Source organism: Chiloscyllium plagiosum, unplaced genomic scaffold (assembly GCF_037043375.1).
Source record: "Chiloscyllium plagiosum isolate Xiang-an unplaced genomic scaffold, Cpla_swu_hap1 HiC_scaffold_33, whole genome shotgun sequence".
Lineage (NCBI taxonomy): Eukaryota > Metazoa > Chordata > Chondrichthyes > Orectolobiformes > Hemiscylliidae > Chiloscyllium > Chiloscyllium plagiosum.
In genome coordinates, this window is record NW_028270171.1 from 6,781,263 (window position 1) to 6,905,152 (window position 123,890).

At 43.8% G+C, this 123,890-nt stretch overlaps 10 protein-coding genes and 1 pseudogene across 10 annotated transcripts; 1 reads left to right on the top strand and 10 right to left on the bottom strand.

Moving 5' to 3' along the window:
- Positions 1 to 15,231: 15,231 nt before the first annotated feature.
- LOC122542161 (ferritin, heavy subunit-like) lies at positions 15,232 to 18,415 on the bottom strand. Its single transcript, XM_043679580.2, has 4 exons — positions 18,314 to 18,415; positions 16,315 to 16,461; positions 15,605 to 15,730; positions 15,232 to 15,378 (listed from the first exon to the last, which is right to left on the bottom strand). The coding sequence occupies exons 1-4, from the start codon at positions 18,413 to 18,415 to the stop codon at positions 15,232 to 15,234; spliced, it is 522 nt and encodes a 173-aa protein (XP_043535515.2).
- Positions 18,416 to 23,386: 4,971 nt separating this feature from the next.
- Positions 23,387 to 33,615, bottom strand: LOC148141186 (ferritin, higher subunit-like; annotated as a pseudogene).
- Positions 33,616 to 37,934: 4,319 nt separating this feature from the next.
- LOC122542155 (ferritin, heavy subunit-like) lies at positions 37,935 to 40,224 on the bottom strand. The gene is made up of 4 exons (XM_087978002.1): positions 40,123 to 40,224; positions 39,069 to 39,215; positions 38,322 to 38,447; positions 37,935 to 38,081 (listed from the first exon to the last, which is right to left on the bottom strand). The coding sequence occupies exons 1-4, from the start codon at positions 40,222 to 40,224 to the stop codon at positions 37,935 to 37,937; spliced, it is 522 nt and encodes a 173-aa protein (XP_087834128.1).
- Positions 40,225 to 45,246: 5,022 nt separating this feature from the next.
- On the bottom strand, positions 45,247 to 47,543 carry LOC122545612 (ferritin heavy chain, oocyte isoform-like). Its single transcript, XM_087978003.1, has 4 exons — positions 47,442 to 47,543; positions 46,378 to 46,524; positions 45,631 to 45,756; positions 45,247 to 45,393 (listed from the first exon to the last, which is right to left on the bottom strand). Exons 1-4 carry the CDS (start codon positions 47,541 to 47,543, stop codon positions 45,247 to 45,249), a joined length of 522 nt encoding a protein of 173 aa, XP_087834129.1.
- A 4,680-nt stretch (positions 47,544 to 52,223) lies between these two features.
- On the top strand, positions 52,224 to 55,076 carry LOC122545681 (ferritin heavy chain A-like). The gene is made up of 4 exons (XM_087978004.1): positions 52,224 to 52,325; positions 53,809 to 53,955; positions 54,534 to 54,659; positions 54,930 to 55,076. The coding sequence occupies exons 1-4, from the start codon at positions 52,224 to 52,226 to the stop codon at positions 55,074 to 55,076; spliced, it is 522 nt and encodes a 173-aa protein (XP_087834130.1).
- A 7,284-nt stretch (positions 55,077 to 62,360) lies between these two features.
- LOC148141187 (ferritin, heavy subunit-like) lies at positions 62,361 to 64,640 on the bottom strand. Its single transcript, XM_087978005.1, has 4 exons — positions 64,539 to 64,640; positions 63,482 to 63,628; positions 62,736 to 62,861; positions 62,361 to 62,507 (listed from the first exon to the last, which is right to left on the bottom strand). The coding sequence occupies exons 1-4, from the start codon at positions 64,638 to 64,640 to the stop codon at positions 62,361 to 62,363; spliced, it is 522 nt and encodes a 173-aa protein (XP_087834131.1).
- A 5,542-nt stretch (positions 64,641 to 70,182) lies between these two features.
- LOC148141188 (ferritin heavy chain, oocyte isoform-like) lies at positions 70,183 to 71,490 on the bottom strand. The gene is made up of 3 exons (XM_087978006.1): positions 71,269 to 71,490; positions 70,583 to 70,705; positions 70,183 to 70,329 (listed from the first exon to the last, which is right to left on the bottom strand). The coding sequence occupies exons 1-3, from the start codon at positions 71,488 to 71,490 to the stop codon at positions 70,183 to 70,185; spliced, it is 492 nt and encodes a 163-aa protein (XP_087834132.1).
- A 3,691-nt stretch (positions 71,491 to 75,181) lies between these two features.
- On the bottom strand, positions 75,182 to 80,690 carry LOC122545240 (ferritin, heavy subunit-like). Its single transcript, XM_087978007.1, has 6 exons — positions 80,589 to 80,690; positions 79,531 to 79,677; positions 78,782 to 78,907; positions 78,409 to 78,540; positions 76,968 to 77,043; positions 75,182 to 75,186 (listed from the first exon to the last, which is right to left on the bottom strand). Exons 1-6 carry the CDS (start codon positions 80,688 to 80,690, stop codon positions 75,182 to 75,184), a joined length of 588 nt encoding a protein of 195 aa, XP_087834133.1.
- A 6,116-nt stretch (positions 80,691 to 86,806) lies between these two features.
- On the bottom strand, positions 86,807 to 89,573 carry LOC122546129 (ferritin heavy chain, oocyte isoform-like). Its single transcript, XM_043684947.2, has 4 exons — positions 89,472 to 89,573; positions 87,863 to 88,009; positions 87,216 to 87,341; positions 86,807 to 86,953 (listed from the first exon to the last, which is right to left on the bottom strand). The coding sequence occupies exons 1-4, from the start codon at positions 89,571 to 89,573 to the stop codon at positions 86,807 to 86,809; spliced, it is 522 nt and encodes a 173-aa protein (XP_043540882.2).
- Positions 89,574 to 95,116: 5,543 nt separating this feature from the next.
- LOC148141189 (uncharacterized) lies at positions 95,117 to 105,627 on the bottom strand. The gene is made up of 9 exons (XM_087978008.1): positions 105,526 to 105,627; positions 104,462 to 104,608; positions 103,716 to 103,841; positions 103,343 to 103,474; positions 101,889 to 101,977; positions 97,713 to 97,767; positions 96,203 to 96,349; positions 95,517 to 95,639; positions 95,117 to 95,263 (listed from the first exon to the last, which is right to left on the bottom strand). The coding sequence occupies exons 1-9, from the start codon at positions 105,625 to 105,627 to the stop codon at positions 95,117 to 95,119; spliced, it is 1,068 nt and encodes a 355-aa protein (XP_087834134.1).
- A 5,498-nt stretch (positions 105,628 to 111,125) lies between these two features.
- On the bottom strand, positions 111,126 to 120,533 carry LOC122542154 (ferritin heavy chain A-like). The gene is made up of 6 exons (XM_087978009.1): positions 120,432 to 120,533; positions 119,373 to 119,519; positions 118,627 to 118,752; positions 112,251 to 112,397; positions 111,551 to 111,676; positions 111,126 to 111,272 (listed from the first exon to the last, which is right to left on the bottom strand). The coding sequence occupies exons 1-6, from the start codon at positions 120,531 to 120,533 to the stop codon at positions 111,126 to 111,128; spliced, it is 795 nt and encodes a 264-aa protein (XP_087834135.1).
- Positions 120,534 to 123,890: the final 3,357 nt, after the last annotated feature.

Genomic DNA, 123,890 nt, shown 5'->3' on the forward strand with positions numbered 1-123,890 from the left:
TACCAGTACCAAAACCCATATGGTGTAGGAGCAAAAGTAGGCCATTTGGCCCATTGAGCCTATTCCACCATTCAATGAGAACACAGAACACTTTCCTGTCTCTTCCCCATAATCCTTGATTTGCTTACTGATGATAAAAAAAAGGTCTATCTCAGCCTTGAATATACTTAACAACCCAACTCTATGATAAATAATTCCACAGATTCACTACCTTCTGAAGGAAGGAATTCCTCCTCATCTCAGTCTTAAGTATGAAACGTCTTATTCTGGACGATGCTTTCCAGTCCTGGACCTTCTCGTAAGGTGAACAACCTGTCAGCACCTACCCTGCCAAGTCCTCTAAGAACCTTGCATGTTTCAATAAGGTTGAACCTATTTTCTGCAGTTTCTAGTTGCAGACTGAAAGCAGTAGGAGAATGCAACATGCTCCAGCTAATGATGAATCTATAGATTTATAGATATGTTTAATGTTCTGACCTTCAGAAATGCACAATTAACTGAATACCATTCATGGTTGGGCTTACTACATGATCATATATTGACTTGGAATTGAGGAAGGGTTGAGATTTAAAAGATAGGCATGGGGTCAGAAAATTGTCTGACAATGGATTTATACATTGTCCCTTCGTTCCCGAGTATATTTTCAAAATCACAAGGTTATACAGCACCAAAGGATTCCACTCAGATAATTTTTCGTATTTAGAAGCTTTACAATGTACTACTCCTTTTTGCCCTTTCCCCAGTGCTCTATATTTATCCTTTTTATCTTAGTATCTAATTCCTTTTAAAGTTCCTATTGAATCTCCATCCACTGCTGTTACAGACAGCATGTTCCAAATCACAGCAACTGGCTGTGGCAAAAAAAACCCACACCTCAACTCTTGGACTATAATGACAGTTAACTTTGGTAACCAACTTGCCCCTCAGTGGAAACTTCCTCATTTATTCCTTCAGAATTTTCAAGACCACTTAAATCTCCCTTTTAACCTGTTCAAAAGAAATCCTCTTCCCTGGTCTCTACATGGAACTGAAGTCCCTTGTCACTGCTATCATTTGGGTGAAACTCAAGTGCACCCTTTCCAATGCCTTGACATCATTCCTGAACCATGTAGGACCCAGAGTCAGTCAAAAACTCCAGCGGAGGCCTAAATAATTGCCAGTTCCATTTGTTAGTGGTAGCCTTCCTGAGATCCACTTTCTTTCACCTTAAATCATTCAACTTTCCAAAGCTCTTATGAGATCAGAAGATTACTCTCTCCTCATTTTAAAAGCTGCCACTGCACTTGAATGTCAAGACAATTATCACCAAGGCTCTGACGTTTGGGTTTTCAGCAGTACGTCTTTGTGCTTAATCTATCCTCAAGGTTTGATGATTGGAGGGTGTTGCACTTAGGTTAATGGGTGGGCAGATATTTAGAGTTCACTGTATTGATTTTTCTGTCATAGCAGATATTTACATTTATTTGTACAAGTCTAGTTTTGAGGTATGAAAGGAATAGGGTGGGGTATCCTTGGCAAAGCCAAATATTTGTTCTCCACCCCACCCCACCCCATTCCAAGTTGCCCTTGAGCAGAGTGGCTCACATGGCTATTTCAGAGTGTAGTTAATGGTCAACCACATTGCTGTGGATTTACAGACACAGCCAGACCGGGTAAGGACAGAGCAGTCACAAACGCAATGAGATTTTTAAAAATGGCAATCAATGCTAGTCCCATGGCCAGCATTCCTGAAACTAGCTGGCCAAGTCCATGGTTTCAATTTATGAATTAATTGAATTTCCCGTTGTCTTGATAGGGATTTGAACATGTCTCCCCAGATCATGAGTCTGGGTCACTGGATTACTTATTCCAATAATATTACCACGACCACTCATACATTATTCTACAACATGCTGAGTCTCTTACTTTTGAATTGTTAATTGTATTCTGAAATGGCCCTGATAGATCTGAGACAAAACAGAGTAACTGCTGAGAAATAGATCAATTGGCCCATCTAGTTGGTACTAGTATTTCCCTTGCACCCACCAGCATTCTCATCCATCTCACATCAGACATTTTCTAGTCACTGTACTCAGATAGGAGGAATGAGCTCAGACCTTTGATGGCTCAGAGGTAGCAGAAACTTGAATTTCTACTCTCCTTCCCCCTTCAATTCATCCATGATCTTCACTTCAATTGAAGGCAAATGGGGAGAGCAATGAGGTAAAAAGACACTGAGAGGGAAAGTATAGCAGTAAAAAATACTAGCTGGAAAAGATTGAACAAACAGCTTATATAGAAGCTGATTTCTTTACTCAAAGCCCAGAGGTTCCATCTGCTTGTCAAGTCAAATCACCCTCCACTTGGGGTGGAGCCTTTGTGAATGGAAATTACATAGGTCGGATGTTTCAGGGTGTAACCTTTTTTAAAAGATCAAGCATAGATAATTATTGAAGCGCTGCTCTATCCTGTATAAAGGTCTAATTGCAACACTGATGTGCTTCGGGTTATTTAACAAACAGAGGAACCATTCCAAGTGCAACATAATTGGAAAGTGATTGCTCAGTAGAGCAGAATGCCTGCTGACAAGGTACCTGGGAATCTGTTCGGACCAACTCGTGAACAGAAACTGGAGTATGTATATTTGGTGATCCTCAAAGACTAAGGACAGTTGCTGATGATTGCAATGTTCAACATTATCAGGACTCTTCAGAAACTGAAAATTGTCAATATCCTGGTGCAGTACGACATGGACAACATCTCATCTTGGGATGATAAAGTGCAAGCAAAAGGTCACATTGGGGCAACCCAATGGCTCACACTACTACCTCACAGCACCAGAGACTGGGGTTCGATTCCACCCTCAGGCAACTGTGTGAAGTTTGCACATTCTCCCTGTGTTTGTGTGGGTTTCCTCCCACATTCCAAAGATGTGCCAGTTAGGATGGATTGGCCATAGGGAATGCAGGGTTACAGGGATGGAACAGGTCTGGATGGGATGCTCTTCAGAGGTTTGGGGTGGACCTGATGGGCTGAATTGCCTGCTTTTCCATTTTTTTGGAAGTTATAATTCCCCCTTGGAGAGAGAATCAAACTATCTGTGGAAGGGTCACAGGATCTGAAACATTAACTCTGATTTCTCTCCAAGATGCTGCTAGAACTGCTGAACTTTTCCAGCAATTTTGTTTCTGGTTTCCAGCATCCACAGTCCTTTTGGTTTTTAATCTAACCATCTTCTTTTCAAATTCAATGGTATAATACACCCACCAACATCCCTGTTGTTACAACTGACCAAACCTGAACCAGCCTGATGTACCTACAGTATTGAAGAGCAACTTAGAGACAAGGAAATCTACAGCAATGACTCACTCCTGGAATACTTTGCTACCATCTACTCCACTTGCTTGGATGAATACAGCTTCCTCAACACTCAAAGACTCAGGCCATCTAGGACAAAGCAGTCAGCACTACATCCACCACTTAACTTCATCACCAGGACAGAGAGACACGAGTGTACAAGCAGTTACTTAAGCTCCTTCAATTGTGCATTCATTGAACAAAACAAGAGATACATGGAAACTCCACTAACAGTCACATATTGACTTGGAACAGTGTTCCTTTTGCATCACTGGGTAAAAATCTGATACTTCCTAACAGAAGTGTTGCTGCCCTTATTCCTACCCACCCGAGGACTGCAGTGGTTCAAGGCAGCAGTTCGCCACCTTTTCACTTGCAACAAATGATGGCCCAGTCAGCAAAACCTATGTCCCATGAGCAAAGTTTAAAAAAAACCCTTTGACCATGACACCATGGCAGCTACACCTAATGTTACTCCACCCAGTATGGGGAATCCGTCTCCAGTGCCACAGCCTGAGCATCCAAGATGGAACCAGACCCTCCACTACCTGGAAAGGAAGCCAACACCCCATGGTTTACAACAATGAGATTGCTCAAATCCCAACAAAAACATCTTGGATGATGTGGTCATCTGTGTGAGAGAGGGGAGTGAAATAACTCCACAGAGGCTGGTACCCCAGCTCCAAGTAACTTTTTAGTGACACGTGGAAATTCCTTGCCATTGGTCTGGTTTCCTCAGAGCCAGCTCTCCAATTGAACAGAACCCCAGACACTCATGCAGGGCTGCCTGATTGGACTAGTTAACTGCCCCAATCAGGGAACTCAATCTGAGGACAACCTGGCTGACCATGTTAATACTACATTGAGCCACAGACAAGGACTGCCAAGATTATAAAGGAAGTATGGCATCTATTGCATGGGAAAGTAACGGTTGTTGTCTTTTCCCTCCGATGGGGAATTTCAAGTCTAAGGGACACATTAAGGACAGAGGAAGAAGATTTTAAAAAGACTAACAGGCAAACTTTTTACTCAATGGTTTGCATGTGGAATGATCTTCCTGCAGAAGTGGTAGATGTGGGTACAATTACAACATTTAGAAGATATTTGGATAAGTTCATGAATAGGAAAGGTTTGGAGGGATATGGGCCAGGAGCAGAAGGGTTTGGTTTGGGATTGTGTTCGGCATGGCCTGGTTGGGCCGGAGGGCCTGTTTGTGGTGTCTGACTGAATAACTGACCAAACAGATGAAGAACAGAAGTAGGCCATCAGATCCCCTGAGCTCTACCAGAAGCAGCAAGATCAAGGCTTGTCTTCTGATGAAGGATGAACTGATATGTATTCTGGCCAAAGTCTTTAAAAGACAAATCAAATGTCAGTTGTTCTCCAGGTATTTTATATTAATGTTAAAGTAAAATCAACATTTCACTTAAATTTTCCTGAAGGGTTTGATTTTTCTCCAGTTAAGTGTTTTCAGTAATGACATGCCCAGCAACTGCATCCTCATGTCAAACCCAATAACCACCAAATAAAAAAAAAAACACATTTCACTCAGGCAGCAGCTATAGAGTGTTTGATAAATGAAGCACTTCCAAAGCTGATTAGCCCAAATTTGGAAAACAGGATATTACTCATTAGGATTTGTGCCAATTAACTAGTTATTCCATTTTAGCAGGATGTTAAAAAAATTAAAGAAATTTCTGATGAGCATTGAACACCACCCTCGTGGCAATGCATCAGTATCCTGAAGTTCTCATGAACAAACAGATGAAGGAGCACTGCTCTGAAAGCCTGTGATTCCAAGTAAATTTGTTGGACTATAACCTGGTGGCATGTGACTTCTGATTTTGTCCAGCTCAGTCCAACAGCTTGGCATCAGAAGTAAATTCTGTAACTGAATGAGAATTGTGGAATTGGACCCATCATGAAAACTTCAAAACACATCATTCCTTCCTGCCCCCAACCCCCTTTCAGCATTAGGTAATCTCCTGCGGATGTGAAGATGCATGACCCTTCCCTACACCAAGCTGAAGAAGTTAAAAAGTGATTGCAATCTCTTGTCAGTTATAACTATTGTTAACAATGTGCTATATGAGCAGTTTGGTATTAGGTAGGTAAGGAGGAAGAAAAGGTCACTGCGAGGTGCTGCATTTTGGGAAAGCAAATCTTAGCAGGACTTATACACTTAATGGTAAGGTCCTAGGGAGTGTTGCTGAACAAAGAGACCTTGGAGTGCAGGTTCATAGCTCCTTGCAAGTGGAGTCGCAGGTAGATAGGATAGTGAAGAAGGCGTTTGGTATGCTTTCCTTTATTGGTCAGAGTATTGAGTACAGGAGTTGGGAGGTCATGCTGCGGCTGTACAGGACATTGGTTAGGCCACTGTTGGAATATTGCGTGCAATTCTGGTCTTCTTCCTATCGGAAAGATGTTGTGAAACTTGAAAGAGTTCAGAAAAGATTTACAAGGATGTTGCCAGGGTTGGAGGATCTGAACTACAGGGAGAGGCTGAACAGGCTGGGGCTGTTTTCCCTGGAGCGTCGGAGGCTGAGGGGTGACCTTATAGAAGTTTACAAAATTATGAGGGGCATGGATAGGATAAATAGACAAAGTCTTTTCCCTGGGGTCGGGGAATCGAGAACTAGAGGGCATAGGTTTAGTGTGAGAGGGAAAAGATATAAAAGAGACCTAAGGGGCAACTTTTTCACGCAGAGGGTGGTACGTGTATGGAATGAGCTGCCAGAGGATGTGGTGAAGGCTGGTACAATTACAACATTTAAGAGGCATTTGGATGGGTATATGAATAGAAAGGGCCGGGTGCTGATAGGTGGGACTAGATTGGGTTGGGATATCTGGTCAGCATGGATGGGTTGGACCGAAGGGTCTGTTTCCATGCTGTAAATCTCTATGACTCTATACCAGTTTTTGTCAGGAAGAACAGGACAAAACAAATCACTTTACCAAAATTCAATACTACCCAATGAGCTGGTTCTATCTAAACTGAACTGAGTTTGCATTTAACTTCAGTTTACTCAGTAAGTTCAAGGCTGGTTAAAAATTAACTCTTTCGGGATGGGAAAAGACATCCAAAAAAGGAGATTTCTTGATGATTTGGGGGCATTCTGTCTGCAACAGGAAATGAGGTAACTTCTCCCAGGGAAGACAGTCATTGGCAAACAGCACTGACATTATGGCAACAAGTTACAATAGAATGGAAAGCTATCATTAGTTTAGTTAACAAACTCAGGGAAGAAAACCCATGGCAAGAATTCTGCCTGAAAGGGCGGAACTGTCTTGTTAGTAGGCAAGAATTTAGGCATTTAACATCAACCCCATTAAATAGACAATAGACAATAGGTGCAGGAGTATGCCATTATGCCCTTCGAGCCTGCACCACCATTCAATATGATCATGGCTGATCATCCTTAATCAGTATCCTGTTCCTGCCTTATCTCCATAACCCTTGATTCCACTATCTTTGAGAGCTCTATCCAACTCTTTCTTAAACGAATCCAGAGACTGGGTCTCCACTGCCCTCTGAGGCAGAGCATTCCACACACAGCCACCACTCTCTGGGTGAAGAAGTTTCTCCTCATCTCTATCCTAAATGGCCTACCCCTTATTTTTAAGCTGTGTCCTCTGGTTCGGCACTCACCCATCAGCGGAAACATGTTTCCTGCCTCCAGAGTGTCCAATCCTTTAATAATCTTATATGTCTCAATCAGATCCCCTCTCAGACTTCTAAACTCTAGGGTATACAAGCCCAGTCGTTCCAATCTTTCAACATAAGATAGTCCCGCCATTCCAGCAATTGACCTCGTGAACCTACGCTGCACTCCCTCAAAAGCCAGAATGTCTTTCCTCAAATTTGGAGACCAGAACTGCACACAATATTCCAGGTGCCGTCTCACCAGGGCCCTGTACAGCTGCAGAAGAACCTCTTTGCTTCTATACTCAATCCCTCTTGTTATGAAGGCCAGCATGCTATTAGCTTTCTTCACTACCTGCTGTACCTGCATGCTTGCCTTCATTGACTGGTGTACAAGAACACCCAGATCTCTTTGTACTGCCCCTTTACCTAACTTGACTCCATTTAGGTAGTAATCTGCCTTCCTGTTCTTGCCACCAAAGTGGATAACCATACATTTATCCACATTAAACTGCATCTGCCATGCATCTGTCCACTCACCTAACCTGTCCAGGTCACCCTGTAATCTCCTAATATCCTCCTCACATTTCACCCTGCCACCCAGCTTTGTATCATCAGCAAATTTGCTAATGTTACTATTAATACCATCTTCTATATCATTAATATATATTGTAAAAAGCTGCGGTCCCAGCACTGATCCCTGCGGTACCCCACTGGTCACTGCCTGCCATTCCGAAATAGAGCCGTTTATCACTACTCTTTGTTTCCTGTCAGCCAACCAATTTTCAATCCAAGTCAGTACTTTGCCCTCAATACCATGCGCCCTAATTTTGCTCACTAACCTCCTGTGTGGGACTTTATCAAAGGCTTTCTGAAAGTCCAGGTACATTACATCCACTGGATCTCCCTTGTCCATCTTCAGAGTTACATCCTCAAAAAATTCCAGAAAATTAGTCAAACATGATTTCCCCTTCATAAATCCATGCTGACTCTGACCTATCCTGTTACTGCTATCCAGATGTGTCGTAATTTCATCCTTTATAATAGACTCCAGCATCTTTCCCACCACTGAGGTCAGACTAACTGGTCTATAATTTCCTGCTTTCTCTCTCGCTCCTTTCTTAAAAAGTGGTACAACATTAGCCACCCTCCAATCCGCAGGAACTGATCCTGAATCGAACTCTGGAAAATAATCACAACGCATCCACGATTTCTCGAGCCTGCTCCTTCAGTACCCTGTGATGTAGACCATCAGGCCCCGGGGACTTATCAGCCTTCAGACCTAACAGTCTCTCCAACACCAATTCCTGGCAAATATAAATTCCTTTAAGGTCAGGTCCTTCAGCCACCGTTACCTCAGGGAGATTGCTTGTGTCTTCCCCAGTGAACACAGATCTGAAGTACCAATTCAACTCTTCTGCCATTTCTTTGTTCCCCATAATATATTCCCCTGTTTCTGTCTTCAAGGGCCAATTTTAGTCTTAACCATTTTTTTCCCTTTCACATACCTAAAAAAGCTTTTACTATCCTCCTTTATACTTTTAGCCAGTTTACCTTCGTACTTCATTTTTTCTCTGCGTATTTCCTTCTTAGTAATCCTCTGTTGTTCTTTAAAAGCTTCCCAGTCCTCTGTTTTCCCACTCATCTTTGCTATGTTATACTTTTTCTCTTTTGGCTTTATATGTTTCTTAACTCCCCTCATCAGCCACGGTCACCCCTGCCTCCTCATAGGATCTTTCTTCCTTTTTGGAATGAACTGATCCTGCACCTTCTGCCTTATACCCAGAAATATCTGCCATTGTTCCTCCACTGTCATCCCTGCTAAGGTATTGCACCATTGAACTTTGGCCAGCTCCTCCCTCATAGCTCCATAGTTCCCTTTATTCAACTGAAATATTGTCACTTCCGATTGTACCCTCTCCCTTTCAAATTGCAGATTGAAGCTTATTGTATTATGGTCACTACCTCCTAATGGCTCCTTCACTTCGAGGTCCCTGATCAATTTTGGTTCGTTGCACAATACCAGATCCAGAATTGCCTTCTCCCTGGTAGGCTCCAGCATAGCTGTTCTAAGAATCCATCTCGGAGGCACTCCACAAAGTCTCTTTCTTGAGGTTCAATACCATCCTGATTCTCCCAGTCTACCTGCATGTTGAAATCCCCCATAGGAACTGTAGTGACATCTTTGCAACAGGCCAATTTCAGCTCCTTATTCAACTTACACCCTACATCCATACTAATGTTTGGGGGCCTATAGATAACTCCCGAGAGGGTCTTTCTACCCTTAGAATTCCTCAGCTCTATCCATACTGACTCTACAATCCCTGATTCTAAGTCCCCTCGCGCAAGGGACTGAATATCATCCCTTACCAACAGAGCCACCCCACCCCCTCTGCCCATCAGTCTGTCCTTACGATAGCACATATAGCCTTGAATATTAATTTCCCAGGCCCTGTCCACTTGAAGGAGAAAGTGAGGTCTGCAGATGCTGGAGATCAGAGCTGGAAATGTATTGCTGGAAAAGCGCAGCAGGTCAGGCAGCATCTAGGGAATAGGAGAGTCGACATTTCGGGCATAAGCCCTTCTTCCTGAAGAAGGGCTTATGCCCGAAACGTCGACTCTCCTATTCCCTAGATGCTGCCTGACCTGCTGCGCTTTTCCAGCAACACATTTCCAGCCGTGTCCACTTGAAGCCACATCTCAGTTATCCCCACAATATCATAGCTGCCAATTTCCAAAAGAGCCTCAACTCAAGCTCATCCATCTTATTTCTAATACTTTGTGCATTCATATATAGTATTTTTAATTTTTTACTGCCCTCACCCTTCCTATCAACCCCTATTTCACTCAACCTTGCAATGGAGTTTTCTGCTCCATTGATACTATTGTCTTTCTTGACTTCCTTTGTTCTAACTTCCCCTTCAATTTCCTTCTTAAACTTCCAGTTTGTTCCCCCCCCTGCTATTTAGTTTAAACGCAGCTGTGTTGCAGTAGCAAACCTACCAGCCAGAATACTGGTCCCCAACCTATTAAGGTGCAAACCGTCTCTCTTGTATAATTTATGCTTATCACAAAACATACCCCAGTGATCCAAGAATTTAAATCCTTGCTTCCTGCACCAGTCCCCCAGCCACACATTCAAGTCCATTATCTCCCTGTTCCTGGCCTCTCCAGTCCGAGGAACTGGAAGCAAACCGGAGATAACCACTCTGGACGTCCTGCTTTTCAGCCTTCTTCCTAGTTCTCCGAAGTCCCACTGTAGTATGTTCCTCCTCTTCTTCCCGACATCATTTGTGCCGACATGTACCACCACCTCTGGCTCTTCACCTTCACCCTTGAGGATTTCCTGCACTTGGTCTGCGATGTCCTTAATCCTGGCACCAGGAAGGCAACACACCATCCTTAAATCTGGGCTAGTTGTGACTGAGTTGTAGTTACTCAACTGAATCTGAATAGAATATCCTTGGTCACGAGTCTGTACTGCACTTGAAGTTTACATCACCCCTCATGGTACCAGCTTAAGTATTGGTACAAATCTGAGATAGAAAGAGAAATGAAAAGGAAAAGTTGCATTATCTTAGTGATTCTTAGATGACAGTTAAGAGGATAAACATGAAATTATAGATAAGCATTAGCACAAGCACAGCACAGGGGTTTCCACATGTGCTCTGACCAGCCTTGCAAACTACTGACTGTCTGCACCAGCTTAGTTCCTGCTCTGCTCCAGAGCTCTAGCTCCCTTGCTCCAGCTCAAGTTTTACCATTCGAGAAAACAAATCTTAGGAAGTCTGGAACTCAAGTACACTGTTTGGGGATATGAAGAATCCCACCATGGCAGATGAAGTTTGAATAAAGTGCAAGATTAGTGGTGACTAAATTATACGGTTTACTTTAAGTCCTTTCAGGAAAGAAATCAACCAACCTTACCTGGTCTGGCCTAAACATGACTCCATACGCACAACTGTATGGCAGACTCACCAGCATTCTGGGTAATTGGGAAATGTTTATTAAAACTGGCCAAACTAGTGACACACCGTCAGTGACTAAAATTAATGGACAACATTGTTCAGAAAAATGGCCTCATCCACTCTAACAGTGGAAGCGGAGGCATTAGAACTTGAACTGATTTAACCCAAAAAGGGGTTAAAATGTAGAACATGAACAATGAGACAAAGCTCACTCATGAGAATGTTTCAGGTTGAGGTGAAAATCTAGGTTTGGTTATTTGTTTGTAATTATTGATTTATAGAAAGCCATTTCATGTTCAAGCACTTGTTTTTACCTGGTGACAATTTCAAGAATTCTTGAGACATCAGCACCTGGTGATTTCTTCCAAAATCTGAATCTAAACCCATCATGTTCCCAAAACAAAAACAGCTTGTCAAATCACAAGCTTGCTTATGTCTGGAAGATAAGACTAGTTTTTTCAGATGCAGTCTTGCTCCCTGCAGTCAGTTCAGTCACTCTTCCCCAGGGTGAGCCTGTCACCCACATCTTCATAACAAAGGTCACCTCTTACTTTTGTCTGCTCCAAGGAGAATAAGCTCAAGTTCTTTAATCATTCCTTGTATCTAAAATCCCTCATTCCTAGTGTAATTCTTGTAAATCTCTTTTGCACTCTCTCCAGGGCTTTACTATCCTTCCTTGAATTAAGGTGTCTGGAACTGAACACAACACTGCAAATGTGGTCTGACCAATTATTTGTAGAAGTGTACCATCATTCCCCTGCTTTTATGCCTCACTTTAAAAACATAAGGATCCTATAAGCCTTCTAAACAACTATTTCATCTTCCCTAGACACCTTCAGCAAATCATTTACTTGAACCCCCAAGGTCCCTCTGCCCCTGTACTCCCCTCAGAGTTGTTCCATTGAATCTGCATTGATTCTCATATCAAATGCATTACATCGCATTTCCCTGCATTGAGATTTGGAAATAATTACCAACATCAAATCTTGCCCTGTAAAAATGTAGTAATATTAGTTTTCAAACCTTCAGTTGGCCCTATGTGCATGCATGGGTGTACCATACACATTTGTATTTTTGTTTGCTTGCGCATATGTGTGCATGTGTGTGCGTATTTGCATGTGTGTGCGTATTTGCATGTGTGTGCATCCACTATCCTTCCTGTGAAGAAGCCATTCTTAACATCATGCTGGACAGTTTAGTTCTAATGTGAAGATTATAATCTCATTCCACATCATCAGTTCTACTTGACCCATTGAGAAGAAACCGTTCCCCTCTATCTACTCTGTCAAATCCATTAATTGCAATTACACTCATCCCTTAACCTTGTACCCTGAGGATTGTGGGCAAACTGTTGGTGTCATTTAACCAGCTCTTTATCTCTGAGTTTATTCAGAAAGTCTAGGCTGCACCATCTCTGCCTGAACTGAGCACTCCAGATGTGGTTGAACCAGAATTTGACAATTTTATAAAGAACCTCCATCCAGAGGGATTTGAACCTCTTTCAGATCAGGACTAATATTAAATTAGTTCCTTTGCTTTGTATTTTTACATCTGTTCACTCCATTTCTGTCCACTTGTCTGAATAATTTCATTTTGATCATTAGTTTTGATGACACAGCAGAAGATGTCACCATTTACAAAACACTGTGCGTTGTCTTTCTTGGTCAGAAGTGGATAACCTTATACTTCCCCTCACTGTCCTGTATCTGCCAGTCTTGCCCATTGCATTAAACTTTGCAACATTCTGCTCTCATGGTAATGTGTCACCTGATGTAGAGTCATCATTTTATTGATGGCCCTTCATTCCTTCATCTAGAACATTGATAAATCTCATGAAAAGTGGTGTTTCCCAGTGCCTCTCCTTGGGGGAAAAAAGCAATCAGATCTTGCTTGTTTTTAAATGCACTCATGGGACGAGGGTGCTGTTGGCTGGGCCAGCATTTATTGCCCATTCTTAATTACCCTTGTGAAGATGGTGGTGGTGATGATTTGCCTTCTTGAATTTCTGCTATTGTCCATCTGATGGAGGTAGACCCACAATCCTGTTAGGGAGACCCACAATCCTGTTAGGGAGAGAATCCAGGATTTTGACTCAGCAACAGGGGAAAAGAACAGTGACGTAATTCCAAATCAAAATGGTGAGTGGCTCAGAGAGGAACTTGCAGGGGGTGGAGTTCCCATGTATCTTTGCTCTTTTCCTTCTAGATGGAAGTGGTCATGGTGTTGGAATATACTGTCTAAAGGCCCTTTGGTGAATTCCTACAGCATTTGGTAGATGGTACACCTTGCAGTTGCTAAGTATCAGTGGGCGGAAGGAATGAATGTTGGTGGCTATTGTGCCAATCAAGTGGGCTGCTTTGAACTGGAGGGTGTCAAGATCCTGGAGTGTTGTTGGCACACTCCCCATTATCCTGACTGACAACCCCTCCCCTAAACCAATTCCCCACCCACATTCTGCATTTTCATTTCCCCCAGTGATCATGTGTGATTCCCTATCAATGAAATCATTAAGGTGGCAGCTTTGGCTGTTCACAAACTGAAAACTTCCATCCTCCACATTAAAGGGTCAGCATAAATCAAGATGCACACAGGGAACCACCACCTCCAAACATAACCAAATCCATGGTAGCATTATTACTTGGAGCGTCAGTTCTAATATCAACATTCAGAGTCAGTTCTAATATCAACATTCCAGCCTACAAAATGAACTATTTCAGGTTTGCAGACTGGGAGATTGGAAAAGAACATTCCACTTGGATTGTGCTTTAAATTTACATACACTGCATTTCCAATCCCAGTAGTACCAAATAGGTGTAAAGTACCAAAGCTTAAATTTGTACTTGTGCAGAAGAATAACATCTTACATGGGAAATATTATCTTCCCCACCCACCCAAAGAAAGGTACCTACCCCATTTATCTCAGTTTGATTAAAAGCCGTAATCAAATAGAGGTACTTTGTGTCCCCCTTATTCTATCGTGGGATATGAGCATCCCAAGCAAGATCAACATTAGTCAGCCATTAGATTTTCCTTGCACTAAGAAATTGCCACATGGCCCTGCATATGACTGCATGTACAGGGCAGACTATAATCAAAGGCGAGCTGATTTCCTGCAAGTTTACAAAAATTGGAACAGATTGCTGCAAATACTACTTGGGTCCTATAGGTTTATTAGCACCAGCTGCTCTCCATATGAGGGGCCTCTGGATTGCTAGAGCAGCAAGGGAATTGCTACACTTTTCCCACATGGGTTAAGGTAGGCACTGCTGCATTTCCTGATATAGATCTTAGTTAGGAGCCAAGCAGACTAGAGACACTGATGCTAATCAAAAGCAGTATCCTTATTCTCCACTATGGAACATGGATACAAGAGAAACTGTTTCTCAGCTTGGGAAACTGCTGTAGAGCAATCAAGTATTGTGTATCCAAGAACAGTTGAAGGTAGAGTACTGTATAAGATATTCAACTTTTATATTCTTGGAAAGGGGTAGTTTTACATGATTTAAATCATAACCTAAGCAATAAAACAAATTGCTGGAAAACAGTCTGGTCTGACAACATCTGTTGTAAGAAAGTAATTATATTTCAAGTCTAGTGACTCTTAACTGATTTCACTCCAGATGCTTCCAAACCCAAGTTTTCCTTCCTGATTTCCAGGAACTGGTTTTTGGCTTCTTTATAAAAATCCCAAAGCATTGTTTTCAAGCATTAAAACAAATTGCTGAGGTTATTTAGTAGATGTAAAACTATCCCTTTACAAGAATATAAAAGTTGAATATCTTATACAGTACTCTATCTTTGACTGCTCTTGGATACACAATACTTGATTGCTCTACAGTTTCCCAAGCTGAGAAACAGTTCCTCTTATCCAGTTGTATCAGTTGATTAGATTGGGAAGAGATTTCAATCAAACTATTGACTAGAGGGTGTTGCTGCAAAATACCCTGTGAGCACAGGCAGATAGTGAGAATTGCTTACAAGCCAAAAAGCTTAAGCAGTTGTGGAATTTCCAATATGAGAATGCTCACATACCCAAATCCCCATCCACAGACCAGAATAAAACTGAGCAAATTACTGGGACAAGCATTGAAACAAGGTGGAGAAAAAAAAAGGATTTAATGATCAGATGTTAAACAGCAAAAACCCAAGAATCAAATGAAGCTAAGAAATTACACAGTACTCAGTTCCATGGTGAACACTATTTTAATTTTGTGCAGAGCACAACCAAAGTCATCCACTAGAATGAAGTCACCATGTCCAACAAATGGAGTTGTTGAATCCCACTCAGCTCAGGGTGAGCCTGTCAAACAGGTACTCTCCCAGGCCATTCTCAGGGGCTCCCAGTCTCTTCAGGTTGGTGATGTCATCTCCCAGCTTCTTGATCATCTTCACTTGCTCATCCAAGTAGTGCCTCTCCAGGAAGTCACACAGCTGGAAGAAGAGACAAAGATTAGCCTCAAGGAATAAAAAAAAAGTGACCTCCCATTACTGATGTGACCATCAGCACATTGTGCTAAGGGAGATGTGAACCCAGGGGATGCCTTTTGAAATATTTTTTCAGCCTGCAGGAGGCAGTTAGAAAATAATTGGATTCCCCCCCAGGGAGAACACAAACAGATAATTTCCTGCCAAGTTTGAGAGAAAATTAGAAACTTACGTGAGGGTCAGTGTGGCCAGAGGAGAGTTTGTGCAGATCCAGCAGACTCTGGTTCACATCCTTCTCCATCTGCAGAGCTCTCTGCATTGCCTCCAGACCATTGCCCCACTCATCCTGCTCTGGCTTCTGGAGGGAGGGAAAGCAGGAGAAAAAAAACCCAGCTCGTCTCAGACAGGTGGATCACAGGCTACATCAGTTCATTATCCCCCAAGCATCACAAGAGTTAAATTTCAGGCCAATTGTTTTACTGACTTGTTTAGATGTCACTGTTCTTAGAGCTTAAATTTCAGAAACATACTGTGAAAGTGCCTTTTAAAAATATTATAATCCAAGTGTACAAAGTGTGCACCAATGGCAGTAATTCCTTGCTCTACCATTTTGTAAATTTGGATCCTTTTGACCAGCCAATTAGAAACATCTTATATGCAGAAAGGAGATGCTGCTACCTTCTACTGTTGTAAACTCTTACCACAGATAAAGAGATGTTGGAATTGACATCTGGGGTTATATAGTTTAATCATTCTTACATGGGAAATTTGCACTCCATCCTGTATTCTAGATCATCCCAATTGCTGTTTCAATGAATTGTTTGTGAACCACCTCCAATTCACACAGCATTTATTCAAACCTGAGCCTAAACAGGTTGCGTGATACCAGTTAGTTGGAGTTCACACAAAACATTAAAGTCCTCAAAGTTTACAGAAACCAACCTTGACATCCTGCAGGAGGACTCTGCCTCCACGTTTATTCTGGAATTCCATCAGTTTTTCAGCATGTTCCCGTTCCTCATGGGACTGCTCCTTGAAGAACTCAGCAAAGTGACGCAGGGCAACATCATCCCGGTCAAAGTAAGAGGCCTGCAAGTGGGAAGCAAGTCTCAATCTCATCCATGGCTCAATCACAAACTAACCCATTCACCATATTAACTTCAATTAATTGAAAAAAGGTGAAATCAGAGTGACAAAAGCAGAAAGTCATTATCTCCTGTGGATTGTGGCCTAAGGAGCAGACATTTTTCTGAAAGAGTAAAACAGAATCAAGATGTCAACTGCAACCCTTGGCCTGTATCTTAAGGAGACAGTGCGCTAGTGTGGCATATAGTATTGTGAAGGCCCCAGTTGGGGACAGCTATTAGATATGCCTGCACATCAGGAACCCTCTTGCTCAGTACTAGAACCACTGAGGTCATTGACCAATAAATAGGCCATGAACAGGTTGACTAACAGGTTTTTTAAAAAAAAAAAATCAGCCAGCTACCTCATTACCAACCTCACCTAGCTGAATAACCAATGACCTACCATCCACTCTACACAGAATGCTGACTGCGATTTAAATAATTCACATTTCAAGTGAAAAAAGTGCACATTTAACCACCTTTCTTCACAGTGATTAATAAACTAACTTCATCTTCAATAGAGAGACAACAGCTTGGTTATTTGGGCAACTTTTTAAAAAACAATACACTTGGTTTAAGAGAACATTTTTCAAAAAAAAAAAAGATGGGTTATAACCAAAGAATTAAGACAATACCTGTCTCTACAGTCAGGAGACTAATTACACTGAACAGTTACAGTAAACCAAGGAAGTCTCACCTAAGGGCCAGTTATAACTCAAGGAAGGCCTAAAATTTCAATACAGTTTCAGGGTGAAGTGTGTCCACAGCAGGGGAAAAGACAACATTGTCAAGAGACCAGATATCCCAACCCAATCTAGTCCCACTTGCCACCACCCAGCCCATTTCCCTACAAACCCTCCCTGTTCATACACCCATCCAAATGACTTAAATGTTACGATTGTACCAGCCTCCTCCACTTCCTCCAGCAGCTCATTCCATACATGTACCACCCTCTGAAAAAAGTTGCCCCTTGGTTCTCATATCTTTCCCCTCTCACCCTAAACCTATGTCCTCTAGTTCTAGGCTCCCAACCCCAGGGAAAAGACTTTGCCTATTTATCCTATCCATGTCCCTCAATTTTGTAAATCTCTACAAGGTCACTCCTAAGCCTCTGACACTCCAGGGGAAAAACAGCCCCAGCCTGTTCATCCTCCAACCCTAGCAACATCCTTGTAGATGTTTTCTGAACCCTTGAGTTTCACAACATCTTTCCAGTAGAAAGGAGACCAGAATTGCACACAACATTCCAACAGTAGCCTAACCAATGTCCTGTACAGCTACAACATGACCTCCCAACTCCTGTACTCCATTCTCTGACCAATAAAGGAAAGCATACCAAGCACCTTCACTATCCTACCTGTGACTCCACATTCAAGGAGCTATGAAACGGCACTCCAAGGTTTTTGTTCAGAACACTCCCAAGGACCTTACCATTAAGGTGTCTAAGTCCTGCTAAGATTTGCTGTTTCCATGCTGTACATCACTAATGACTCTTCTAGGAGAAAGTGAGGGCTAGAGATCAGAGCTGAAAATGTGTTGCTGGAAAAATGCAGCAGGTCAGGCAGCATCCAAGCAGCAGGAGAATTGACATTTCAGGCATGAACCCTTCTTCAGGAAGGGCTCATACCCGAAACATAGATTCTCCTGCTCCTTGGATGCTGCCTGACCTGCTGCACTTTTCCAGCAACACATTTTAATCTCTATGATTCTAGATAATTTACTCAAGCATATAACCAAGGAAATTCCTAGATGCTCCACACAGCCATATTCAAGTGTTAATTCTAAAACAGAACCTTCAAAACCACAAGCCTCACCATGGAGAGGTAAACATAGGAGGAATAGAGCTCCAGGTTGATCTGCTTGTTAACAGCATCCTCACAGTCCTTGTGGTAGTTCTGACAAACTTGGGAGGCCATCTTCACTATTCCTACTCACTATCACCAGATAACTCCAAACCTCCCTCAAGCTCTTGTATTTACCCTGCTGGGACACCCTGCACTTAACCAGGGAGAGGTAGCAACAATGATGATTGACAATCTCTAACAGCCAATCAGGAATCACCCATGAATGTACACCCCAATGAGAGAGAGGGGGTGGGTGTGTGAACCAGAGCTAATCAGAGGTGTAGATTAGAGTCAGGTCTGGATGATTATTCTGTGATTGGAACAGCAGGAGGTCACTCAGCAGCATCTCAATCAGGTCACTGTGAGTTTGTGTCCTTTTGAAAGAAATAGATTTGGATGAGGAAAGGTTTTCAAGTTTTCTTTTAAATAAAGTTTGTTGTGACCAACTGAAAGAGGGTCTCAATGAAGAAAGAGAATCAGTTTTTCAGCCTGTTGTGTTGGAAATGGGAGAGAAAGGTGGGAGACTAGAGCTTGGACAAGTCAATTGTAATAAGAGCAGATTGGACAGAGACTGGAAAATGTTTCAGAATAGGGGTGTGGAGTAGGTCATAGTCTACTGACACTGGGTAAGCTGCTTAGGACTGAGATGAGGAGAAAGGTCTTCACCCAGAGAGTGGGGAGCCTGTGGCATTCTCTGTCACAGAAAGTTGTTGAGGCCAAATATTGAATGTTTTGAAGAAGGAGTTAGATATAGCTTTCAGAGCTAAAGGGATCAAAGTTTATGGGGAGGGTGGGGAAGATGGTACCGAATTAGATGATCAGCCATAATCATATGGAAGGGTGAACAGCTGACTCCTATTCCTTTTTTCTCTAATTCTGTTTCAATAAGCTGGGTAGTAAGGGTCTTGTGGCACAGGGGTAGTAACCCTTTATCTGGGCCAGCAGGTTTTTGTACAAGACCCTACCTGCTCCAGAGGTGTCTGACAACATCTCTGTCAGGTTCGTAAGGAAACAACCAGAGCTGTTGCAGGCACAATGGACTGAATGGCCACATCCTGTGCCATAACAATTCTGTGATTCTGTGGATGATCTGCATCTGAACAGCGTTTCCCTGCCTCTACCTCCTGACTGACCTTTCTGTGGATTGTCACCTCGCTGTGATGGAGAGCCTCGAGTGTCCTGTTGAGTCTGAGAGCGATACCTCAAGAGGTTTCCATCTCCTGACAGGACCACCCAGGATGGTAAGGTCAGAGGGGAGGATCCTGATAAAGTGCAATGGAAATCAAATCCTCAACGGCCATCTGTCCAGGCAGAAGGTGTTTGTGTGCTATCCACGAGGGTGGGTAAAGGCTACAGCAGGAGGGAGATCACAAATCGACATTTCCTTGCCACTTGAGCTGTATCTACCTTCTGTCAAGGATTGTGTCTGTGCTGATGTACAACAGCATTCCCATGTTAAATGATGCTCTGTACACATTGTCTACCTCGAGGATTCTAACCCCCTCCACAAACACATTGACTTTCCAGGGTGGACAGTCGGAGGATTTTACAGAAGGAGGCCATTCAGCCCTCCCCCATGTCTGTACTCACTCCTAAAAGAGCTACCCAGCTAGTCCCAATCTCCACCCTATCTCCATAGCCCTCTAACTGCATCCCTTTCAAGTACCTATCCAACTCTCTGTTGAAACCTCCTATGGAATCCACCTCCCCTACTCTCCTAGGCAGCGCATTCCAAATCCTAGCAACTGTCCGAGTTAAGACTTTTCTCTTCACCTCACTGAGCTCTCTTGCTGACTAATTGTGACCCCTATAAACTGGCATACCAACTGGTGAAAGCAGAACATCCTCCTTTATCATGTCAAAATTGCTCATAATTTTGAACACCTCAATAAGGTCACCTCTTAATCTTCTCTGCTCCAAGGAGAATAAGCCCAATTCCTTTAATCTTTGCTTGTATCTAAAATCCCTCACTTCTAGTATCATTCTCATAAATCTCTTTTGCACTCTCTCCAGGGCGTTAATATCATTCATGATTCATGAATAAGATGTCCAGAACTGAACACAATACTGCAAATGTGGTCTGACCAATGGTTTGTAAAAGTGTGGCATCATTCCCCTGCTTCGATGCCTCTCTTTTTAAAAATGTAAGGATCCTATAAGCCGCCTTAATGATTGACTGACTGTTTCATCTTCCCTGGCCACCTTCAGAGAATCATTTACTTGAACCCGAATGTCCCTCTGCCCCTGTACTCCCCTCAGAGTTGTTCCATTTGAACCTGCATTGACTCTCATACCAAATGCATTACATCACATTTCTCTGCATTGAGATTTGGAAATGATTGTCAACATCAAATCTTGCCCTGTAAAAATGTAATAATATTGGTTTTCAAATCTTCAATTGGTTTTGTGTGCATTCATTATCCTTCCTGTGAAAAAGCTGTGTTCCTAACATTATCCTGGACAGTTTAGTTCTAATGTGAAGATTCTAATCCCATTCCACATCCTCAGTTCTATTTGACCCATTGGGAAACAGTTCCCTTCTATCTACTCGGTCAAATCTACTAACCCTCCTAAAAATTTCCATTACACTCATCCCTTAACTTTCTACCCTGGGGAATGTAGACAAACTGTTGATGCCATTTAACCAGCTCTTTATCTCTGAGTTCATTCAGATAAGCTAGGATGTCCCATCAGCCACAGCAGAAGATGTCACCATTTATAAAACAGTGAATTGTCTTTCTTGGTCAGAAGTGAATAACTTTACACTGCCCCTCAGTGTCCTGTATCTGCCAGTCTTGCCCATTCCATTAAAGTTTAGCATGAGTAGAATCTTGCAATGAAGGAGAGTCGTCATTTTATTGATGACCCTTCATTCCTTCATCTAGAACATTGATAAATCTCATGAACACTTGTTTCCCAGTGCCTCTCCTTGGGGAAAGCAATCAGATCTTGCTAATTTTTAATGCACTCGCAGGATGAGGGTGCTGTTGGCTGGGCCAGCATTTATTGCCCATCCTTAATTACCCTTGTCAAGGTGGTGGTGGTGATTTGTTGCTGTTGTCCATTTGGTGGAGGTAAATCCTATTAGGAAGAGAATCCAGGATTTTGACTCAGCAACAGTGAAGAACAGTGACATAATTCCAAGTCAAAATGGCGAGTTACTCAAACTTGCAGGGGATGGATTTACCATGGATCTGCAGCCCTTGTCCTTCTAGCTGGAAGTGGTCATGATGTTGAAATGTTATCTAAGGAGCTTTGGTCAATTTCTACAGCATTTGGTAGATGGTACACCTTGCAGTTGCTAAGTGTCAGTGGGTAGAGGGAATGAATGTTGGTGGTTATTGTGCCACTCAAGTGGGCTGCTTTGAACTGGAGGGTGTCAAGATCCTTGAGTGTTAGCACATTATCCTGACAGACACCCCCTTCCCTAAATTCTCTACGCACATTTAGCATTTCCATTTTCCCCCTGTGATCATGTGATCCCCTGTCAATGACTTAATTAAAGATGGCTCCTTTGGCTTTTCAAACTGAAGTGGAACATCCATCCTCCAAATTAAAGGATCAGCACAAATCAAGAGAACATAACCAAATCCATAGATAGCCTTATCACTTGGAGCATCAGTTCTAATATCAACATTGAGCCTGGTCAAGCCTGCAAAATGGACTGTTTGCACACTGGGAGATTACATTTACATGCACTGCTCAGGCCAAAGTACATGTGCATTTTCAATTCCATTAGTATTGAACTGGTGTAAAGCACCAGAGCTTAAATTTGTATTAGACTTCTGCAGAACATTTTACATGGGAAATATTGTCTTAACCCTCAGGCAAAACCCCTGCCCCATTTATCTCAGTTTAAGCTGAGAATGAACAGTGCAGCCTTCAGAAGATCTTAGACCAGTCATTAACTGAGTTACTTGATATCCCCCATATTCTGAAAATCAGCTGTGAGCATCAGTATTAATCATCCAATGGATTTTCCTTGATCCATGACATTGCCAGATTGGCCTGTTTGACTCTACACCCTATGTAGACTATATTCAAAAAGGAGAGCTGATTTCCAGTAAGTTAGAAGGAAAAAGTGGAACAGAATCCTGCAAATGCTACTTGGGTTCTAGAGCTTTCTTTGCACCAGCTGCCCTCCATGCGAGGCCTCTGGATTGCTAGAGCAGTAAAAAAATAGGAATTGCTACATTTGTCCCACATGGGTTAAGATAGGCACTGTTATATTTCCTCATGTAGAAGATAATTAGCCTAGTGGAGTAGAGACACTGATACTAATCAAAAGCAGAATCTTCATTCTCCAGCATAGAACGTGGGAGGAGAGAAACCATTTCCCAGCTTGGGAACACCACCATTATAGTAATAAAGCATTGCTTACCCAAGAACAGTCAAGAATAGTGAAGATTACGAGCAAGATATTTAACTTTCATTCTTGTAAAGGGAGTCATGTTACATGATCCACTAAGTCAGTCTAAGCATTACGACAAATTGCTGGAAAACACTGACAGCAGCTGTTAAGAAATTTAAAGTATTTCAAGTCCAGTGAGTGTTCTTAACTGACTCCACTCCAGATTCTGCCAAACTAATTTCCCAGTTGTTTGTCTGATTTCCAGCAGCTAGTGGTTTTTTACTATTTTAAAAATACCTCTAGGAATTGCTCAGAGTACACCAGTTTTATCAAACATTAGATTGAAATCCATTCCCAATCAAGCTATTGCTGCAAAATAGTTCCCGTGAGCACTGCTTGCAAGCAAAAAAGCTTAAACAGTTGTGGAATTTCCAGTTATGAGAGTTGCTCGCTCAAAATCTCTCCCCACAGAATAAAACACTGAGCAGGTTACTGGGACAAGAATTGAAACAAGGTTGAAAGAAAAGGATTTAATAATCAGATATTGAACAGCTAAAACCCAAGAACCAAATGAAACTAAATAGTTATACAGTTCCATGGTGAACATTATTTTAATTTTGTGCAGAGCACAACCAAAGTCATCCACTAGAATGAAGTCACCATGTCCAACATATGGAGTTGTTGAATCCCACTCAGCTCAGGGTGAGCCTGTCAAACAGGTACTCTCCCAGGCCATTCTCAGGGGCTCCCAGTCTCTTCAGGTTGGTGTTGTGATCTCCCAGCTTCTTGATCATCTTCACTTGCTCATCCAAGTAGTGCCTCTCCAGGAAGTCACCCAGCTGGAAGAGGAGACAAAGATTAGCCTCAAGGAACAAACCATGCACTTGAATGTGACATCCCGGGCGGCACGGTGGGCGGCATTGTGGGCGGCACGGTGGCACAGTGGTTAGCACTGCTGCCTCGCAGCGCTAGAGACCCGGGTTCAATTCCCGACTCAGGCGACTGACTGTGTGGAGTTTGCACGTTCTCCCCGTGTCTGCGTGGGTTTCCTCCGGGTGCTCCGGTTTCCTCCCACAGTCCAAAGATGTGCAGGGTCAGGTGAATTGGCCATACTAAATTGCCCGTAGTGTTAGGTAATGGGTAAATATAAGGGAATGGGTGGGTTTCGCTTCGGCGGGTCGGTGTGGACTTGTTGGGCCGAAGGGCCTGTTTCCACACTGTAATGTAATCTAATCTAATCTAATCTAATCCCATTACAGACATGACCATCACCACCATATTATGGTGTGGGAAAGGTACAATCAGGGGTGCCTGTTGAAATGTTTATGCTTTCAGCCTGCAGGAGGCAGGTAGATAATTGGATTATACCCCCAGAGAGTACACAAACAGATCATTTCCTTCCAGGTTTGAGAGAAAAAGCTAGAAACTCACATGAGGGTCCGTGTGGCCAGAGGAGAGTTTGTGCAGATCCAGCAGACTCTGGTTCACATCCTTCTCCATCTGCAGAGCTCTCTGCATTGCCTCCAGACCATTGCCCCACTCATCCTGCTCTGGCTTCTGGAGCAAGGGGAGTCAGGAGAGAAAAAAAACAGCTCATCTCAGACAGGTGGATCACAGGCTACATCAGATCAGGTCATTATTCCACCAAGCATTGCAAGAGTTGGATTTAGATTAGATTAGATTAGATTACAGTGTGGAAACAGGCCCTTCGGCCCAACAAGTCCACTCCGACCCGCCGAAGCGAAACCCACCCATACCCCTACATTTACCCCTTACCTAACACTACGGGCAATTTAGTATGGCCAATTCACCTGACCCTGCACATCTTTGGACTGTGGGAGGAAACCGGAGCACCCGGAGGAAACCCACGCAGACACGGGGAGAACGTACAAACTCCACACAGTCAGTCGCCTGAGGCGGGAATTGAACCCGGGTCTCTGGTGCTGTGAGGCAGCAGTGCTAACCACTGTGCCACTTGTTACCTATTACAAGTCAATTGTAATAGGAGCAGATTGGACAGAGACTGGAAAATGTTTCAGAATAGGGGTGTGGAGTAGGTCATAGTCTACTGACACTGGGTAAGCTGCTTAGGACTGAGATGAGGAGAAAGGTCTTCACCCAGAGAGTGGGGAGCTGGTGGAATTCTCTGCCACAGAAAGTGGTTGAAGCCAAAACATTGAATGTTTTCAAGAAGGAGTTAGATATAGCTCTTAGGGCTAAAGGGATCAAAGGGCATGGGGAAGGCATAGGAAGATGGTACTGAGTTAGATGATCAGCCACAATCATATGCCCTGGCAGAGCAGGCCTGAAGGGCTGAATGGCCTCCTCCTCTTCATTCTTTCTATAATTCTAAGTTTCAAACCTGGTGCAGTGGGGTGTCCTATGGTCCAGGAAGTCTAGGTGTAAGACCCTACCTGCTCCAGAGGTGTCTGATAACATCTCTGGACAGGTTCATTAGGAAACAACCAGAGCTGTTGCAGGCCCAATGGACCGAATGGCCTCCTCCTGTGCCATAACAATTCTGTGATTCTGTGGATGATCTGCATCTGAACAGTGTTTCCCTGCCTCTATCTCCTGACTGACCTTTCTGTGGATTGTCACCTCGCTGTGATGGAGAGCCTCGAGTGTCCCGTTGAGTCTGATAGCGATACCTCAAGAGGTTTCCACCTCCTGGCAGGACCACCCAGGATAGTAAGGTCAGAGGGGAGGATCCTGATAAAGTGCAATGCAAATCAAATCCTCAACGGCCATCCATCCAGGCAGAAGGTATTTGTGTGCATTCTACGACGGTGGGTAAAGGCTACATCAGGAGGGAGATCCCCAGTCAACATTTCCTTGCCAGTTGAGCTGGATCTACCTTCTGTAAAGGATTGTGTCTGTGCTGATGGACAACAGCATTCCCATGCTAAACGATACTCTGTACATGCTGTCTACCTGGAGGATTCCAACCCCCTCCCCAAACACATTGACTTTCCAGGGTGGACAGTCAGAGGATTTTACAGAAGGAGGCCATTCAGCCCTCCCCCATGTCTGTACTCACTCCTAAAAGAGCTACCCAGCTAGTCCCAATCTCCAGGCCTCTCTCCATAGCCCTCTAACTTCATCCCTTTCAAGTATATATCCAACTCTCTGTTGAAACCTCCTATGGAATCCACCTCCCCTACTCTCCCAGACAGCGCATTCCAAATCCTAGCAACTCTCTGAGTAAAGAAGTTTCTCCTCATCTCACTCTGAGCTCTTTGCTGACTATTTGTGACCTCCTCGTTACTGACATACCAACATCCTCCTTTACCCAGTCAAAATTGAGTCACACTTTTGAACAATTCAATGTGGTGATAGAACACTGGGTAAACACAGAATAATCTTTCAGAGCTCAAATGTCCTATCTATTTTCAAAGCACTCACCCATCGATCAAAATGAATATGTTTAATCCTTTCGAACACAACATAAGTCTGAGCTAGTTCCTTCTTTATGTTTCTGAACTGCTGTCTATATGCTTCTGGTATCAATTCATAAGCACTTAAATTAGCCTATTTAACCTTTTCATAATCTCTTGACACCTCATATGACAGCATGGCAAATACCTCACTAGCTCTGCCTACCAATTTAGTCTGACCTAGAATTACCCATAAATATTTGGACCACTCCATCTGCCTAGCCAATTTTTTCAAATGAAATAAAGAAGGCTTCAACGTCTTTCTCATCAAAATGTGGCAGCATTTTGACATATTTATATATATCACTACCATTCCTTTTAATCTCCATCCTGTTAACTTGACTTTGTTGACTAAGTCGCAATTTCTCAAGTTCAAATTCTCTCTCTCTCTCTTTGCTCAGCCAAGAACCTTTCCCCTCTCTCTTTTTTTCTCTCTCACCTCTCCATCTTTCTCCCCTCTGTTTTTCCTTTTCTCTCTCCCTCTCTGTTTATTTTCTAACTCCATTTTCCTCAATTGTAATTTAACTTTTTCTCCCTCTACTGCACTTGTCTGAGTAGCTCCCTTACATTTTCAGCTTTATGTTTGTCCTTGGTTAAACCCAAATCTAACTTACTTGCTAATTTTAAAAGTATGACCTTTTTCTTTCCTTCTAAACTTGGCTAATCTGAGAATCACCTTCAAATCCCAGAACCTTTTCAGCAATTTTAAGAGCCATTTCTCTCACTTTTAATTTAATCAACCACAAGTCACTGAAATTTAACAAGTTGTCTCACTTGAGTTTTATTTAAAGATCTAGGACACTAACCTGCAAGTGTTTAAATCTGCTGGGATTTTTCGTACCCGCAAATCTATTCAAATATGACTAAACCAATTCAAATGATGGACACGAGCCCCCAAACTGTTACGACACGGGGTAAACTCTCCTGCTTAATTTAAAGCCAGCAACACAAAAGATTTATCCTGTGCAGTCGTTTGTTACCAGCTAGGACTTGGCAGTTCTCCTCTCAACTGTTCAATTTCCCCTGGTCTTATAACCTAGAGCATTGGATTGTGTCATTGGTTTTAAGATTGTCAATGTACTCAATTCAAACTTTATTGGAAATTGGTATTTTTTTCAGGGTATAATTTAAACTGATTAGCCAAATTCAGATTTGTTTTTGTCTCCAGGCAATGAACTAATCAAGTTGTTTGACCCAGTGTTACATTGTTGCCATATTGAGAACACTTGGTGCTGTGTCCAGTAGTTGTGTTGCTTTTAACTCTCTTAAAGGTACACCCACATCTTCATAACAAAGATCACCTCTTAATCTTCTCTGCTCCGAGGAGAATAAGCCGAATTTCTTTAATCTTTCCTTGTATCTAAAAACCCTCATTCCTAGTATCATTCTCGAAAATATCTTTTTCACTTTCTCCAGGGCTTTATTATCCTTCCTTGAATTAAGGTGTTCAGAACTGAACACAATACTGAAATGTGGTCTGACCAATGATTTGTAGAGGTGTAGCATCATTCCTCTGCTGCTATGCCTCACTTTAAAAACATAAGGATCCTGTAAGCCACCTTAACGACTATTTTATCTTCCCTGGCCATCGTCAGAGAATCATGTACTTGAACTCAAAGGTTTCTCTGCCACTGTACTCCCCTCAGAGCTGTTCCGTTGAGCCTGCATTGTCTGTCCGACCAAATGCATTACATTGCATTTCCCTGTATTGAGAGTCGGAAATGATTACCAACATTAAATCTTGCCCTGTAAAAATGTAGTACTATTAGTTACCAAATCCTCAATTGGGCTTGTGTGTATGTGTGGGTGTACCATGCACATTTGTATTTTTGTGTGCTTGCGCCTGTGTGTATGTTTGCATGTATGTGCATCCACTATCCTTCCTGCGAAGAAGCCGTTCCTAACATTATCCAGAACAGTTTAGTTCTAATGTGAAGACTATAATCCCATTCCACATCCTCAATTCTATTTGACCAATTGAGAAGAAACAGTTCCCCTCCATCTACTCTGTCAAATCCATTAATCCTCATAAAAACTTCAATTACACTCATCCCTTAACCTTCTACCCTGGGGAATGTGGGCAAACTATTGATGTCATTTAACCAGCTCTTTATCTCTGAGTTCATTGAGAAATTTGGGGCTGCACCATCTCTGCCTGAACTGAGCACTCCAGATGTGGTGGAACCAGAATTTGACACTTTTACAAAGAACCTCCATCCAGAGGGATTTGAACCTCTTTGAGATTAGGACTAATATTAAATTAGTTCCTTTGCTTTATGTTTTTACATCTGTTCACTACACTTCTGTCCAATTGTCTGAATAATTTCATTTTGATCATTAGTTTTGATGACACAGCAGAAGATGTCACCATTTATAAAACACTGTGAATTGTCTTTCTTGGTCAGAAGTGGATCACTTTACACTTCCCCTCAGTGTCCTGTATCTGCCAGATTTGCCCATTCCATTAAACTTTGCAACATTCTGCTCTCATGGTAATGTGTCACCTGATGTAGAGTCATCATTTTATTGATGGCCCTTCATTCCTTCATCTATAACATTGATAAATCTGATGAAAAGTTGTTTCCCAGTGCCTCTCCTTGGGGAAAGTAATCAGATCTTGCTATTTTATAATGTACTTACAAGATGAGAGTGCTGTTGGCTGGGCCAGCATTTATTCCCCTTCCCCAATGGCTCAGTGGTTAGCACTGCTGCCTCACAGCACCAGAGTGCCAAGTTCAATTCCAGCCTTGGGCGACTCTGTGTGGAGTTTGCACATTCTCCCTGTGTCTGCGTGGGTTTCCTCCCACGTTCCAAAGATGTGCAGGTCAGGTGAATTGGCTATGCTAAATTGTCCATAGTTGTTAGGTGCATTAGTCAGAATGGGGTGGGTTATTCTTCAGAGGGTTGGTGTGGACTTGTTGAGCTAAAGGGCCTGTTTCCACACGGTAGATAATCTAATCTTAATTATCCTTGTCAAGGTGGTGATATTTGCCTTCTTGGGAGGTAGACCCACAATCCTGTTTGGGAGGAATCCAGAATTTTGACTCAGCAACAGGGGAAGAACAGTGATATATGCCCAAGTCAAAATGGTGAGTGGCTTAAAGAGGAACTTGCAAGGGGTAGAGTTTTCATGTATTTTTGCCGTTGTCCTTCTAGATGGGAGTGGTCATGGGTTTGGAACATGTTGTCTAAGGTGCTTTGGTGAATTCCTACAGCATTTGGTAGATGGTACACCTTGCAATTGCTAAATGTCAGTGGGGGAAGGAATGAATGTTGGTAGCTATTGTGCCAATCAAATGGGCTGCTTTGAACTGGAGGGTGTTAAGATCCTTGAATGTTGTTGGCACCCTCCCCATTATCCTGACTTGAACACCCCCTGCCCAAGCCAATTCCCCACCAACATCTCTCCCCCGTGATCATGTCAATGACATCATTAAGGTGGCAGCTTTGGCTTTTCACAAACTGACGCTGAGAATGTCCATCCTCCAAATTAAAGGGTCTGCACAAATCAAGATGCATGCTGGGAAACACCACCTCTGAACTAATGTGTATAACCAAATCCATAATAGCCTTATCACAGGGAGCATCAGTTCCAACATCAATATTCAGAGCCTGGTCAAGTCTGCAAAATGGACCAACTCAGTTTGCACACTGGGGAAGATTGGAAAAGAACATTTAGCCTAGCAATGCGTGCAAATTTAAAGCATGTGCAGTTTCAATCCCAATAGTATTGGGGAGATGTAAACTACCAAAGCTTACATTTGTATGAGACTTCTATAGAAGAACACTTACATGGGACATATTGCCTTTTCCCACCAAAGACAAGCACCTAAGCCATTTATTTCCATTCAAACAGAGAAAGATGAATAGTGCAGACTTAAGATAGCTGTGCAGTCATTAACCAAGTTACTTTGTGCCCCACTTATTCTATTGTGGGCTGTGAGCATCCCAAGCAAGCTCAGTCCTCATCACCCATTAGATTTCCCTTGAACTGCAATGCCACAGTGTCTGCACTATATTATTAAAATAAACCTGATTTCATGTAAAATTAAAAAGAAAAAAATTTGGAACAGATTCTTGTAAATGCTACTCTGGTCCTATAGCTTTGTTTGCATCAGCTGCCCTCAGTACATGAAGCCTCTGGATTGCTCTAGTAAAAAAGGGAATTGCTACAATTGTCCCACATAGGTTAAGGTAGGTACTTTTGCATTTCCTCATGCAGATCATTGTTATTAGCCAAGCAGACTAGAGATACTGATGCCAGTCAAAAGCAGACTCTTTATTCTCCAGCATGGAATGTGGATGAGAGAAACCATTTCCCCACATTGGGAAAACAATCACATAGCATTCAAGTACCCCTTACTGTTCTTGGCTAAGTGATAATTGTAAAACTATCCACTAAATCAGAATCTAAACATTAAAATAAATTGCTAGAAAACATTCAGGTCTGACAATATTGATTGTACAAAAGTAAATATTTCCAGGCCAGTGACTGTTCTTAACCAATTTCACTCCACAGATGCTGCCAAACCCAAGTTTTTCTTCCTGATTTCCAGCAGCCAGTGTTTTTTGCTTCAATTTTAAAAACATCTAAGCATTAGTCAGAGAGTACACCAGTTGTGTGTCAAGCATTCAGATTTCAAACTATTGATTAGAGGCTGTTGCTGCAAATTTGTTCCAGTAAGTACTGCTTACAAGCCAAAAAGCTAAGCAGTTGTGGAATTTCCAATTAGGAGTGTGGCTCACTTACACCAAAAGTCACTCCACACAGCAGAATAAAAACACTGAGCAAATTACTGGGACAAAAAGGTTGAGAGAAAAGGATTTAATGATCAGATGTTAAACATCAAAAACCCAAGCAGCAAATGAAGCTAAGAAATCACAGAGTACTCAGTTCCATGGTGAACATTTAATGTTGTGCAGAGCACAACATGAAGTCACCATGTCCAACAAATGGAGTTGTTGAATCCTGCTCAGCGTGAGCCTGTCAAACAGGTACTCTCCCAGGCCATTCTCAGGGGCTCCGTCTCTTCAGGTTGGTGATGTGATCTCCCAGCTTCTTGATCATCTTCACTTGCTCATCCAAGTAGTGCCTCTCCAGGAAGTCACACAGATGGAAGAGGAGACAAAGATTAGCCTCAAGGAACAAACAATGCAACTGAAAGTGATGTCTATTACAGATGTGACAATCTCCACCACCTTGTGGAGGGGGAGGGGTGCACTCTGGGATGTCTTTTGAAAGGCTGATGGTTTTCAGCCTGGAGGAGGCAGGTAGATGGTAATTGGAATCTCCCCCCAGAGAGTACACAAACAGATCATTTCCTACCAAATGTTTAAGAGAAAAATGAGAAACTCACATGAGGGTCCATGTGGCCAGAGGAGAGTTTGTGCAGATCCAGCAGACTCTGGTTCACATCCTTCTCCATCTGCAGAGCTCTCTGCATTGCCTCCAGACCATTGCCCCACTCATCCTGCTCTGGCTTCTGGAGGAAGGGAAGTCAGGAGAGAAAAACCAGCTCATCTCAGACAGGTGAATCACAGGCTACATCTGATCAGTTCATTATTCCGAATCTTTGTAGGAGTTAGATTTCAGGCCAATTGTTTTACTGACTCCTTTAGATTTCACCATTCCCAGAGCTTAAGAAATTTTAGAAGCATACCATACTGTGAAAGCACATGTTTAAAAGATACTATAATCCAAATGTATCTAAAAATATGCACCAGTGGTGATAATTCCTTGCTGTACTGTTCTATCCCTTTGGATCCTCTTGACCAGCCCATTAGAAACATCTTGGAGATGCTACTACCTTCCACCCCTGTGGATTCTCTCATTCTTACCACAGTAGAGGGGCATTGGAATTGACATCTGAGGTTATATAGTTGATCATTCTTACATGCAAATGATTCTCTCCATCCAGTATTCTGGATCATCCCAATTGCCTGTTGCTGTTTCACAAGTGCAAAATAGTCTCCAATTCAATGCATTGCTCACCAATACAATCTCCAATTCATATAGCATTTATTCAGTCTTGAGGCTCAACAGATTGGAGTGATACCAGTTAATTTGAGTTCACAAAACACATCTTCAGTTTACAGAAGCCAACCTTGACATCCTGCAGGAGGACCCTGCCTCCACATTTATTCTGGAATTCCATCAGTTTCTCAGTGTGTTCCCATTTTTCATGGGACTGCTCCCTAAAAGAACTCAGCAAAGCGACACAGGGCAACATCATCCCGGTCAAAGTAAGAGGAGGACTGAAAGTGGAGATAAAGTTGGAAGAAAACATTACTTTCATCCTTGGCACACAGTGACCCATCCCACCATTTCAATTCCCTTCCAATTAACTGAAGTTAGTGACAAAAGCAGAAAGTCATCTGTCAATTGTGGTCTAAATAGCAGTCATTTTGACCTCCCAGAATGAAGATCTAAAAACCAACTGCAACCCCTGACTTGTATCTGAAGGAGGCAGTGTGCTAGTGTGGCAGAGTGTACTGTGAAGGTCCCTGTTGGGGACAACCATTAGACATCCCTGCACTGCAGGTTAGAAATGTTCTTGCTCAGTGCTGGTAGTTAGTGAGATCATTGACCAACTGAAACATAGGACACGAACATGTTGACCAACAGGCAGAAATCTCAGTCAGTACCTCATTGCCAACCTCACCCACCTGAGTAACCACACTGTCCTACTATTTGGTCTGCACAGAGTCTTGACTATGCTATTTTTAGATAATTCACATTTCAAGTGAAAAAAAATGCCATTTAACCATCTTTCCTCACATTTAGCAAATAAACACTTCATCTTCAACAAGTGAAGACAACAGCTTGTTTATTTAGGCAACTTTTAAAATCAATTTGGTTTGGAGAAAGTTTTTTTGAGAAAGATTAGTTATAGAATCAGTCAGGGATGTATAGCACAGAAACAAACCCTTCAGTCCAACTCATCTATACTATCCAGATATCCCAACCCAATCTAGTCCCTGGCCCATATCCCTCCAAACCCTTCCTACACAGATACCCATCCAGATGGATTTTAAATGTTGCCATTATACTAGCCTCCACTTCCTCTGATAGCTCATTCCATAAACATTACTATCCTGAGGGGAAAGTTGCCCCTTAGGTCCCATATCTTTCCCCTCTCACCCTAAACCTATGTCTGTTCATTCTGGGCTTCCATACCAGAGGGAAAAGGCTTTGTCAATTTATCCTATCTATGCCCCTCATGGTTTATAAGCCTCTGGAGGTCACCCCTCAGCCTCCAACACTCGAGGGAAAACAGCCCCAGCCTGTTCAGCCTTTCCCAATAGCTCAAATCCTCCAATCCTGGCAACATCCTTGGAAGTCTATAAATATAAAATAGAACCTTCAAGACCACAAACCTCACCATGGAGAGGTAAACATAGGAAGAATAAAGCTCCATGTTGATCTGCTTGTTAACAACATCCTCACAGTCCTTGTGGTAGTTCTGACACACTTGGGAGGCCATCTTCACTATTCCTGCTCACTATCACCCAGACAACTCCAGACCAAAGCCTCTCTTCCCCAAGCTCTTGTATTTATCCTCCAGGGAGAGGCATCACCAACGATGATTGACAATTCCTGACAGCCAATCAGGAATTGCCCATGAACATAGGCCCCAATGAGAGAGAAAGGGGGGGGGGGTGGCGGTGTTAACCAGAGCTGATGATGAGAGTCAAGTCTAGATGATTACTCAGTGATTGGAACAGCAGGAGGTCACTCAGCAGCATCTCAATCAGGTCATGGTAAGTTTGCGTCCTTTTAGAAGAAATAGGTTTGGATGAGGAAAGGTTTTCAAGTTTTCTTTTAAAATTAAGCTCATTGTGACCAACTGCAAGAGGGGCTCAATGAAGAAGGGGAGTCAGTTTCTCAGCCTGTTGTGTTGGAAATGGAAGAAAAAGGTGGGAGATTGGTGGTAGGACAAGGCAATTGTAACAGGAGCAGAGACTGGAAAATGTTGCCAATGACTGGGTGGTGGAGAATCGGTGGGTGGGGCGGAGTGGGTGTCATAGTCTACTGACACTGGGTAAGCTGTTTAGGACTGAGATGAGGAGAAAGGTCTTCACCCAGAGAGTGGGGAGCTTGTGGAATTCTCTGCCACAGAAAGTGGTTGAAGCCAAAACATTGAATGTTTTCAAGAAGGAGTTAGATATAGCTCTTAGGGCTAAAGGGATCAAAGGGCATGGGGAAGGCATAGGAAGCTGGTACTGAGTTAGATGATCAACCACAATCATATGCCGTGGCAGAGCAGGCCTGAAGGGCTGAATGGCCTCCTCCTCTTCATTCTTTCTATAATTCTAAGTTTCAAAACTGGTGCAGTGGGGTGTCCTGTGGTCCAGGAAGTCTAGGTATAAGACCCTACCTGCTCCAGAGGTATCTGATAACATCTCTGGACAGGTTCATTAGGAAACAACCAGAGCTGTTGCAGGCCCAATAGACCGAATGGCCTCCTCCTGTGCCATAACAATTCTGTGATTCTGTGGTTGATCTGCATCTGAACAGCGTTTCCCTGCCTCTGCCTCCTGACTGACCTTTCTGTGGATTGTCATCTCGTTGTGGTGGAGAGCCTCGAGTGTCCCATTGATTCTGAGAGCGATACCTCAAGAGGTTTCCACCTCCTGACAGGGCCACCCAGGATGGTAATGTCAGAGGGGAGGATCCTGATAAAGAGAAATGGAAATCAAATCCTCAAAGGCCATCCATCCAGGCAGACGATATTTCTTTGCTAACCACGGGGGTGGGTAAAGGCTACAGCAGGAGGGAGATCACAAATCGACATTTCCTTGCCACTTGAGCTGGCTCTACCTTCTGTGAAGCACCGTGTCTGTGTTGTGAGCTGTGTGTTTGTGTGCTTGTGTATATGTGTGTGCATTCACTATCCTTCCTGTGAAGAAGCCATTCCGAACATTATCCTGGACAGTTTAGTTCTAATGTGAAGATTCTCATCCCATTCCACATCCTCAGTTCTAGTTGACCCATTGAGAATAAACAGTTCCCCTCTATCTACTCTGTCAAATCCATTTATCACCATAAACAGTTCAATTACGCTCATCCCTTAACTTTCTACCCTGAGGAATGTGAGCAAACTGTTGATGTCATTTAACCAGCTCTTTATCTCTGAGTTCATTCAGAAATTCAGGGCTGCACCATTAATGCCAGAACTGAGCACTCCAGATGTGGTTGAACCAGAATTTGACACTTTTACAAAGAACCTCCATCCATAGAGATTTGAACCTCTTTCAGATCAGGACTAATATTAAATTAGTTCCTTTGTTTTGTGTTTTTACGTCAGTTCACTACATTTCTATCCAATTGTCTGAATAATTTCATTTTGATCATTAGTTTTGATGACAAGCAGATGTCACGTTTTATAAAACACTGTGAATTGTCTTTCTTGGTCAGACGTGGATCACTTTACACTTCCCCTCAGTGTCCTGTATCTGCCAGTCTTGCCCATTCCATTAAACTTTGCAACATTCTGCTCTCAAGGTAATGTGCCACCTGCTGTAGAGTCATCATTTTATTGATGGCCCTTCATTGATAGCACTTACAAATCTCATGAAACGTTATGGCTCCCAGTGCCTCTCCTTGGGGAAAATAATCAGATCTTGCTATTTTTAATTCACTCCCTGGCTGAGGGTGCTGTTGGCTAGGCCAACATTTATTGCCCATCCTAAATTATCCTTGTCAAGGTGGTGGTGATTTATGTTCTTGAATTGCTGCTGTTGGCCCAGGGGTAGAGGTGGACTCACAACCGTGTTAGGTAGGGAATCCAGGATTTTGACTCAGCAACAGGGGAAGAACAGTGATATATTTCCTGAGTCAAAATGGTGAGTGGCTCAGAGACAAACATGCAAGGGTGGAGGTGCCATGTATCTTTGCCCTCTTCCTTCTAGATGGGAGTGGTCATGGGTTTGGAACATGTTGGCAAATTCCTACAGCATTTGGTCACTGGTACACCTTGCAGTTGTTAAGTGTCAGTGGGTGGAAGGAATGAATGTTGGTGGCTATTGTGCCAATGAAGTGGGCTGCTTTGAACTGGAGGGTGTCAAGATCCTGAAGTGTTGCTTGTACACTCCCCATTATAAAGACTGACAGCCCCTCTCCCAAGCCAATTCCCCATCAATGATGATGATGAAATTCCCTGTCACTGAAATCATGAAGGTGGCTGCTTTGGCTTTTCACAAACTGAAGCTGATACCATCCATCCTCCAAATTAGAACATTCAAGCACAAATCAAAATGCACACAGGGAACCACCACCCCCTGAGAACTGATGAACATAACCAAATCCATAGATAGCCTTATCACTTGGAGCATCAGTTCTAATATCAATCATCACTCAGAGCCTGGTCAAGCCTGCAAAATGGACACTCAGTTTGCACACTGGGAGATTGGAAAAGAACATTTGACCTAGCAGTGCGTGCAAATTTAAAGCACATTATTACTATTGGGATAGAAAATGCATAAAGTGTAAAGCACCAAAGCTTACATTTGTAGCAGACATTTACAGAATACCATTGTAAATGGGAAACACTGTCTCCCCAGCCCCCAAAGACAAGCATCTGCCCCATTTATCTCCGTTCAATGAGAAAAATGAATGGCGTAGCTATATGATGATTGAGCAGCCATAACCAAGTTATTTAGTGACCCCCTGATTCTATCATGGGCTGTGAATATGACATGCCAATCAGTACTAGTCAAGAAATTTTCCAAGAAATATGTCAATGCCACCATGACCTATATATGACTCCACAATCCATGCGGAGTGCAATCGAAGGAGAGCTGATTTCATGTAAGTTAAAGGAAAGAAAATTGGAACAAAATCCTGCAAATGCTAGTCTGGTCCTATAGCTGCCTTCAGTATTTGACACCCCTGGATTGCAAGAGCAGTAAAAAGGGAATTGCTATATGTCCCACATGGGTTAAGGTAGGCACTGTTGCATTTCCTCACAGAGGATAGTTATTAGCCAATTAGAGTAGAGATACTGATGCCAATCAAAAGCAGAATCTTCATTCTCCAGCATGGAACGTGGAGAAGAGAAACCATTTCCCAGCTTGAGAAACCACCATATAGCAATCAAGTATAGCTTATCCAAGAACACAGTCAAAGGTCGTGTACCTCCAAGCAAGATATTCAACCTTGATATTCTTGCAAAAGGAGTAATTTGAGATGATTGGCTAAATCAGAATCTAAACATCAAACCAAATTGCTGGAAAACAGTATCTATTGCAAGAAAATTAATATTTCAGATCTAGCAACTGTTCTCAACTGATTTCACACCACACATCCTGCCAAACCCACGTTATCCCAGCAGGTCTTCCTGATTTGCAGCAGCCAGTTTTTTTGCTTCAGTTTTAAAAAAGTTGAAAGAATTGCTCAGAGTATAGCAGTTGTGTCAAACATTTAGACTGGGATTAGATTTCAAACTATTGACTAGAGGCTGTTGCATGTTCCAGTGAGCACAGGCAGTTAGTGAGTATTCATTACAAGGAAAAAACTTAAGCTGTTGTGGAATTTCCAATTATGAGAATTGCTCTCAGTCCAAAAAGTCCCTCTACACAGCTGAATAAAACAGAACAAATTATTGGGACAAGCATTGAAACAAGGTTGAGAAAAAAGGATTTAATAATCAGATATTAAACAGCAAAAACCAAAGAACCCAATGAAACTAAATAGTTACACAGTTCCATGGTGAACACTATTTTAATTTTGTGCAAAGCACAACCAAAGTCATCCACTAGAATGAAGTCACCATGTCCAACAAATGGAGTTGTTGAATCCCACTCAGCTCAGGGTGAGCCTGTCAAACAGGTACTCTCCCAGGCCATTCTCAGGGGCTCCCAGTCTCTTCAGGTTGGTGATGTGATCTCCCAGCTTCTTGATCATCTTCACTTGCTCATCCAAGTAGTGCCTCTCCAGGAAGTCACACAGCTGGAAGAGGAGACAAAGATTAGCCTCAAGGAACAAACCATGCACCTGAGTGAGACACCCCATTACAGACATTACAATCACCACCACATTGTACCCCTCCCTCACCACAATCAGGGATGCCTTCTGAAATGTTTCTGGATTTCAGCCTGCAGGAGGCAGGTAGATTATAATTGGAATTGTCCCCCCAGGGAGTAAACAGATTTCCTTACAAACATTTGGAGAGAAAAGTGAGAAACTCACATGAGGGTCCGTGTGGCCAGAGGAGAGTTTGTGCAGATCCAGCAGACTCTGGTTCACATCCTTCTCCATCTGCAGAGCTCTCTGCATTGCCTCCAGACCATTGCCCCACTCATCCTGCTCTGGCTTCTGGAGGAAGGGAAGTCAGGAGAGAAAAACCAGCTCATCTCAGACAGGTGGATCTCAGGCTACATTAGATCAGTTCATTATTCCAACAAACATTGCAAGAGTTGGATTTCAGGCCAATTGTTTTACGGACCCCTTTAGTTTTCACTGTTCCTTGAGCTGAAGACATTTTAGAAGATCCTATTGCAAAACTGTTTTAAGATACTATAATCCAAATGTATCTCAATATGCACCACCATTGGTGGTAATTCCTTGCTGTACTGTTCTATCCATTTCAATCCTTTTGACCAGCCCATTAGAAACATCTTGGAGATGCAGAAAGGAGATGCTGCTACCTTCCACCACTATGGATTCTCTCATTCTTACTTCAGATTACTAGGGGTGTTGGAATTGACATCTGTGGTTATATAGTTGATCATTCTTACATGGGAATGTTGCTCTCCATCCAGTATTCTGGAGCATCCCAATTGCCTATTGCTGTTTCACCAGTGTTAACTAGTGTTTTAAAATTCAATGCATGGTTTTGGTGAGCAATTTATTCAATCTGAGACAATAAACAGGTTGCGAGATACCAGTCAATTTGAGTTCACACAAAATAAACCTTCAAAGTTTACAGAAGCCAACCTTGACATCCTGCAGGAGGACTCTGCCTCCACGTTTATTCTGGAATGCCATCAGTTTCTCAGCGTGTTCCCGTTCCTCATGGGACTGCTCCTTGAAGAACTCAGCAAAGTGATGCAGGGCAACATCATCCCGGTCAAAGTAAGAGAACTGCAAGTGGAGATAAAGTGGGAAGCAAATCAATCTCATCAATGGTTCAATTAGAAAGTGACCCATCCCACCATTTCAATTCCAATTAATTGAAGTTAGTGACAAAAGCAGAAAGTCATCTCCTGTGACTTTTGGCCCAAATAACAGACATTTTGATCTCCCAGAACTGAAGATCAAAAAACCAACTGCAACTCCTGGCCTGTATCTCAAGGAGGCAGTGTGCTGGTGTGGCACAGTACTGTGAAGGTCCCAGTTGAGGACAGCCATTAGACATCCCTGCACTGCAGTTGAGAAACATTCATGCTCAATGCTGGAAGCTGGTGAGGTCATTCACCAACTGACACTCAGGACATGAACATATTGATTAACATGTGAAGTCTCAGTCAGCTATCATTACCAAGCTCACCCATCTGAATACGTAACAACTGTGCAGAATTTTGACTGTGCTATTTTGTAAATTATTCACATTTCAAAATGTGAAAGTGTGCCATTTAACCACCTTTCCTCATTCAAAGTTAGTTATGAAACTTACTTCAACAAAAATAGCTTTTAGGACAACTTTTAAAATTACTACATTTGGTTTAGAGAATTTTTTTTCAAAAAAGATAAGTCATAACCAGCTAAAGAGAATTAAAACACCCTCCTGACTGCAGAGGCAGGAGATAGTTGCCATGGTTACACTGTGCAGAGTTACAATAAACTGGGGACCCTCACCCAAAGGAGGGTTATAATTTAAGGGCATCCTAAACAGGGTTTCAGGGTCAAGTGTGTCCAGGGAACGGGACAAGGACAACAGTCTCAACATACAATTTGCTCAGACATATGACCAAGGAAATTCCTAGATTCTCCATATAGTTACATCACAGTCTTAACTTTAAAACAGAACCTTCAAGCCCACAAGCCTCACCATGGAGAGGTAAACATAGGAGGAATAGAGCTCCAGGTTGATCTGCTTGTTGACAGCATCCTCACAGTCCTTGTGGTAGTTCTGACACACTTGGGAGGCCATCTTCACTATTCCTGCTCACTATCACCCAGACAACTCCAGACCTGAACCGCTCTCCCATGAGCTCTTGTATTTATCCCCCAGGGAACATCCAGGGATAGGTATCACCAATGATGATTGACAATTCCTGACAGCCAATCAGGAATCCCCCGTGAACATAGGCCCCAATGAGAGAGTGGGGATGTGTTAACTAGAGCTGATTAGAGGTGTAGATTAGAATCAGGTCTGATTAGATTAGATTAGATTAGATTAGATTACTTACAGTGTGGAAACAGGCCCTTCGGCCCAACAAGTCCACACCGACCCGCCGAAGCGTAACCCACCCATACCCCTACATTTACCCCTTTACCTAACACTACGGGCAATTTAGCATGGCCAATTCACCTGACTTGCACATCTTTGGAGTGTGGGAGGAAACCGGAGCACCCGGAGGAAACCCACGCAGACACGGGGAGAACGTGCAAACTCCACACAGTCAGTCGCCTGAGGCGGGAATTGAACCCGGGTCTCTGGCGCTGCGAGGCAGCAGTGCTAACCACTGTGCCACCTTAGTGATTGGAACAGCAGGAGGTCACTCAGCAGAATCTCAATCAGATCACTGTGAGTTTGTGTCCTTTTAAAAGAAATAGGTTTGAATTAGGAAAGGTTTTCAAGTTTTCTTTTAAAATAAAGTTTGTTGTGACCAACTGAAAGAGGGGCTCAATGAAGAAGGGGAGTCACCTTCTCAGCCTTTTGTGTTGGAAATGGGAGATTGGCGCTAGGACAAGGCAATTGTAACAGGAGCAGATGGGGCAGAGACTGGAACGCTGTTCTCAATGGTGGGGAATCCAGAATCAGGGGGGCCACAATCTCGTGACACGGGGTAAACTGTTTAGGACTGAGATGAGGAGAAAGGTCTTCACTCTGACTGTGGGGAGCCTTTGGGATTCTTTGCCACAGAAAACATCGAGACTAAAACATTGAATGTTTTCAAGAAGGAGTTAGGTACAGCTCTTAGGGCTAAAGGGATCAAAGTTTATGGGGATAGAGTGGGAGATGGTACTGAGTTAGATGATCAGCTTCAATCACATGGAATGGTGGAGCAGCCCTGAAGGGCTGAATGGCCGACTCCCATTCCTTTTTTTTCTCTCTCATTCTATGTTTTAATAACCTGTTTAGTAAGAGTCTTGTGGCACAGGGGTAGTGTCCCTTTGTCTGGGCCAGGAGGTCTCTGTACAAGACCCTACCTGCTCCAGAGGTGTCTGATAACATCTCTGGACAGGTTCATTAGGAAACAACCAGAGCTGTTGCAGGCCCAATGGACCGAATGGCCTCCTCCTGTGCCATAACAATTCTGTGATTCTGTGGATGATCTGCATCTGAACAGCGTTTCCCTGCCTCTATCTCCTGACTGACCTTTCTGTGGATTGTCACCTCGCTGTGGTGGAGAGCCTCGAGTGTCCCGTTGATTCTGAGAGCGATACCTCAAGAGGTTTCCACCTCCTGGCAGGACCACCCAGGACGGTAAGGTCAGAGGGGAGGATCCCGATAAAGTGCAATGCAAAACAAGTCCTCATGGGCCATCCATCCAGGCAGAAGGTATTTGTCTGCTAACCACGAGGGTGGGTAAAGGCTACAGCAGGAGGGAGATCACAAATCGACATTTCCTTGTCACTTGAGCTGGCTCTACCTTCTGTGAAGCACCGTGTCTGTGTTGTGAGCTGTATTTTTGTGTGCTTGTGTATATGTGTGTGCATTCACTATCCTTCCTGTGAAGAAGCCATTCCGAACATTATCCTGAACAGTTTAGTTCTAATGTGAAGATTCTAATCCCATTCCACATCCTCAGTTCTAGTTGACCCATTGAGAATAAACAGTTCCCCTCTATCTATTTTATTTTTCTTGCGCAAACCCTCAAGTGGCCAGTGACAAACACTGCCCTTCACATCAAAGGGCAAGCACACCTGTTTTGTTTTTTTTTTATTTAACCGCCACACTACCACCTAAGTGCGGTCGTGCTTATTATTTTTTTCCCCAGCACCCATGGTGTGTGTGTGTGCAGGTGTGAGACACAGTGAAAGACACAAAGTGCACCAATCTTTATTCAATTTCCACCACCAGGAAGATAGGAAAACACCCGGGTGGCCAGTGACAAACACTGCCCTTCACATCAAAGGGCAGTGCTGTGTGATCAAAACAGTGAAGGGGAGGGTAGGGACTAAATCAAAATAGAATTGGAGGGAGAAATGATGCACTCCACTCCCTGCGGCGCCCACCTCTCCCTGAACAACTCCAGGGTGTTGGTCGACACCGCGTGCTCCTTCTCCAAGGACACCCGGGCCCTAACGTAACCGCAGAAGAGGGGCAGGCAGTCGGCCTTAACGACCCCCTCCACGGCCCGCTGCCTGGACCTGTTGATGGCCAGTTTGGCCAGGCCCAGGAGCAGACCCACGAGGAGGTCTTCAGACCTGCCCTCCTTCCTCCGTACCGGGTGCCCAAAGATCAGGATCGTGGGACTGAAGTGCAGCCAAAAACAGAGGAGAAGGTTTTTAAGGAAATCAAAAAGGGAGTGCAAACGCCCACACACAATATACACGTGGTCCACGGACTCCACAGCACCACAGAACAAGCAGTTGGGCTGGGAGTCCGTGAACCACCGCAATCTGCGGTTGCAGGGGACTGCTGCGTGCAACACCCTCCACCCCAGATCCCCGAGAGAAAGGGGGAGGACTCCCACGTAGAGAGCCCTCCACTGGGTTCCCCACCGTCCGGTGGCAAATGGGCACGCCAAGGCGTGTCCAGATGTGGATGAGGGAGAAGAGGTGGACGGTGTGCAGCAGCAGTCTGTACAGGGCACTCCTTTTTACATCTTTGAAAGAAACAAAATTAAAATGCTAGGTCAGTATTTATTGCCCATCCTTAATTACCCTTGTCAAGGTGGTGATTTATCTTTTGAATTGCTGCTGTTGTCCATTTGGTAGAGGTAGACCCATAATCGTGTTAGGTAGGGAATCCAGGATTTTGACTCAGCAACAGGGGAAGAACAGCGATATATTTCCTGAGTCAAAATGGTGAGTGGCTCAGAGACAAACGTGCAAGGGTGGAGGTGCCATGTATCTTTGCCCTCTTCCTTCTAGATGGGAGTGGTCATGGGTTTGGAACATGTTGGCAAATTCCTACAGCATTTGGTAGATGGTACACCTTGCAGTTGTTAAGTGTCAGTGGGTGGAAGGAATGAATGTTGGTGGCTATTGTGCCAATGAAGTGGGCTGCTTTGAACTGGAGGGTGTCAAGATCCTGAAGTGTTGTTTGTACACTCCCCATTATAAAGACTGACAGCCCCTCTCCCAAGCCAATTTCCCATCAATGATGATGAAATTCCCTGTCAATGAAATCATGAAGGTGGCTGCTTTGGCTTTTCACAAACTGAAGCTGATAACATCCATCCTCCAAATTAGAACATTCAAGCCCAAATCAAAATGCACACAGGGAACCACCACCCCCTGAGAACTGATGAACATAACCAAATCCATAGATAGCCTTATCACTTGGAGCATCAGTTCTAATATCAACACAGAGCCTGGTCAAGCCTGCAAAATGGACACTCTCAGTTTGCACACTGGGAGATTGGAAAAGAACATTTGACCTAGCAGTGCGTGCAAATTTAAAGCACATTATGCATTTTCACTCCCAATAGTGTTGAAGTGTAAAGCACCGAAGCTTACATTTGTAGCGGACATTTACAGAATACCGTTTTAAATGGGAAACACTGTCTCCCCAGTCCCCAAAGACAAGCACCTGCCCCATTTATCTCCGTTCAATCTGAGAAAAATGAACAGCGTATCCATATGATAATTGAGCAGTCATAACCGAGTTTTGTAGTGACCCCCTGATTCTATCATGGGCTGTGAATATGACACACCTGATCAGTACTAGTCACCTGATAGATTTTCCGAGAAATATGTCAATGCCACAGTGATCTACATGTGACTCCACACTCCATGCAGAGTATAATCGAAGGAGAGCTAATTTCATGTAAATTAAAGGAAAAAAAATTGGAACAAAATCCTGCAAATGCTACTCGGGTCCTATAGCTTTCTTTGCACCTCAAAGTTTGTGTGAAGATTTGTATCTCGGGTGCTCGTTGTTGTGGTTCTGTTCGCCGAGCTGGGAATTTGTGTTGCAGACTTTTCGTTCCCTGTCCACGTAGAGGATAGTTATTAGCCAATTAGATTAGAGACACTGATGCCAATCAAAAGCAGAATCTTCATTCTCCAGCATGGAAAGTGGAGAAGAGAGAAACCATTTCCAAGCTTGGGAAAGCACCATACAGCAATCAAGTATTGCTTATCCAAGAACAGTCAAATGTAGTGTACCTTCAAGCAAGATATTCAACCTTTATATTGTTGTAAAAAGGAGTAATTTTAGATGAGTGTTTAGATTCTGATTTAACCATCAAACCAAAGTGCTGGAAAACAGGTCTAAACAGTATCTATTGCAAGAACTAGTTAATATTTCAGGTCTAACAACTGTTCTCAACGGATTTCACACCATAGATACTGCCAAACCCAAGTTGTCCCAGCAGGTCTTCTTCCTGATTTGCAGCAACCAGTTTTTTTTTGCTTCAGTTTTAAAAAGTTGAAAGAATTGCTCAGTACACCAGTTGTGTCAAACATTTAGATTTCAAACTATTGACTAGAGGCTGTTGCATGTTCCAGTGAGCACAGGCAGTTAGTGATTCCTTAAAAGCCAAAAAGCTTAAGCTGTTGTGGAATTTCCAATTATGAGAATTGCACACTTAGTCCAAAAAGTCCCTCTACATTGCCAAATAAAATTGAACAAATTATTGGGACAAGCATTGAAACAAGATTGAGAGAAAAGAATTTAATGATCAGATGTTAAACATTAAAACCCCAAGAACCAAATGAAACTAAATAGTTACACAGTTCCATGGTGAACACTATTTTAATTTTGTGCAGAGCACAACCAAAGTCATCCACTAGCATGAAGTCACCATGTCCAACAAATGGAGTTGTTGAATCCCACTCAGCTGAGGGTGAGCCTGCCAAACAGGTACTCTCCCAGGCCATTCTCAGGGGCTCCCAGTCTCTTCAGGTTGGTGATGTGATCTCCCAGCTTCTTGATCATCTTCACTTGCTCATCCAAGTAGTGCCTCTCCAGGAAGTCACACAGCTGGAAGAGGAGACAAAGTTAGCCTCAAGGAACAAACCATGCAGCTGAATGAGACATCCCATTACAGACATGACTATCACCACCACATTGTACCCCTCCCACACCACAATCAGGGATGCCTTCTGAAATGTTTCTGGATTTCAGCCTGCAGGAGGCAGGTAGATTATAATTGGAATTGTCCCCCCAGGGGGTAAAACAGATTTCCTTCCAAACTTTGAGAGAAAATGAGAAACTCACATGAGGGTCCGTGTGGTCAGAGGAGAGTTTGTGCAGATCCAGCAGACTCTGGTTCACATCCTTCTCCATCTGCAGAGCTCTCTGCATTGCCTCCAGACCATTGCCCCACTCATCCTGCTCTGGCTTCTGGAGCAAGGGAAGTCAGGAGAGAAAAAACAGCTCATCTCAGACAGGTGGATCACAGGCTACATCAGATCAGTTCATTATTCCAACAAACATTGCAAGAGTTGGATTTCAGGCCAATTGTTTTACTGACCCCTTTAGTTTTCACTGTTCCTTGAGCTGAGGACATTTTAGAAGACCCTACTGTAAAACTATTTTAAGATACTATAATCCAAATGTATCTAAATATGTGCACCAATGGTGGTCATTCCTTGCTGTACTGTTCTATCCCTGTTGTCCCTTTTGACGAGCCCATTAGAAACATCTTGGAGATGCAGAAAGGAGATGCTGCTACCTTCCACCACTATGGATTCTCTCATTCTTACCTCAGATTACTAGGGGTGTTGGAATTGACATCTGAGGTTATATAGTTGATCATTCTTCCATGGGAATGTTGCTCGCCATCCAGTATTCTGGATCATCCCAATTACCTATTGCTGTTTCACAAGTGTTAACTAGTGTTTTAAAATTCAATGCATGGTTTTGGTGAGCAATTTATTCAATCTTGAGACAATAAACAGGTTGCGTGATACCAGTCAATTTGAGTTCACACAAAATAAACCTTCAAAGTTTACAGAAGCCAACCTTGACATCCTGCAGGAGGACTCGGCCTCCACGTTTATTCTGGAATGCCATCAGTTTCTCAGCGTGTTCCCGTTCCTCATGGGACTGCTCCTTGAAGAACTCAGCAAAGTGACGCAGGGCAACATCATCCCGGTCAAAGTAAGAGGACTGCAAGTGGAGATAAAGTGGGAAGCAAATCTCAATCTCATCCATGGTTCAATCAGAAAGTGACCCATCCCACCATTTCAATTCTCTTCCAATTAATTGAAGGTAGTGACAAAAGCAGAAAGTCAACTGTGAATTTTGGCCCAAATAACAGACGTTTTGATCTCCCAGAACTGAAGATCAAAAAACCAACTGCAACCCCTGGCCTGTATCTTAAGGAGGCAGTGTGCTCGTGTGGCACAGTACTGTGAAGGTCCCAGTTGAGGACAGCCATTGGACATCCCTGCACTGCAGTTGAGAAACATTCATGCTCAATGCTGGAAGCTGGTGAGGTCATTCACCAACTGAAACTCAGGACATGAACATATTGATTAACATGTGAAGTCTCAGTCAGCTATCTCATTACCAAGCTCACCCATCTGAATAAGTATCTACTCTGCACAGAATTTTGACTGTGCTATTTTGTAAATTATTCACATTTCAATATGTGAAAGTGTGCCATTTAACCACCTTTCCTCATTCAAAGTTAGTTATGAAACTTACTTCACAGAAATAGCTTCATAGGCCAACTTTTAAAATTAATACATTTGGTTTAAAGAACATTTTTTCAAAAAAAGATGAGTCATAACCAGCTAAAGAGAATTAAAACACCCTCCTGACTGCAGAGGCAGGTGATAATTGCCAGTGGTTACACTGTGCAAAGTTACAATAAACTGGGGACCCTCACCCAAAGGAGGGTTATAATTTAAGGGCATCCTAAACAGGGTTTCAGGGTCAAGTGTGTCCACGGAACGGGACAAGGACAACAGTCTCAACATACAATTTGCTCAGACATATGACCAAGGAAATTCCTAGATACTCCATATAGTTACATCACAGTCTTAACTTTAAAAGAGAACCTTCAAGCCCACAAGGCTCACCATGGAGAGGTAAACATAGGAGGAATAGAGCTCCAGGTTGATCTGCTTGTTGACAGCATCCTCACAGTCCTTGTGGTAGTTCTGACACACTTGGGAGGCCATCTTCACTATTCCTGCTCACTATCACCCAGACAACTCCAGACCTGAACCTCTCACCCATAAGTTCTTGTATTTATCCCCCAGGGAACATCCAGGGAGAGGTATCACCAATGATGATTGACAATTCCTGACAGCCAATCAGGAAACCCCCATGAACATAGGCCCCAATGAGAGAGAGGGGATGTGTTAACCAGAACTGACCAGAGGTGTAGATTAGAGTCAGGTCTGGATGATTATTCTGTGATCGGAACAGTAGGAGGTCACTCAGCAGCATCTCAATCAGGTCACTGTGAGTTTGTGTCCTTTTGAAAGAAATAGGTTTGAATTAGGAAAGGTTTTCAAGTTTTCTTTTAAAATAAAGTTTGTTGTGACAACTGAAAGAGGGGCTCAATGAAGAAGGGGAGTCACCATCTCAGCCTTTTGTGCTGGAAATGGGAGATAGGCGCTAGGACAAGGCAATTGTAACAGGAGCAGATGGGGCAGAGACTGGAACGCTGTTCTCAATGATGGGGAGTCCAGAATCCGGGGGGTCACAGTCTTGTGACACGGGGTAAACTGTTTAGGACTGAGATGAGGAGAAAGGTCTTCACTCAGAGAGTGGGGAGGCTGTGGGATTCTTTGCCTCAGAAAACATTGAGACTAAAACATTGAATGTTTTTAAGAAGGAGTCAGGTACAGCTCTTAGGGCTAAAGGGATCAAAGTTTATGGGGATGGAGTGGGAGATGGTACTGAGTTAGATGATCAGCTTCAATCACATGGAATGGTGGAGCAGGCCTGAAGGGCTGAATGGCCGACTCCCATTCCTTTTTTTTTCTCTCATTCTATGTTTCAATAACCTGTTTAGTAAGAGTCTTATGGCACAGGGGTGGTGTCCCTTTGTCTGGGCCAGGAGGTCTCTGTACAAGACCCAACCTGCTCCAGAGGTGTCTGATAACATCACTGGACAGGTTCATAAGGAAACGACCAGAGCTGTTGCAGGCCCTGTCAGGAGGTGGAAACCTCTTGAGGTATCGCTCTGTGTAACTATTTAGTTTCATTGGGTTCTTGGGTTTTTGCTGTTTAATATCTGATTATTACATCCTTTTCACTCAACCTTGTTTCAATGCTTGTCCCAGTAATTTGTTCTGTTTTATTCGGCTGTGTAGAGGGATTTTTGGGACGAAGTGAGCAATTCTCATAATTGGAAATTCCACAACGGCTTAAGCTTTTTTCCTTGTAAGGAATACTCACTAACTGCCTGTGCTCACTGGAACAGGTTTACAGCAATAGCCTCTAGTCAATAGTTTGAAATCTAATCCCAGTCTAAACGTTTGACACAACTGCTATACTCTGAGCAATTCTTTCAACTATTTTAAAACTGAAGCAAAAAAACTGGCTGCTGCAAATCAGGAAGACGACCTGCTGGGAAAACTTGTGCTTGGAAGTAGGTGTGGTGTGAAATCAGTTGAGAACAGTTGCTAGACCTGAAATATTAATTTTCTTGCAATAGATACTGTTTTCCAGCAATTTGGTTCGACGTTTAGATTCTGATTTAGCCAATCATCTAAAATTACTCCTTTTGCAAGAATACCTCCTTGCTTGGAGGTACACTACCTTTGACTGTTCTTGGATAAGCTATACTTGATTGCTATACGGTGGTTTCCCAAGCTGGGAAATGGTTTCTCTCTTCTCCATGTTCCATGCTGGAGAATGAAGATTCTGCTTTTGATTGGCATCAGTGTCTCTATTCTCCTTGGCCAGTAACTATCCTCTATCTGAGGAAATGCAACAGTGCCTACCTTAACCCATGTGGGACATATAGCAATTCCCTTTTTACTGCTCTTGCAATCCAGGGGTGTCAAATACTGAAGGCAGCTATAGGACCAGACTAGCATTTGCAGGATTTTGTTCCAATTTTCTTTCCTTTAAATTACATGAAATCAGCTCTCCTTCGATTGCACTCTGCATGGAGTGTGGAGTCACATGTAGGTCATTGTGGCATTGACATATTTCTAGGAAAATCTAACAGGTGAGTAGTACTGTTCAGGTGTGTCATATTCACAGCCCATGATAGAATAAGGGGGTCACTAAATAACTCGGTTATGAATGCTCAATCATCATAAGGCTACGCTGTTCATTTTTCTCAGATTGAACGGAGATAAATGGGGCAGGTGCTTGTCTTTGGGGACTGGGGAGACAGTGTTTCCCATTTAAAATGGTATTCTGTAAATGTCCGCGACAAATGTAAGCTTTGGTGCTTTACACTTCAACACTATTGGGAGTGAAAATGCATAATGTGCTTTAAATTTGCACGCACTGCTAGGTCAAATGTTCTCTTCCAATCTCCCAGTGTGCAAACTGAGAGTGTCCATTTTGCAGGCTTGACCAGGCTCTGTGTTGATATTACAACTGATGCTCCAAGTGATAAGGCTATCTATGGATTTGGTTATGTTCATCAGTTCTCAGGGGGTGGTGGTTCCCTGTGAGCATTTTGATTTGGGCTTGAATGTTCTAATTTGGAGGATGGATGTTATCAGCTTCAGTTTGTGAAAAGCCAAAGCAGCCACCTTAATGATTTCAGTGACAGGGAATTTCATGATCATTGATGGGGAATTGGCTTGGGAGAGGGGCTGTCAGTCTTTATAATGGGGAGTGTACAAGCAACACTTCAGGATCTTGACACCCTCCAGTTCAAAGCAGCCCAACTTCATTGGCACAATAGCCACCAACATTCATTCCATCCACCCACTGACACTTAACAACTGCAAGGTGTACCATCTACCAAATGCTGCAGGAATTTGCCAACATGTTCCAAACCCATGACCACTCCCACCTAGAAGGAAGAGGGCAAAGATACATGGCACCTCCACCCTTGCACGTTTGTCTCTGAGCCACTCACCTTTTTGACTTGGGAAATATATCGCTGTTCTTCCTCTGGTGCTGAGTCAAAATCCTGGATTCCCTACCTAACACGATTGTGGGTCTACCTCTACCCCATGGCCAACAGCAGCAATTCAAGAACATAAATCACCACCACCACCACCTTGACAAGGATAATTTAGGATGGGCAATAAACGCTGGCCTAGCCAACAGCACCCTCAGCCAGGGAGTGAATTAAAAATAGCAAGATCTGATTATTTTCCCCAAGGAGAGGCACTGGGAGCCATAACGTTTCATGAGATTGGTAAGTGCTATCAATGAAGGGCCATCAATAAAATGATGACTCTACAGCAGGTGGCACATTTCCTTGAGAGCAGAATGTTGCAAAGTTTAATGGAATGGGCAAGACTGGCAGATACAGGACACTGAGGGGAAGTGGAAAGTGATCCACGTCTGACCAAGAAAGACAATTCACAGTGTTTTATAAAAGGTGACATCTGCTTGTTATCAAAACTAATGATCAAAATGAAATTATTCAGACAATTGGATGGAAATGCAGTGAACTGACGTAAAAACACAAAACAAAGGAACTAATTTAATATTAGTCCTGATCTGAAAGAGGTTCAAATCTCTATGGATGGAGGTTCTTTGTAAAAGTGTCACATTCTGGTTCAACCACATCTGGAGTGCTCAGTTCAGGCAGAGATGGTGCAGCCCTGAATTTCTGAATGAACTCAGAGATAAAGAGCTGGTTAAATGACATCAACGGTTTGCTCACATTCCTCAGGGTAGAAAGTTAAGGGATGAGCATAATTGAAATGTTTATGGTGATAACTGGATTTGACAGAGGAGATAGAGGGGAACTGTTTATTCTCAATGGGTCAAATAGAACTGAGGATGTGGAATGGGATTAGAATCTTCACATTAGAACTAAACTATCCAGGATAATGTTCGGAATGGCTTCTTCACAGGAAGGATAGTGAATGCACACACATACACACAAGCACACAAAAATACAGCTCACAACACGGACACGGTGCTTCACAGAAGGTAGAGCCAGCTCAAGTGGCAAGGAAATGTCGATTTGTGATCTCCCTCCTGCTGTAGCCTTTAACCACAGCTGGGAGTCAGCTGTTCACCCTTCCACCATTCTATATGATTATGGCTGATATCTAACTCAGTACCATCTTCCCATTCTCCATCCAACATTTTGATCCCTTTCACCCTAAGAGCTGTACCTAACTCCTTCTTGAAAACATTCAATGCTTTAGTCTCAATGTTTTCTGTGGCAGAGAATTCCACAGGCTCCCCACTCTCTGGGTGAAGACATTTCTCCTCATCTCAGTCCTAAACAGCTTATCCTATGTCACTACACTATCACCCCCTCCCCCGGACTCTGATCTCCCCTCCATTGAAAACTGCCTACCTTTCTCTCCCATTTCTAACACAACAGGCTGAGAAACTGACTCCCCTTCTTCATTGAGCCCCTCTTGCAGTTGGTCACAACCTTTCCTCATCCAAATCTATTTCTTTCAAATGAACACAAACTCACAGTGACCTGATTGAGATGCTGCTGAGTGACCTCCTGCTGTTCCGATCACAGAATAATCATCCAGACCTGACTCTAATCTACACCTCTGATCAGTTCTGATTCACCCCCTCTCTCTCATTGGGGCCTATGTTCATGGGTGATTCCTGATTGGCTGTCAGGAATTGTCAATCATCATTGGTGATACCTCTCCCTGGAGGATAAATTCAAATGCATGCAGGAGTGAGTTATGGGTCTGTAGTTGTCTGAGTGGTAGTGAGCAGGAATAGTGAAGATGGCCTCCCAAGTGTGTCAGAACTACCACAAGGACTGTGAGGATGCTGTTAACAAGCAGATCAACCTGGAGCTCCATTCTTCCTATGTTTACCTCTCCATGGTGAGGCTTGTGGTTTTGAAGGTTCTGTTTTAAAGTTATGACTGTAATATAACTGTCTGGAGTATTGAGGAATTTCCTTGGTCATATGCTTGAGCAAATTCAATATGTTGAGATTGTTGTTGGCTTTTTTTCCTGGATGCACTTAACCCTGAAACCTTGTTGTAATTTTAGAATGCTCCTAAATTATAACTGGCCTTTGAGTGAGGGTCCCTAGTTTATTGTAACTCTGCACAGTGTAACCACTGGCAATTGCCCTCCTGACTGCAGACGCTGGTGTTGTCTTAATTCTCCTTTAGTTATAGTCTGTTCAGCATGTTGATTTTGGCCACTGTTTGAATTTTGTGTTCAATGCTAGTCTCCCTCCTATTGGAAAGATGTTGTGAAACTTTGAAAGGGTTCAGAAAAGACTTACAAGGATGTTGCCTGGGTTGAAGAATTTGAGCTATTGGAAGAGGCTGAATAGGCTGGGGCTGTTTTCCCTGGAGTGTTGGAGGCTGAGGGGTGACCTCATTTTGATTAAAATCATGTGGGGCATGCATAGGATAAATAGACCAAGCCATTTCACTGTGGTATGGAAGTCCAGAATTAGAGGACATAGGTTTAGGGTGACAGGGGAAAGATGAGACCTAAGGGGCAACTTTTCCACTCCAGGGTAGTATATGTATGGAATGAGCTGCCAGAGGAAGTGGTGGAGGCTAGTACAATGGCAACATTTAACAGCCATCTGGATAGGTATCTGAATAGGAAGGGTTTGGAGGCATATGGGCAGGTGGGACTAGATTGTGTTGGGATATCTGGATGGCATAATGAGTTGGACTGTAGTGTTTGTTTACATCTTGTACATCTGACTCCATAACACATCTCTTTTTCAAAAAACTTTCTCTAAACCAAATATATTGATTTTGAAAAGCTGCCCAAATAATGCAGCTGTTGTCTTTTGTTGAAGATGAAGTGAGTTTATTTAATGTGAGGAAAGGTGGTTAAATGGCCCTTTTTTTTTTACTTGTGAATGATTTAAAAATAGCACAGACCAGATTCTGTGCAGAGTAGATAGTAGGACAGTGTGGTTATTCAGGTGGGTGAGGTTGGTAATGAGGTAGCTGACTGAGACTTCTGCCTGTTAGTCATGTTCATGTCCTGTGTTTGGTCAATGATCTCTCTAGTACCCAGCACTGAGCAAGAATGTTTCTAACCTGCAGTGCAGGGATGTCTAATGGTTGCTTCCAATAAGGACCTTCTCAGTACTCTGCCACACTAGCACACTGCCTCCCTAAGATACAGGCCAGGGGTTGCAGTTAGCTTTTTAAATCCTCATTTCTGGGAGGTCAAAATAATGTCTGCTATTTGGATCCCAATCGACAGATGACATTCTGCTTTTGTCACTCCAATTAATTGGAAGGGAATTGAAATGGTGGATGGGTCACTTTCTGATTGTGCCAAGGATGAGAGTAATGCTTTCTTCCCACTTTATCTCCACTTGCAGTCCTCTTACTTTGACCGGGATGATGTTGCCCTGCATCACTTTGCTGAGTTCTTCAAGGAGCAGTCCCATGAGGAACGGGAACACGCTGAGAAACTGATGGAATTCCAGAATAAACGTGGCGGTAGAGTCGTCCTGCAGGATGTCAAGGTTGGCTTCTGTAAACTTTGGAGATTTTGGTGTTTTTGTGTGAAGTCAAATTGACTGGTATCAGTCAATCTGTTGAGCCTCAAGACTGAATAAATGCTATATGAATTGGAGATTGTATTGGTGAGCAATGCACTGAATTGGAGACTATTTTGCACTTGTGAAACAGCAACAGGCAATTGGGATGATCCAGAATACTGGATGGAGAGAGAATCATTCTCATGTAACAATGATAAACCTATATAACCTCAGCTATCAATTCCAATGCCCCTCTACTGTGGTAAGAATGAGAGAATCCACAGGGGTGGAAGGTAGTAGCATCTCCAAGATGTTTCTATTGGGCTGGTCAAGAGGATTGAAAGGGATAGAACAGTAAAGCAAGGAATTACATTTGGATTATATCCTAAAATGTGCTTTCACGGTATGGTAAGCTTCTAAAATTTAAGCTCTGGGAACAGTGAAATCTAAAGGAGTCAGTAATATCTAACTCTCTTTTTGGAATAATGGACTGATCAGATGTAGCCTGTGATCCACCTGTCTGAGATGAGCTGGTTTTTCTCTCCTGACTTCCCTCCCTCCAGAAGCCAGAGCAGGATGAGTGGGGCAATAGTCTGGAGGCAATGCAGAGAGCTCTGCAGATGGAGAAGGATGTGAACCAGAGTCTGCTGGATCTGCACAAACTCTCCTCTGGCCACACGGACCCTCATGTGAGTTTTCCATTTGGTTTTTTTTTCTCTAAACATTTGGCAGCAAATGATCTTTGTTTACTCGGTTTGGGGAGGCGGGGGGGGGGTAGAATTCCAACTATCATTGACCTGCCTCCTGCAGGCTGAAATCATAAGCTTTGCAACAAACATCCCAGAGTGTGGTGAGGGAGAGGTGCAATGTGGTGGAGATTTCCCACATCTGTATTGGGACCTCACCTTTTTCAGGTGCATGGTTTGTTCCTTCAGGCTAATCTTTGTCTCCTCTTCCAGCTGTGTGACTTCCTGGAGAGGCACTACTTGGATGAGCAAGTGAAGATGATCAAGAAGCTGGGAGATCACATCACCAACCTGAAGAGACTGGGAGCCCCTGAGAATGGCCTGGGAGAGTACCTGTTTGACAGGCTCACCCTGAACTGAGTGGGATTCAAGAACTCCATTTGTTGGTCATGGTGACTTCATTCTAGTGGATGACTTTGGTTGTGCTCCGCACAAAATTAAAATAGTGTTCACCATGGAACTAAGTGTTTTGTGTAATTTCTTTAGTTTCATTGAACATCTGATCACTTAAATCCTCTTCTCTCAACCTTGTTTCGATGATTATCCCAGTAATTTGCTCAGTGTTTTTATTCTGGTCTGTGGAGAGACTTTTGGAATAAGTGAGCAACTCTCATAATCGGGAAGCAGTTGTGGAATTGAAGGTTTTTTGGCTTGTAAGCAGTGCTCACTATCTGCCTGTGCTCACTAGAACAAGTTTGCAGCAATAGACTCTTGTCAATAGTTACAAGTCTGAATGATTGACACAACTGGTGTACTCCTGAGCAATGCTTAAAGGCTTTTGAAAATTGGAGCAAAAAACATTTGGCTGCTGGAAATCAGGAAGAAACACAGTTTGGAAAACTTTGGGTTTAGCAGCATCTGTGGAGTGAAGTCAGTTCAGTCACTGGACCTGAAATATTAATTACTCGTGTAACTGATTATTGTCACTCTAGTATTTTCCAGCAATTAGTTTTAATGCTTAGATTCTGATTTAGTGGAATATCTACAATGACCCCCTTACAAGAACATAAGTTGAATATCTTGCTCAAAGGTAGACTACCGTTTTGTTCTTGGATAGGTGATACTTGATTGCTATATGGTGGTTTCCAAGTTCCAGGCTGGAGAATGAAGATTCTGCTTTTGATTGGCATCAGTGTCTCTAGTCTACTTGGCTAATAACTATCCTCTAACTGAGGAAATGCAACAGTGCCTACCTTCTCCCATGTGAGACAATTGTAACAATTCCTTTCTTGACAGTGCTGGATTGCTAGAGCAGTAAATACTGAGGGTAGCTGGTGCAAAGAAAGCTATAGGACCCAAGTAGCATTTGCAGTAATTTGTTCCAAATGGTTTTTCCTTTTTAATTTACATGAAATCAGCTCTCTAATGTATAGGCTGTGGAGTCTTAGTTCAAGGGAAATCTAATGGGTGATGAATGCTGCTCTTGCTTGGGATGCTCAGGCCACAATAAGTAGGGCACAGAGTAACTTGGTCAATGACTGCTCAGCCATCTTAAGGCTGTACTGTTCATCTTTCTCAGCTTGAAGTGAGATTAATGGGGCAGGTGCTGGTCTGTGGAGGGGAAGAAAAGACATTTCCCATCTAAAATGTTATTCTCCGATATCAGGACAACACAAATGTCAGCTTTGATACTTACCACCTTTTGTCCATAATTTTGGGATTGAAAATGCACATGTGCTTTGCGTTTGCACACAGTGAGGTCAAATGTTCTTTTCCAATCTTCCCAGTGTGCAAATTCAGATGGTCCATTTTACAGGCTTGACGAGGCTCTAAAGGTTGATATTGGACGTGCTGCTCCAAGTGACAAGGCTATTTATGGATTTGGTTATGTTCAGAGGTGGTGTTTCCCAGCCTGCAGCTTGAGTTGTGCTGCTCCTTTTAATTTGGAGGATGGACATTATCAGTGTCAGTTTGTGAAAAGCCAAAGCTGCCACCTTAGTGCTGTCATTGACATGATCACAGGGGGAGAGATATTGAATGTGGGTGGGGAATTGGCTTGGGCAGGGGGTGTCAAAGTCAGGATAATGGGGAGTGTGCCAACAACATTCAAGGATCTTGACACCCTCCAGTTCAAAGCAGCCCACTTGATTGGCACAATAGCTACCAACATTCATTCCTTCCATCCACTGACACTTGGCCACTGCAAGGTGTACCATCTACCAAATGCTGTAGGAATTCACCAAAGCTCCTCAGACAACATGTTCCAAACCCATGACCACTCCCATCTAGAAGGACAACGGCAGAAATACATGGCAACTCCACCCCTTGCAAGTTCCCCTTCGTGCCACTCACCGTTGACACTTAGCACTATGTCACCGTTCTTTCCCCTGTTGCTGAGTCAAAATCCTGGATTCCCTCCCAAACAGGATTGTGGGTCTACCTCCACCAAATAGACAACAGCAGTAATTCAAGAAAGCAAATCATCACCACCACCACCTTGACAAGGGTAGTTAAGATTAGATGATCTACAGTATAGAAACAGGCCCTTCGGCCCAACATGTCCACGCTGACCCTCTGAAGAGTAACCCACCCTCCTCTGACTAATGCCCCTAACAACTATGGACAAGTTAGCATAGCCAATTCAGCTGGCCTGCACGTTTTTGTAATGTGGGAGGAATCCCACGCAGACAGTCACCCAAGGCTGGAATCGAACCTGGGATCCTGGCGCTGTGAGGCAGCAGTGCTAGTCACTGTGCCCTGGGCAATAAATGCTGACCCAGCCACCAGCACCCTCATTGTGTGAGCGAATTAAAAATTAGCAAGATCTGATTACTTTTCCCAAGGAGAGGCACTGGGAAACAGCTTTTCATGAGATTTATCAATGTTATAGATGAAGGAATGAAGGGCCATCAATAAAATGATGACTCTATATTAGGTTGCACATTACCATGAGAGCAGAATGTTGCAAAGTTTAATGGAATGGGCAAGACTGGCAGATACAGGAGAGTGAGGGGAAGTATAAGGTTATCCACTTCTGACCAAGAAAGACAATACACAGTGTTTTGTAAATGGTGACATCTTCTGCTGTGTCATCAAAACTAATGATCAAAATGAAATTATTCAGACAAGTGGACAGAAATGGAGTGAACAGATGTAAAAACACAAAGCAAAGGAACTAATTTAATTTTAGTCCTGATCTCAAAGAGGTTCTTTGTTCTTTTATAAGAGCTGGCATGTCATGTTAAAATTGTACACCACATTGGTTCAGCCACATTTAGAATACTGTGTACAGTTCTGGTCGCAACATTACCGAAAGGATGTGGACTCTTTGGAGAGGGTGCAGAGAAGGTTTACGAGGAGGTTGCCTGGTATGGAAGGTGCTAGCTATGAAGAGAGGTTGAGTAGAGTCATAGAGATGTACAGCATGGAAACAGACCCTTCGGTCCAACCTGTCCAGGCAGACCAGATATCCCACCCCAATCTATCCCACCTGCCAGCACCTGGCCCATATCCCTCCAAACCCTTCCTATTCATATAATGATGATTGGCTGTGAGGAATTGTCAATCAGGAATCACCCATGAACATAGGCCCCCAATGAGAGAGAGGGGGTGGGCGTGTGAACCAGAACTGATCAGAGGTGTAGATTAGAGTCAGGTCTGGATGATTATTTTGTGATTGGAACAGCAGGAGGTCACTCAGCAGCATCTCAATCAGGTCACGGTGAGTTTGTGTCCTTTTGAAAGAAATAGATTTAGATGAGGAAAGGTTTTCAAGTTTTCTTTTAAAATAAAGTTTGTTGTGACCAACTGCAAGAGGGGCTCAATGAAGAAGGGGAGTCAGTTTCTCAGCCTGTTGTGTTAGAAATGGGAGAGAAAGGTAGGCAGTTTTCAATGGCGGGGAGATCAGAGTCCGGGAGAGGGGGGTGACAGTGTAGTGACACGGGATAAGCTGTTTAGGACTGAGATGAGGAGAAATGTCTTCACCCAGAGAGTGAGGAGCCTGTGGAATTCTCTGCCACAGAAAACATTGAGACTATAACATTGAGACTAAAACATTGAATGTTTTCAAGAAGGAGTTAGGTACAGCTCTTAGGGTGAAAGGGATCAAAATGTTGGATGGAGAATGGGAAGATGGTACTGAGTTAGATGATCAGCCATAATCATATAGAATGGTGGAAGGGTGAACAGCTGACTTCCATTCCTTTTTTCTCTAATTTTATGTTTCAATAACCTGGGTAGTAAGGGTCTTGTAGCACTGGGGTAGTGTGTTTCTGTCTGGGCCAGGAGGTTTGAGTGCCAGACCCTACCTGCTCCAGAGGTGTCTGATAACATCTCTGGACAGGTTCATGAGAAAACATCCGGGCCGAATGGCCTCCTTCTGTGCCATAACGATTCTGTGGTTGATCTGCATCTGAACAGTGGTTCCCTGTCTCTATCTCCTGACTGACCTTTCTGTGGATTGTCACCTCGTTGTGGTGGAGAGCCTCGAGTGTCCCGTTGATTCTGAGAGCGATACCTCAAGGAGGTTTCCACCTCCTGGCAGGGCCACCCAGGATGGTAAGGTCAGAGGGGAGGATCCCGGTAAAGTGCAATGGAAATCAAATCCTCAACGGCCATCCATCCAGGCAGAAGATATTTGTCTGCTAACCACGGGGGTGGGTAAAGGCTACAGCAGGAGGGAGATCACAAATCGACATTTCCTTGTCACTTGAGCTGGCTCTACCTTCTGTGAAGCACCGTGTCTGTGTTGTGAGCTGTATTTTTGTGTGCTTGTGTATATGTGTGTGCATTCACTATCCTTCCTGTGAAGAAGCCATTCCGAACATTATCCCAGACAGTTTAGTTCTAATGTGAAGATTCTCATCCCATTCCACATCCTCAGTTCTAGTTAACCCATTGTGAAGAAACAGTTCCCCTCTATCTACTGTCAAATCCATTTATCACCAGAAACATTTCAATTACGCTCATCCCTTAACTTTCTACCCTGAGGAATGTGAGCAAACTGTTGATGTCATTTAACCAGCTCTTTATCTCTGAGTTCATTCAGAAAGTCAAGGCTGCACCATTAATGCCTGAACTGAGCACTCCAGATGTGGTTGAACCAGAATTTGACACTTTTACAAAGAACCTTCATCCAGAGGGATTTGAACCTCTTTCAGATCAGGACTAATATTAAATTAGTTCCATTGTTTTGTGTTTTTATGTCAGTTCACTGCATTTCTATCCAATTGTCTGAATAATTTCATTTGATCATTAGTTTTGATAACAAGCAGATGTCACCTTTTATAAAACACTGTGAATTGTCTTTCTTGGTCAGACGTGGATCACTTTCCACTTCCCCTCAGTGTCCTGTATCTGCCAGTCTTGCCCATTCCATTAAACTTTGCAACATTCTGCTCTCAAGGAAATGTGCCAACTGCTGTCGAGTCATCATTTTATTGATGGCCCTTCATTGATAGCACTTACAAATCTCATGAAACGTTATGGCTCCCAGTGCCTCTCCTTGGGGAAAATAATCAGATCTTGCTATTTTTAATTCACTCCCTGTCTGAGGGTGCTGTTGGCTAGGCCAGCATTTACTGCCCATCCTAAATTATCCTTGTCAAGGTGGTGGTGGTGATTTATGTTCTTGAATTGCTGCTGTTGGCCATGGGGTAGAGGTAGACCCACAATCGTGTTAGTTAGGGAATCCAGGATTTTGACTCAGCACCAGAGGAAGAACAGCGATATATTTCCCAAGTCAAAATGGTGAGTGGCTCAGAGACAAACGTGCAAGGGTGGAGGTGCCATGTATCTTGGCCTCTTCCTTCTAGATGGGAGTGGTCATGGGTTTGGAACATGTTGGCAAATTCCTACAGTATTTGGTAGATGGTACACCTTGCAGTTGTTAAGTGTCAGTGGGTGGAAGGAATGAATGTTGGTGGCTATTGTGCCAATGAAGTTGGGCTGCTTTGAACTGGAGGGTGTCAAGATCCTGAAGTGTTGTTTGTACACTCCCCATTATAAAGACTGACAGCCCCTCTCCCAAGCCAATTCCCCATCAATGATGATGAAATTCCCTGTCACTGAAATCATTAAGGTGGCTGCTTTGGCTTTTCTCAAACTGAAGCTGATAACATCCATCCTCCAAATTAGAACATTCAAGCACAAAATCAAAATGCACACAGGGAACCACCACCCCCTGAGAACTGATGAACATAACCAAATCCATAGATAGCCTTATCACTTGGAGCCTGGTCAAGCCTGCAAAATGGACACTCAGTTTGCACACTGGGAGATTGGAAGAGAACATTTGACCTAGCAGTGCGTGCAAATTTAAAGCACATTATGCATTTTCACTCCCAATCGTGTTGAAGTGTAAAACACCAAAGCTGCCATTTGTAGCAGACATTTACAGAATACCATTTTAAATGGGAAACACTGTCTCCCCAGTCCCCAAAGACAAGCACCTGCCCTATTTCTCTGTTCAATCTGAGAAAAATGAACAGCGTAGCCTTATGATGATTGAGCAGTCATAACCGAGTTATTTAGTGACCCCCTTATTCTATCATGGGCTGTGAATATGACACACCTGATCAGTACTACTCACCTGATATATTTCTAGGAAAATCTGTCAATGACACCATGACCTATATATGACTCTACAATCCATGCAGAGTGCAATCGAAGGAGAGCTGATTTCATGTAATTTAAAGGGAAGAAAATTGGAACAAAATCCTGCAAATGCTAGTCTCGTCTGATAGCTGCCTTCAGTATTTGACACACCTGGATTGCAAGAGCAGTAAAAAGGGAATTGCTATATAATGTCCCACATGGGTTAAGGTAGGCACTGTTGCATTTCCTCAGAGGATAGTTATTAACCAAGGAGAATAGAGACACTGATGCCAATTAAAAGCAGAATCTTCATTCTCCAGCATGGAACGTGGAGAAGAGAGAAACCATTTCCCTACTTGGGAAACCACCATATAGCAATTAAGTATAGCTTATCCAAGAACACAGTCAAAGGTAGTGTACCTCCAAGCAAGATATTCAACCTTAAAATTACACCTTTTGCAAGAATATAAAGATGATTGGCTAAATCAGATTCTAAAACGTCAAACCAAATTGCTGGAAAACAGTATCTATTGCAAGAAAATTAATATTTCAGGTCTAGCAACTGTTCTCAACTGATTTCACACCACACATACTGCCAAACCCACGTTATCCCAGCAGGCTGTCTTCCTGATTTGCAGCAGCCAGTTTTTTGGCTTCAGTTTTAAAAAAGTTGAAAGAATTGCTCAGAGTATAGCAGTTGTGTCAAACATTTAGACTGGGATTAGATTTCAAACTATTGACTAGAGGCTGTTGCTGTAAACCTGTTCCAGTGAGCACAGGAAGTGAGTGAGTATTCCTTACAAGCCAAAAAAGCTTAAGCTGTTGTGGAATTTCCAATTGTGAGAATTGCTCACTTAGTCCAAAAAATCCCTCTACTCAGCCGAATAAAACAGAACAAATTATTGGAGACAAGCATTGAAACAAGGTTGAGTGAAAAGGATTTAGTGATCAGATGTTAAACATCAAAACCCCAAGAACCCAATGAAACTAAGTAGTTGCACAGTACTCTGTTCCATGGTGAACACTATTTTAATTTTGTGCAGAGCACAACCAAAGTCATCCACTAGCATGAAGTCACTATGTCCAACAAATGGAGTTGTTGAATCCCACTCAGCTCAGGGTGAGCCTGTCAAACAGGTACTCTCCCAGGCCATTCTCAGGGGCTCCCAGTCTCTTCAGGTTGGTGATGTGATCTCCCAGCTTCTTGATCATCTTCACTTGCTCATCCAAGTAGTGCCTCTCCAGGAAGTCACACAGCTGGAAGAGGAGACAAAGATTAGCCTCAAGGAACAAACAATGTAACATCCCATTACAGACATGACTATCACCACCACATTGTACCCCTCCCACACCACAATCAGGGATGCCTTCTGGAAAGCTTCTGGATTTCAGCCTGCAGGTGGCAGGTAGATGAGAACTGGAATTGTCCCCCCAGGGAGTAAACAGATTTCCTAACACATTTGGAGAGAAAAAAGGGAAACTCACATGAGGGTCACTGTGGCCAGAGGAGAGTTTGTGCAGATCCAGCAGACTCTGGTTCACATCCTTCTCCATCTGCAGAGCTCTCTGCATTGCCTCCAGACCATTGCCCCACTCATCCTGCTCTGGCTTCTGGAGGAAGGGAAGTCAGGAGAGAAAAACCAGCTCATCTCAGACAGGTGGATCTCAGGTTACATCTGATCAGTTCATTATTCCAACAAACATTGCAAGAGTTGGATTTCAGGCCAATTGTTTTACTGACTCCTTTAGTTTTCACTGTTCCTTGAGCTGAAGACATTTTAGAAGGTCCTACTGTAAAACTGTTTTAAGATACATTTGGATTATAGTATCTAAAAATATGCACCAATGGTGGTAATTCCTTGCTGTACTGTTCTATTCTTTCAATCCTTTTGACCAGCCCATTAGAAACATCACAGAGATGCAGAAAGGAGATGCTGCTACCTTCCACCACTATGGATTCGCTCATTCTTACCTCAGATTACTAGGGGTGTTGGAATTGACATCTCAGGTTATATAGTTGATCATTCTTCCATGGGAATGTTGCTCTCCATCCAGTATTCTGGATCATCCCAATTACCTATTGCTGTTTCACAAGTGTTAACTAGTTTTTTTTAATTCAATGCAGACTTTGGTGAGCAATTTATTCAAATCTGGAGACAATAAACAGGTTGCGTGATACCAGTCAATTTGAGTTCACACAAAATAAACCTTCAAAGTTTACAGAAGCCAACCTTGACATCCTGCAGGAGGACTCGGCCTCCACGTTTATTCTGGAATGCCATCAGTTTCTCAGCGTGTTCCCGTTCCTCATGGGACTGCTCCTTGAAGAACTCAGCAAAGTGACGCAGGGCAACATCATCCCGGTCAAAATAAGAGAACTGCAAGTGGAGATAAAGTGGGAAGCAAATCTCAATCTCATCCATGGTTCAATCAGAAAGTGACCCATCCCACCATTTCAATTCACTTCCAATTAATTGAAGTTAGTGACAAAAGCAGAAAGTCAACTGTGAATTTTGGCCCAAATAACAGACGTTTTGATCTCCCAGAACTGAAGATCAAAAAACCAACTGCAACCCCTGGCCTGTATCTTAAGGAGGCAGTGTGCTCGTGTGGCACAGTACTGTGAAGGTCCCAGTTGAGGACAGCCATTGGACATCCCTGCACTGCAGTTGAGAAACATTCATGCTCAATGCTGGAAGCTGGTGAGGTCATTCACCAACTGAAACTCAGGACATGAACATATTGATTAACATGTGAAGTCTCAGTCAGCTATCTCATTACCAAGCTCACCCATCTGAATAAGTATCTACTCTGCGCAGAATTTTGACTGCTATTTTGTAAATTATTCACATTTCGATGTGAGAAAGTGTGCCATTTAACCACTTTCCTCATTCAAAGTTAGTTATGAAACTTACTTCAACAGAAATAGCTTCATAGGCCAACTTTAAACCAAATATATTAATTTTAAGAGAACATTTTTCAAAAAAGATGAGCCATAACTAGCTAAAGATAATTAAAACACCCTGACTGCAGAGGCAGGTGATAATTGCCAGTGGTTACACTGTGCAGAGTTACAATAAACTGGGAACCCTCACCCAAAGGAGGGTTATAATTTAAGGGCATCCTAAACAGGGTTTCAGGGTCAAGTGTGTCCAGGGAACGGGACAAGGACAGCAGTCTCAACATACAATTTGCTCAGACATATGACCAAGGAAATTCCTAGATACTCCATATAGTTACATCACAGTCTTAACTTTAAAACAGAACCTTCAAGCCCACAAGCCTCACCATGGAGAGGTAAACATAGGAGGAATAGAGCTCCAGGTTGATCTGCTTGTTAACAGCATCCTCACAGTCCTTGTGGTAGTTCTGACACACTTGGGAGGCCATCTTCACTATTCCTGCTTACTATCACCCAGACAACTCCAGACCTGAGCCTCACTCCCCTCAGCTCTTGTATTTATCCCCCAGGGAACATCCAGGGAGCGGTATCACCAATGATGATTGACAATTCCTGACAGCCAATCAGGAATCCCCCATGAACATAGGCCCCAATGAGAGAGAGGGGATGTGTTAACCAGAGCTGACCAGAGGTGTAGATTAGAATCAGGTCTGGATGATTATTCTGTGATTGGAACAGCAGGAGGTCACTCAGCAGCATCTCAATCAGGTCACTGTGAGTTTGTGTCCTTTTGAAAGAAATAGGTTTGGATTAGGAAAGGTTTTCAAGTTTTCTTTTAAAATAAAGTTTGTTGTGACCAACTGCAAGAGGGGCTCAATGAAGAAGGGGAGTCAGTTTCTCAGCCTTTTGTGTTGGAAATGGGAGATAGGCGCTAGGACAAGGCAATTGTAACAGGAGCAGATGGGGCAGAGACTGGAACGCTGTTCTCAATGGCGGGGAGTCCAGAATCAGGGGGTTCACAGTCTCGTGACACGGGGTAAACTGTTTAGGACTGAGATGAGGAGAAAGGTCTTCACTCAGAGAGTGGGGAGGCTGTGGGATTCTTTGCCTCAGAAACCATTGAGACGAAAACATTGAATGTTTTTAAGAAGGAGTTAGGTACAGCTCTTAGGGCTAAAGGGATCAAAGTTTATGGGGATGGAGTGGGAGATGGTACTGAGTTAGATGATCAGCTTCAATCACATGGAATAGTGGAGCAGGGCTGAAGGGCTGAATGGCCGACTCCCATTCCTTTTTTTTCTCTCATTCTATGTTACAATAACCTGTTTGGTAAGAGTCTTGTGGCACAGGGGAGTGTCCCTTTGTTTGGGCCAGGAGGTCTCTGTACAAGACCCTACCTGCTCCAGAGGTGTCTGATAACATCTCTAGACAGGTTCATTAGGAAACAACCAGAGCTGTTGCAGGCCCAATGGACCGAATGGCCTCCTCCTGTGCCATAACAATTCTGTGATTCTGTGGATGATCTGCATCTGAACAGCATTTCCCTGCCTCTGTCTCCTGACTGACCTTTCTGTGGATTGTCACCTCGCTGTGATGGAGAGCCTCGAGTGTCCCGTTGATTCTGAGAGCGATACCTCAAAAGGTTTCCACCTCCTGGCAGGGCCACCCAGGACGGTAAGGTCGGAGGGGAGGATCCCGATAAAATGCGATGCAAAACAAGTCCTCAACGGCCATCCATCCAGGCAGAAGGTATTTGTGTGCTATCTGCAGGGGTGGGTAAAGGCTACAGCAGGAGGGAGATCCCCAGTCAGCATTTCCTTGCCACTTGAGCTGTACCTACCTTCTGTCAAGGACCGTGTCTGTGCTGTGAGCTGTATTTTTGTGTGTTTGTGCCTGTGTGCGCGCGCATCCACTATCCTTCCTGTGAAGCATCCATTCCTAACATTATCCCAGACAGTTCAGTTCTAACTTGAAGACTATGATCCCATTCCACATCCTCAGTTCTATTTGACCAATTGTGAAGAAACAGTTCCCCTGTATCTTCTCTGTCAAATCCATTCATCCTCATTAAAATTTCAATTGCACTCCTTTGTTAACCTTGTACCCTGAGGATTGTGGGCAAACTGTTGATGTCATTTAACCAGCTCTTTATCTCTGAGTTCATTCAGAAATTCAGGGCTGCACCATCTCTGCCTGAACTGAGCACTCCAGATGCGGTTGAACCAGAATTTGACACTTTTACAAAGAACCTCCATCCAGAAGGATTCAAAATATCAAAGAGAACAAAGAAAATTTGCAGCCCAGGAACAGGCCCTCCAAGCCTGAGCCGATCCAAATCTACTGTCTAAACCTGTTGCCTTGTTCCTAAGCATCTGTATTCCTCTGATCCCCACCTAATTGTGCATCTGTCCAGACGCATCTTAAATGAGTCTACTGTGTCTGCCTCTACCGCCTCTGCTGGCAACGCGTTCCAGACACCCACCATCCTCTGTATAAAGTACTTGCTGCATTTATCCCCCTTAAACCTTTCACCTCTCACCTTGAAAGCGTGACCTCTCGTTATTGAATCCTTCACCCTCAGGGAAAAAAACTTATCTCTATCTACCCTGATATTACCCTTCATCATTTTAAAAATTGAGGGGCATGGATAGGATAAATAGACAAAGTCTTTTCCCTGGAGTCTGGGAGTGCAGAACTAGAGGGCATAGGTTTAGGGTGAGAGGGGAAAGATATAAAAGCAACCTAAGGGGCAGCTTTTTCACACAGAGGGTGGTACATGTATGGAATGAGCTGCCAGAGGATGTGGTGGAGGCTGGTACAATTGCAACATTTTAAGAGGTATTTGGTTGGTTATAAGAATAGGAAGGGTTTGGAGGGATATGGGCCAGGTGCTGGCAGGTGGGATAGATTGGGGTGGGATATCTGGTCTGCCTGGACGGGTTGGACCGAAGGGTCTGTTTCCATGCTGTACATCTCTATGACTCTACTCAACCTCTCTTCATAGCTAGCACCTTCTATACCAGGCAACTTCCTCGTAAACCTTCTCTGCACCCTCTCCAAAGTGTCCACATCCTTTCGGTAATGTGGCGATCAGAACTGTACACAGTATTCTAAATGTGGCTGAACCAATGTGGTGTACAATTTTAACATGACATGCCAGCTCTTATAAAAGAACAAAGAACCTCTTTGAGATCAGGGACTAAAATTAAATTAGTTCCTTTGCTTTGTGTTTTTACATCTGTTCACTCCATTTCTGTCCACTTGTCTGAATAATTTCATTTTGATCATTAGTTTTGATGACACAGCAGAAGATGTCACCATTTACAAAACACTGTGCATTGTCTTTCTTGGTCAGAAGTGGATAACCTTATACTTCCCCTCAGTGTCCTGTATCTGCCAGTCTTGCCCATTCCATTAAACTTTGCAACATTCTGCTCTCATGGTAATGTGCAACCTAATATAGAGTCATCATTTTATTGATGGCCCTTCATTCCTTCATCTAGAAGATTGATAAATCTCATGAAAAGCTGTTTCCCAGTGCCTCTCCTTGGGAAAAGTAATCAGATCTTGCTAATTTTTAATTCGCTCACACAATGAGGGTGCTGGTGGCTGGGCCAGCATTTATTGCCCAGGGCACAGTGACTAGCACTGCTGCCTTACAGCGCCAGGATCCCAGGTTCGATTCCAGCCTTGGGTGACTGTCTGTGTGGGTTTCCTCCCACATTACAAAAACGTGCAGGCCAGCTGAATTGGCTATGCTAACTTGTCCATAGTTGTTAGGTGCATTAGTCAGAGGAGGGTTGGGTTACTCTTCAGAGGGTCAGCGTGGACATGTTGGGCCGAAGGGCCTGTTTCTATACTGTAGATCATCTAATCTTAACTACCCTTGTCAAGGTGGTGGTGATGATTTGCTTTCTTGAATTACTGCTGTTGTCTATTTGGTGGAGGTAGACCCACAATCCTGTTTGGGAGGGAATCCAGGATTTTGACTCAGCAACAGGGGAAAGAACGGTGACATAGTGCTAAGTGTCAACGGTGAGTGGCACGAAGGGGAACTTGCAAGGGGTGGAGTTGCCATTTATTTCTGCCCTTGTCCTTTGAGAGGGGAGTGGTCATGGGTTTGGAACATGTTGGGAGTGGTCATGGGTTTGGAACATGTTGTCTAGAGGAGCTTTAGTGAATTCCTACAGCATTTGGTAGATGGTACACCTTGCAGTGGCCAAGTGTCAGTGGATGGAAGGAATGAATGTTGGTAGCTATTGTGCCAATCAAGTGGGCTGCTTTGAACTGGAGGGTGTCAAGATCCTTGAATGTTGTTGGCACACTCCCCATTATCCTGACTTTGATACCCCCTGCCCAAGCCAATTCCCCACCCACATTCAATATCTCTCCCCAGTGATCATGTCAATGACAGCACTAAGGTGGCAGCTTTGGCTTTTCACAAACTGACGCTGATAATGTCCATCCTCCAAATTAAAAGGAGCAGCACAACTCAAGCTGCAGGCTGGGAAACACCACCTCTGAACATAACCAAATCCATAAATAGCCTTGTCACTTGGAGCAGCACGTCCAATATCAACCTTTAGAGCCTAGTCAAGCCTGTAAAATGGACTATCCGAATTTGCACACTGGGAAGATTGGAAAAGAACATTTGACCTCCATGTGTGCAAACTCAAAGCACATGTGCATTTTCAATCCCAAAATTATGGAAAACAAAAGGTGGTAAGTATCAAAGCTGACATTTGTGTTGTACTGATGTCTGAGAATAACATTTTAGATGGGAAATGTCTTTTCTTCCCCTCCACAGACAAGCACCTGCCCCATTAATCTCACTTCAAGCTGAGAAAGATGAACAGTACAGCCTTAAGATGGCTGAGCAGTCATTGACCAAGTTACTTTGTGCCCTACTTATTGTGGACTGAGCATCCCAAGCAAGAGCAGCATTCATCACCCATTCGATTTCCCTTGAACTAAGACTCCACACTCAGCGCAGCCTATATATTAGAGAGCTGATTTCATGTAAATTAAAAAGGAAAAACCATTTGGAACAAATTACTGCAAATGCTACTTGGGTCCTATAGCTTTCTTTGCACCAGCTACCCTCAGTATTTACTGCTCTAGCAATCCAGCGCTGTCAAGAAAGGAATTGTTACAATTGTCTCACACGGGAGAAGGTAGGCACTGTTGCATTTCCTCAGGTAGAGGATAGTTATTAGCCAATTAGACTAGAGACACTGATGCCAATCAAAAGCAGAATCTTCATTCTCCAGCCTGGAACTTGGAAACCACCATATAGCAATCAAGTATCACCTATCCAAGAACAAAACGGTAGTTTACCTTTGAGCAAGATATTCAACTTATGTTCTTGTAAGGGGGTCATTGTAGATATTCCACTAAATCAGAATCTAAGCATTAAAACTAATTGCTGGAAAATACTAGAGTGACAATAATCAGTTACACGAGTAATTAATATTTCAGGTCCAGTGACTGAACTGACTTCACTCCACAGATGCTGCTAAACCCAAAGTTTTCCGAACTGTGTTTCTTCCTGATTTCCAGCAGCCAAATGTTTTTTGCTTCAATTTTCAAAAGCCTCTAAGCATTGCTCAGGAGTACACCAGTTGTGTAAATCATTCAGACTTGTAACTATTGACTAGATACTATTGCTGCAAACTTATTCCAGTGAGCACAGGCAGATAGTGAGCACTGCTTACAAGCCAAAAAACCTTCAATTCCACAACTGCTTTCCAATTATGAGAGTTGCTCACTTATTGCAAAAGTCTCTCCACAGACCAGAATAAAAACACTGAGCAAATTACTGGGATAATCATCGAAACAAGGTTGAGAGAAAAAGGATTTAAGTGATCAGATGTTCAATGTCAAAGACCCAAGAACCAAATTAAACTAAAGAAACTACACAAAATACCCAGTTCCATGGTGAACACTATTTTAATTTTGTGCAAAGCACAACCAAAGTCATCCACTAGAATGAAGTCACCATGTCCAACCAATGGAGTTCTTGAATCCCAATCAGCTCAGGGTGAGCCTGTCAAACAGGTACTCTCCCAGGCCATTCTCAGGGGCTCCCAGTCTCTTCAGGTTGGTGATGTGATCTCCCAGCTTCTTGATCATCTTCACTTGCTCATCCAAGTAGTGCCTCTCCAGGAAGTCACACAGCTGGAAGAGGAGACAAAGATTAGCCTCAAGGAACAAACCATGCACCTGAAAAAGGTGATGTCCCAATACAGATGTGGGAAATCTCCACCACCTTGTGGTGAGGGAGAGGTGCATTCTGGGATGCTTGTTGAAAAGCTTATGATTTCAGCCTGCAGGAGGCAGGTCGATGATAATTGGAATTCTACCCCCCACTTCCCCCAAACAAAGATCATTTCCTGTCAAATGTTGACAGAAAAAAAAATGGAAAACTCACATGAGGGTCAGTGTGGCCAGAGGAGAGTTTGTGCAGATCCAGCAGACTCTGGTTCACATCCTTCTCCATCTGCAGAGCTCTCTGCATTGCCTCCAGACCATTGCCCCACTCATCCTGCTCTGGCTTTTGGAGGGAGGGAAGTCAGGAGAGAAAAACCAGCTCATCTCAGACAGGTGGATCACAGGCTACATCTGATCAGTTCATTATTCCAAAGAGTTAGATTTTACTGACTCCTTTAGATTTCACTGTTCCCAGAGCTTAAATTTTAGAAGCATACCATACCGTGAAAGCACATTTTAAGATATAATCCTAATGTAATTCCTTGCTTTACTGTTCTATTCCTTTTGACCAGCCCAGTAGAAACATCTTGGAGATGCTGCTACCTTCCACCCCTGTCGATTCTCTCATTCTTACCACTGAGGGGCATTGGGATTGATAGCTGAGGTTATATAGGTTTATCATTGTTACATGAGAAGGATTCTCTCCATCCAGTATTCTGGATCATCCCAATTGCCTGTTGCTGTTTCACAAGTGCAAAATAGTCCCCAATTCAGTGCATTGCTCACCAATACAATCTCCAATTCATATAGCATTTATTCAGTCTTGAGGCTCAACAGATTGACTGATACCAGTCAATTGGAGTTCACACAAAAACACTGAAACCTTTAAAGTTTACAGAAGCCAACCTGGACATCCTGCAGGAGGACCCGGCCTCCACGTTTATTCTGGAATTCCATCAGTTTCTCAGCGTGTTCCCGTTCCTCATGGGACTGTTCCTTGAAGAACTCAGCAAAGTGACGCAGGGCAACATCATCCCGGTCAAAGTAAGAGGACTGCAAGTGGAGATAAAGTGGGAAGAAAGCATTACTCTCATCCTTGGCACAATCAGAAAGTGACCCATCCACCATTTCAATTCCCTTCCAATTAATTGAAGTGAGTGACAAAAGCAGAATGTCATCTGTTGATTATGATCTGAATAGCAGACATTTTGACCTCCCAGAAATGAGAATCTGAAAAAAAACCCAACTGCAACTCCTGGCCTGTATCTTAGGGAGGCAGTGTGCTAGTGTGGCAGAGTACTGAGAAGGTCTTTATTGGAGACAACCATTAGACATCCCTGCACTGCAGGTTAGAAACATTCTTGCTCAGTGCTGGATACTAGAGAGATCATTGACCAACTGAAACAGGACATGAACATGATGAATAGGCAGAAATCTCAGTCAGCTACTTAATTACCAACCTCCCACCTGAATAACCACTGTCCTACTATCTACTCTGCACATAATCTGGACTGTGCTATTTTTAGATCATTCACATTTCAAGTGAAAAAAGTGCCATTTAACCACTTTTTCCTCACATTAAGTAAGCTCACTTCATCAACAAAAGACAGCAGCTTCATTATTTGGGTAGCTTTTAAATTCAATACATTTGGTTGAGAGAAAGTTTTTTGAAAAAGATTTGTCATGGAGTCAGGTGTACAGCACGTAAACACTTTGGTCCAACTCATTATGCCATCCAGATATCCTAACCCAATCTAGTCCCACCTGCCCGTATGCCTCCAAACCCTTCCTATTCATATACCATCCAGATGGCTGTTCAATGTTGCCATTGTACTAGCCTCCACCACTTCCTCTGGCAGCTCATTCCATACACATACTACCCTGGAGTGGAAGAGTTGCCCCTTAGGTCTCTTATATCTTTTCCCTGTCACCCTAAACCTATGCCCTCTAGTTCTGGACTTCCATACAACAGTGAAGTGGGTTTGTCTATCCTATCCATGCCTCATGATTTTATCAACCTCTGAGGTCACCCCTCAGCCTCCAATACTCCAGGGAAAAGCAGCCCCAGCCTGTTCAGCCTCTCCCAATAGCTCAAATCCTCCAACCCAGGCAACATCCTTGTAAATCTTTTCTGAACCCTTTCAAAGGTTTCACAACATCTTTCCAATAGGAGGGAGACTAGCATTGAACAAAATTCAAACAGTGGCCAAACCAATGTCCTGGACAGACGATAACTAAAGAGAATTAAGACAACACCTGCCTCTGCAGCTAGGAGGGTAATTGCCAGTGGTTACACTGTGCAGAGTTACAATAAAACTATAGACCGAATGGCCTCCTCCTGTGCCATAACAATTCTGTGATTCTGTGGATGATCTGCATCTGAACAGCGTTTCCCTGCCTCTGTCTCCTGACTGACCTTTCTGTGGATTGTCACCTCGCTGTGATGGAGAGCCTCGAGTGTCCCGTTGATTCTAAGAGCGATACATCAAGAGGTTTCCACCTCCTGGCAGGACCACCCAGGACGGTAAGGTCAGAGAGGAGGATCCCGGTAAAGTGCAATGGAAATCAAATCCTCAACGGTCATCCATCCAGGCAGAAGATATTTGTCTGCTAACCACGAGGGTGGGTATAGGCTACAGCAGGAGGGAGATCACAAATCGACATTTCCTTGCCACTTGAGCTGGCTCTACCTTCTGTGAAGCACCGTGTCTGTGTTGTGAGCTGTATTTTTGTGTGCTTGTGTATATGTGTGTGCATTCACTATCCTTCCTGTGAAGAAGCCATTCTGAACATTATCCTGGACAGTTTAGTTCTAATGTGAAGATTCTAATCCTATTCCACATCCTCAGTTCTAGTTGACCCATTGAGAATAAACAGTTCCCCTCTATCTATTATATTTTTCTTGCGCAAACACTCAAGTGGCCAGTGACAAACACTGCCCTTCACATCAAAGGGCAAGCACACCTGTTTTGTTTTTTTTTATTTAACCGCCACACTACCACCTAAGTGCGGTAGTGCTTATTATTTTTTTCCTCACCACCCATGGTGTGTGTGTGCAGGTGTGAGACACAGTGAAAGACACAAAGTGCACGAATCTTTATTCAAATTCCACCACCAGGAAGATAGGAAAACACCTGGGTGGCCAGTGACAAACACTGCCCTTCACATCAAAGGGCAGTGCTGTGTGATCAAAACAGTGAAGGGGAGGGTAGGGACTAAATCAAAATAGAGTTGGAGGGAGAAATGATGCACTCCACTCCCTGCGGCGCCCACCTCTCCCTGAACAACTCCAGGGTGTTGGTCGACACCGCGTGCTCCTTCTCCAAGAACACCGGGGCCTAACGTAGCCGCGGAAGAGGGGCAGGCAGTCGGCCCTAACGACCCCCTCCACGGCCCGCTGCCTCGACCTGTTGATGGCCAGTTTGGCCAGGCCCAGGAGCAGACCCACGAGGAGGTCTTCAGACCTGCCCTCCCTCCTCCGTACCGGGTGCCCGAAGATCAGGAGCGTGGGACTGAAGTGCAGCCAAAAGCAGAGGAGGAGGTTTTTAAGAAAATCAAAAAGGGAGTCCAAACGCCCACACCCAATATGTACATGGTCCATGGACTCCACAGCGCCACAGAACAAGCAGTTGGGCTGGGAGTCCGTGAACCACCGCAATCTGCGGTTGCAGGGGACTGCTGCGTGCGGCACCCTCCACCCCAGATCGCCGAGAGAAAGGGGGAGGACTCCCGCGTAGAGAGCCCTCCACTGGGGATCCCCACCGTCCGGTGGCAAATGGGCACGCCAAGGCGTGTCCGGACGTGGATGAGGGAGAAGAGGTGGACGGTGTGCAGCAGCAGTCTGTACAGGGCCCTCCTTTTTACATCTTTGAAAGAAACAAAATTAAAATGCTAGGTCAGCATTTATTGCCCATCCTTAATTACCCTTGTCAAGGTGGTGGTGGTGATTTATGTTCTTGAATTGCTGCTGTTGGCCATGGGGTAGAGGTGGACCCACAATCGTGTTAGGTAGGGAATCCAGGATTTTGACTCAGCAACAGGGGAAGAACAGCGATATATTTCCTGAGTCAAAAAGGTGAGTGGCTCAGAGACAAACGTGCAAGGGTGGAGGTGCCATGTATCTTTGCCCTCTTCCTTCTAGATGGGAGTGGTCATGGGTTTGGAACATGTTGGCAAATTCCTACAGCATTTGGTAGATGGTACACCTTGCAGTTGTTAAGTGTCAGTGGGTGGAAGGAATGAATGTTGGTGGCTATTGTGCCAATGAAGTGGGGTGCTTTGAACTGGAGGGTGTCAACTGGAGGGTGTTGTTTGTACACTCCCCGTTATAAAGACTGACAGCCCCTCTCCCAAGCCAATTCCCCATCAATGATGATGAAATTCCCTGTCACTGAAATCATTAAAGTGGCTGCTTTGGCTTTTCAGAAACTGAAGCTGATAACATCCATCCTCCAAATTAGAACATTCAAGCACAAAATCAAAATGCACACAGGGAACCACCACCCCCTGAGAACTGATGAACATAACCAAATCCATAGATAGCCTTATCACTTGGAGCATCAGTTCTAATATCAACACAGAGCCTGGTCAAGCCTGCAAAATGGACACTCTCAGTTTGCACACTGGGAGATTGGAAGAGAACATTTGACCTAGCAGTGCGTGCAAATTTAAAGCACATTATGCATTTTCACTCCCAATAGTGTTGAAGTGTAAAACACCAAAGCTTACATTTGTAGTGGACATTTACAGAATACCATTTTAAATGGGAAACACTGTCTCCCCAGCCCCAAAGACAAGCACCTGCCCCATTTATCTCCGTTCAATCTGAGAAAAATGAACAGCGTAGCCTTATGATAATTGAGCAGTCATAACCGAGTTATTTAGTGACCCCCTGATTCTATCATGGGCTGTGAATATGACCCACCTGATCAGTACTAGTCCCCTGACAGATTTTCCAAGAAATATGTCAATGCCACAATGATCTACATGTGACTCCACACTCCATGCAGAGTATAATCAAAGGAGAGCTAATTTCATGTAAATTAAAGGAAAAAAAATTGGAACAAACTCCTGCAAATGCTACTCGGGTCCTATAGCTTTCTTTGCACCTCAAAGTTTGTGTGAAGATTTGTACCTTGGGTGCTCGTTGTTGTGGTTCTGTTCGCCGAGCTGGGAATTTGTGTTGCAGACGTTTCGTCCCCTGTCTAGGTGACATCCTCAGTGCTTGGGAGCCTCCTGTGAAGTGCTTCTGTGATCTTTCCTCCGGCATTTGTAGTGGTTTGAATCTGCCGCTTCCGGTTGTCAGTTCCAGCTGTCCGTTGCAGTGGTCAGTATATAGAGTCCAGCTCAATGTGCTTATTGATTGAATCTGTCGATGAGTGCCAAGCCTCTAGGAATTCTCTGGCTGTTCTCTGTTTGGATTGGCCTATAGTAGTAGTGTTGTCCCAGTCAAACTCATGTTGCTTGTCCTCTGCATGTGTGGCTACTAAGGATAGCTAGTCGTGTCATTTTGTTTCGTGGCTCGTTGGTGTTCATGGAGGAGATTGTTAGCTGTCTTCCTGTTTGTCCTATGTAGTGTTTTGTGCAGTCCTTGCATGGGATTTTTTACACTACATTGGTTTTGCTTATGCTGGGTATCGGGTCCTTTGTCCTGGTGAGTTGTCTGAGTGTGGCTGTTGATTTGTGTGCTGTTATGAGTCCTAGTGGTCGCAGTAGTCTGGCTGTCAGTTCGGAAATGCTCTTGACGTATGGTAGTGTGGCTAGTCCTTTGGGTTGTAGCGTAGGATAGAGGGAAATTTGGCCAATTGGATAGAAAACTGGCTAACCGGTCGAAGGCAGAGAGTGGTGGTAGATGGTAAATATTCAGCCTGGAGCCCAGTTACAAGTGGAGTTCCGCAGGGATCAGTTCTGGGTCCTCTGCTGTTTGTAATTTTTATTAATGACTTAGATGAGGGAGTCGAAGGGTGGGTCAGTAAATTTGCAGATGATACGAAGATAGGTGGAGTTGTGGACAGTGAGGAGGGCTGTTGTCGGCTGCAGAGGGACTTAGATATGATGCAGAGCTGGGCTGAGGAGTGGCAGATGGAGTTCAACCCTGCCAAGTGTGAGGTTGTCCATTTTGGAAGAACAAATAAGAATGCGGAATACAGGGTTAATGGTAGGGTTCTTAGTCAGGTGGAGGAACAGAGGGATCTTGGGGTCTATGTACATAGATCTTTGAAGGTTGCCACTCAGGTGGATAGAGTTTGTAAAAAGGCCTATGGAGTATTATCGTTCATTAGCAGAGGGATTGAATTCAAGAGTCGTGAAGTGATGTTGCAGCTGTACAGGACTTTGGTTAGGCCACAGTTGGAGTACTGTGTGCAGTTCTGGTCGCCTCACTTTAGGAAAGATGTGGAAGCTTTGGAGAGGGTGCAGAGAAGATTTACCAGGATGTTGCCTGGAATGGAGAGGAAGTCGTATGAGGATAGGTTGAGAGTTCTCGGCCTTTTCTCGTTGGAACTGCGAAGGATGAGGGGTGACTTGATAGAGGTTTATAAGATGATCAGAGGAATAGATAGAGTAGACAGTCAGAAACTTTTTCCCCGGGTACAACAGAGTGTTACAAGGGGACATAAATTTAAGGTGAAGGGTGGAAGGTATAGGGGAGATGTCAGGGGTGGGTTCTTTACCCAGAGAGTGGTGGGGGCATGGAATGCGCTGCCCGTGGGAGTGGTAGAGTCGGAATCATTGGCGATCTTTAAGCAGCATTTGGATAGGTACATGGATGGGTACTTAATCTAGGTTAGAAGTTCGGCACAACATCGTGGGCCGAAGGGCCTGTTCTGTGCTGTATTGTTCTATGTTCTATATCCTCGTTCCGTTGTCTTTCCCTTAAGCATCTGTTGATGAAATTGCGCGGGTATCCGTTTTTGGCAAATACATTGTATAGGTGTTCTTCTTCCTCTTTTTGCAGTTCAGGTGTACTGCAGTGTGTTGTGGCCCTTTTGAACAGTGTCTTGATGCAACTTCTTTTGTGTGTGTTGGGGTGGTTGCTTTCATAGTTCAGGACTTGGTCTGTGTGTGTGGCTTTCCTGTATACCTTTCTTTGCACCAGCTGCCTTCAGTATTTGACACCCCTGGATTGCAAGAGCAGTAAAAAAAAAAAAAGAGAGAATTGCTATGTTTGTCCTATGTGGGTTAAAGGTAGGCACTGTTGCATTTCTTCACGTAGAGGATAGTTATTAGCCAATTAGATTAGAGACACTGATGCCAATCAAAAGCAGAATCTTCATTCTCCAGCCTGGAACATGGAAGCCAGCTTGGGAAGCCAGCATACAGCAATCAAGTATTGCTTATCCAAGAACAGTCAAATGTAGTGTACCTTCAAGCAAGATATTCAACCTTTATATTGTTGTAAAAAGGAGTAATTTTAGATGAGTGTTTAGATTCTGATTTAACCATCAAACCAAAGTGCTGGAAAACAGGTCTAAACAGTATCTATTGCAAGAACTAGTTAATATTTCAGGTCTAACAACTGTTCTCAACGGATTTCACACCACAGATACTGCCAAACCCAAGTTGTCCCAGCAGGTCTTCTTCCTGATTTGCAGCAACCAGTTTTTTTTTGCTTCAGTTTTAAAAAGTTGAAAGAATTGCTCAGTAAACCAGTTGTCAAACATTTAGATTTCAAACTATTGGCTGTTGCATGTTCCAGTGAGCACAGGCAGTAGGTGATTCCTTAAAAGCCAAAAAGCTTAAGCTGTTGTGGAATTTCCAATTATGAGAATTGCTCACTTAGTCCAAAAAGTCCCTCTACATTGCTAAATAAAATTGAACAAATTATTGGGACAAGCATTGAAACAAGGTTGAGAGAAAAGAATTTAATGATCAGATGTTAAACATCAAAACCTCAAGAACCCAATGAAACTAAGTAGTTACACAGTACTCAGTTCCATGGTGAACACTATTTTAATTTTGTGCAGAGCACAACCAAAATCATCCACTGGAATGAAGTCACCATGACCAACAAATGGAGTTGTTGAATCCCACTCAGCTCAGGGTGAGCCTGTCAAACAGGTACTCTCCCAGGCCATTCTCAGGGGCTCCCAGTCTCTTCAGGTTGGTGATGTGATCTCCCAGCTTCTTGATCATCTTCACTTGCTCATCCAAGTAGTGCCTCTCCAGGAAGTCACACAGCTGGAAGAGGAGACAAAGATTAGCCTCAAGGAACAAACCATGCACCTGAGTGAGACATCCCATTACAGACATTACAATCACCACCACATTGTACCCCTCCCTCACCACAATCAGGGATGCCTTCTGAAATGTTTCTGGATTTCAGCCGGCAGGAGGCAGGTAAATTAGAATTGGAATTGTCCCCCCCAGGGAGTAAACAGATTTCCTTACAAATGTTTGGAGAGAAAAAAGAGAAACTCACATGAGGGTCCGTGTGGTCAGAGGAGAGTTTGTGCAGATCCAGCAGACTCTGGTTCACATCCTTCTCCATCTGCAGAGCTCTCTGCATTGCCTCCAGACCATTGCCCCACTCATCCAGCTCTGGCTTCTGGAGCAAGGGAAGTCAGGAGAGAAAAACCAGCTCATCTCAGACAGGTGGATCTCAGGCTACATCAGATCAGTTCATTATTCCAACAAACATTGCAAGAGTTGGATTTTCGGCCAATTGTTTTACTGACTCCTTTAGTTTTCACTGTTCCTTGAGCTGAAGACATTTTAGAAGATCCTACTGTAAAACTGTTTTAAGATACTATAATCAAATGTATCTAAAAATATGCACCAATGGTGGTAATTCCTTGCTGTACTGTTCTATCCCTTTCAATCATTTTGACCAGCCCATTAGAAACATCTTGGAGATGCAGAAAGGAGATGCTGCTACCTTCCACCACTATGGATTCTCTCATTCTTACTTCATATTACTAGGGGTGTTGGAATTGACATCTGAGGTTATATAGTTGATCATTCTTCCATGGGAATGTTGCTCTCCATCCAGTATTCTGGAGCATCCCAATTGCCTATTGCTGTTTCACAAGTGTTAACTAGTTTTTTTTAAAATTCAATGCATGATTTTGGTGAGCAATTTATTCAAATCTGGAGACAATAAACAGGTTGCGTGATACCAGTCAATTTGAGTTCACACAAAATAAACCTTCAAAGTTTACAGAAGCCAACCTTGACATCCTGCAGGAGGACTCGGCCTCCACGTTTATTCTGGAATGCCATCAGTTTCTCAGCGTGTTCCCGTTCCTCATGGGACTGCTCCTTGAAGAACTCAGCAAAGTGACGCAGGGCAACATCATCCCGGTCAAAGTAAGATGACTGCAAGTGGAGATAAAGTGGGAAGCAAATCTCAATCTCATCCATGGTTCAATAAGAAAGTGAAACCATCCCACCATTTCAATTCTCTTCCAATTAATTGAAGTTAGTGACAAAAGCAGAAAGTCATCTGTGACTTTTGGCCCAAATAACAGACATTTTGATCTCCCAGAACTGAAGATCAAAAAACCAACTGCAACTCCTGGCCTGTATCTTGAGGAGGTGGTGTGCTAGTGTGGCACAGTACTGTGAAGGTCCCAGTTGAGGACAGCCATTAGACATCCCTGCACTGCAGTTTACAAACATTCATGCTCAATGCTGGAAGCTGGTGAGGTCATTCACCAACAAACTCAGGACATGAACATATTGATTAACATGTGAAGTCTCAGTCAGCTATCTCATTACCAAGCTTACCCATCTGAATAAGTATCCACTCTGCACAGAATTTTGACTGTGCTATTTTGTAAATCATTCACATTTCAAAATGTGAAAGTGTGCCATTTAACCACCTTTCCTCATTCATAGTTAGTTATGAAACTTACTTCAACAGAAATAGCTTCATAGGCCAACTTTTAAAATTAATACATTTGGTTTAAAGAACATTTTTCAAAAAAGATGAGTCATAACCAGCTAAAGAGAATTAAAACACCCTGACTGCAGAGGCAGGTGATAATTGCCAGTGGTTACACTGTGCAAAGTTACAATAAACTGGGGACCCTCACCCAAAGGAGGGTTATAATTTAAGGGCATCCTAAACAGGGTTTCAGGGTCAAGTGTGTCCAGGGAACAGGACAAGGACAACAGTCTCAACATACAATTGCTCAGACATATGAGCAAGGAAATTCCTAGATACTCCATATAGTTACATCACAGTCTTAACTTTAAAAGAGAACCTTCAAGCCCACAAGGCTCACCATGGAGAGGTAAACATAGGAGGAATAGAGCTCCAGGTTGATCTGCTTGTTAACAGCATCCTCACAGTCCTTGTGGTAGTTCTGACACACTTGGGAGGCCATCTTCACTATTCCTGCTTACTATCACCCAGACAACTCCAGACCTGAACCTCTCACCCATAAGTTCTTGTATTTATCCCCCAGGGACCATCCAGGGAGAGGTATCACCAATGATGATTGACAATTCCTGACAGCCAATCAGGCATCCCCCATGAACATAGGCCCCAATGAGAGAGTGGGGATGTGTTAACCAGAGCTGATCAGAGGTGTAGATTAGAGTCAGGTCTGGATGATTATTCTGTGATTGGAACAGCAGGAGGTCACTCAGCAAAATCTCAATCAGGTCACTGTGAGTTTGTGTCCTTTTAAAAGAAATAGGTTTGGATTAGGAAAGGTTTTCAAGTTTTCTTTTAAAATAAAGTTTGTTGTGACCAACTGAAAGAGGGGAGTCAGTTTCTCAGCCTTTTGTGTTGGAAATGGGAGATTGGCGCTAGGACAAGGCGATTGTAACAGGAGCAGATGGGGCAGAGACTGGAACGCTGTTCTCAATGGTGGGGAATCCAGAATCAGGGGGGCCACAATCTCGTGACACGGGGTAAACTGTTTCGGACTGAGATGAGGAGAAAGGTCTTCACTCTGACTGTGGGGAGCCTTTGGGATTCTTTGCCACAGAAAACATCGAGACTAAAACATTGAATGTTTTCAAGAAGGAGTTCGGTACAGCTCTTAGGGCTAAAGGGATCAAAGTTTATGAGGATGGAGTGGGAGATGGTACTGAGTTAGATGATCAGCTTCAATCACATGGAATGGTGGAGCAGGGCTGAATGGCCGACTCCCATTCCTTTTGTTTTCTCTCTCATTCTATGTTTTAATAACCTGTTTAGTAAGAGTCTTGTGGCACAGGGGTGGTGTCCCTTTGTCTGGGCCAGGAGGTCTCTGTACAAGCTGGAAATGTGTTGCTGGAAAAGCGCAGCAGGTCAGACAGCATCCAGGGAACAGGAGAATCGACGTTTCGGGCATAAGCCCTTCTTCAGGAATGGGGAAAGTTTGTCCAGCAGGCTAAGATAAAAGGTAGGGAGGAGGGACTTGGGGGAGGGGTGTCGGAAATGTGATAGGTGGAAAGAGGTCAAGGTGAGGGTGATAGGTCAGACTGGGGTGGGGGCGGAGAGGTCGGGAAGAAGATCTCAGGTTAGGAAGGCGGTGCTGAATTTGATGGATTTGACTGACACAGGGTGGGGGGTGGGGAAATGAGGAAACTGGTGAAATCCGAGTTCATCCCTTGTGGTTGGAGGGTTCCTAGCCGGAAGATGAGACGTTCTTCCTCCAACCGTCGTTTTGTTATGGTCTGACGATGGAGGAGTCCAAAGACCTGCATATCCTTGGTGGAGTGGGAGGGGGAATTGAAATGTTGAGCTACAGGGTGGTTGGGTTGGTTGGTCCGGGTGTCCCAGAGGTGTTCTCTGAAACGCTCCGCAAGTAGGCGGCCAGTCTCCCCAATATAGAGGAGGCCACATCGGGTGCAGAGGATGCAATAGATGATATGTGTGGAGGTGCAGGTGAATCTGTGGCGGATATGGAAGTTTCCTTTGGGGCCTTGGAGGGAGGTGAGAGGGGGGGAGACCCTACCTGCTCCAGAGGTGTCTGATAACATCTCTAGACAGGTTCATTAGGAAACAACCAGAGCTGTTGCAGGCCCAATGGACCGAATGGCCTCCTCCTGTGCCATAACAATTCTGTGATTCTGTGGATGATCTGCATCTGAACAGCATTTCCCTGCCTCTGTCTCCTGACTGACCTTTCTGTGGATTGTCACCTCGCTGTGATGGAGAGCCTCGAGTGTCCCGTTGAGTCTGAGAGCGATACCGCAAGAGGTTTCCACCTCCTGGCAGGGCCACCCAGGACGGTAAGGTCGGAGGGGAGGATCCCGATAAAGTGCAATGCAAAACAAGTCCTCAACGGCCATCCATCCAGGCAGAAGGTATTTGTGTGCTATCTGCAGGGGTGGGTAAAGGCTACAGCAGGAGGGAGATCCACAGTCAGCATTTCCTTGCCACTTGAGCTGTACCTACCTTCTGTCAAGGACCGTGTCTGTGCTGTGAGCTGTATTTTTGTGTGTTTGCGCGCATCCACTATCCTTCCTGTGAAGCATCCATTCCTAACGTTATCCCAGACAGTTCAGTTCTAATTTGAAGACTATGATCCCATTCCACATCCTCAGTTCTATTTGACCAATTGTGAAGAAACAGTTCCCCTGTATCTTCTCTGTCAAATCCATTCATCCTCATTAAAATTTCAGTTGCACTCCTTTGTTAACCTTGTACCCTGAGGATTGTGGGCAAACTGTTGATGTCATTTAACCAGCTCTTTATCTCTGAGTTCATTCTGAAATTCTGGGCTGCACCATCTCTGCCTGAACTGAGCACTCGAGATGTGGTTGAACCAGAATTTGACAATTTTACAAAGAACCTCCATCCAGAAGGATTCAAAATATCAAAGAAAATTTGCAGCCCAGGAACAGGCCCTCCAAGCCTGAGCCGATCCAAATCTACTGTCTAAACCTGTTGCCTTGTTCCTAAGCATCTATATTCCTCTCATCCCCACCTAATTGTGCATCTGTCCAGACGCATCTTAAATGAGTCTACTGTGTCTGCCTCTACTGGCAACGCGTTCCAGACACCCACCACCCTCTGTATAAAGTACTTGCTGCATTTATCCCCCTTAAACCTTTCACCTCTCACCTTGAAAGCGTGACCTCTCGTTATTGAATCCTTCACCCTCGGGGAAAAAAACTTCTCTCTATCTACCCTGATATTACCCTTCATAATTTTTAAAAATTGAGGGGCATAGATAGGATAAATAGACAAAGTCTTTTCCCTGGAGTCTGGGAGTGCAGAACTAGAGGGCATAGGTTTAGGGTGAGAGGGGAAAGATTATAAAAGCAACCTAAGGGGCAGCTTTTTCCACACAGAGGGTGGTACATGTATGGAATGAGCTGCCAGAGGATGTGGTGGAGGCTGGTACAATTGCAACATTTTAAGAGGTATTTGGATGGGTATATGAATAGGAAGGGTTTGGAGGGATATGGGCCAGGTGCTGGCAGGTGGGATAGATTGGGGTGGGATATCTGGTCTGCCTGGACGGGTTGGACCGAAGGGTCTGTTTCCATGCTGTACATCTCTATGACTCTACTCAACCTCTCTTCATAGCTAGCACCTTCCATACCAGGCAACTTCCTCGTAAACCTTCTCTGCACCCTCTCCAAAGCATCCACATCCTTTCGGTAATGTGGCGACCAGAACTGTACACGGTATTCTAAATGTGGCTGAACCAATGTGGTGTACAATTTTAACATGACATGCCAGCTCTTATAAAAGAACAAAGAACCTCAGATCAGGGACTAAAATTAAATTAGTTCCTTTGCTTTGTGTTTTTACATCTGTTCACTCCATTTCTGTCCACTTGTCTGAATAATTTCATTTTGATCATTAGTTTTGATGACACAGCAGAAGATGTCACCATTTACAAAACTGTATTGTCTTTCTTGGTCAGAAGTGGATCTCTTTATACTTCCCCTTAGTGTCCTGTATCTGCCAGATTTACCCATTCCATTAAACTTTACCATGAGAGCAGAATGTTGCAATGTGTCACCTGATGTAGAGTCATCATTTTATTGATGGCCCTTCATTCAGAACATTGATAAATCTCATGAAAAGCTGTTTCCCAGTGCCTCTCCTTGGGAAAAGTAATCAGATCTTGCTAATTTTTAATTCGCTCACACAATGAGGGTGCTGGTGGCTGGGCCAGCATTTATTGCCCAGGGCACAGTGACTAGCACTGCTGCCTCACAGCGCCAGGATCCCAGGTTCGATTCCAGCCTTGGGTGACTGTCTGCGTGGGTTTCCTCCCACTTTACAAAAACGTGCAGGCCAGCTGAATTGGCTATGCTAACTTGTCCATAGTTGTTAGGGGCATTAGTCAGAGGAGGGTGGGTTACTCTTCAGAGGGTCAGCGTGGACATGTTGGGCCGAAGGGCCTGTTTCTATACTGTAGATCATCTAATCTTAACTACCCTTGTCAAGGTGGTGGTGGTGATGATTTGCTTTCTTGAATTACTGCTGTTGTCTATTTGGTGGAGGTAGACCCACAATCCTGTTTGGGAGGGAATCCAGGATTTTGACTCAGCAACAGGGGAAAGAACGGTGACATAGTGCTAAGTGTCAACGGTGAGTGGCACGAAGGGGAACTTGCAAGGGGTGGAGTTGCCATGTATTTCTGCCCTTGTCCTTCTAGATGGGAGTGGTCATGGGTTTGGAACATGTTGTCTGAGGAGCTTTGGTGAATTCCTACAGCATTTGGTAGATGGTACACCTTGCAGTGGCCAAGTGTCAGTGGATGGAAGGAATGAATGTTGGTAGCTATTGTGCCAATGAAATGGGCTGCTTTGAACTGGAGGGTGTCAAGATCCTTGAATGTTGTTGGCACACTCCCCAATATCCTGAGTTTGACACCCCCTCCCCAAGCCAATTCCCCACTCACATTCAACATCTCTCCCCCTGTGATCATGTCACTGACAGCACGAAGGTGTCAGCTTTGGCTTTTCACAAACTGACACTGATAATGTCCATCCTCCAAATTAAAAAGGAGCATCACAACTCAAGCTGCAGGCTGGGAAACACCACCTCTGAACATAACCAAATCCATAAATAGCCTTGTCACTTGGAGCAGCACGTCCAATATCAACCTTTAGAGCCTAGTCAAGCCTGTAAAATGGACTATCTGAATTTGCACACTGGGAAGATTGGACAAGAACATTTGACCTCACTGTGTGCAAATTCAAAGCACATGTGCATTTTCAATCACAAAATTATGGGAAAAAAAGGTGGTAAGTATCAAAGCTGACATTTGTGTTGTACTGATGTCTCAGAATAACATTTTAGATGGGAAATGTCTTTTCTTCCCCTCCACAGACAAGCACCTGCCCCATTAATCTCAGTTCAAGCTGAGAAAGATGAACAGTACAGCCTTAAGATGGCTGAGCAGTCATTGACCAAGTTTCTGTGCCCTACTTATTGTGGGCAGAGCATCCCAAGCAAGAGCAGCATTCATCACCCATTAGATTTCCCTTGAACTAAGACTCCACACTCAGCACAGCCTATACATTAGAGAGCTGATTTCATGTAAATTAAAAAGGAAAAACCATTTGGAACAAATTACTGCAAATGCTACTTGGGTCCTATAGCTTTCTTTGCACCAGCTACCCTCAGTATTTACTGCTCTAGCAATCCAGCGCTGTCAAAAAAGGAATTGTTACAATTGTCTCACACGGGAGAAGGTAGGCACTGTTGCATTTCCTCAGTTAGAGGATAGTTATTAGCCAATTAGACTAGAGACACTGATGCCAATCAAAAGCAGAATCTTCATTCTCCAGCCTGGAACTTGGAAACCACCATATAGCAATCAAGTATCACCTATCCAAGAACAAAACGGTAGTTTACCTTTGAGCAAGATATTCAACTTATGTTCTTGTAAGGGGGTCATTGTAGATATTCCACTAAATCAGAATCTAAGCATTAAAACTAATTGCTGGAAAATACTAGAGTGACAATAATCAGTTACACGAGTAATTAATATTTCAGGTCCAGTGACTGAACTGACTTCACTCCACAGATGCTGCTAAACCCAAAGTTTTCCAAACTGTGTTTCTTCCTGATTTCCAGCAGCCAAATATGTTTTTTGCTTCAATTTTCAAAAGCCTCTAAGCATTGCTCAGGAGTACACCAGTTGTGTAAATCATTCAGACTTGTAACTATTGACTAGAGTCTATTGCTGCAAACTTGTTCTAGTGAGCACAGGCAGATAGATAGTGAGCACTGCTTACAAGCCAAAAAACCTTCAATTCCACAACTGCTTTCCAATTATGAGAGTTGCTCACTTATTCCAAAAGTCTCTCCACAGACCAGAATAAAAACTGAGCAAATTACTGGGATAATCATCGAAACAAGGTTGAGAGAAAAGGATTTAAATTATCAGATGTTCAATATCAAAAACCCAAGAACCAAATGAAACTAAATAGTCACAGTTCCATGGTGAACACTATTTTAATTTTGTGCAGAGCACAACCAAAGTCATCCACTAGAATGAAGTCACCATGACCAACAAATGGAATTCTTGAATCCCACTCAGCTCAGGGTGAGTCTGTCAAACAGGTACTCTCCCAGGCCATTCTCAGGGGCTCCCAGTCTCTTCAGGTTGGTGATGTGATCTCCCAGCTTCTTGATCATCTTCACTTGCTCATCCAAGTAGTGCCTCTCCAGGAAGTCACACAGCTGGAAGAGGAGACAAAGATTAGCCTGAAGGAACAAACCATGCACCTGAAAAAGTTGATGTCCCAATACAGATGTGGGAAATCTCCACCACCTTGTGGTGAGGGAGAGGTGCATTCTGGGATGCTTGTTGAAAAGCTTATGATTTCAGCCTGGAGGAGGCAGGTCGATGATAATTGGAATTCTACCCCCCACTTCCCCCAAACCAAGGAGTAAACAAAGATCATTTCCTGTCAAATGTTTAGAGAAAAAATGGAAAACTCACATGAGGGTCAGTGTGGCCAGAGGAGAGTTTGTGCAGATCCAGCAGACTCTGGTTCACATCCTTCTCCATCTGCAGAGCTCTCTGCATTGCCTCCAGACCATTGCCCCACTCATCCTGCTCTGGCTTCTGGAGGAAGGAAAGTCGGAGAGAAAACCAGCTCATCTCAGATAGGTGGATCACAGGCTACATCTGATCAGTCCATTATTCCAAAGCATTAGATTTTACTGACTCCTTTAGATTTCACTGTTCCCAGAGCTTAAATTTTAGAAGCATACTAAACCGTGAAAGCACATTTTAAGATATAATCCTAATGTAATTCCTTGCTTTACTGTTCTATCCGTTTCGATCCTTTTGACCAGCCCAATAGAAACATCTTGGAAATGCTGCAACCTTCCTCCCCTTGCGATTCTCATTCTTACCACTGAGGGGCATTGGGATTGATAGCTGAGGTTATATAGGTTTACCATTGTTACATGAGAAGGATTCTCTCCATCCAGTATTCTGGATCATCCCAATTGCCTGTTGCTCATCAATACTATCTCCAATTCATATAGCATTTATTCAGTCTTGAGGCTCAGATTGACAGATACCAGTCAATTGGAGTTCACACAAAAACACTAAAACCTTCAAAGTTTACAGAAGCCAACCTTGACATCCTGTAGGAGGACTCTGCCTCCACGTTTATTCTGGAATTCCATCAGTTTCTCAGCGTGTTCCCGTTCCTCATGGGACTGCTCCTTGAAGAACTCAGCAAAGTGACGCAGGGCAACATCATCCCGGTCAAAGTAAGAGGACTGCAAGTGGAGATAAAGTGGGAAGCAAGCATTACTTTCATCCTTGGCACAATCAGAAAGTGACCCATCCACCATTTCAATTCCCTTCCAATTAATTGGAGTGACAAAAGCAGAATGTCATCTGTTGATTATGATCTGAATAGCAGACATTTTGACCTCCCAGAAGTGAGGATCTGGAAAAAAAAAGTGAACTGCAACCCCTGGCCTGTATCTTAGGGAGGCAGTGTGCTAGTGTGGCAGAGTACCGAGAAGGTCTTTATTGGAGACAACCATTAGACATCCCTGCACTGCAGGTTAGAAACATTCTTGCTCAGTGCTGGATACTAGAGAGAACATTGACCAACTGAAACAGGACATGAACATGATGAATAGGCAGAAATCTCAGTCAGCTACTTAATTACCAACCTCCCACCTGAATAACCACTGTCCTACTATCTACTCTGCAGAGAATCTGCACTGTGCTATTTTTAGATCATTCACATTTCAAGTGAAAAAAAGTGCCATTTAACCACTCTCACATTAAGTAAGCTCACTTCAACAAAAGACAGCAGCTTCATTATTTGGGTAGCTTTAAATTCAATACATTTGGTTGAGAGAAAGTTTTTTGAAAAAGACTTGTCATGGAGTCAGATGTACAGCACGTAAACACTCCAGTCCAACTCATTATGCCATCTAGATATCCTAACCCAATCTAGTCCCACCTGCCCATATGCCTCCAAACCCTTCCTATTCATATACCATCCAGATGGCTGTTAAATGTTGCCATTGTACTAGCCTCCACCACTTCTTCTGGCAGCTCATTCCATACACATACTACCCTGGAGTGGAAGAGTTGCCCCTTAGGTCTCATATCTTTTCCCTGTCACCCTAAACCTATGCCCTCTAGTTCTGGACTTCTATACAACAGTGAAGTGGGTTTGTCTATCCTATCCATGCCTCACATGATTTTATCAACCTCTGAGGTCACCCCTCAGCCTCCAACACTCCAGGAAAAACAGCCCCAGCCTGTTCAGCCTCTCCCAATAGCTCAAATCCTCCAACCCAGGCAACATCCTTGTAAATCTTTTCTGAACCCTTTCAAAGTTTCACAACATCTTTCCAATAGGAGGGAGACTAGCATTGAACAAAATTGAAACAGTGGCCAAACCAATGTCCTGAACAGACTATAACTAAAGAGAATTAAGACAACACCAGCCTCTGCAGCCAGGAGGGTAATTGCCAGTGGTTACACTGTGCAGAGTTACAATAAAACTAGGGACCCTCACTCAAAGGCCAGTTATAATTTAGGAGCATTCTAAAATTACAACAGGGTTTCAGGGTTAAGTGCATCCAGGAAAAAAACCCAACAATCTCAATATATTGAGTTTGCTCAAGCATATGATCAAGGAAATTCCAAGATGCTCCAGACAGTTATATCACAGTCATAACTTTAAAATAGAACTGTCAAGACCACAAGCCTCACCATGGAGAGGTAAACATAGGAGGAATAGAACTCCAGGTTGATCTGTTTGTTAACAGCATCCTCACAGTCCTTGTGGTAGTTCTGACACACTTGGGAGGCCATCTTCACTCTTCCTGCTCACTATCACCCAGACAACTCCAGACCTGAACCTCTCACCCATAAGTTCTTGTATTTATCCCCCAGGGAACATCCAGGGAGAGGTATCACCAATGATGATTGACAATTCCTGACAGCCAATCAGGAATCCCCCATGAACATAGGCCCCAATGAGAGAGAGGGGATGTGTTAACCAGAGCTGACCAGAGGTGTAGATTAGAATCAGGTCTGGATGATTATTCTGTGATTGGAACAGCAGGAGGTCACTCAGCAGAATCTCAATCAGGTCACTGTGAGTTTGTGTCCTTTTAAAAGAAATAGGTTTGGATTAGGAAAGGTTTTCAAGTTTTCTTTTAAAATAAAGGTTGTTGTGACCAACTGCAAGAGGGGCTCAATGAAGAAGGGGAGTCAGTTTCTCAGCCTTTTGTGTTGGAAATGGGAGATTGGCGCTAGGACAAGGCGATTGTAACAGGAGCAGATGGGGCAGAGACTGGAACGCTGTTCTCAATGGCGGGGAGTCCAGAATCAGAGGGGTCACAGTCTCGTGACACGGGGTAAACTGTTTAGGACTGAGATGAGGAGAAAGGTCTTCACTCAGAGAGTGGGGAGGCTGTGGGATTCTTTGCCTCAGAAACCATTGAGACGAAAACATTGAATGTTTTTAAGAAGGAGTTAGGTACAGCTCTTAGGGCTGAAGGGATCAAAGTTTATGGGGATGGAGTGGGAGATGGTACTGAGTTAGATGATCAGCTTCAATCACATGGAATAGTGGAGCAGGGCTGAAGGGCTGAATGGCCGACTCCCATTCCTTTTATTTCTCTCATTCTATGTTTCAATAATCTGTTTGGTAAGAGTCTTGTGGCACAGGGGAGTGTCCCTTTGTTTGGGCCAGGAGGTCTCTGTACAAGACCCTACCTGCTCCAGAGGTGTCTGATAACATCTCTAGACAGGTTCATTAGGAAACAACCAGAGCTGTTGCAGGCCCAATGGACCGAATGGCCTCCTCCTGTGCCATAACAATTCTGTGATTCTGTGGATGATCTGCATCTGAACAGCGTTTCCCTGCCTCTGTCTCCTGACTGACCTTTCTGTGGATTGTCACCTCGCTGTGATGGAGAGCCTCGAGTGTCCCGTTGATTCTGAGAGCGATACCTCAAGAGGTTTCCACCTCCTGGCAGGGCCACCCAGGACGGTAAGGTCGGAGGGGAGGATCCCGATAAAATGCGATGCAAAACAAGTCCTCAACGGCCATCCATCCAGGCAGAAGGTATTTGTGTGCTATCTGCAGGGCTGGGGAAAGGCTACAGCAGGAGGGAGATCCCCAGTCAGCATTTCCTTGCCACTTGAGCTGTACCTACCTTCTGTCAAGGACCGTGTCTGTGCTGTGAGCTGTATTTTTGTGTTTGTGCCTGTGTGTGCGCGTGCATCCACTATCCTTCCTGTGAAGCATCCATTCCTAACGTTATCCCAGAATGTTCAGTTCTAACTTGAAGACTATGATCCCATTCCACATCCTCAGTTCTATTTGACCAATTGTGAAGAAACAATTCCCCTGTATCTTCTCTGTCAAATCCATTCATCCTCATTAAAATTTCAATTGCACTCCTTTGTTAACCTTGTACCCTGAGGATTGTGGGCAAACTGTTGATGTCATTTAACCAGCTCTTTATCTCTGAGTTCATTCAGAAATTCAGGGCTGCACCATCTCTCCCTGAACTGAGCACTCCAGATGCGGTTGAACCAGAATTTGACACTTTTACAAAGAACCTCCATCCAGAAGGATTCAAAATATCAAAGAGAACAAAGAAAATTTGCAGCCCAGGAACAGGCCCTCCAAGCCTGAGCCGATCCAAATCTACTGTCTAAACCTGTTGCCTTGTTCCTAAGCATCTGTATTCCTCTCATCCCCACCTAATTGTGCATCTGTCCAGACGCATCTTAAATGAGTCTACTGTGTCTGCCTCTACCGCCTCTGCTGGCAACGCGTTCCAGACACCCACCATCCTCTGTATAAAGTACTTGCTGCATTTATCCCCCTTAAACCTTTCACCTCTCACCTTGAAAGCGTGACCTCTCGTTATTGAATCCTTCACCCTCGGGAAAAAAACTTATCTCTATCTACCCTGATATTACCCTTCATCATTTTAAAAATTGAGGGGCATGGATAGGATAAATAGACAAAGTCTTTTCCCTGGAGTCTGGGAGTGCAGAACTAGAGGGCATAGGTTTAGGGTGAGAGGGGAAAGATATAAAAGCAACCTAAGGGGCAGCTTTTTCACACAGAGGGTGGTACATGTATGGAATGAGCTGCCAGAGGATGTGGTGGAGGCTGGTACAATTGCAACATTTTAAGAGGTATTTGGTTGGTTATATGAATAGGAAGGGTTTGGAGGGATATGGGCCAGGTGCTGGCAGGTGGGATAGATTGGGGTGGGATATCTGGTCTGCCTGGACGGGTTGGACCGAAGGGTCTGTTTCCATGCTGTACATCTCTATGACTCTACTCAACCTCTCTTCATAGCTAGCACCTTCTATACCAGGCAACTTCCTCGTAAACCTTCTCTGCACCCTCTCCAAAGTGTCCACATCCTTTCGGTAATGTGGCGATCAGAACTGTACACAGTATTCTAAATGTGGCTGAACCAATGTGGTGTACAATTTTAATATGACATGCCAGCTCTTATAAAAGAACAAAGAACCTCTTTGAGATCAGGGACTAAAATTAAATTAGTTCCTTTGCTTTGTGTTTTTACATCTGTTCACTCCATTTCTGTCCACTTGTCTGAATAATTTCATTTTGATCATTCGTTTTGATGACACAGCAGAAGATGTCACCATTTACAAAACACTGTGCATTGTCTTTCTTGGTCAGAAGTGGATAACCTTATACTTCCCCTCAGTGTCCTGTATCTGCCAGTCTTGCCCATTCCATTAAACTTTGCAACATTCTGCTCTCATGGTAATGTGCAACCTAATATAGAGTCATCATTTTATTGATGGCCCTTCATTCCTTCATCTAGAAGATTGATAAATCTCATGAAAAGCTGTTTCCCAGTGCCTCTCCTTGGGAAAAGTAATCAGATCTTGCTAATTTTTAATTCGCTCACACAATGAGGGTGCTGATGGCTGGGTCAGCATTTATTGCCCAGGGCACAGTGACTAGCACTGCTGCCTTACAGCGCCAGGATCCCAGGTTCGATTCCAGCCTTGGGTGACTGTCTGCGTGGGTTTCCTCCCACATTACAAAAACGTGCAGGCCAGCTGAATTGGCTATGCTAACTTGTCCATAGTTGTTAGGTGCATTAGTCAGAGGAGGGTTGGGTTACTCTTCAGAGGGTCGGTGTGGACGTGTTGGGCTGAAGGGCCTGTTTCTATACTGTAGATCATCTAACCTTAACTACCCTTGTCAAGGTGGTGGTGGTGATGATTTGCTTTCTTGAATTACTGCTGTTGTCTATTTGGTGGAGGTAGACCCACAATCCTGTTTGGGAGGGAATCCAGGATTTTGACTCAGCAACAGGGGAAAGAACGGTGACATAGTGCTAAGTGTCAACGGTGAGTGGCACGAAGGGGAACTTGCAAGGGGTGGAGTTGCCATGTATTTCTGCCCTTGTCCTTTGAGAGGGGAGTGGTCATGGGTTTGGAACATGTTGGGAGTGGTCATGGGTTTGGAACATGTTGTCTGAGGAGCTTTAGTGAATTCCTACAGCATTTGGTAGATGGTACACCTTGCAGTGGCCAAGTGTCAGTGGATGGAAGGAATGAATGTTGGTAGCTATTGTGCCAATCAAGTGGGCTGCTTTGAACTGGAGGGTGTCAAGATCCTTGAATGTTGTTGGCACACTCCCCATTATCCTGACTTTGATACCCCCTGCCCAAGCCAATTCCCCACCCACATTCAATATCTCTCCCCAGTGATCATGTCAATGACAGCACTAAGGTGGCAGCTTTGGCTTTTCACAAACTGACGCTGATAATGTCCATCCTCCAAATTAAAAGGAGCAGCACAACTCAAGCTGCAGGCTGGGAAACACCACCTCTGAACATAACCAAATCCATAAATAGCCTTGTCACTTGGAGCAGCACGTCCAATATCAACCTTTAGAGCCTAGTCAAGCCTGTAAAATGGACTATCCGAATTTGCACACTGGGAAGATTGGAAAAGAACATTTGACCTCCATGTGTGCAAACTCAAAGCACATGTGCATTTTCAATCCCAAAATTATGGAAAACAAAAGGTGGTAAGTATCAAAGCTGACATTTGTGTTGTACTGATGTCTGAGAATAACATTTTAGATGGGAAATGTCTTTTCTTCCCCTCCACAGACAAGCACCTGCCCCATTAATCTCACTTCAAGCTGAGAAAGATGAACAGTACAGCCTTAAGATGGCTGAGCAGTCATTGACCAAGTTACTTTGTGCCCTACTTATTGTGGACTGAGCATCCCACGCAAGAGCAGCATTCATCACCCATTCGATTTCCCTTGAACTAAGACTCCACACTCAGCGCAGCCTATATATTAGAGAGCTGATTTCATGTAAATTAAAAAGGAAAAACCATTTGGAACAAATTACTGCAAATGCTACTTGGGTCCTATAGCTTTCTTTGCACCAGCTACCCTCAGTATTTACTGCTCTAGCAATCCAGCGCTGTCAAGAAAGGAATTGTTACAATTGTCTCACACGGGAGAAGGTAGGCACTGTTGCATTTCCTCAGGTAGAGGATAGTTATTAGCCAATTAGACTAGAGACACTGATGCCAATCAAAAGCAGAATCTTCATTCTCCAGCCTGGAACTTGGAAACCACCATATAGCAATCAAGTATCACCTATCCAAGAACAAAACGGTAGTTTACCTTTGAGCAAGATATTCAACTTATGTTCTTGTAAGGGGGTCATTGTAGATATTCCACTAAATCAGAATCTAAGCATTAAAACTAATTGCTGGAAAATACTAGAGTGACAATAATCAGTTACACGAGTAATTAATATTTCAGGTCCAGTGACTGAACTGACTTCACTCCACAGATGCTGCTAAACCCAAAGTTTTCCGAACTGTGTTTCTTCCTGATTTCCAGCAGCCAAATGTTTTTTGCTTCAATTTTCAAAAGCCTCTAAGCATTGCTCAGGAGTACACCAGTTGTGTAAATCATTCAGACTTGTAACTATTGACTAGATACTATTGCTGCAAACTTATTCCAGTGAGCACAGGCAGATAGTGAGCACTGCTTACAAGCCAAAAAACCTTCAATTCCACAACTGCTTTCCAATTATGAGAGTTGCTCACTTATTGCAAAAGTCTCTCCACAGACCAGAATAAAAACACTGAGCAAATTACTGGGATAATCATCGAAACAAGGTTGAGAGAAAAAGGATTTAAGTGATCAGATGTTCAATGTCAAAGACCCAAGAACCAAATTAAACTAAAGAAACTACACAAAATACCCAGTTCCATGGTGAACACTATTTTAATTTTGTGCAAAGCACAACCAAAGTCATCCACTAGAATGAAGTCACCATGTCCAACCAATGGAGTTCTTGAATCCCAATCAGCTCAGGGTGAGCCTGTCAAACAGGTACTCTCCCAGGCCATTCTCAGGGGCTCCCAGTCTCTTCAGGTTGGTGATGTGATCTCCCAGCTTCTTGATCATCTTCACTTGCTCATCCAAGTAGTGCCTCTCCAGGAAGTCACACAGCTGGAAGAGGAGACAAAGATTAGCCTCAAGGAACAAACCATGCACCTGAAAAAGGTGATGTCCCAATACAGATGTGGGAAATCTCCACCACCTTGTGGTGAGGGAGAGGTGCATTCTGGGATGCTTGTTGAAAAGCTTATGATTTCAGCCTGCAGGAGGCAGGTCGATGATAATTGGAATTCTACCCCCCACTTCCCCCAAACAAAGATCATTTCCTGTCAAATGTTGACAGAAAAAAAAATGGAAAACTCACATGAGGGTCAGTGTGGCCAGAGGAGAGTTTGTGCAGATCCAGCAGACTCTGGTTCACATCCTTCTCCATCTGCAGAGCTCTCTGCATTGCCTCCAGACCATTGCCCCACTCATCCTGCTCTGGCTTTTGGAGGGAGGGAAGTCAGGAGAGAAAAACCAGCTCATCTCAGACAGGTGGATCACAGGCTACATCTGATCAGTTCATTATTCCAAAGAGTTAGATTTTACTGACTCCTTTAGATTTCACTGTTCCCAGAGCTTAAATTTTAGAAGCATACCATACCGTGAAAGCACATTTTAAGATATAATCCTAATGTAATTCCTTGCTTTACTGTTCTATTCCTTTTGACCAGCCCAGTAGAAACATCTTGGAGATGCTGCTACCTTCCACCCCTGTCGATTCTCTCATTCTTACCACTGAGGGGCATTGGGATTGATAGCTGAGGTTATATAGGTTTATCATTGTTACATGAGAAGGATTCTCTCCATCCAGTATTCTGGATCATCCCAATTGCCTGTTGCTGTTTCACAAGTGCAAAATAGTCCCCAATTCAGTGCATTGCTCACCAATACAATCTCCAATTCATATAGCATTTATTCAGTCTTGAGGCTCAACAGATTGACTGATACCAGTCAATTGGAGTTCACACAAAAACACTGAAACCTTTAAAGTTTACAGAAGCCAACCTGGACATCCTGCAGGAGGACCCGGCCTCCACGTTTATTCTGGAATTCCATCAGTTTCTCAGCGTGTTCCCGTTCCTCATGGGACTGTTCCTTGAAGAACTCAGCAAAGTGACGCAGGGCAACATCATCCCGGTCAAAGTAAGAGGACTGCAAGTGGAGATAAAGTGGGAAGAAAGCATTACTCTCATCCTTGGCACAATCAGAAAGTGACCCATCCACCATTTCAATTCCCTTCCAATTAATTGAAGTGAGTGACAAAAGCAGAATGTCATCTGTTGATTATGATCTGAATAGCAGACATTTTGACCTCCCAGAAATGAGAATCTGAAAAAAAACCCAACTGCAACTCCTGGCCTGTATCTTAGGGAGGCAGTGTGCTAGTGTGGCAGAGTACTGAGAAGGTCTTTATTGGAGACAACCATTAGACATCCCTGCACTGCAGGTTAGAAACATTCTTGCTCAGTGCTGGATACTAGAGAGATCATTGACCAACTGAAACAGGACATGAACATGATGAATAGGCAGAAATCTCAGTCAGCTACTTAATTACCAACCTCCCACCTGAATAACCACTGTCCTACTATCTACTCTGCACATAATCTGGACTGTGCTATTTTTAGATCATTCACATTTCAAGTGAAAAAAGTGCCATTTAACCACTTTTTCCTCACATTAAGTAAGCTCACTTCATCAACAAAAGACAGCAGCTTCATTATTTGGGTAGCTTTTAAATTCAATACATTTGGTTGAGAGAAAGTTTTTTGAAAAAGATTTGTCATGGAGTCAGGTGTACAGCACGTAAACACTTTGGTCCAACTCATTATGCCATCCAGATATCCTAACCCAATCTAGTCCCACCTGCCCGTATGCCTCCAAACCCTTCCTATTCATATACCATCCAGATGGCTGTTCAATGTTGCCATTGTACTAGCCTCCACCACTTCCTCTGGCAGCTCATTCCATACACATACTACCCTGGAGTGGAAGAGTTGCCCCTTAGGTCTCTTATATCTTTTCCCTGTCACCCTAAACCTATGCCCTCTAGTTCTGGACTTCCATACAACAGTGAAGTGGGTTTGTCTATCCTATCCATGCCTCATGATTTTATCAACCTCTGAGGTCACCCCTCAGCCTCCAATACTCCAGGGAAAAGCAGCCCCAGCCTGTTCAGCCTCTCCCAATAGCTCAAATCCTCCAACCCAGGCAACATCCTTGTAAATCTTTTCTGAACCCTTTCAAAGGTTTCACAACATCTTTCCAATAGGAGGGAGACTAGCATTGAACAAAATTCAAACAGTGGCCAAACCAATGTCCTGGACAGACGATAACTAAAGAGAATTAAGACAACACCTGCCTCTGCAGCTAGGAGGGTAATTGCCAGTGGTTACACTGTGCAGAGTTACAATAAAACTATAGACCGAATGGCCTCCTCCTGTGCCATAACAATTCTGTGATTCTGTGGATGATCTGCATCTGAACAGCGTTTCCCTGCCTCTGTCTCCTGACTGACCTTTCTGTGGATTGTCACCTCGCTGTGATGGAGAGCCTCGAGTGTCCCGTTGATTCTAAGAGCGATACATCAAGAGGTTTCCACCTCCTGGCAGGACCACCCAGGACGGTAAGGTCAGAGAGGAGGATCCCGGTAAAGTGCAATGGAAATCAAATCCTCAACGGTCATCCATCCAGGCAGAAGATATTTGTCTGCTAACCACGAGGGTGGGTAAAGGCTACAGCAGGAGGGAGATCACAAATCGACATTTCCTTGCCACTTGAGCTGGCTCTACCTTCTGTGAAGCACCGTGTCTGTGTTGTGAGCTGTATTTTTGTGTGCTTGTGTATATGTGTGTGCATTCACTATCCTTCCTGTGAAGAAGCCATTCTGAACATTATCCTGGACAGTTTAGTTCTAATGTGAAGATTCTAATCCTATTCCACATCCTCAGTTCTAGTTGACCCATTGAGAATAAACAGTTCCCCTCTATCTATTATATTTTTCTTGCGCAAACACTCAAGTGGCCAGTGACAAACACTGCCCTTCACATCAAAGGGCAAGCACACCTGTTTTGTTTTTTTTTATTTAACCGCCACACTACCACCTAAGTGCGGTAGTGCTTATTATTTTTTTCCTCACCACCCATGGTGTGTGTGTGCAGGTGTGAGACACAGTGAAAGACACAAAGTGCACGAATCTTTATTCAAATTCCACCACCAGGAAGATAGGAAAACACCTGGGTGGCCAGTGACAAACACTGCCCTTCACATCAAAGGGCAGTGCTGTGTGATCAAAACAGTGAAGGGGAGGGTAGGGACTAAATCAAAATAGAGTTGGAGGGAGAAATGATGCACTCCACTCCCTGCGGCGCCCACCTCTCCCTGAACAACTCCAGGGTGTTGGTCGACACCGCGTGCTCCTTCTCCAAGAACACCGGGGCCTAACGTAGCCGCGGAAGAGGGGCAGGCAGTCGGCCCTAACGACCCCCTCCACGGCCCGCTGCCTCGACCTGTTGATGGCCAGTTTGGCCAGGCCCAGGAGCAGACCCACGAGGAGGTCTTCAGACCTGCCCTCCCTCCTCCGTACCGGGTGCCCGAAGATCAGGAGCGTGGGACTGAAGTGCAGCCAAAAGCAGAGGAGGAGGTTTTTAAGAAAATCAAAAAGGGAGTCCAAACGCCCACACCCAATATGTACATGGTCCATGGACTCCACAGCGCCACAGAACAAGCAGTTGGGCTGGGAGTCCGTGAACCACCGCAATCTGCGGTTGCAGGGGACTGCTGCGTGCGGCACCCTCCACCCCAGATCGCCGAGAGAAAGGGGGAGGACTCCCGCGTAGAGAGCCCTCCACTGGGGATCCCCACCGTCCGGTGGCAAATGGGCACGCCAAGGCGTGTCCGGACGTGGATGAGGGAGAAGAGGTGGACGGTGTGCAGCAGCAGTCTGTACAGGGCCCTCCTTTTTACATCTTTGAAAGAAACAAAATTAAAATGCTAGGTCAGCATTTATTGCCCATCCTTAATTACCCTTGTCAAGGTGGTGGTGGTGATTTATGTTCTTGAATTGCTGCTGTTGGCCATGGGGTAGAGGTGGACCCACAATCGTGTTAGGTAGGGAATCCAGGATTTTGACTCAGCAACAGGGGAAGAACAGCGATATATTTCCTGAGTCAAAAAGGTGAGTGGCTCAGAGACAAACGTGCAAGGGTGGAGGTGCCATGTATCTTTGCCCTCTTCCTTCTAGATGGGAGTGGTCATGGGTTTGGAACATGTTGGCAAATTCCTACAGCATTTGGTAGATGGTACACCTTGCAGTTGTTAAGTGTCAGTGGGTGGAAGGAATGAATGTTGGTGGCTATTGTGCCAATGAAGTGGGGTGCTTTGAACTGGAGGGTGTCAACTGGAGGGTGTTGTTTGTACACTCCCCGTTATAAAGACTGACAGCCCCTCTCCCAAGCCAATTCCCCATCAATGATGATGAAATTCCCTGTCACTGAAATCATTAAAGTGGCTGCTTTGGCTTTTCAGAAACTGAAGCTGATAACATCCATCCTCCAAATTAGAACATTCAAGCACAAAATCAAAATGCACACAGGGAACCACCACCCCCTGAGAACTGATGAACATAACCAAATCCATAGATAGCCTTATCACTTGGAGCATCAGTTCTAATATCAACACAGAGCCTGGTCAAGCCTGCAAAATGGACACTCTCAGTTTGCACACTGGGAGATTGGAAGAGAACATTTGACCTAGCAGTGCGTGCAAATTTAAAGCACATTATGCATTTTCACTCCCAATAGTGTTGAAGTGTAAAACACCAAAGCTTACATTTGTAGTGGACATTTACAGAATACCATTTTAAATGGGAAACACTGTCTCCCCAGCCCCAAAGACAAGCACCTGCCCCATTTATCTCCGTTCAATCTGAGAAAAATGAACAGCGTAGCCTTATGATAATTGAGCAGTCATAACCGAGTTATTTAGTGACCCCCTGATTCTATCATGGGCTGTGAATATGACCCACCTGATCAGTACTAGTCCCCTGACAGATTTTCCAAGAAATATGTCAATGCCACAATGATCTACATGTGACTCCACACTCCATGCAGAGTATAATCAAAGGAGAGCTAATTTCATGTAAATTAAAGGAAAAAAAATTGGAACAAACTCCTGCAAATGCTACTCGGGTCCTATAGCTTTCTTTGCACCTCAAAGTTTGTGTGAAGATTTGTACCTTGGGTGCTCGTTGTTGTGGTTCTGTTCGCCGAGCTGGGAATTTGTGTTGCAGACGTTTCGTCCCCTGTCTAGGTGACATCCTCAGTGCTTGGGAGCCTCCTGTGAAGTGCTTCTGTGATCTTTCCTCCGGCATTTGTAGTGGTTTGAATCTGCCGCTTCCGGTTGTCAGTTCCAGCTGTCCGTTGCAGTGGTCAGTATATAGAGTCCAGCTCAATGTGCTTATTGATTGAATCTGTCGATGAGTGCCAAGCCTCTAGGAATTCTCTGGCTGTTCTCTGTTTGGATTGGCCTATAGTAGTAGTGTTGTCCCAGTCAAACTCATGTTGCTTGTCCTCTGCATGTGTGGCTACTAAGGATAGCTAGTCGTGTCATTTTGTTTCGTGGCTCGTTGGTGTTCATGGAGGAGATTGTTAGCTGTCTTCCTGTTTGTCCTATGTAGTGTTTTGTGCAGTCCTTGCATGGGATTTTTTACACTACATTGGTTTTGCTTATGCTGGGTATCGGGTCCTTTGTCCTGGTGAGTTGTCTGAGTGTGGCTGTTGATTTGTGTGCTGTTATGAGTCCTAGTGGTCGCAGTAGTCTGGCTGTCAGTTCGGAAATGCTCTTGACGTATGGTAGTGTGGCTAGTCCTTTGGGTTGTAGCGTAGGATAGAGGGAAATTTGGCCAATTGGATAGAAAACTGGCTAACCGGTCGAAGGCAGAGAGTGGTGGTAGATGGTAAATATTCAGCCTGGAGCCCAGTTACAAGTGGAGTTCCGCAGGGATCAGTTCTGGGTCCTCTGCTGTTTGTAATTTTTATTAATGACTTAGATGAGGGAGTCGAAGGGTGGGTCAGTAAATTTGCAGATGATACGAAGATAGGTGGAGTTGTGGACAGTGAGGAGGGCTGTTGTCGGCTGCAGAGGGACTTAGATATGATGCAGAGCTGGGCTGAGGAGTGGCAGATGGAGTTCAACCCTGCCAAGTGTGAGGTTGTCCATTTTGGAAGAACAAATAAGAATGCGGAATACAGGGTTAATGGTAGGGTTCTTAGTCAGGTGGAGGAACAGAGGGATCTTGGGGTCTATGTACATAGATCTTTGAAGGTTGCCACTCAGGTGGATAGAGTTTGTAAAAAGGCCTATGGAGTATTATCGTTCATTAGCAGAGGGATTGAATTCAAGAGTCGTGAAGTGATGTTGCAGCTGTACAGGACTTTGGTTAGGCCACAGTTGGAGTACTGTGTGCAGTTCTGGTCGCCTCACTTTAGGAAAGATGTGGAAGCTTTGGAGAGGGTGCAGAGAAGATTTACCAGGATGTTGCCTGGAATGGAGAGGAAGTCGTATGAGGATAGGTTGAGAGTTCTCGGCCTTTTCTCGTTGGAACGGCGAAGGATGAGGGGTGACTTGATAGAGGTTTATAAGATGATCAGAGGAATAGATAGAGTAGACAGTCAGAAACTTTTTCCCCGGGTACAACAGAGTGTTACAAGGGGACATAAATTTAAGGTGAAGGGTGGAAGGTATAGGGGAGATGTCAGGGGTGGGTTCTTTACCCAGAGAGTGGTGGGGGCATGGAATGCGCTGCCCGTGGGAGTGGTAGAGTCGGAATCATTGGCGATCTTTAAGCAGCATTTGGATAGGTACATGGATGGGTACTTAATCTAGGTTAGAAGTTCGGCACAACATCGTGGGCCGAAGGGCCTGTTCTGTGCTGTATTGTTCTATGTTCTATATCCTCGTTCCGTTGTCTTTCCCTTAAGCATCTGTTGATGAAATTGCGCGGGTATCCGTTTTTGGCAAATACATTGTATAGGTGTTCTTCTTCCTCTTTTTGCAGTTCAGGTGTACTGCAGTGTGTTGTGGCCCTTTTGAACAGTGTCTTGATGCAACTTCTTTTGTGTGTGTTGGGGTGGTTGCTTTCATAGTTCAGGACTTGGTCTGTGTGTGTGGCTTTCCTGTATACCTTTCTTTGCACCAGCTGCCTTCAGTATTTGACACCCCTGGATTGCAAGAGCAGTAAAAAAAAAAAAAGAGAGAATTGCTATGTTTGTCCTATGTGGGTTAAAGGTAGGCACTGTTGCATTTCTTCACGTAGAGGATAGTTATTAGCCAATTAGATTAGAGACACTGATGCCAATCAAAAGCAGAATCTTCATTCTCCAGCCTGGAACATGGAAGCCAGCTTGGGAAGCCAGCATACAGCAATCAAGTATTGCTTATCCAAGAACAGTCAAATGTAGTGTACCTTCAAGCAAGATATTCAACCTTTATATTGTTGTAAAAAGGAGTAATTTTAGATGAGTGTTTAGATTCTGATTTAACCATCAAACCAAAGTGCTGGAAAACAGGTCTAAACAGTATCTATTGCAAGAACTAGTTAATATTTCAGGTCTAACAACTGTTCTCAACGGATTTCACACCACAGATACTGCCAAACCCAAGTTGTCCCAGCAGGTCTTCTTCCTGATTTGCAGCAACCAGTTTTTTTTTGCTTCAGTTTTAAAAAGTTGAAAGAATTGCTCAGTAAACCAGTTGTCAAACATTTAGATTTCAAACTATTGGCTGTTGCATGTTCCAGTGAGCACAGGCAGTAGGTGATTCCTTAAAAGCCAAAAAGCTTAAGCTGTTGTGGAATTTCCAATTATGAGAATTGCTCACTTAGTCCAAAAAGTCCCTCTACATTGCTAAATAAAATTGAACAAATTATTGGGACAAGCATTGAAACAAGGTTGAGAGAAAAGAATTTAATGATCAGATGTTAAACATCAAAACCTCAAGAACCCAATGAAACTAAGTAGTTACACAGTACTCAGTTCCATGGTGAACACTATTTTAATTTTGTGCAGAGCACAACCAAAATCATCCACTGGAATGAAGTCACCATGACCAACAAATGGAGTTGTTGAATCCCACTCAGCTCAGGGTGAGCCTGTCAAACAGGTACTCTCCCAGGCCATTCTCAGGGGCTCCCAGTCTCTTCAGGTTGGTGATGTGATCTCCCAGCTTCTTGATCATCTTCACTTGCTCATCCAAGTAGTGCCTCTCCAGGAAGTCACACAGCTGGAAGAGGAGACAAAGATTAGCCTCAAGGAACAAACCATGCACCTGAGTGAGACATCCCATTACAGACATTACAATCACCACCACATTGTACCCCTCCCTCACCACAATCAGGGATGCCTTCTGAAATGTTTCTGGATTTCAGCCGGCAGGAGGCAGGTAAATTAGAATTGGAATTGTCCCCCCCAGGGAGTAAACAGATTTCCTTACAAATGTTTGGAGAGAAAAAAGAGAAACTCACATGAGGGTCCGTGTGGTCAGAGGAGAGTTTGTGCAGATCCAGCAGACTCTGGTTCACATCCTTCTCCATCTGCAGAGCTCTCTGCATTGCCTCCAGACCATTGCCCCACTCATCCAGCTCTGGCTTCTGGAGCAAGGGAAGTCAGGAGAGAAAAACCAGCTCATCTCAGACAGGTGGATCTCAGGCTACATCAGATCAGTTCATTATTCCAACAAACATTGCAAGAGTTGGATTTTCGGCCAATTGTTTTACTGACTCCTTTAGTTTTCACTGTTCCTTGAGCTGAAGACATTTTAGAAGATCCTACTGTAAAACTGTTTTAAGATACTATAATCAAATGTATCTAAAAATATGCACCAATGGTGGTCATTCCTTGCTGTCCTGTTCTATCCCTGTCGTTCCTTTTGACGAGCCCATTAGAAACATCTTGGAGATACAGAAAGGAGATGCTGCTACCTTCCACCGCTATGGATTCTCTCATTCTTACCTCAGATTACTAGGGGTGTTGGAATTGACATCTGAGGTTATATAGTTGATCATTCTTCCATGGGAATGTTGCTCGCCATCCAGTATTCTGGATCATCCCAATTACCTATTGCTGTTTCACAAGTGTTAACTAGTGTTTTAAAATTCAATGCATGGTTTTGGTGAGCAATTTATTCAATCTTGAGACAATAAACAGGTTGCGTGATACCAGTGAATTTGAGTTCACACAAAATAAACCTTCAAAGTTTACAGAAGCCAACCTTGATATCCTGCAGGAGGACTCGGCCTCCACGTTTATTCTGGAATGCCATCAGTTTCTCAGCGTGTTCCCGTTCCTCATGGGACTGCTCCTTGAAGAACTCAGCAAAGTGACGCAGGGCAACATCATCCCGGTCAAAGTAAGAGGACTGCAAGTGGAGATAAAGTGGGAAGCAAATCTCAATCTCATCCATGGTTCAATCAGAAAGTGACTCATCCCACCATTTCAATTCTCTTCCAATTAATTGAAGGTAGTGACAAAAGCAGAAAGTCAACTGTGAATTTTGTCCCAAATAATAGACATTTTGATCTCCCAGAACTGAAGATCAAAAAACCAACTGCAACCCCTGGCCTGTATCTTAAGGAGGCAGTGTGCTAGTGTGGCACAGTACTGTGAAGGTCCCAGTTGAGGACAGCCATTAGACATCCCTGCACTGCAGTTGAGAAACATTCATGCTCAATGCTGGAAGCTGGTGAGGTCATTCACCAACTGAAACTCAGGACATGAACATATTGATTAACATGTGAAGTCTCAGTCAGCTATCTCATTACCAAGCTCACCCATCTGAATAAGTATCCACTCTGCACAGAATTTTGACTGTGCTATTTTGTAAATCATTCACATTTCAAAATGTGAAAGTGTGCCATTTAACCACTTTCCTCATTCAAAGTTAGTTATGAAACTTACTTCAACAGAAATAGCTTTATTAGGCCAACTTTTAAAATTAATACATTTGGTTTAAAGAACATTTTTCAAAAAAAGATGAGTCATAACTAGCTAAAGAGATTTAAAACACCCTCCTGACTGCAGAGGCAGGTGATAATTGCCAGTGGTTACACTGCGCAGAGTTACAATAAACTGGGGACCCTCACCCAAAGGGAGGTTATAATTTAAGGGCATCCTAAACAGGGTTTCAGGGTCAAGTGTGTCCAGGGAACAGGACAAGGACAACAGTCTCAACATACAATTTGCTCAGACATATGAGCAAGGAAATTCCTAGATATTCCATATAGTTACATCACAGTCTTAACTTTAAAAGAGAACCTTCAAGCCCACAAGCCTCACCATGGAGAGGTAAACATAGGAGGAATAGAGCTCCAGGTTGATCTGCTTGTTAACAGCATCCTCACAGTCCTTGTGGTAGTTCTGACACACTTGGGAGGCCATCTTCACTATTCCTGCTCGCTATCACCCAGACAACTCCAGACCTGAGCCTCACTCCCCTCAGCTCTTGTATTTATCCCCCAGGGAACATCCAGGGAGAGGTATCACCAATGATGATTGACAATTCCTGACAGCCAATCAGGAATCCCCCATGAACATAGGCCCCAATGAGAGAGTGGGGATGTGTTAACCAGAGCTGACCAGAGGTGTAGATTAGAGTCAGGTCTGGATGATTATTCAGTGATTGGAACAGCAGGAGGTCACTCAGCAGAATCTCAATCAGGTCACTGTGAGTTTGTGTCCTTTTGAAAGAAATAGGTTTGGATTAGGAAAGGTTTTCAAGTTTTCTTTTAAAATAAAGTTTGTTGTGACAACTGAAAGAGGGGCTCAATGAAGAAGGGGAGTCAGTTTCTCAGCCTTTTGTGTTGGAAATGGGAGATAGGCGCTAGGACAAGGCAATTGTAACAGGAGCAGATGGGGCAGAGACTGGAACGCTGTTCTCAATGGCGGGGGGGTCACAGTCTCGTGACACGGGGTAAACTGTTTAGGACTGAGATGAGGAGAAAGGTCTTCACTCAGAGAGTGGGGAGGCTGTGGGATTCTTTGCCACAGAAACCATTGAGACGAAAACATTGAATGTTTTTAAGAAGGAGTTAGGTACAACTCTTAGGGCTAAAGGGATCAAAGTTTATGGGGATGGAGTGGGAGATGGTACTGAGTTAGATGACCGGCTTCAATCACAGGGAATGGTGGAGCAGGCCTGAATGGCCAACTCCCATTCCTTTTATTTTCTCTCATTCTATGTTTCAATAACCTGTTTAGTAAGAGTCTTGTGGCACAGGGGTAGTGTCCTTTTGTCTGGGCCAGGAGGTCTCTGTACAAGACCCTACCTGCTCCAGAGGTGTCTGATAACATCTCTGGACAGGTTCATAAGAAACAACCAGAGCTGTTGCAGGCCCAATGGACCAAAAACGCTGTGGATGATCTGCATCTGAACAGCGTTTCCCTGCCTCTGTCTCCTGACTGACCTTTCTGTGGATTGGCACCTCGCTGTGATGGAGAGCCTCGAGTGTCCCGTTGATTCTGAGAGTGATACCTCAAGAGGTTTCCACCTCCTGGCAGGGCCACCCAGGACGGTAAGGTCGGAGGGGAGGATCCCGATAAAGTGCAATGCAAAACAAGTCCTCAACGGCCATCCATCCAGGCAGAAGGTATTTGTGTGCTATCTGCAGGGGTGGGTAAAGGCTACAGCAGGAGGAAGATCCCCAGTCAGCATTTCCTTGCCACTTGAGCTGTACCTACCTTCTGTCAAGGACCGTGTCTGTGCTGTGAGCTGTATTTTTGTGTTTGTGCCTGTGTGCGCGCGCATCCACTATCCTTCCTGTGAAGCATCCATTCCTAACGTTATCCCAGAATGTTCAGTTCTAATTTGAAGACTATGATTCCATTCCACATCCTCTGTTCTATTTGACCAATTGTGAAGAAACAGTTCCCCTGTATCTTCTCTGTCAAATCCATTCATCCTCATTAAAATTTCAATTGCACTCTTTCCTTAACCTTGTACCCTGAGGATTGTGGGCAAACTGTTGATGTCATTTAACCAGCTCTTTATCTCTGAGTTCATTCTGAAATTCTGGGCTGCACCATCTCTGCCTGAACTGAGCACTCCAGATGTGGTTGAACCAGAATTTGACAATTTTACAAAGAACCTCCATCCAGAAGGATTCAAAATAACAAATAGAAAAAGGAAAATTTGCAGCCCAGGAACAGGCCCTCCAAGCCTGAGCCGATCCAAATCTATTGTCTAAACCTGTTGCCTGGTTCCTAAGCATATGTATTCCTCTGATCCCCACCTAATTGTGCATCTGTCCAGACGCATCTTAAATGAGTCTACTGTGCCTGCCTCTACCGCCTCTGCTGGCAACGCGTTCCAGACACCCACCATCCTCTGTATAAAGTACTTGCTGCATTTATCCCCCTTAAACCTTTCACCTCTTACCTTGAAAGCATGACCTCTCGTTATTGAATCCTTCACCCTTGGAAAAAAACTTAAATCTATCTACCCTGATATTACCCTTCATCATTTTAAAAATTATGAGGGACATGGATAGGATAAATAGACAAAGTCTTTCCCCTGGGGTCAGGGAGTGCAGAACTAGAGGGCATAGGTGTAGGGTGAGAGGGGAAAGATATAAAAGCAACCTAAGGGGCAACTTCTTCACACAGAGGTGGTACGTGTATGGAAGGAGCTGCCAGAGGATGTGGTGGAGGCTGTTACAATTGCAACATTTAAGAGGTATTTGGATGGGTATATGAATAGGAAGGGTTTGGAGGGATATGGGCCAGGTGCTGGCAGGTGGAACTAGATTGGGTTGGGATATCTGGTCTGCCTGGACGGGTTGGACCGAAGGGTCTGTTTCCATGCTGTACATCTCTATGATTCTACTCAACCTCTCTTCATAGCTAGCACCTTCCATACCAGGCAACCTCCTTGTAAACCTTCTCTGCACCCTCTCCAAAGAGTCCACATCCTTTCGGTAATGTGGCGACCAGAACAGTACACAGTATTCTAAATGTGGCTGAACCAATGTGGTGTACAATATTAACATGACATGCCAGCTCTTATAAAAGAACAAAGAACCTCTTTGAGATCAGGACTAAAGTTAAATTAGTTCCTTTGCTTTGTGTTTTTACATCTGTTCACTCCATTTCTGTCCACTTGTCTGAATAATTTCATTTTGATCATTAGTTTTGATGACACAGCAGAAGAGGTCACCATTTACAAAACACTGTGCATTGTCTTTCTTGGTCAGAAGTGGATAACCTTATACTTCCCCTCATTGTCCTGTATCTGCCAGTCTTGCCCATTGCATTAAACTTTGCAACATTCTGCTCTCATGGTAATGTGTCACCTGATGTAGAGTCATCATTTTATTGATGGCCCTTCATTCCTTCATCTAGAAGATTGATAAATCTCATGAAAAGTGGTGTTTCCCAGTGCCTCTCCTTGGGAAAAGTAATCAGATCTTGCTAATTTTTAATTCGCTCACACAATGAGGGTGCTGGTGGCTGGGCCAGCATTTATTGCCCAGGGCACAGTGACTAGCACTGCTGCCTCACAGCGCCAGGATCCCAGGTTCGATTCCAGCCTTGGGTGACTGTCTGCGTGGGTTTCCTCCCACATTACAAAAACGTGCAGGCCAGCTGAATTGGCTATGCTAACTTTTCCATAGTTGTTAGGTGCATTAGTCAGAGGGTGGGTTACTCTTCAGAGGGTCAGTGTGGACGTGTTGGGCCGAAGGGCCTGTTTCTATACTGTAGATCATCTAATCTTAACTACCCTTGTCAAGGTGGTGGTGGTGATGATTTGCTTTCTTGAATTACTGCTGTTGTCTATTTGGTGGAGGTAGACCCACAATCCTGTTTGGGAGGGAATCCAGGATTTTGACTCAGCAACAGGGGAAAGAACGGTGACATAGTGCTAAGTGTCAACGGTGAGTGGCACGAAGGGGAACTTGCAAGGGGTGGAGTTGCCATGAATTTCTGCCCTTGTCCTTCTAGATGGGAGTGGTCATGGGTTTGGAACATGTTGTCTGAGGAACTTTGGTGAATTCCTACAGCATGTGGTAGATGGTACACCTTGCAGTTGCTAAGTGGCAGTGAGTGGAAGGAATGAATGGTGGTGGCTATTGTGCCAATCAAATGGGCTGCTTTGAACTGAAGGGTGTCAAGATCCTGGAGTGGAGTGTTGTTGGCACACTCCCCCGTATCCTGACTTGGACACCCCCTGCCCAAACCAATTACCCTCCCACATTCAACATCTCTCCCCAGTGATCATGTCAATGACAGCACTAAGGTGTCAGCTTCGGCTTTTCACAAACTGACACTGATAATGTCCATCCTCCAAATTAAATGGTCAGCACAACTCAGGATACACGCTGGGAAATACCACTTCTGAACTAGTGAATATAACCAAATCCATAATCGCCTTGTCACTTGGAGCAGCAGTTCCAATATCACCATTCAGAGCCTGGTCAAGCCTGTAAAATGGACCATCTCAATTTGCTTACTGGGAAGATTGGAAAAGAACATTTGACCTCAGTGTATGCAAACTCAAAGCATGTGTACATTTTCAATCCCAAAATTATGGAAGAGGTGGTAAGCAAAGCTGACATTTGTGTTCGATATCAGCACAAGAATAATGTTTTAGACAGGAAAATATTGTCTTTTCTTCCCCTCCAAAGACAGGCACCTGCCCCATTAATCTCAGTTCAAGCTGAGAAAGATGAACAGTACAGCCTTAAGATGGCTGAGCAGTCATTGACCAAGTTACTTTGTGCCCTACTTATTGTGGACTGCGAGCATCCCAAGCAGGAGCAGCATTCATCACCCATTAGATTTCCCTTGAAATCCGACTCCACACTCACTGCAGCCTATTTATGAGAGAGCTGATTTCATGTAAATTCAGAGGGAAAAAACCACATTTGGAACAAATTACTGCAAATGCTACTTGGGTCCTATAGCTTTCTTTGCACCAGCTGCCTTCAGTATTTACTGCTCTAGCAATCCAGCACGGTCACCAAAAAAGAAAAAGGAATTGTTACAATTGTCCCACGTAGGACAAGGTAGGCTCTGTTGCATTTCCTCATGTAGAGGATAGTTAGTAGCCAAGTAGACTAGAGACACTGATGCCAAATCAAAAGCAGAATCTTATTCTCCAGCCTGGAACTTGGATAAGAGATAAACCATTTCCCAGCTTGCAAAAACCACCATATAGCAATCAAGTATCACTTATCCAAGAACAAAAAGGTAGTGTACCTTTGAGCAAGATATTCAACTTTTATGTTCTTATAGATGATCCACTAAAATCAGAATCTAAGCATTAGAACTAATTGCTGGAAAATACTAAAGTCTGACAATAATCAGTTACACAAGTAATTAATATTTCAGGTCCAGTGACTGTTAACTGACTTCACTCCACAGATGCTGTTAAACCCAAAGTTTTCCCAGCTGTGTTTCTTCCTGATTTCCAGCAGCCAATGTTTTTGAAAATTGAAGCAAAGACCTCTAACCATTGCTCAGGAGTACACCAGTTGTGTCAATCATTCAGACTTCAAACTATTGACTAGAGTCTGTTGCTGCAAACTTGTTCCAGTGAGCACAGGCAGATAGTGAGCACTGCTTACAAGCCAAAAAACCTTCAATTCCACAACTGCTTTCCAATTATGAGAGTTGCTCACTTATTCCAAAAGTCTCTCCACAGACCAGAATAAAAACACTGAGCAAATTACTGAGATAATCATTGAAACAAGGTTGAGAGAAAAAGGATTTAAATGATCAGATGTTCAATATCAAAAACCCAAGAACTAAATGAAACTAATAAACTACACAAAATACTCAGTTCCATGGTGAACACTATTTTAATTTTGTGCAGAGCACAACCAAAGTCATCCACTAGAATAAAGTCACCATGACCAACAAATGGAGTTCTTGAATCCCACTCAGCTCAGGGTGAGCCTGTCAAACAGGTACTCTCCCAGGTCATTCTCAGGGGCTCCCAGTCTCTTCAGGTTGGTGATGTGATCTCCCAGCTTCTTGATCATCTTCACTTGCTCATCCAAGTAGTGCCTCTCCAGGAAGTCACACAGCTGGAAGAGGAGACAAAGATTAGCCTCAAGGAACAAACCATGCAGCTGAAAAAGGTGATGTCCCAATACAGATGTGGGAAATCTCCACCACATTGCACCTCTCCCTCACCACACTCTGGGATGTTTGTTGAAAGGCTTATGATTTCAGCCTGCAGGAGGCAGGTCTATGATAGTTGGAATTCTACCCCCCCCCCCCCCCACCTCCCCCAAACCAAGGAGTAAGCAACGATCATTTCCTGCCAAGTGTTTAGAGAAAAAAAAACAAATTGAAAACTCACATGAGGGTCCGTGTGGCCAGAGGAGAGTTTGTGCAGATCCAGCAGACTCTGGTTCACATCCTTCTCCATCTGCAGAGCTCTCCGCATTGCCTCCAGACCATTGCCCCACTCATCCTGCTCTGGCTTCTGGAGGGAGGGAAGTCAGGAGAGAAAAACAGCTCATCTCAGACAGGTGGATCACTGGCTACATCTGATCAGTCCATTATTCCAAAGAGTTAGATTTTACTGACGCCTTTAGGTTTCACTGTTCCCAGAGCTTAAATTTTAGAAGCATACCACACCGTGAAAGCACATTTTAGGATATAATCCAAATGTAATTCCTTGCTTTAGTGTTCTATCCCTTTCAATCCTCTTGACCAGCCCAATAGAAACATCTTGGAGATGCTGCTACCTTCCACCCCTGTGGATTCTCTCATTCTTACCACTGAAGAGGGGCATTGGAATTGATAGCTGAGGTTATATATAGTTTATCAGTCATACATGAGAATGATTCTCTCTCCATCCAGTATTCTGGATCATGCCAATTGCCTGTTGCTGTTTCACAAGTGCAAAATTGTCTCCAATTCAGTGCATTGCTCACCAATACAATCTCCAATTCATATAGCATTTATTCAGTCTTGAGGCTCAACAGATTGACTGATACCAGTCAATTTGACTTCACACAAAAACACCAAAATCTCCAAAGTTTACAGAAGCCAACCTTGACATCCTGCAGGACGACTCTACCGCCACGTTTATTCTGGAATTCCATCAGTTTCTCAGCATGTTCCCGTTCCTCATGGGACTGCTCCTTGAAGAAGTCAGCAAAGTGACACAGGGCAACATCATCCCGGTCAAAGTAAGAGGACTGCAAGTGGAGATAAAGTGGGAAGAAAGCATTACTTTCATCCTTGGCACAATCAGAAAGTGACCCATCCACCATTTCAATTCCCTTCCAATTAATTGGAGTGACAAAAGCAGAATGTCATCTGTCGATTGGGATCCGAATCGCAGACATTATTTTGACCTCCCAGAAATGTTGATTTAAAAAAGCTAACTGCAACCCCTGGCCTGTATCTTAGGGAAGCAGTGTGCTAGTGTGGCAGAGTACCAAGAAGGTCCTTATTGGAGGCAACCATTAGACATCCCTGCACTGCAGGTTAGAAACATTCTTGCTCAGTGCTGGATACTAGAGAGATCATTGACCAAACACAGGACATGAACATGACTAACAGGCAGAAGTCTCAGTCAGCTACCTCATTACCAACCTCACCCACCTGAATAACCACACTGTCCTACTATCTACTCGGCACAGAATCTGGTCTGTGCTATTTTTTTAATCATTCACAAGTTAAAAAAAAAGGGCCATTTAACCACCTTTCCTCACATTAAATACACTCACTTCATCTTCAACAAAAGACAACAGCTGCATTATTTGGGCAGCTTTTAAAAATCAATATATATTTGGTTTAGAGAAAGTTTTTTGAAAAAGAGATTTGTTATGGAGTCAGATGTACAAGATGTAAACAAGCACTCCAGTCCAACTCATTATGCCATCCAGATATCCCAACACAATCTAGTCCCACCTGCCCATATGCCTCCAAACCCTTCCTATTCATATACCCATCCAGATGACTGTTAAATGTTGCCATTATACTAGCCTCCACCACTTCCTCTGGCAGCTCATTCCATACACATACTACCTGGAGTGGAAAAGTTGCCCCTTTAGGTCTCATCTTTCCCCTGTCACCCTAAACCTATGCCCTCTAGTTCTGGACTTCCATACCAGTGAAATGGCTTTATCTATTTATCCTATGCATGCCCCACATGATTTTAATCAACTAGAGGTCATCCCTCAGCCTCCAACACTCCAGGGAAAACAGCCCCAGCCGATTCAGCCTCTCCCAACCCAGGCAACATCCTTGTAAGTCTTTTCTGAACCCTTTCAAAGTTTCACAACATCTTTCCAATAGGAGGGAGACTAGCATTGAACACAAAATTCCAAACAGTGGCCAAAATCAATTTACTGAACAGACTATAACTAAAGAGAATTAAGACAACACCAGCGTCTGCCGTCAGGAGGGTAATTGCCAGTGGTTACCCTGTGCATAGTTACAATAAACTAGGGACCCTCACTCAAAGGCCAGTTATAATTTAAGAGCATTCTAAAATAACCCTGAAACCATGTTGTAAAGTGCATTCAGGAAAAAAAAGCCAACAACAATCTCAATATATTGAGTTTGCTCAAGCATATGACCAAGGAAATTCCTCAATACTCCAGACAGTTATATCACAGTCATAACTTTAAAACAGAACCTTCAAAACCACAAGCCTCACCATGGAGAGGTAAACATAGGAAGAATAGAGCTCCAGGTTGATCTGCTTGTTAACAGCATCCTCACAGTCCTTGTGGTAGTTCTGACACACTTGGGAGGCCATCTTCACTATTCCTGCTCACTATCACCAAAACAACTCCAGACCCATACCTCACTCCTGCATGCATTTTATTTTATCCTCCAGGGAGAGGTATAACCAATGATGATTGACAATTCCTGACAGCCAATCAGAAATTACCCATGAACATAGGCCCCCAATGAGAGAGAGGGAGTGGGTGTGTGAACCAGAGCTGATCAGAGGTGTAGATTAGAGTCAGGTCTGGATGATTATTCTGTGATTGGAACAGCAGGAGGTCACTCAGCAGCATCTCAATCAGGTCACGGTGAGTTTGTGTCCTTTTGAAAGAAATAGATTTGGATGAGGAAAGGTTTTCAAGTTTTCTTTTAAAATAAAGTTTGTTGTGACCAACTGCAACTGGGGCTCAATGAAGAAGGGGAGTCAGTTTCTCAGCCTGTTGTGTTGGAAATGGGAGAGAAAGGTGGGCAGTTTTCAATGGTGGGGAGTTCAAAGTCGAGGGGGGGGGATGACAGTGTAGTGACACGGGATAAGCTGTTTAGGACTGAGATGAGGAGAAATGTCTTCACCCAGAGAGTGGGGAGCCTGTGGAATTCTCTGCCACAGAAAACATTGAGACTAAAACATTGAATGTATTCAAGAAGGAGTTAGGTACCGCTCTTAGGGTGAAAGGGATCAAAATGTTGGATGGAGAATGGGAAGATGGTACTGAGTTAGATGATCAGCCATAATCATATAGAATGGTGGAAGGGTGTACAGCTGACTCCCATTCCTTTTTTCTCTAATTTTATGTTTCAATAACCTGGGTAGTAAGGGTCTTGTAACACTGGGGTAGTGTGCCTCTGTCTGGGCCAGGAGGTTTGAGTGCCTGACCCTACCTGCTCCAGAGATGTCTGATAACATCTCTGGACAGGTTCATGAGAAAACAACCGGGCTGAATGGCCTCCTCCTGTGCCATAACAATTCTGTGATTCTGTGGTTGATCTGCATCTGAACAGTGTTTCCCTGCCTATGTCTCCTGACTGACCTTTCTGTGGATTGTCACCTCGCTGTGATGGAGAGCCTCGAGTGTCCCGTTGATTCTGAGAGCGATACCTCAAGAGGTTTCCACCTCCTGGCAGGGCCACCCAGGATGGTAAGGTCAGAGGGGAGGATCCCAGTAAAGTGCAATGGAAATCAAATCCTCAACGGCCATCCATCCAGGCAGACGATATTTGTCTGCTAACCACGGGGGTGGGTAAAGGCTACAGCAGGAGGGAGATCACAAATCGACATTTCCTTGCCACTTGAGCTGGCTCTACCTTCTGTGAAGCACCGTGTCTGTGTTGTGAGCTGTATGTTTGTGTGCTTGTGTATATGTGTGTGCATTCACTATCCTTCCTGTGAAGAAGCCATTCCGAACATTATCCTGGATAGTTTAGTTCTAATGTGAAGATTCTAATCCCATTCCACATCCTCAGTTCTAGTTGACCCATTGTGAAGAAACAGTTCCCCTCTATCTACTCTGTCAAATCCATTTATCACCATAAGCATTTCAATTACGCTCATCCCTTAACTTTGTACCCTGAGGAATGTGAGCAAACTGTTGATATCATTTAACCAGATCTTTATCTCTGAGTTCATTCAGAAAGTCTAGGTTGCACCATTAATGCCTGAACTGAGCACTCCAGATGTGGTTGAACCAGAATTTGACACTTTTACAAAGAACCTCCATCCATAGGGATTTGAACCTCTTTCACAGCAGGACTAATATTAAATTAGTTCCTTTATTTTGTGTTTTTATGTCAGTTCACTGCATTTCGATCCAATTGTCTGAATAATTTCATTTTGATCATTAGTTTTGATGACAAGCAGATGTCACCTTTTATAAAACACTGAATTGTCTTTCTTGGTCAGACGTGGATCACTTTCCACTTCCCCTCAGTGTCCTGTATCTGCCAGTCTTGCCCATTCCATTAAACTTTGCAACATTCTGCTCTCATGGTAATGTGTCACCTGATGTAGAGTCATCATTTTATTGATGGCCCTTCATTGATAGCACTTACCAATCTCATGAAACGTTATGGCTCCCAGTGCCTCTCCTTGGGGAAAATAATCAGATCTTGCTATTTTTAATTCACTCCCTGGCTGAGGGTGCTGTTGGCTAGGCCAGCGTTTATTGCCCATTCTTAATTATCCTTGTCAAGGTGGTGGTGATTTATTTTTTGAATTGCTGCTGTTGGCCATGGGGTAGAGGTGGACCCACAATCGTGTTAGGTAGGGAATCCAGGATTTTGACTCAGCACCAGAGGAAGAACAGCGATATATTTCCCCAAGTCAAAAAGGTGAGTGGCTCAGAGACAAACGTGCAAGGGTGGAGGTGCCATGTATCTTTGCCCTCTTCCTTCTAGATGGGAGTGGTCATGGGTTTGGAACATGTTGGCAAATTCCTACAGCATTTGGTCACTGGTACACCTTGCAGTTGTTAAGTGTCAGTGGGTGGAAGGAATGAATGTTGGTGGCTATTGTGCCAATGAAGTGGGGTGCTTTGAACTGGAGGGTGTCAAGATTCTGAAGTGTTGTTTGTACACTCCCCATTATAAAGACTGACAGCCCCTCTCCTAGGCCAATTCCCCATCAATGATCATGAAATTCCCTATCAATGATCATGAAATTCCCTGTCAATGAAATCACTAAGGTGGCTGCTTTGGCTTTTCACAAACTGAAGCTGATAACATCCATCCTCCAAATTAAAACATTCAAGCACAAAATCAAAATGCACACAGGGAACCACCACCCCCTGAGAACTGATGAACATAACCAAATCCATAGATAGCCTTATCACTTGGAGCATCTGTTCTTATATCAATCATCACTCAGAGCCTGGTCAAGCCTGCAAAATGGACACACTCAGATTGGAAAAGAACATTTGACTTAAATTTGCACGCACTGCTAAAGCACATTACATTTCAATACTATTGGGATAGAAAATGCATAAAGCACCAAAGTTACATTTGTAGCAGACATTTACAGAATACCATCTTAAATGGGAAACACTGTCTCCCCAGCCCCCAAAGACAAGCACCTGTCCCATTTATCTCCATTGAATGAGAAAAATGAACAGCATAGCCATATGATGATTGTGCAGTCATTTAGTGACCCCCTGATTCTATCATGTGCTGTGAATATGACACCTGATCAGTACTACTCACCTGTTAGATTTTCTGAGAAATATGTCAATGCCACCATGACCTACATGTGACTCCACACTCCATGCAGAGTGCAATCGAAGGAGAGCTGATTTCATCGAAGTTAAAAGGAAAGAAAATTGGGACAAAATCCTGCAAATGCTACTCTGGTCCTATAGCTGCCTTCAGTATTTGACACCCCTGGATTGCAAGAGCAGTAAAAAGGGAATTGCTATATAAGTCCCACATGGGTTAAGGTAGGCACTGTTGCATTTCCTCACAGGATAGTTATTAGCCAATTAGAATAGAGATACTGATGCCAATTAAAAGCAGAATCTTCATTCTCCAGCATGGAACATGGAGAAGAGAAACCATTTCCCAGCTTGAGAAACCACCATATAGCAATCAAGTATAGCTTATCCAAGAACACAGTGCAAGGTAGTGTACCTCCAAGCAAGATATTCAACCTTTATATTCTTGCAAAAGGAGTAATTTGAGATGATTGGCTAAATCAGAATCTAAACATCTAACCAAATTGATGGAAAATAGTATCTATTGCAAGAAAATTAATATTTCAGGTCTAGCAACTGTTCTCAACTGATTTCACACCACACCTACTGCCAAACCCACATTTTCCCAGCAGGTCGTCTTCCTGATTTGCAGCAGCCGTTTTTGGCTTCAGTTTTAAAAAAGTTGAAAGAATTGCTCAGAGTATAGCAGTTGTGTCAAACATCTAGACTGGGATTAGATTTCAAACTATTGACTAGAGGCTGTTGCTGTAAACCTGTTCCAGTGAGCACAGGCAGTTAGTGAGTGTTCCTTACAAGGAAAAAAGCTTAAGCTGTTGTGGAATTTCCAATTATGAGAATTGCTCATTTAGTCCAAAAAATCCCTCTACGCAGCCGAATAAAACAGAACAGATTATTGGGACAAGCATTGAAACAAGGTTGAGTGAAAAGGATTTAATGATCAGATGTAAAACATCAAAATCTCAAGAACACAATGAAACTAAGTAGTTACACAAAATACCCAGTTCCATGGTGAACACTATTTTAATTTTGTGCAGAGCACAACCAAAGTCATCCACAAGAATGAAGTCACCATCTCCAACAAATGGAGTTCTTGAATCCCACTCAGCTCAGGGTGAGCCTGTCAAACAGGTACTCTCCCAGGCCATTCTCAGGGGCTCCCAGTCTCTTCAGGTTGGTGATGTGATCTCCCAGCTTCTTGATCATCTTCACTTGCTCATCCAAGTAGTGCCTCTCCAGGAAGTCACACAGCTGGAACAGGAGACAAAGATTAGCCTCAAGGAACAAACCATGCACCTGAGTGAGACATCCCATTACAGATGTGACGATCACCACCACATTGTTCCCCTCCCTCACCACAATCAGGGATGCCTTCTGAAATGTTTCTGGATTTCAGCTGGCAGGAGGCAGGTAGATTAGAATTGGAATTGCCCCCCAGGGAGTAAACAGATTTCCTTACAAACTTTTGGAGAGAAAAAAAGAAACTCACATGAGGGTCCATGTGGTCAGAGGAGAGTTTGTGCAGATCCAGCAGACTCTGGTTCACATCCTTCTCCATCTGCAGAGCTCTCTGCATTGCCTCCAGACCATTGCCCCACTCATCCTGCTCTGGCTTCTGGAGGAAGGGAAGTCAGGAGAGAAAAACCAGCTCATCTCAGACAGGTGGCTCACAGGCTACATCTGATCAGTTCATTATTCCAACAAACATTGCAAGAGTTGGATTTCTGGCCAATTGTTTTACTGACTCCTTTAGTTTTCACTGTTCCTTGAGCTGAAGGAATTTTAGAAGATCCTACTGTAAAACTGTTTTAAGATACTACAATCCAAATGTATCTAAATATATGCACCAATGGTGGTAATTCCTTGCTGTACTGTTCTATCCATTTCAATCCTTTTGCCCAGCCCATTAGAAACATCTTGGAGATGCAGAAAGGAGATGCTGCTACCTTCCACCACTATGGATTCTCTCATTCTTACCTCATTACTAGGGGTGTTGGAATTGACATCTGAGGTTATATAGTTGATCATTCTTCCATGGGAATGTTGCTCTCCATCCAGTATTCTGGATCATCCCAATTGCCTATTGCTGTTTCACAAGTGTTAACTAGTTTTTTTTAAATTCAATGCATTATTTTGGTGAGCAATTTATTCAAATCTGGAGACAATAAACAGGTTGCGTGATACAGTCAATTTGCATTCACACAAAATAAACCTTCAAAGTTTACAGAAGCCAACCTTGACATCCTGCAGGATGACTCGGCCTCCACGTTTATTCTGGAATGCCATCAGTTTCTCAGCGTGTTCCCGTTCCTCATGGGACTGCTCCTTGAAGAACTCAGCAAAGTGACACAGGGCAACATCATCCCAGTCAAAGTAAGAGGACTGCAAGTGGAGATAAAGTGGGAAGCAAATCTCAATCTCATCCATGGTTCAATCAGAAAGTGACCCATCCCACCATTTCAATTCACTTCCAATTAATTGAAGTTAGTGACAAAAGCAGAAAGTCATCTGACTTTTGGCCAAAATAACAGACATATTGATCTCCCAGAACTGAAGATCAAAAAACCAACTGCAACCCCTGGCCTGTATCTTAAGGAGGCAGTGTGCTCGTGTGGCACAGTACTGTGAAGGTCCCAGTTGAGGACAGCCATTGGACATCCCTGCACTGCAGTTGAGAAACATTCATGCTCAATGCTGGAAGCTGGTGAGGTCATTCACCAACTGAAACTCAGGACATGAACATATTGATTAAAATGTGAAGTCTCAGTCAGCTATCTCATTACCAAGCTCACCCATCTGAATAAGTATCCACTCTGCACAGAATTTTGACTGTGCTATTTTGTAAATTATTCACATTTCAATGTGAGAAAGTGTGCCATTTAACCACTTCCCTCATTCAAAGTTAGTTATGAAACTTACTTCAACAGAAATAGCTTCATAGGCCAACTTTTAAAATTAATACATTTGGTTTAAAGAACATTTTCCAAAAAAGATGAGTCATAACTAGCTAAAGAGATTTAAAACACCCTCCTGACTGCAGAGGCAGGTGATAGTTGCTAGTGGTTACACTGTGCAGAGTTACAATAAACTGGGGACCCTCACCCAAAGGAGGGTTATAATTTAAGGGCATCCTAAACAGGGTTTCAGGGTCAAGTGTGTCCAGGGAACGGGACAAGGACAACAGTCTCAACATACAATTTGCTCAGACATATGACAAGGAAATTCCTAGATACTCCATATAGTTACATCACAGTCTTAACTTTAAAACAGAACCTTCAAGCCTACAAGCCTCACCATAGAGAGGTAAACATAGGAGGAATAGAGCTCCAGGTTGATCTGCTTGTTAACAGCATCCTCACAGTCCTTGTGGTAGTTCTGACACACTTGGGAGGCCATCTTCACTATTCCTGCTCACTATCACCCAGACAACTCCAGACCTGAGCCTCACTCCCCTCAGCTCTTGTATTTATCCCCCAGGGAACATCCAGGGAGAGGTATCACCAATGATGATTGACAATTCCTGACAGCCAATCAGGAATCCCCCATGAACATAGGCCCCAATGAGAAAGTGGGGATGTGTTAACCAGAGTTGACCAGAGGTGTAGATTAGAATCAGGTCTAGATGATTAATCTGTGATTGGAACAGCAGGAGGTCACTCAGCAGCATCTCAATCAGGTCACTGTGAGTTTGTGTCCTTTTGAAAGAAATAGGTTTGGATGAGGAAAGGTTTTCAAGTTTTCTTTTAAAATAAAGTTTGTTGTGACCAACTGCAAGAGGGGCTCAATGAAGAAGGGGAGTCAGTTTTTCAGCCTTTTGTGTTGGAAATGGGAGATAGGCGCTAGGAGAAGGCAATTGTAACAGGAGCAGATGGGGCAGAGACTGGAACGCTGTTCTCAATGGCGGGGAGTCCAGAATCAGGGGGGTCACAGTCGCGTGACACGGGGTAAACTGTTTAGGGCTGAGATGAGGAGAAATGTCTTCAGTCAGAGAGTGGGGAGGCTGTGGGATTCTTTGCCACAGAAACCATTGAGACGAAAACATTGAATGTTTTTAAGAAGGAGTTAGGTACAGCTCTTAGGGCTAAAGGGATCAAAGTTTATGGGGATGGAGTGGGAGATGGTACTGAGTTAGATGATCAGCTTCAATCACATGGAATGTTGGAGCAGGCCTGAAGGGCTGAATGGCCGACTCCCATTCCTTTTTTTCTCTCATTCTATGTTTCAATAACCTGTTTGGTAAGAGTCTTGTGGCACAGGGGGAGTGTCCCTTTGTTTGGGCCAGGAGGTCTCTGTACAAGACCATACCTGCTCCAGAGGTGTCTGATAACATCTCTGGACAGGTTCATTAGGAAACATCCAGAGCTGTTGCAGGCCCAATGGACTGAATGGCCTCCTCCTGTGCCATAACAATTCTGTGATTCTGTGGATGATCTGCATCTGAACAGCGTTTCCCTGCCTCAGTCTCCTGACTGACCTTTCTGTGGATTGTCACCTCGCTGTGATGGAGAGCCTCGAGTGTCCCGTTGATTCTGAGAGCGATGCCTCAAGAGGTTTCCACCTCCTGGCAGTGCCACCCAGGACGGTAAGGTCGGAGGGGAGGATCCCGATAAAAAGCGATGCAAAACAAGTCCTCAACGGCCATCCATCCAGGCAGAAGGTATTTGTGTGCTATCTGCAGGGGTGGGTAAAGGCTACAGCAGGAGGAAGATCCCCAGTCAGCATTTGCTTGCCACAAATGCTGTACCTACCTTCTGTCAAGGACCGTGTCTGTGCTGTGAGCTGTATTTTTGTGTTTGTGCCTGTGTGTGCGCGCATCCACTATCCTTCCTGTGAAGCATCCATTCCTAACGTTATCCCAGACAGTTCAGTTCTAATTTGAAGACGATGATCCCATTCCACATCCTCAGTTCTATTTGACCAATTGTGAAGAAACAGTTCCCCTGTATCTTCTCTGTCAAATCCATTCATCCTCATTAAAATTTCAGTTGCACTCCTTCGTTAACCTTGTACCCTGAGGATTGTGGGCAAACTGTTGATGTCATTTAACCAGCTCTTTATCTCTGAGTTCATTCTGAAATTCAGGGCTGCACCATCTCTGCCTGAACTGAGCACTCGAGATGTGGTTGAACCAGAATTTGACAATTTTACAAAGAACCTCCATCCAGAAGGATTCAAAATAACAAAGAGAGGAAGGAAAATTTGCAGCCCAGGAACAGGCACTCCAAGCCTGAGCCGATCCAAATCTACTGTCTAAACCTATCACCTGGTTCCTAAGCATCTGTATTCCTCTGATCCCCACCTAATTGTGCATCTGTCCAGACACATCTTAAATGAGTCTACTGTGCCTGCCTCTACCGCCTCTGCTGGCAACGCGTTCCAGACACCCACCACCCTCTGTAAACAGTACTTGCCGCATTTATCCCCCTTAAACCTTTCACCTCTTACCTTGAAAGCGTGACCTCTCGTTATTGAATCCTTCACCCTTGGAAAAAACTTATCTCTATCTACCCTGATATTACCCTTCATCATTTTAAAAATGATGAGGGGCATGGATAGGATAAATAGACAAAGTCTTTTCCCTGGGGTCAGGGAGTGCAGAACTAGAGGGCATAGGTTTAGGGTGAGAGGGGAAAGATATAAAAGCAATCTAAGGGGCAACATTTTCACACAGAGGGTGGTACGTGTATAGAATGAGCTGCCAGAGGATGTGGTGGAGGCTGTTACAATTGCAACATTTAAGAGGTATTTGGATGGGTATATGAATAGGAAGGGTTTGGAGGGATATGGGCCAGGTGCTGGCAGGTGGAACTAGATTGGGTTGGGATATCTGGTTGGCATAGACGGGTTGGACCGAAGGGTCTGTTTCCATGCTGTACATCTCTATGACTCTACTCAACCTCTCTTCATAGCTAGCACCTTCCATACCAGGCAACCTCCTCGTAAACCTTCTCTGCACCCTCTCCAAAGAGTCCACATCCTTTCGGTAATGTGGCGACCAGAACTGTACACGGTATTCTAAATGTGGCTGAACCAATGTGGTGTACAATTTTAACATGACATGCCAGCTCTTATAAAAGAACAAAGAACCTCTTTGAGATCAGGGACTAAAATTAAATTAGTTCCTTTGCTTTGTGTTTTTACATCTGTTCACTCCATTTCTGTCCACTTGTCTGAATAATTTCATTTTGATCATTAGTTTTGATGACACAGCAGAAGATGTCACCATTTACAAAACACTGTGCATTGTCTTTCTTGGTCAGAAGTGGATAACCTTACACTTCCCCTCAGTGTCCTGTATCTGCCAGTCTTGCCCATTCCATTAAACTTTGCAACATTCTGCTCTCATGGTAATGTGTCACCTGATGTAGAGTCATCATTTTATTGATGGCCCTTCATTCCTTCATCTAGAAGATTGATAAATCTCATGAAAAGCTGTTTCCCAGTGCCTCTGCTTGGGAAAAGTAATCAGATCTTGCTAATTTTTAATTCGCTCACAAAATGAAGGTGGTGGTAGCTGGGTCAGCATTTATTGCCCAGGGCACAGTGACTAGCACTGCTGCCTCACAGCGCCAGGATCCCAGGTTCGATTCCAGCCTTGGGTGACTGTCTGCGTGGGATTCCTCCCACATTACAAACACGTGAAGGCCAGCTGAATTGGCTATGCTAACTTGTCCATAGTTGTTAGGTGCATTAGTCAGAGGAGGGTGGGTTACTCTTCAGAGGGTCAGCGTGGACATGTTGGGCCAAAGGGCC

Coding starts and splice junctions, on each gene's coding strand:
- LOC122542161 (XM_043679580.2), bottom strand. CDS start 18,415: ATGGCCTCCCAAGTTTGTCAGAACTACCACAAGGACTGTGAGGATGCT. Junction 16,462..18,313: donor CCTATGTTTACCTCTCCATG/GTGAGGCTTGTG, acceptor TCCCACTTGCAG/GCCTCTTACTTTGACCGGGA. Junction 15,379..15,604: donor CTGGCCACACTGACCCTCAC/GTAAGTTTCTAA, acceptor CTCTTCTTCCAG/CTGTGTGACTTCCTGGAGAG.
- LOC122542155 (XM_087978002.1), bottom strand. CDS start 40,224: ATGGCCTCCCAAGTGTGTCAGAACTACCACAAGGACTGTGAGGATGCT. Junction 39,216..40,122: donor CCTATGTTTACCTCTCCATG/GTGAGGCTTGTG, acceptor CTCCACTTGCAG/TTCTCTTACTTTGACCGGGA. Junction 38,448..39,068: donor TCCTCCTGCAGGATGTCAAG/GTTGGCTTCTGT, acceptor CCCTTCCTCCAG/AAGCCAGAGCAGGATGAGTG.
- LOC122545612 (XM_087978003.1), bottom strand. CDS start 47,543: ATGGCCTCCCAAGTGTGTCAGAACTACCACAAGGACTGTGAGGATGCT. Junction 46,525..47,441: donor CCTATGTTTACCTCTCCATG/GTGAGCCTTGTG, acceptor CTCCACTTGCAG/TCCTCTTACTTTGACCGGGA. Junction 45,757..46,377: donor TCCTCCTGCAGGATGTCAAG/GTTGGCTTCTGT, acceptor CCCTTGCTCCAG/AAGCCAGAGCAGGATGAGTG.
- LOC122545681 (XM_087978004.1), top strand. CDS start 52,224: ATGGCCTCCCAAGTGTGTCAGAACTACCACAAGGACTGTGAGGATGCT. Junction 52,326..53,808: donor CCTATGTTTACCTCTCCATG/GTGAGGCTTGTG, acceptor CTCCACTTGCAG/TCCTCTTACTTTGACCGGGA. Junction 54,660..54,929: donor CTGGCCACACGGACCCTCAT/GTGAGTTTTCCA, acceptor CTCCTCTTCCAG/CTGTGTGACTTCCTGGAGAG.
- LOC148141187 (XM_087978005.1), bottom strand. CDS start 64,640: ATGGCCTCCCAAGTGTGTCAGAACTACCACAAGGACTGTGAGGATGCT. Junction 62,862..63,481: donor TCCTCCTGCAGGATGTCAAG/GTTGGCTTCTGT, acceptor CCCTTCCTCCAG/AAGCCAGAGCAGGATGAGTG. Junction 62,508..62,735: donor CTGGCCACAGTGACCCTCAT/GTGAGTTTCCCT, acceptor CTCCTCTTCCAG/CTGTGTGACTTCCTGGAGAG.
- LOC148141188 (XM_087978006.1), bottom strand. CDS start 71,490: ATGGTGGATGGGTCACTTTCTGATTGTGCCAAGGATGAGAGTAATGCT. Junction 70,706..71,268: donor TCCTCCTGCAGGATGTCCAG/GTTGGCTTCTGT, acceptor TCCCTCCAAAAG/CCAGAGCAGGATGAGTGGGG. Junction 70,330..70,582: donor CTGGCCACACTGACCCTCAT/GTGAGTTTTCCA, acceptor CTCCTCTTCCAG/CTGTGTGACTTCCTGGAGAG.
- LOC122545240 (XM_087978007.1), bottom strand. CDS start 80,690: ATGGCCTCCCAAGTGTGTCAGAACTACCACAAGGACTGTGAGGATGCT. Junction 78,908..79,530: donor TCCTCCTGCAGGATGTCAAG/GTTGGCTTCTGT, acceptor CCCTTGCTCCAG/AAGCCAGAGCTGGATGAGTG. Junction 78,541..78,781: donor CTGACCACACGGACCCTCAT/GTGAGTTTCTCT, acceptor CTCCTCTTCCAG/CTGTGTGACTTCCTGGAGAG.
- LOC122546129 (XM_043684947.2), bottom strand. CDS start 89,573: ATGGCCTCCCAAGTGTGTCAGAACTACCACAAGGACTGTGAGGATGCT. Junction 88,010..89,471: donor CCTATGTTTACCTCTCCATG/GTGAGGCTTGTG, acceptor CTCCACTTGCAG/TCCTCTTACTTTGACCGGGA. Junction 87,342..87,862: donor TCCTCCTACAGGATGTCAAG/GTTGGCTTCTGT, acceptor TCCTTCCTCCAG/AAGCCAGAGCAGGATGAGTG.
- LOC148141189 (XM_087978008.1), bottom strand. CDS start 105,627: ATGGCCTCCCAAGTGTGTCAGAACTACCACAAGGACTGTGAGGATGCT. Junction 103,475..103,715: donor CTGACCACACGGACCCTCAT/GTGAGTTTCTCT, acceptor CTCCTCTTCCAG/CTGTGTGACTTCCTGGAGAG. Junction 101,978..103,342: donor GAGAGTACCTGTTTGACAGG/CTCACCCTGAGC, acceptor CCATGCCCCCAC/CACTCTCTGGGTAAAGAACC.
- LOC122542154 (XM_087978009.1), bottom strand. CDS start 120,533: ATGGCCTCCCAAGTGTGTCAGAACTACCACAAGGACTGTGAGGATGCT. Junction 112,398..118,626: donor CTGACCACATGGACCCTCAT/GTGAGTTTCTTT, acceptor CTCCACTTGCAG/TCCTCTTACTTTGACCGGGA. Junction 111,273..111,550: donor CTGGCCACACGGACCCTCAT/GTGAGTTTTCAA, acceptor CTCCTCTTCCAG/CTGTGTGACTTCCTGGAGAG.